This window comes from Etheostoma spectabile, chromosome 7 (assembly GCF_008692095.1).
Source record: "Etheostoma spectabile isolate EspeVRDwgs_2016 chromosome 7, UIUC_Espe_1.0, whole genome shotgun sequence".
Taxonomy (NCBI): domain Eukaryota; kingdom Metazoa; phylum Chordata; class Actinopteri; order Perciformes; family Percidae; genus Etheostoma; species Etheostoma spectabile.
This window is the reverse complement of record NC_045739.1, coordinates 23,051,846-23,196,024: the sequence shown is the minus strand read 5'-3', so window position 1 is coordinate 23,196,024 and position 144,179 is coordinate 23,051,846. Positions and strand designations below refer to the sequence as shown.

Sequence of the window (144,179 nt, the reverse complement as noted above, 5' to 3'; positions counted from 1 at the left end):
GAGAACACTTCTCAAAGCGCCTCGGCTGGACTCAAATGTGCTGACAAAGGGGAGCTCTGTTGCCATAAGTTAAGCAATATTCCTCAGCTCCTGCCCAGCATTTGTCCCCTCATCACAGTTTTCTTGAAACAAGGTTATTGCGGGGGTGGGGGCCCCGATTTCTCTTTCTTTGGCGGATCCCTCTGAAAGAAGCCTCAGCGGAGAACTAGATAGAAGCTTCAAGTAAAGACTTTCGCTTTTGGGGCCTCGTCAACAAGTGTGCTGCCTGGAAGTTCACTCTGGTTTCAATCAGATTGGAGTAAAAAGTAAGCAAGAGAGGGGGAGGATGAGTATGTGTGTGTGTGGGTGGGTGCATGTATGCCAGAGGTGGGTGGCTGGCCTGGGGTAGGTGGATGTTAGGGGGGGGGGTCCAATGTTTGCTGAATGCTCTCCTTTGTTGGGATCATATTATGTTTCCACCACAATACTTCTAAACCCTGCTCCATCAACTCCATTCATGTGTAACAGCTCATGCAAATGGCTGCAGTAGCCTCTTTTTTTCTAGGGGTGGGGGTGGGATTTCTTTTATCAGTCTACCACACAGCTACTCTCTCTGCAAACTCCTGCCTGCAGACATTATAATCCCGTCATAGAGTTTTACAGTCAGCCAGCCCAAAGAGCAGAGCATGGAGGAAGCATGGAAAACCAGATTCAGATGTCTGAACTACTTCATGTGGTCTCAAGTCTCGTATCTGCCCACAAGAACCACAGGAAACCGGCAGAGCCAATACCTGCATGGATGCTCGATAATTCTGGTTATTCAAACATTTTAGAGCTATCTCACGCGGAAAGAGAATCAGAGGATGTGGACAAAACCAGAAAAAAAGAAAGAAAAGCCTTTAAACACTGATAGTAGCGCTGATTAAACCCACAGGAAGCCAAGCACATGACAGCCACACAACCATTGCATTACAGTGTGACACATAAAGCTACACAGACACACACAAAATTGGCATATTTTGTAGTAATAGAATAGTGTATCCTCTACAATAAGAGCACATGCAATAAAAAACAACCAGAAAAGTAGACTGTGTAAGTGTGTGTGTGTGTGTGTGAAAAATCTGGGGAAAGGAGGAACTAATTATTTCCTCACTTACATCCGAATTCATGTTTATGTTATACACACTCCCCCTAACTGTTGTTTACTACGTCCCATTGAGCCATTTGTTGGTAAATTATATTGTATTTACAGTGCAGGCCAATAAAAGTGAGCCTGAGAGGTGTTTCACGGGCAAATAATGGCTTTATTGCCACCAGAGGCGTTTTGTTGTCACTGCTGGATGAGGCCCAATTAGTAACAACATGTCAAAGATGACCAAATAGTGCGTTGCTCCTCTACAGGAGGTTGACACATATTACACAACAGACATCCATATGATAGAGGCTTAACCACGGATTAATTATGGAAATGTGCAAGTGGTGGGAATTAACCTCTTCTTTATGCATTATTTTACTGGGGAAAAGTTTAAATTTTGCGTGGGCCCCAGGGAGACCTCTCAAAGACAACTGGGACTCCCAGGACCACAAGTTGATAATCTATGAAAGCCAATATCTACAGCTGGGGACATTTTGATGGGACCCCTTCCAAAACCTCCAAAAATTGTTGAGAGCCATTTAAGTTTCCTTCTAAGGAGGGTACACGACCTGCTGGATATGAAAGCCTTTGAAGGTGTGGGTAACACTGGATTTGAAAAGCAACTTCAAAACAAGCTCTGTGCAGTTAGAGGGAGGTTTGCCACACTGCATTATATATAATAAATAAATAAAAAAAATCACAGCAGGAAAATAAAAGAAGAAACTAGGCGGCAACGCGTAAACAGGATCTTGAGGATTGAGGATAATGTGGAAAATATAAACAACAACAAAAACTACACGAGCTGCAAACCACACAGAAAATAAAGTAATGTGAGCTCCATGGGGAGGTACAGTATGCAACATGACGTCCAACTCACCCTGGACGAAGCTTTCCTCTTGTACTTGTTTGCGAAGTCAAATTTCTCCTTGATCTCGTCCAGGAGCTGCTCCAAACGGGCCTTCTCCTCTTTCCCAGAGTAATCCTGGCCCAAGAGGATGTACGCCCTCCAGTTGGCCGAGTCGAAGCCCCAGTGGCAAGTCCTGTTCTCCTGTGCCTTGTGGCTGTGCACCACGAACTTGTGCGTCGGGTACATGAGTCTGCAGTCCATGCACTGGATGCACGCTGCGTTCGGGCTGCTGTACAGCTCCGGCACCAACAAGCCCTTGCACTTGCCGAAACACTCGTGGTATACTTTGAAGCTCCTCTCGGTGAGCTCCAGCTCCAGAGAGCCTCCACCCAGCTCCTTCTTGCAGCGCGGCGGGTAGGCGCCTCCGTAGATCAGGGCGTTGCAGAGCCGCTCGGCGTCCGTCTTGGTGATGAGGCCGCAGGACGGGGCCGAGAAGGGCAGGATCCCCATGACTTTGAGGATCTCCAGCTGGTCCGCCGTGCACCGGGAGCAGTAGATGTGCAGGTCGTCGCACACGGAGTTGATCTGCTGCAAGGTGAAGTCCCTCAGCACCGTGTTGAGGATCTGCGGCAGGCACAGTCGCTTCTCCCCGCCGACCACGAAGCACGAGATGGTCTCGCCCTCCAGAACCGTCTCGCACCGCTCCGTGGAGCGGTCCGACGGGATGAACAGCGGGCCCGGCATCACCGGCGGCGGCAGATGCTGCAGAACCGGTTCGGGCTCCTTGCCGTCCTTCTTGAAGAGAAGCTCATGTTGCCACCGGGCAGAGAAAGCCGCCGGTCCGCCAAGAGAGCTCATAGAGCTGAGGTGAAACTGCTTGAGAGTTTGTTGCAGTCCCGGATGAGGCTGGAAGCTCTGCCGACTTACAGTCTCCATGTTTTTCCTGCAACTTTAGAAGCGTAAATCCTTCTTGTCGTCGACAGGAAAACACCAGTATCTTTCCCTTTCTGAACCTGGTCAATCCACGGTGTCCCAGAACTGACCAAAATTGCGAAGCGCTTCATGAAACATCCAGTAAAAGTCCCAAACGGCGAATTTACAGTTTTATTCCAGCGACCACTGAGTGCAGGCTACACCGGCCGGTCGCTCCCTGCAGCGGGTCGCCGACTGTCCATATCTAGGGTGGGAGCAGGGGGGGTGGGTGGTGGTGGGGGGCTCTCCAAACTCCAGAGTAAGCGCAAAGTTCCGTTAGCCGAATCCAAAATAGAAGTAGGCAAAAATGTAACGTGAGTCGATTCAGCTCGATATAAAACCTTAGTTGAGGCTCTTTCCGCTGTCGAGGACTGGCGCAATCCACTCCGTCTGCCCCCGCAGTTCACTCTGACTGTATGGAGAAGACAAGTCTGAGACCAGCTCTCTCTCTCTCTCTCCTCTCCCTCTCTCTTTCTCGCTCTCTCCACAGTCTATGGCTCTCTCTCTCTCCCTCGCGCTCCGTCTACGTCTCTCTCTCTCTCTCTCTCTCTCTCGCGCCCCCTCCCCCTCCCTCCCTCCCTCTGTGTTTGTGTGTCTGGCTCAGTCATTGAATCCCAGCCAGGAATGTGAGTGACTCTGCAGGCAGGCTGGGCTCTTCCAGGAACTAGCCGTCACCCCCTACTGTCCTGCAGAGAGTAGAGAAGAAGAGAAGCGAGTGACGGGAGAGAGGCGAAGACGAATGCTGCGTTCAGGTCATATGGGAAAAAAATACCAAGCGTCCACTTTAACTTTCTTTCAGTAAATTCTGCAGTGGTGGAAAGTAAGCTAACTTAGCATGTGTAAGCTACTTGTTCTTTACTTAAGTATTTCCATTTAATGCTATTTTATTCTTGATTGTTGGTCTTTTTTTTTTTAAAACTATTCAGGCCTATCATGTTTTTTTCTGTGTGCAATTGTGTTAAAAAAATCTCAGATGCAATAATTAGATCTGAAAGTAGCCTTTTTTGATACAGTGCACTTTTACAATTATACTATATCTTTATTTATCCTACAGCTGTTTTGTCTTTTAAATTGTTAAACTTTTTTTATTTTATTTCTGGCAATGCAAGGCTGTCTTTAAACTAAACTGGTTCATGGCAACACTCGCTCTGGGTTAGTTAGGAACAAGAGTCGGGGTTGGAAAAGGAAACTAAATTTGGGTTGTATTTCAATTCAAATTTATTTATAGTATCAATTCATAACAAGAGTTATCTCGAGACACTTTACACGTATGTAGGTCTAGACCCCACTCTATAATTTCCAAGGACCCAACAGTTCTAGTAGTTTGTAGTAGTTCATTGCATGGCAGAGCACTGTGCGGCATCACAGGGCAAGGCAATGTAGTAACAGGCCTTTCTGGGACATGGATGCACACAAATGGAAAGATAAAGGAGAGAGGAGCTCGGTGGGTCAAAGGAAGGAGGACCCCCCCCCCCCCCCCGCCGTCTAAAACTATTACAGCATAACTAAGAGAGACAGGGTGAAGAGAGGAGCCTGGTCGGGCTGTACTGCCCTGCCTCTCTCTAGTTTTATTATATTATTGATTATAATGCTTATATTCATGTTCTTTCTCAAAAAAAAGACAGACCAAGGGGTGCCTCTGAACACAACACATACACAAATAGTGTGTTAAAAAGTAATTTGGAATAAAAGATTCAATATCAAGTTTATGTCATAATCCTCATTTCATGATATCACATTTAACCCCATGTGTATATCATGATATCACATTTAACCCCATGTGTATAACATAATATTACATTTAACCCCATGTGTATATCATGATATCACATTTAACCCCATGTGTATATCATGATATCACATTTAACCCCATGTGTATATCATGATATCACATTTAACCCCATGTGTATAACATAATATTACATTTAACCCCATGTGTATATCATGATATCACATTTAACCCCATGTGTATAACATAATATTACATTTAACCCCATGTGTATAACATAATGTTACATTTAACCCCATGTGTATATCATGATATCACATTTAACCCCATGTGTATAACATAATATTACATTTAACCCCATGTGTATAACATAATATTACATTTAACCCCATGTGTATAACATAATGTTACATTTAATCCCATGTGTATATCATAATGTTACATTAAACCACATGTGTATATCATAATATTACATTTAACCCCATGTGTATATCATAATATTACATTTAACCCCATGTGTATAACATAATATTACATTTAACCCCATGTGTAAATCGTAATATTACATTTAACCACATGTGTATATCGTAATATTACATTTAACCACATGTGTATATCGTAATGTTACATTTAACCACATGTGTATATCATAATGTTATATTTAACCACATGTGTGTATCATAATGTTACATTTAACCACATGTGTATATCATAATGTTACATTTAAACACATGTGTATATCATAATGTTGCATTGAACCCCATATGTATATCATAATGTTACATTTAACCCCATGTGTATATCATAATGTTGCATTTAACCCCATGTGTATATCATAATGTTGCATTTAACCCCGAGGCATGGTACATAGTATTAATAACCTGGACTATGGGGTAAAAACTGTAACATTTTACTCCTTGTGTTTGAGTGTAAACTCTGCATTTTCGGTTTGGGTTACGTAGATTAAAGCTACACGCTTTAATAGCAGATACGTGCAGTGGTGTACTCTACGTGATACACAGGTATACGCAGAACACCTAAGGAAAGCTCCAGGATTTCCAAATACCCACTTTAAAAACGTCCAGTGACACGCAACAACATACTTTCCATTATATTCTTAATATCTTTTGAATTGTCCTCTGTGTTTTTCTTCCTCACATAGGCTTCATAAAGATATTTCTTCTGTAAATTGGTGCATAAAGGTGTATGTGAATACAGGAAATGAAGTCAATGATGCTCAAAACTTCCCTGGGGAGGACACCCAGTACCCCCCCATGACATGTCCCCCCCCCCCCCCCCCCACACCTGTGCATAATGACATCACATGGGTAAGGTTTTATGGCGGGCTGCAACCATAAAATGACCTAAAACATAATCGTAATTCATTATTTATTAAAAAAAAAGTTTCACATCAGCGTTTATTGTTCATCCGATGAGACTTGTGTGTCGATATTCATGAAGTTCAGTTTAATTTTACTGTTACCATAACAACGTGTGTGTGCAAACATGGCTTACGATAGTAACAATTACAACATAATTGTCTAATTGTCAATTTATTTTTGCATATTCGCGGTTTTATTTGTTTAACTGCAAATAATTGCTAACATTAGCCAAGGTGCTAAGGCGTGTGACTGGTAATTGTTGATTTTGTTTACATATATGCCAAATTGTAATTATGTAAGTGCTTATTGGTCAGACAATACATTTTTATTGTTATTTCACACGTTCATATGAACAAAAATGACGAGGGGGGGTTCAGTTAGAAATCTCTTTTATGAAAAATAAAGAGGCGTTGTTTACGTCAAAGGCTGTGTATTTGTGTTATTGCATTATCTGGGCCACATTACTGTGATATATATATATATATATATATATATATATATATATATATATATATATATATATATAATATAACCAAAGATTCATCCTGGGATTCATTCAAAACAATCATTTGTTAATTTGACTGAAAGAGACAATTATATTGTTAATCGCAATTACTTCTGAGGAAATTACTAGTACAGTCAAATTAAAAAAATAGTTCCAGCTCTTACTGTTATTGACTGTGTTGGAAATCAACACGCAGTATGTGACAGCAGCTATGTGGATCTCGACGGGTGGATTCTCATTTTCACGCAAGAAGCTCACATGTACTATCTTTTCCGTGGGCCCTGACCGCAGCAGAGGAATAGAGAGCGGTTAATGCGAATCATTTGGTTCACGGCTGTAGGCTAAGAGAGAGAGAGAGAGGGGGGGGGGAGAGAGGAGAGAGAGAGAGAGGAGAGAGCAGGATACAGAGAGAGACACAGAGATACAGAGAGAGACAGACAGAGATACAGAGAGAGACATAGAGAAAGAGAGAGACAGAGGAGAGAGGAGAGGAGAGAGACAGAGATAGAGGAGAGGGGGACGACAGAGGAAAGGAAAAGAAGAGAGAGAGAGACAGAGGAGGACAGAGAGAGAGAGAGAGAGAGAGACAGAGAGAGGGGCAGAGAGAGAGAAGATACGAGAGACAGAGAGACGAGAGAGAGAGAGAGGAGAGGGAGAGAGAGAGAGAGAAGAGAGACAGAAGAGAGGAAGACAGAGAGTTAAGGAGAGGAGCAGAGAGACAGAGGAAAAGAGAGAGAGAGAGAACACCCAAGAGAACAGAGAGGAGACAGAAACAGAGAAAGAGAAGAGAGAGACAGACAGAGACAGAGAGGGAAGGAGAAGACAGAAGAGAAGCAGAGAAACAGAAAGAGACACAGAGAGTACAGAAAGGAGGAGAGCAGAGAAGAGAGAGAGAGACAGGAGTGCGAGAGAGAGGACCAGAGAGAAGAGAGAGAGACACAGAGAAGAGGACAGAGAGAGAGGACAAGACAGAGAGAGAGAGACAGAGAGAGAGAGAGAGAGGAGGAAGAAGAGAGAGCGACAGAGAGAGACACAGAGATCAGAGAGAGACAGACAAGAGAGACAGAGAGAGAGACACAGAGAGACAGAGAAAGAGAGAGAGAGAGACACAGAGAGACAGAGAAGAGACGACGAGAGAGAGAAGGAGAGAGAGAGAGAAGAGAGAGAGAGACAGAGAGGAGAGAGAGACAGAGAGAGCCAGACAGAAGAGAAAAGAGAGAGAGGAGGACACAAGAGACAGAGAGAGAGACAGACAGGAGAGAGAGAGAGAGAGGACAGACAGAGAAGAAAGAGAGAGAGAAACAGGGAGAAGAGAGACAGAGAGAGAGACAGAGAGAGAAGAGAGAACAGGAGAGACAGAGGAGGAGAGACCAGACAGAAGAGAGAGAAGAGAGACAGAGAGAGACGAGAGGAGAGAGGGAGAGAGATATAGGTGGTGGTGGTGGTGTTTTGGTTGTGCGAGACAAGACAAATTTAGCCTTAGAGGGGGGGGAATGAACATTTCACGACTTCTGCTTAAATGTGTAAACCTATTTTGCAAGTACCGAAAAAAAAAATAGGAATGAGCAAGACAGAGGTGTTATTACAACCCCCCCCCCCCCCCCCCCATAATCAAAACTGGCCAGTGCAATCTCCCCACCTCCCCCACCTGCAAATATTATTTTCTTACATCAATGAAAAACATTGAACTATGAATTGATGCAGAAAAATTCAGCAGAAAGCAGAAAATTAAGTGTTTCATGTTCAAAATTTCAATTTTGCTTTAAATGTTGAACCCAAAGTTACGCCCTTGACTGTACTAAAGTACAAATGTTGAGGTACTTGTACTTTACTTTAGTTTTTTTTTTCCCATGCCACTTTCTACTTCTACTCCGCTACATTTCAGAGAGAAATACTGTACTTTTTACTCCATTAACATTCATCTGACAGCTTGAGTTACTTTACAAATTAAGATTTTTGCACACAGAGTACACGTAGTTTCTAAAGTACTATCTACAGGCCTACAGGTCCGGCTGAGATGATGAGCCACTATAACAATTAGAACAGTTGGTTTCTAAGTTTTTTCTGCATTAAGTACTTTTACTTTTAATACATTAAGTACATTTTCCTTATGATACTTTCACACGTACTTTCACAAGACTTTTACTAGTAGTGTTAGTACTTTTACTTGTGTAAAGGACCTGAATACTTCTTCCAACCCTGCTACCATGAATGCATTTACCTTTTACATTTTTTTTGCCATTACCATTGAATGTTGTTTTAATAAAATTATGTATGTATTTGTTCCTATTTTAAGGATAAGTAGCCTAAGTGATTTGGGTGGGGGGGGGCACATTATGTATTTTACAGTAAAAGTACCGTTGTGAAATATCCAGCCTTGTATACTTGAAAGCAATACTTGATTAAAAGTAAAGTAGCGTATCTTACAAAAAATATGAAGTTAAAGTCGCCTTTTAGAATATTACTTGAGTAAAAAGTCTTAAATCTGATGTTTACTGTACTGAAGTATCAAAAGTAATTTTCTGATAATAAGTGTACTTATTAGAACTAAAAGTTAAAAAAATACTCTAGTTCATTATGAACTTTATTGTGGTAGTATAATACATATATATGTATATATATACATAATATATATATATAGATATAGTCCTAACATTGTACAGTAACATCATAACACACTGGGAATGTCTAGAGGATTGTAGAGTTCTCCCTAAGATTAAATTATGTGCAGAAAAACCTTGACAAACTTTGACACAATATCTGTCTAAATCTTATTATAGGGAGTAAATAGGTTAGAGTAAAGGACCAGTAATACTAGTACTACTAGTAATACTGGTAGTACTAGTAATACTAGTAATAGAATCAGACCTGGTGACTCAGGGGGGTCATGAGTCAGCTCCAGCTGCAGATCTGCAGCGGGGGTTCGGCAGTTTGCTGTTCCTGTGGCATCCTCTAGCCAAACACTGCTGAACTGCAACGGGATCTCACTGGGAGGATCCTCCAAGGCAGGCCGGGCCAGGCGGCCAGGCCAGGCCAGGCCAGGCCAGGCCAGGCCAGGCCAGGCCAGGCCAGGCCTGTGAATCTTATCTGTGAATGTGCATATTCTATTTCAAAGGAATCCATGACAACATGATGATGAAAAAGGCTTCTCAAGTGAGTCAGTGATGATATCAACAGAAAGGGGAAGACTGCAAAGAAAGTAGGATCTATGGTGGGTATCCATAGGCGTGATTTATACGGTGCATGGGGGGGGGGGGGGGGGGGGTGGGTGGTTACAACCCCCCCCCCCCATAATCAAAACTAGCCAGTGCAACCCAACACAAAAACCTACTGTAGTTTAATTTACAAAATAAAAACATTTGGAACATGACTTGAGGCAGAAAAGGCACAAATTGTTGCAGAAGAAATCCAGAAATGAAGGGTTTTATGACCACAATTTAAATTTTGGAAAAAAAGAAGGAAAAATAAACTCATTTCCACTTTCTCATCACTCCCCACCCCCCCCCCCACACCACACACACACACACACACACAGTTTATTACTTTACCCCTATGGTGTACGGATCTTCAACAGGGGGTCCGAGACCAAAAATTAAAAAAAAAAGGTCTTAACATGAATCCAACATATCAGCAAATATAAATCCCCTCTGCTTACTGGCCTATAGGTAAGGGTAGTCTTGTTTAGCCAGACCCTCCTCCAAAGCACGCTGAAGGAGGGTCTGGATGCTCCGCATGGCATTTTGGAATGGGAGGAAAACGGGCTCAGGTTAAATAGCATTTCTTTAAACCAATCAGAAAAACTACACACGGAGCCGCTGTGAAATAGTCATGTGAGGGAAAATTCAGATTGGACAGATAGTCTAGCTAGCGGTCTGGATTTACCCTGCAGAGACCTGAGGACCAGGTAACCATAGTCCTCAGATTGGACAGATAGTCTAGCTAGCGGTCTGGATTTACCCTGCAGAGATCTGAGGACCAGGTCACCATAGTCCTCAGATTGGACAGATAGTCTAGCTAGCTGTCTGGATTTACCCTGCAGAGATCTGAGGACCAGGTAACCATAGTTAAGGATTTGGACTAAGGTAAGACTGATTAATCCCAAGGATTTACTGTCCCACATGTATGTTTAACATTAAAACATCGTAAAACCATGCCAACAGTTATTAGGCTATTTTAATAGCTTGGGATTCTATGCAATAAAGGTATAGACGAAGACAATAGGCCGCCCACACTTTATTGTAGGCCCAGTTTATCATGTAATTTAATTTTATACATGAAATGTAGTAGGGGGATTCTGCTCCATCTCTCTTTCAGTTAACCCTCACGTTGTCCTCGGGTCAAATTAACCCATTTTCCTATTTTTAACTACCCAAAATAACATGATTGATTCCACACAACGCTCTTTGGCAAGTACAAATCTCTACTTTAATCAATTTTATAGCATTTGGGGAGACAATTGAATTGTTTTTCTAATAGTATTGAGTAAAAGTTGACATGTTCTAGTCTGAGATTATCCATCAACATCCATTCCTTTAATTTTAGTCTAAATAATTCCTAATTTCTGCTCAAACATTTGGTATAATTTCCTATAAATGAGGTTTATTGACCATAAAATCCAAAAATAACTGTAAAACTGAACTTAAAAAGTTAGTGTTACGTAGTGTTGAAAAGTGACAAACGTTGAAAAAAGTGTCAAAAGTGTTGAAAAAAGGGACAAAAACAAAAGAAAAAGTTAAAAACATCGATAAAAAACGTCAACACAAGTGTTAATTTTCAATTTTGACGGGAAGACAACACAAGGATCAGGGGTCTTTGGCTTAAAAACCCCGCTAAAGACAGTATTTTGCAGTGATGGCTGCAGTGCTGGAGCACCAGGACTGGATTATCTCTTGTAAATGGTCTTAGGGGGAACCAGAGCCTCTGCTTGGCTTATCAGTGCCTGGCATGAAGGCCTTCTTCCAGGCCAGCACGGAGGTCTGGCAGCTCCAGGCTGGATGAGGGCCTACAGTCCACTGGCACAATGCATCCCTGCCTGTGTGTGTTTACATTAAGCGGTAATAGATCCAGAGCCTGTGGATCCATCAGGCTCCTCATCCTATCAAGGCCGAGGCCACTAGACAGTACGCAGTGTGTGCCAAGTCTCGTCTGCAATGATTCATAATGCTGCCTGCATGCAGTGCTTGTCCTCTAGCTCTCCTTTTCCCCCTATGAGTTGGTCTCCATCCATCCATCCATCTTCATCCGCTTATCCGGTATCGGGTCGCGGTGGGAGCAGCTCCAACAGGGGACCCCAAACTTCCCTTTCCCGAGCCACATAAACCAACTCCAACTGGGGGATCCTGAGGCGTTCCCAGGCCAGGTTGGAGATATAATCCCTCCACCTAGTTCTGGGTCTTCCCCGAGGCCTCCTCCCAGCTGGTAGTCCCTCCACCTAGTTCCTGGGTCTTCCCTCGAGGCCTCCTCCCAGCTGACGTCCCTCCACCTAGTCCTGGGTCTTCCCCGAGGCCTCCTCCCAGCTGACGTCCCTCCACCTAGTCCTGTGTCTTCCCCGAGGTCTCCTCCCAGCTGGACGTGCCTGGACCACCTCTCTAGGGACCCCCCCAGGAGGAATCCTTACCAGATGCCCGAACCACCTCAACTGGCTCCTTTTGACGTGAAGGAGCAGCGGCTCTACTCCGAGCTCCTCTCGATGAGTTTGTCTGGTTTTTTTTTATTTACTCACATACTCTTTTCATTTTATTTTATATGCGTTGCCCTTCCCTCTCCTTTCACGTTGTCTGCTGTGCATGCTGCTTACAATCAAAATTTGGGACAAACAGAAACTGATACAGGTGAACAGATATGGAGAAATATGCTTCATAATTTAAAATAAATAACTAATGTGAGCAGCAAGTCTAAAAAAGGCCTGCAGTCTAAACGTACACTGTAACAAATTTGACCTTTTTAAATTTACAGTAACTTACTGTAACAGTTGTCCAGCTATTTACTGTGATTTTTTTTTACAGTAAAAGGTACCGTACTTCCGTTTAGAGTATTTTATGTATTCATTGTAAAATACAAAACAATTAAACACAACATAAGTAAAAAAAAAAAAAAGTAAAAACACAGTAGTTTACAGTATTATCGTGGCTATATTGTGATTTGTTTTTACAGTAATGCTTTGACTACTGTAATACTTACACTACTGTGATGTTGCCATGTCGACAAGGTTGTCATGATTTTTACAGTAGAAAATGCTGTAAAGTTTTACAGCATTTTCTACTGTAAAAATCATACACAGTAGTGCTTACTGTGAAACCTAAAGTAAATAACTGGAGGTTTCACCGCCATCATTTACAGTGTAGAGTGCAGAGTCCAGGTGGGAAAACACCGAAATGACCCTTTAATGCTGCTGCCGCTGCCTCACTGTTATTGTCCTCATCATCATCTTCGCCGTCACCACGGCAGCAGAGCACAACACAGCGTCACGTGAGACGGATGACGTAACCTCTTCTTTCCAGGCGCCGGACTGCTTTTTCCCAGAGTAGCACTATGTACCGCAGGCCTGGCCCGCGCCTCTGCTTTTGTGTCCCCCCCCTCCCTTCTGTGGTTGAGGTAGAAAAAAAAGTCATCGGCCAATGTCAGCAATTCGGCAGCGGGTCCTTCTGTACCCCCCCCCCAAAAAAATGCTCTCACCTTATTTCAAAGTGGCAGCTTTTCCCATAGTGCTGTTTTCCATTCTGTTGAATAATGCTCTCCCTTGCTCTCTTTCCTTTCTTTCCCTTTCCTTCCGTTCAGTCCAGCTTTCCCTTGTCTTTTTTCCATTGCATAACCGCAGCCTGCTCTCCGTTGGTCCCTCTCTCTTCTGGCCAAAAAGCTTAAAAGGCTCAGAAAATCCCACCGTCATTATGACTTTAACTTTCCACTTCATGTGCGTCCTTGCAGAGGGAACAAAGTCTCATCGTTGCAGTCCGCATTCTTGCGTGACGTCACCCTTCTTCAGTGTTCACTGAGTAGAAATCCTTGTGCGCGAGTGACATCGTTTATTATTATGTATTAACAGTGAGAGTTGATGATTAAAGATAATGAAACATCAAAAGCTCTTCCTCATGTTGTTTCATCCTTAACGTCTTGACCAAATCCTGTTTTGACAAAGTCACGCACTTTAAAGAACTCCACACGTCCGTCCATCCATTTTTTGACGCCCTCTCGTTTGGAGCCGTGCTGCACATCAGGCCGAGCGATCAAGCGGCCCAGATGTCCGTCTCCCTAGCAACGTCTGTGACGAAACAACAACAATTTGGAAGAACTTCCTGTTGATATTACTCCCAGAGCCGACTGTGCAGACATTGCACAGCTCATTTCTATTCTTTTCTTTCTTTTCAGGGATTTCCGTTGATGACTTGACTTGTTGTGCACATGGTGTGTTGTTACATGATAACTGATCGTTTTCTTCCCTAAACACTGCATCCTGGTTTGTTTACCACATTCATCACATTATTTATACTTGGATAAATAGACAATTCTTGGACCTTGGATACTTATACTACACTATACTATACTTATTCAGTATCATTTTTAACCAATCTGCACATCTGTAATTAAAGCCTGACCGATAAAGGATTTTTGAGGACGATACAGATATATGCCAATATTTTGGCCGATATATTGTATCGCCTTGATCTACAGTTAAAAAATAAATAATCCAGAAACGCATACAAAACATAAAAAGATTTCCCTAACATTAGTTATTTGAAGTTATTTATGAGTTTCATATTCTAATAATTTGTTTAAACAAAACAGTGCAGACTATGCAACGCCATCACTAACAGGGACGTTGTAGAGCGTCCCCTGGTGGACAGACTATGCAACGCCATCACTAACAGGGACGTTGTAGGGTCCTCTGGTGGACAGGGCTATGCAACGCCATCACTAACAGGGACGTTGTAGAGCGGCTCTGGTGGACAGACTATGCAAAAGCCATCACTAACAGGGACGTTGTAGAGGTCCTCTGGTGGACAGACTATTGCAACGCCTCACTAACAGGGACGTTGTAGAGGTCTCTGGTGGACAGACTATGCAACGCCCTCATAACAGGGACGTTTGTTAAAGCGTCCCCTGGTGGACAGACTAGCAACGCATCACAAACAGGGACGTTGTAGAGGTCCCCTGGTGGACAGGACTATGCAACGCCATCAACTAACAGGGACGTTGTAGAGCGTCCTGGTGGACAGGGCTATGCAACGCCATCATAAACCCGGGACGTTGTAGAGCGTCCTTGGTGGACAGACTATACAACGCCATCACTAACAGGGACGTTTTAGAGCGTCCTTGGTGGACAGATAACAAACGCATCACTAACAGGGACGTTGTAAAGCGTCCTTGGTGGACAGGGTATGCAAAAGCCATCACTACAGGACGTTGTAGAGCGTTTGGTGGACAGGGCTAGGGAACGCCCCTCATAACAGGGACGTTGTAGAGCGTCCTCTGGTGGACAGACTATGCAACGCCATCAATAACAGGGAGTTTTAGGGGGTCCTCTGGTGGACAGACTATACAAAGCCATCACTAACAGGGACGTTGTAGAGCGTCCTCTGGTGGACAGACTATGCAACGCATCACTAACAGGGACGTTGGGAGAGGTCCTCTGGTGGACAGATAGCAACGCCAACACTCAAAACATGGTTGACCGTCCGTTTTAGTTTTTTTAAAATATGAATTTAATATTTTTTTAAATAAGCCTTATAAATGCCCAAACCAATGACGGGAAATGCCTCCGCTACGGCAGGTGAAGACAAACAAACAGACAGGAGAAAAGGAAAGAGAAAACAACACAGGACGGGGACAAAACAGCCGACCATGACCCAATTTCACATGGTGTGTTCTCCAACTGTTTGTCACCTAAAAAGAGGCAAAAATCTTTAATAAGTCCAGTTTGTCAGGGCAGGAATTTAGCACAAAACAGACATTACTGATCTGAAAACTAATCTAGAGTAGCGTTCACAGCATTTGGGGATTTAGACCCTCTTTAGGGGGGCTCAAGCCCCTGGTGCCAGGCAGGACTGGCAAAAACCCGTCCATACCGTTCTTTGGTCCCCCGGTTTCCCCAAACCCCAACTCCTCAGGGACCGACACTGCCAGCTCCCAAATGAAGGCTGGATGAAGGATGAAGGCTACTTTGGGGACAGTGATCAGCCGTTGTCAGTACTGGTGTAAGACTTTGGGGAAAACTACACGGAGTACGTGTAGTTCTGTCCAGCCATAGCCCGGGTTTTAAACAAGGTACCAGGCGGGAGGCCCGCACACGAGGGTGTGAGAGGGAATGAGGGCCCGATCAGCTCGCAAAAAAAAAAGAGCCTTTCAAAATAAAATGAGCAGACCACTGGAGGGAAGAATGGGGATGTGGCAAAAAAAAGTGTGATGAAGACAGAAACCAGGTATCACAAAATAGAAAAAGGCATTGAAGTCATTAAAGTGCTACAAGGAGAGGAGAGGAGCAGGAGGGAGAAAATCCAGACCAGGTAACACTAATCTGGATCAGCAGCAGTTTGTTTCCACGACGATTCCGTGTATTGCCGTTTGCAAACTCAAACTGTACGCTTCTGGAAACAACAATACCTTCGAGCTAGCACGCTACATGCTACGTGCTAAAAATGGTGAGTTTTGAAGAAAATGTGGATGGTGCAACAGGGCAGGCCTGCTTGGTTTTTTCGGGGGATGATTGTAAAGATCTACAAAGGATCCGATGTGCATAGGATTGGTGGGAGGGGTTAAAGGGTTACAGCCCCCTCAATAATCAAATGGCTAGTACACCCCCCCCCCTCTCCAAAACAAATTAATAATAACAACCTTTACATAAATAAAGACATTTGCACCATAACTTGATGCAAAAAAGGCAGAAATTGTTGCAGGAAATGCTTTGACATGCTCAGAATTTGAGTTTTGCTCGAGTGGAGATCTCAACCCCCCCCCCACTCCCCCAAAAGAAATGTTGAACCTAAAGTTACTTATTTTTACGGCATTTCCTCTCTAACTAGGATGTTTTGGCAAAGATGGAGAGGACTGTTGTGGATGAAATGCTAACGGCGAGAGCCAATGAGGTTTAAGGATGTATCCATCCAATCACATTACTGCATGGTGTCAACAGTTAACTTCCTTTAATATTGGATGTGGTGTTTCTTTTGCGGGGTGCGAATGTTCCAGCAACACAAGTTCCTTCCCGAGATTATTTAGCAGAGCCACCGTCGCTGCGTTTGGAGCTCAACGCCGCCCAAGACGACTGTGATTGGTTTAGAGAAACACAAACAACCCGGAGCGTTTTTCTCTCTCTTATCCTGGAAGGGAAAAATTACAATTTACACTCTGTTGTTATTACACACAGGCCTGAATACACACACACATGCTCAGTGCCTATTAATGCACTAATGGAGAGAGTCAGAGTGTGGGGGGGGGGGGGCTGCCCATGGAAACACAACCCCGAGCAGTTACGGGGGTTTGGTGCCTTGCTCAAGAGCACCTTGGCAGAACCAGGAGGTGAACTGGCACCTGTCCAGCTACCAGTCCACCCACCACACCTTTGGTCCGTATGGGGACTTGAACCAGCGACCCTCCCTCCCAACCCAACTCCCTACTGACTGAGCTACTGCCCCCCCCCAAATAGACCTGACTATAGGGCCACAGTATTAATGGCCCCATGTCTTTGCAGGGGAAACAGAAAAGGTTCTGAAACACATTTTATTGCACTAACATAGGCTATATGAAGAAGAAGAAGCTGTGTTACTGTTTTCTTATTATTAAAAGTGCTCTGATCAGGATTTTTGGGGCCGATCACCGGTCACCGGGTCTATTTGAAGCCTTCTATTTATCGTGTCACATATTTATCATATATTCATTTTAATAGTCTTAACAAAAATGGATATGTATTAAAATTAACAGAAGATAATGTATTGTGAATTGTCAATTGAATTCGTCAGTTAAGAGCTTAACAAATAAGCCTTATTTTGAAATAAATTACAAAAAAAGACCTATCATTGTTAATTTACACAAACTTAAACTGCACTTAAATGTAAAGTGCAGAGCAAAGAAAACAAAATCACATATCTTATTCCTTATTAATGTTGAATATGTCTGTTTGTGTATGTATGCACCAACCACCAATGCAAATTCCTTGTAAGTATTTAACCCTTGTGCTGCCCTTGGGTCAAATTTGATTAATTTTTATATCAGAAGTACGGGTTTCTTTGAACCAAATTGCCCCAAAATAACATGAATGTGTGGATGTACGTTGTATGGAAACCTCGTAAAATGAATGATTACTTTCATTGAACTGTGGGTTGTTTCCCCCCCCCCCTTAATTTTATAGCATTTGAAACAAACTGTAATCCCCTCAACAGCCTCTGATCTTAACTATGAGTTCAAATAATCCATAATTTCCCCAAAAAATTGGTGTTATTAAAAAGTGACAAAAAAACGTTTAAAAAAGCGTAAAAAAAACGTTGGGGAAAAAAAGAGGTAATTTGCAGTTTTTACCCGGAAGGACTACAAGTTCAGTCTTCGGGAAGCAACACAAGGTTTTTTTTTTGTTTTTGTTTTTTAATTTATATTCAGAATACAAATTTATAAACAACAAACAAGGCATCAAATACAACAAAACCAATTTCAAAAATAAACTTTTGCCTCGGTCGAGCAAATAAACAGAACATAGGAGCAAAGACATAGCAAGTCTACATTCAGAAGAAAAAGAAATAAGACAAAAGAAACAACTAAATGAATGGGGCTATGTCAAATTAAATTAAAAGTTCAAGTAAATAAACCAAATCAGGGGCTTTCCCAACCTTTAACCGTTTCACTGACTTGTACTAAGTTTTAGCTCGTTCTTCCAGTGGATCAGGGAGGGTTTGGTCTTAAAATATCTGCATTTATGTATAAAATGTTTTCCTAAAAGCATCAAAATGTTGATAACAAAGTCTACAAAAACAACAAACTTTATATTCATCGCTGTCAGAGGTGGCGTCAACACAAGGGTTAATTGGCAGTCCTCCCTCTTGTGATTCTGCTGTACCCCTCCAGGACGGCAGGGGGCGGTGTGCAGCTCCCCGCTGTCAGCGACGCGCCGCTCCAACCAGAGAAGAAGAAGCAAGTTCCCGTTCGTCACACTGGCGCCAAACGTCGAAGATGTTGAAACCATGGCGGAAACATCTTCCAAGTCTAAACTTAAACGAAACAAGCTGTCTGTCAAGGGGGTCCAGTCGGGAACGGGTCCGCGGGGGACACCGCAGAGGAGTCCCGCAGCACGGCTCGCCAGCGAGAGCACAGCAGACCCCGGGAGGTGGGTGTTAACACGGGTAACTTTACCGCGGCTACCGGTAGCCTCAGCCTAAATACCTTAAATACCATAGAGACAGGGCGCGTTCACGTCCCGCCCCCACCGTAGGAAAAACAACTCTCCGCTCGCCATTGGTTTGTGTTGCGTGAAGGTTTTCCTGTCTATCAACAAAATATTCTGTGTATATACTGTGTGTATATATATCTATACATATACCCATACTATATACATACATATATATACATATACATACATGTACATACATATATACATACATAGTATATATACATACAGGTAAAAACTGTAGATATACCCTGTAGGCTACTGTATATTATATATATCTATACATTACATACATATAGGTATATACTGTATATATACCCTGTACTGTATATATATCTACACTAATACTATTTGGGGTATACTGTATATATACCCTGTACTGTATATATATCTACACATATACATACTATAGTATATACTGTATATATACCCTGTACTGTATATATATCTACACATTACATACATATAGGGATATACTGTATATATACCCTGTACTGTATAATATCTATAACATACATATACATATAGGTATATACTGTAATATACACTGTACTGTATAAAATCTATACATACATACATACATTAGGGATATACTGTATATATACCTTGTACTGTATACTATATCTATACATATAGATATATACTGTATATATACCCTGTACTGTATATTATCTATACATATACATAAGATAATACTGTATTATAACACTGTACTGTATATATCTATACATAACATACATACATATAGGTATATCTGTATAGATACACTGTACTGTATATATATCTATACATATACATACATACATATAGGTATATACTGTATATAACACTGTACTGTATATATATCTATACATATACAACATACATATAGGGATATACTGTTTTATATACCTGTACTGTATAATATCTATACATATAGATATATACTGTATATATACCCTGTACTGTATATTATCTATACACACACATACAATAGGATATACTGTATATATACACTGTACTGTATAATATCTATACATATAATACATACATATAGGTATATACTGTAGATATACACTGTACACACAGGTTTGTATTTTATACATTTTATTCATCAGAAACTTTAATATATTTGTATGTTCTTCTGTTCTGTTGTGACAATACAAAAATTAGCATATATTTTAATGAGAACTCATAACTCAAAAACTAATGTTGGGAAATCCGTTTATGTTTTGTAACGCGTTTCTGCATTTTGAAAAAATATGTATCGGCATATCAGATTTTAAATAACCAAAATTCTTATCTGTATCGTCCTTAATAATCCTTTATTGGTCGGGCTTTAATTACAGATGTGCAGATTTATTTAAAAATTATCCTGAATATGTATAGTATAGTATAAGTATCCAAGGTCCAAGAATCGTCTAATCATCCAAGTATAAGTAATGTGATTTTGTGAATATATATATATATATATATATATATATATTGGCCGATATATCGGCATATCGGATTTTTAAATAACCAAATATTGTATCGGTCTTAAAATCCTCTATAAGTCGGGCTCTAGTAAGACCCCCCCCCCCGTCCCCGGCTGAGTGGTATCTGGTGTACAGGTCTGCGTGGTGACCAGCGAGCAGCTGCCGGCTGTGGGAGGGTCTGTGGGCGTTGTGTGCTCTGCCGTGTCTGGAGAACCAGCACCGGGACCTGGTTCTGATCTTCCACAAACATCTACAGCGGTATGGACTACTGAGTGAACCTCAGTATACACCCTTCCGGTAGTGAATATGATATGGGTCAATTTACCCTTTTTCCTATATCAGGGTTCTTTTAATTCCCCAAAATAACATGATTGAGTCCACACAACGCTCTTTACCAGTACACATCTCTACTTTCATTTAATTTTTGGGGCTTATTCAATTTTATAGCATTTGGGAAAACAAATGGAGTGTTGTTGAAATAGTATTGAGTAAAGTTGACATATTCCAGTCTGTGATTATCCATCAACATCCATTCCTTTAATTTTAGTCTCATAATTCCTAATTTCTGCTTTTCTAACTCAAACATTAGGTATAATTTCCTATAAATCAGGTTTGTTGACCATAAATTCCAAAAATAACTGTAAAACTAAAGTTAATAAGTTAGTTACGTAGTGTTAAACGTCAAAAAAAGTGACAAAAATTGAAAAAAGTGTTGAAAAAAGGGACAAAAACATAAGAAAAAGTTAAAAACATTGATATAAAGCATCAACTAAAGTGTTGATTTTCATTTTGACAGGAAGACGACACGAGGGTTAATCTGTGGAGATAATCTCTTGATACTCTTTTTTTTTTTTTAAGATGTACCGGATATATTTGACATTATTCACAAATTCTTTCATACATTTTACAAAATTGCTTCAATGTTTTTTTTAATACCCAATGTCAGTATTTAGGTTAGTTTGGTCAAGGTTACATTTGTTAGACATTTAGCTATTCAACTATAAAGCCATTACTTTTAGCTATTAGCTGACTTTTAAGTATTTCCATTCCTGTTCCATATTCATAAGCATTTCAGCATTTCCACATTAGTTTAACCCTCGTGTTGTCCTCGGGTCAAACTGACCCGTTTCAAAGTGTTTTACATCAGAAATATGGATTTCTTTCAACCAAATTGCCCAAAAATAACGTGGATGATTCCATGCAACATTCTTTGGGTAACATTAATGATTACTTTCATTGAATTTTATTTGTACAGTGTTTTATTTAATCTTATAGAATTTAAATTCTTTTTTTAATGGTTTCCTAACTCAACATCCTCTGATCTTAACTATTAGTAAAAATTATTCATAATTTCGGCCTTTTTAAATAAAAACGTATGTATAATTTGACATAAATGAGGTTTGTTGACCATGAATTACAAGAATAAGTGTAAAACCTGTTATTAAACCAGCCCAAGTTTTAAAAGAAAAAAGCACCAAAAGCTGGAAAAAGTGACAAATAAATCAGAAAAAGGACAAAAACATAGAAAAAGTACAAAATCTTTTTAAAATGTTGACCTGGACGGGCAAGTTCCTGGTTAACGGGAAGACAACACAAAGGGTAAAGACCATATTTGTTAATAGATTACGAAGTAAAATCGTATCTCAGAAATGTTTTAAAACCCCAAATAAGACCCAAGGGACACAAGAAGGTCCCGAAAGTGAAGACAACACGAGGGTTGAGCGAGCTGGAAAAAACGTGAATAAATTGCAGAATACTGCAATAACACCCTTCCATCTTTTTGGTGTCTAAAGTGGTCTGAACATGATCAGAAAATTACTTTCTTTTTGGTCAAAGTTACATTTTTGCTGTGTGATACCGACGATGAACTTGTCAAAGAACAAACGAGACATTAAGAAACTGGCATCATCGTTCCCATAACATCAACGTCTGGTTTTGGTTTGTCTTGTGGATTTGACTGGGACTGCAGAGTTCATGAATGAACTGCTGACAACCAGCCCACCCTCGACCCTACGTTGCCCCTCTAACCATCGGCCAAAGATGTAAAACCTTTTCCGGTTTAGTTGTCATAATCAACAATTTGTTGATTATGTCAATTTTGGCGAGTGACATGACCCGTTGACATCGTTTGGGTTGCCTTGGTCATGACAACTTGTCGTGTCACTCGCCAAAATTGAATGACATTTGCGTCATACACATTTCTGACGTGTTTATAAGGTTTAGGACAGACAGAGAAAGACAGACTCGAAGGGTAGCACTTTAAAGAAAAAGTGTGAATGTGTAGTGTCGTAAATAGACACGAAAGGCAGCGCTAGATCGGCTTAATCAGTGTGAAGAAGAGTCCAAGGAGACAGAGGTAACGTCTCTAAAAATAGAGTCGTGAAGGGTAGAGACACTGAGGGTGATCATGAAAGGCAGCACTAACGTGGACTAAGTAGTGGGAAGGTAGTCTCAAGTTTACACTTGTGTTTTATCTATTTTATGAAATTTCTTTTTTTAGTTTTTTGAGGATACTTGTGTTTTATCTGTTTAACTGATTTTGTGTAAAGCACTTTGAATTGCCCTCTTGCTGAAATGTGCTCTACAGATAAAACTGCCTTGCCTATGACACGTTCATGACACTGTTATAGTTATGACAGCGTCATATCACTGTTATGCCGATACTGTCACTAAAGGTTACCCCTTTTCCTTTAATTCGGATGCTTCTGCCGTTGAGTCTTGCATGTGTCCCCCCCCCCCCCCCCCCCCGTTGCTGCAGAGACCGACAGCTCTGAAGTCCGGTGAACAGCGGTGCTGTGACCTCAGCAAAGATGTCGCTCCCTTCCCCAGACCCTCTCCCCCCTCTCCGAGGACTTGGTCCAGTCCCAGCCCCTCCCCCGGGAAGCTCTCGTACAGACGGAACCCGTCCCGGACCCGGGGGACAGACAGCTGTCCTCTCGCAGCGGCCAAGGACCGCGGCCGTCCCCCCACGGCTGGGAGGGGCCGGCATCGTCAGCCCGACCCTCAAGGGCGGGTGGGACGGGGGTAGGGAGGACGAGAGACCGACCCGGTCGCCACAGACCAGACAGAAGTGTCTGACGGCCAGGGGGAGGGTGGAGAGGAAGAGGAGGGGCCGAGGAAGGGGGAGGGTGGAGAGGAAGAGGAGGGCTGAGGAAGGGGAGGGTGGAGAGGAAGAGGAGGGGCTGAGGAGGGGGAGGGTGGAGAGGAAAGGAGGGGCTGAGGGAGAGGGAGGGTGGAGAGGAAGAGGAGGGGCGGAGGGAGAGGGAGGTTAGAGGGAAGAGGAGGGGCGGAGGGAGAGGAGGGTGGAGAGGAAGAGGAGGGGGCGAGTAGTGTCGGAGGAGACGGAGACAGCAGGGGGGGCGGGTCTTCAAAGCTGCCCCATGTGCCTGCTGGACTTCCCTGTTGGGTAAGACTGTTTTTTTCTATCAAGAATGATATTATATATTATTATATTATTGCAAATTATATATCATTTGAAATAGGGCAGCACCATACGAGGAAAATAACATTATTTTATTAAACAAATTGAACATTAAATTGCCACTGAACAAAAATTGATTGTTACATTTTAGTGCAGTTTTCTACTGATATTTAAATAATATAATGTATGCTTTCTTAATCCCGCAAGGGGAAATTACAATTTACACTCTGTTATTACACACACACACACACACACACACACACACACTAAAGGGAAAGTAAGAATGAGGACCAGTGGAAACTGGAGAAGCCCCCGGCTGATGTTAGCATTTAGAAGTAAAGCTATCCAATATTTCACAAAAAGTAGAGAAAACACTTCAGCTTTAATTTGACAGCTGGTTTTTATTTGTTTCCTATGTAAAGCGTCATGGAGGACTTTTCTGAGTGCTCTACAAATTAAAATAAAATTTCCATCGGGATAATAAAGTATCTAGCTATCTATCTAAAATGTATAAAAATACAAACTTTGAAAAAAAAAAAAAAAACGGGGTTGCAAACAGGGACGTTGTAGAGCGTCCTCTGGTGGACAGACTATGCAACGCCATCACTAACAGGGACGTTGTAGAGCGTCCTCTGGTGGACAGACTATGCAACGCCATCACTAACAGGGACGTTGTAGAGCGTCCTCTGGTGGACAGACTATGCAACGCCATCACTAACAGGGACGTTGTAGAGCGTCCTCTGGTGGACAGACTATGCAACGCCATCACTAACAGGGACGTTGTAGAGCGTCCTCTGGTGGACAGACTATGTAACGCCATCACTAACAGGGACGTTGTAGAGCGTCCTCTGGTGGACAGACTATGCAACGCCATCACTAACAGGGACGTTGTAGAGCGTCCTCTGGTGGACAGACTATGTAACGCCATCACTAACAGGGACGTTGTAGAGCGTCCTCTGGTGGACAGACTATGTAACGCCATCACTAACAGGGACGTTGTAGAGCGTCCTCTGGTGGACAGACTATGTAACGCCATCACTAATCAGAATCAGAATCAGAAATACTTTATTGATCCCCGAAGGGAAACTCTGTGTTGTAGTTGCACAAATATTATAAATAGAGTAGAAATAAAGAAATATAAGGAATTGGTACGGTATTTACATAAAGGAATGTTATTATACATTATTTACATAATTAACATAATTAAGGATTTGGAATGGTGAAAAGTTAAATAATAATAATAATAATTGTAGTATTTGAAATTGCACACATGTCAGGCCAGTGTTATTGCACAAAACAAATAATACAGATAACCTGTAACAGGTTTTTAACAGGGACGCTGTAGAGCGTCCTCTGGTGGACAGACTATGCAACACCATCACTAACAGGGACGTTGTAGAGTGTCCTCTGGTGGACAGACTATGCAACACCATCACTAACAGGGACGTTGTAGAGTGTCCTCTGGTGGACAGACTATGCAACGCCATCACTAACAGGGACGTTGTAGAGTGTCCTCTGGTGGACAGACTATGCAACGCCATCACTAACAGGGACGTTGTAGAGCGTCCTCTGGTGGACAGACTATGCAACACCATGACTAACAGGGACGTTGTAGAGTGTCCTCTGGTGGACAGACTATGCAACGCCATCACTAACAGGGACGTTGTAGAGTGTCCTCTGGTGGACAGACTATGCAACGCCATCACTAACAGGGACGTTGTAGAGCGTCCTCTGGTGGACAGACTATGCAACACCATCACTAACAGGGACGTTGTAGAGCGTCCTCTGGTGGACAGACTATTTTTTTTAATCGGCCATTATAAATGCCAAAACTGATAAATCGGGAAATGCCTAATATCGGCCCGCTGATATATCGGTCGGGCTCTAGTTGCTACGGAGCGGGAGCTACAGGACGTTTTTTTCAATAAGTGTGTACACTGTGTGCTACACTAAGCTGAACTCACATGCTGGATGTGATCAGTTTGATATTGAGTTTGTTTTTATCCTGTGTGAAAATGTGTGTTGGACACACACACACACACACACACACCACACACACCACACACACACACACACACACACACACACACACCACACACACACACACACACACACACACACACAAACACAGAGTTATGTTCTCGTCCCTACTGACAGTATGTCTCCGTCTCTCCAGGTTCACCCAGAGGACTGTGACGGCCACCTGGCCCAGTGTCTGTCCGAGGTGAACGTGGACATGACTGGTGAGGCCGACGGGACGCTGGCTGGCTGCTGTCCAGATGAACCACACACACACACACACCACACACACACACACACACACACACACACACACACACACACACACACACACACCCACACACAAAATCAAGGATCGTACACCCAGAGAGACGCTCGCACACAGTCCACTCACCATTCACCGACTGCTTACCCCACTGACGGAGGCTCCTGGACACACTGGACGTAGTCCTGCATCGCCAGACCTTCTCCACAGGGCTGCGTAGTAAGGTCCATCCACACAACTTCCTGGATGGAAAAAAACGTGCGCTGGTTTACCTTTTAAACCAATCCCAATTGCATGGGCACTGAACGCACTGGATGCGGGTACGGTGCTCTGAAAAATTACCTGGGGGGGGGGGGGGGGGGGGGGGGGGGGGGGGGGGGGGGGACTTGTTTGGAGAAGCGTGTTCATGATCAAGGTTGTCGTGGGCTACATTTACATTTTGGTTTAAAACCAATATCTTTATTCTAATTGACCCTTTGGTCTGGAATCTGCAGGGTTGTGTTGGAGTCTCAACAGGCGCAAACGGAGACCTTTGGAGACACCGAGACTGACGCCAACATTTCACCACCAGTCTCATATGTCATGTCGTCTCGTTCTCAGAGACTAAGCTGCTAACGTTTCCTTGGCAACCACCAGCAACGGGCTGAGTTTACACGCTGCCTCCTGTTAGCTCCCGGCACCGACACGCCCAGTATACGAGAATGTTGATGAGACATGCGGTTTGGGCGAGATCAGCTCTTCTACTGGAGCTAAAAAACGTACTCACTTACACGCTTTTGGCTCAAAAGTCAAAAACCAAAACATAACAATGGAAATGTAGCCTCAGTGGTGCAACGGAAAACTCTGGATCTGGTCTGGATTGGTCCCAGATCTACTACTCTGGGTCACCCCTCAAGGGGAGAGAACCAGGATGAAACCTTTGGAGAAAAAAACCTGTAAGCTTGGAAGCACTTTTCTACAATAGGAAAGAGTTTATTTATTTTTTTTTTTTTACTTACTTATATAATATTTGCCAGCAGGTGCACTTTGGAGGCTCTGGTCACAATGACTCTGATGACTCCCTGCTGTCATATGTCAGGTTATCTTCTTTAGACACTCGATCCATAATTTGGCTCCACTTGAGCGTGTGCACTTTGCCTCCGATGCCTTTGTCTCCAGCTGGTCAAGACGACCCGCAAATGAGAGAGAGACCCAAATGGAACCAGGCCTCATCAGAGAGAGAGAGAGACTGAATGGAACCAGGCCTCATCAGAGAGAGAGAGAGACCTGAATGGAACCAGGCCTCATCAGAGAGAGAGAGAGACCTGAATGGAACCAGGCCTCATCAGAGAAAGAGAGAGACCCAAATGGAACCGAGACCACATCCTCCTTTTCACGGAAATATATCAAACCGCTGTGTAATCATTAAATTTCTGTAGAGCTGGGCGATAAAGAAAAATGTCACAATATCACAATATTTGTTACCAAATACATCGATGTCGATAATGTCGGGTTGAATAAATATTGACAAAATGAGAGTTTTGACAAATAAAAACCAATAATGTGGATACAGTGACTAAGTGGGTAAAGGCAAAATAATAAAAACGGCTAGAACACTCTGGTAACTTTAGTAAATCACGCTGCTTTACTGTGATGCAGCCTTTAAAACACTTTATATTTATATTTAGATATCCAAAAATCAAGATGATATCTAGCCTTGTGTATCAATGTCGATATAATATCCATATATTGCCCAGCCCTACGTTTCTCTTGAAAGGAATGGCTGATTCAAAGCTAAAATGGTGTCATGATGATCACGTTGTATTTTGAGTGTGATCTGTGGATTGGGGGGGGGGCTTCCTGAAGTGTTGTCACATTTGATAGTATCTGTACAGACACCAAAAGCAACAGCTGTTCTCACAGACCACATCTGGCTGCACTATAGCCCGAGACACAGCACAGCTGCAGTAGTGGGTGGATGGATTACTGTTGTTCTTAGTAATAATTAATAAGCAATAATTCCAGACGGTAACTCCCCCTAAAACCACAATTTGTTTTTATTATTTTTACATTTGTGTTAAGATGATTTAATAAATGGAGATACATCACATCTGGTTAAATTTAGTTTTCTGAGTCATTGCAACCTCCGGAAAAAAATCCTTAAACATTGATACAGATTGTGAACAAATTCTCTTTAAAAATTGTATTTAAAATGATACATTTTCTGTCTAATTGACTTCCTCCAAGCGATGCTCGGTGAGATCCGTACAGCTGAGTTCTCTTCCACAAGGGACCGCTAATGCATCTGCACTCTCCTCATACGTGCACCGAGTAGAGACTCCGCTGCACGCGGTTTTAATATTCATTTCTAATAAACAGTTCAAGTTGATTCTCTTGGAGTCCGTTTCAAATAAACAGGAAATAGTGTTAGAACATGAATGTGAATGTTGGTTAATGCACTTACTAGTCTCCCAGTATGAACGGAGTACGAGGTGATCAAGGGATGTGAGGATGTGTGAGGCTAACTCCCAGGCGACACACACACACACACACACACACACCACACACACACACGCTAGCTAAAACTGTAGCATCTGCAAAGATTTTTCTGCCGTCATCTGCACAAAAAAGGAAGCACACAGTTCACGGAAAACCAGTATCATTTTTAATAATTACACATATTTACAAAGATGTGGTGAAGCAAAATTAAGCATATCCAACCAGCTGTATTCAAGAACCAAAATCATGGGCAGAGTTCATTTTACGTTCAGATAAAGATTCTCTTTCTTTTTGTTTGCTGTCCTGTAAAGTGATTTCACAGACTCTCCGGTTCATCCGTTGGTCCCTCGAGAAAAACAACAACGCCCCTCGTGTGTCACCTGGTGGGCAAACAGATCAACGAAACATGGCGTTAATAAAAACTCAGCTAATGACATGGAGCTCGGGGGGTTGGAAGAAGAAGAGGAAGCTTCCTCCAATGTTGAAGTGTGTGTGCGTGTGTGTGTGTAGTGGCGGACTTATCAGTGACTGGAGCGGTTTCACTATCTCTCCTCTCTATCCCTGCAGCTCATTGAGCCCATTTGACTTAGGATCAGCTAATCAATCCTATTATGTTCTTATCAAATTAGCACGGGTCAGATTTCATCAGCTCCACCTCAGCCAATGGAGAGGTTTCTTCTTTCTCCGACGTCGAGATGAACACCGAGCTCACTTTAGTCCATAGAGATACAACTTCAATTGTTTTATATCTAATGGTTCTTTCGGTCTGTGACTTTAATCTAGGGCTGGGCAATATATCAATATTATATTGATATCAAATAAGGCTGCATTATAATTAGTCATTATATCTAAGTTATTGATGATTAGTCATCCAAAACCCATTGTGTGAATGTTTTGTGAAAGCACCAATAGTCAACCCGACAATATCACCGCGATATCGCTGTATTTGGTCGAAGAAATTGCAAAATTCGACTCTCTATATCGCCCAGCCATACTTTAATCTGTGCTTTGTAGTTGCTATTCAGATGTGTAGCGCATGTGATTAGATCCCAGGCTTTTAACAGAAAACGCCTCGTGAATTTGGTTACAAATATGTGTGCCTGCTGTGTAGGGTTGGGCGGTATACCGCAGGGTCGGTATCAGTTTCAGTACCGTCATAAAAATAAAAAATGCAATGCACTTAAAGTACATAGGAGCCAAGGATTAAATCTAATTTATTTAATGCCTAAAAATGCTCATGTGTGGTTGTCATCACGTGACAGTGTGGAAGAGGGGGGGGTAAAGATGGCAAGCCGCGCACCGGGGGACCTGGTCTGCAGTTTGGCAGCATGTTGGGTTCCACCCTAATGAGAAGGGAGTCTGAGCCTTACATCCCAATTTTTAATGGGTAATACGGTATACCGCGGTAAAATCAGGAGGAGGTTTGACGGTATTGAAATTTGGATACCGCCCAACTCTACTGCTGTGTATAAATGTAAAAATCTATTTGACTGAACTTAAAACGGCCCAAAACCTCAGTGTATACAGAAAAACTAAAACTCCAGGCTTGTGCAAACTCTGCACCGGCAGCTTGGTGGGGGGGGGGGTGAGAATCAGGATTTGACGGGTGACCTGATGTTCGAGAGCTGACCGACATTTGTCGGCTTGGCTTTACACCGGGCAACTGTCGGCTGCAGGTTCCAAACGCATCCATGGCAACCTCTTCCATGGCAACCTCTGGATCGGGACGAGCATTAACCTACGTAGTCATGAATTAATGCAAATACGATACTCAAGATTCGGTACAAATGCCAGTACTTATACTTAATACTTTAACTCTTCTTTTCAGTTTGAAAAAAGTGCTCAATGCATCAGTGTTAAATAATAAACAAAGTCTGTAGAGAAAAAAAAAAAGACGGAATAAAATACAGTCTGAATTTGAATGATTTAGATCTGATGTTTTGATATTTGAGCTTTGATAACCAGCCAAGTAGCTGACACTAACAGCTGGAACACACCCAACGTTTAAGCGCTGCGTAGCACAGCTATTTGTGTTGTGGTGCATGTGTTATGCTGCATTTTGTAATTTGCATAAAGACGGGCATCGGCCATCTTTTTGAACAGAAATGTCCCACGGCCAGGTGGATCTGCACCGTTATCCGCTCTGTCCGGCTACAGAAAAAATTCTGGTATCTCCTCTAATTACTGCGCGATACACAAGCAATGTGTCAAGCAGTCTCACACCGTCACACACACACTACAATTACCACAGTTATCATCTCATCCTGTCTCTTTCTATCGGAGATATAGAGATCAGGCACGTGTCTGCTATGCGACGCTGTGTGTGTGAGGTGTGTTCCAGCTGTAAGGGGGCAGACCGGTCCAGAGACGCTCAGTAGATCTACGTACTTACTGTGTGCACCCTACTTGTACCCTTTATGTACACGTTTTGTTTTGTGTCAGCACTAGGAAAGTGTTTCTTTAAATGTGTCTTAATAATCCTATTAAAAGGATGGGCCAGTCAGCCGCCAGACACAAAAATAAACCATTCATTCACCAGTTAAACACAAGATTAAAACTAAAAAATAAACAGGTTAGCCTATTTAAAACATGTTTTTTTTTTTGCATTGTAAAAGAAAATAGGCGATACAATCTTCTTCACATAACTTGTGTTAAAGGTTTGTTTTTTTCTGAGTTCGTGGCTGTCTGCTGGACGGCGCTCACAGCGGACAGCTACGTGACACGCGGCACTACATCGACGAGGACAGGCGGGTGGAATTTGTTTACAACAAAGACGGCCGCCGCTGGAGAACTGAGATGTGCAGATCCACCATCGCGTCTGTTAGAGAAGATATCGACAGCGCATTTAATTGAAGAGGAACAGAGACCCGCGATCGGCCCGGAGCCTTTCTGATGGAGCTCTGAACACCTGCTTCTATTTCTTTTAGAAATAACAATATTATATCCAGTTTTATATTGGGCTGTCAATCGATTGCATTTTAAATCAGGATTAATCGCATGATTGTCCATTGTGAACACTAACCCAGGTTTTTAATGCTTAAGAAATATTTGAGACGGGCTGTACTCCGGTGGTAACTCTTCAAATCAACAGTACATCCAAATAACTCCAGAACCATCTGGAAGGGTTTTAAAACTCAATTTGCCATTTGACACTCATGTTATTCATCCATTTCCGCTCAAGCCATCCAGTCCCGTTTATGCATCTCGTCTCTGATGGGGATGAATTACAACATACATATATTTATAAGTCGCTAAGAGGGTCCGAAAAGTTGCTATAAATAGCGGGAAAGTTGCCAAGAAGGCACATTGTCCACAACATTACTGCTGCAGCTTCCTGGTTGAGCGAAATCACAGAACGTACTGTACGTGTGTTAATTGGAAGAAAAACAAATTAGTGGCGTTAAAAGGAATCTGCGTTAATTCTTAATCAATGTGTTTACCAATACATTTGAATATCACTCTTTTGATTTCTGACTGCAGAGAGAGTTTAGTCATGTCCTTGGACGTACACAAGCAAAGAAACAATGGAGGGATGTAAGTTGCACTGAGCTGTAGTTGCACGGTGTAAAGCCAGCCGTAGTGCGGAGATGGAAACACACGATGGGCCCAGAAATGGAAATGGAGACTCATTTCCACAAGAAAGTACAAGCAACCGGTCACATGACACTCGGGCCCGGCTGCAGATGGTCATGCAGCGGTAGCTGGTAGCTCGGCCAGCAAGCCTGAACACACGGCGGAGGCTGAAGCCAATGCACAGCGTTGTGGTTCAGCTGAAGACCTGATATCATGTTTCTCTACAGCTGCCAGACTGGAATTGGCAGCGAGTATACCGTGGCCTGTGTATATCGTTTATACACATATACAGGACTAGGATTGGGTTTCAAATCCGACCATCGATTCCAAATTTTACACGCGCGAGTTTTGGTTTCCTTGGCGGCCACACTTACTGACACCGTAAAGTGTGGTTTTAGTTTACGTTGAAAAAGTTGAGTAAAACTGTAAACCACCATGGAATCAAAATAAAAAATGTTCCTCTCATCTGTGGAATAAGCATGTGACCCGTTTCAACTCCACCCCTCAAAGAATCGAAATTGATAAGAAGCGGAATCGAAAGGAAGAAGAATTGTTCAAATCTAACCCATGCCCAACCCTACTCAGACCTGTATGGGTGCTGCCTGCTGCACGACACCCATAGGTGACATTTCTAAATGATCATTGGGGTCATTTAGTCTCTACTTGCCCCCAGTTGTCGTTGTATCGGATGTTAGCCTGAAAGCTTCTCCTGTGACTCACAGACCAGTCACACATGATCACTTGTACACTGATAATTTGAATTGACTCATTAAAAAATAACAAGATTCAGTCGAGTGTCGGGACTGAGGCAGGCTACCGTGCTCCAAAAATAGTGGTTCCACAAAAACTTGTTGGTCTGGACCAACGCTGTGAAGAGTCTAGCCGTGGATTCGGTCGGTCTTCATGAATGAAGCCAGGGATGGGTGAAGAAATGTTTCAATGAAAGATAAGTGCAATCAGAGACATGGTAATTAAAACGATCTTTGAGGCACTTCTTAAATAAAAAGTTGTCTCCCAGTAAGCGTCCGTTTCCCCCCTCCCCTCCCCCCCCCACCCCTGTTGTTTGTGACAATCCTAAAGATAATAAAAAGAACCGTTTGTGGTTACGATGAAAATGTGCCACTTGCATCAATAAAAAGGCATCCTCAATTCTGGATTCACTACCTACACTATAATACACAATAATAACTTATGTTTTCTTTCTCATTGTACATTCTTGTTTTGTGTGAGGCTCCCCCCCCCCCCCCTACAATATAGGAAAAAAAAAACAAAATTTACAAAAACAAAGTGCATCTAAAATTTCAAGTTCTTCAGCAGAACTGTCATATTTATCCAGGGATGTGAGACGGGTTGAAATGCGTTTGTGACGGCAGGCACAGAATGAAAACCGCTCTCTCCGTTCAAATCGCAAAGACGGCCGTGCTTTGACACGAGGATGGACATTCAGAGAGGAGAAACAGGAATGAAGCCGAAGGAGGGGGGGGGGGAAGAAAAAAGGGGAAGGCAACATAACGTCAGGGAATGTTGGTGAAGTCCAGTGTCTTTTGCTTTCCTTGTAGAAGCCAAGAAAAGAAGAGTTTGGTATTCCAACAAAACTGTCTGAATGGCCCAGGCAGGGAAACGTCCCCGTTCTCCAGTTTGCTTTGCCGTGTTGAAAAAGGTCCAGAGGGTGAGTTGGTCCTCCCCCTTTTACTCTCCCCCCTCCTCGCCTTTCAGAGTTGGCCTGCGAGTGTTTTTTTGGCTGAGACGGCAGCTTGGACAGACAGTAGGTGGGCGAAAGGAGGAAGCTGGTCTCCCCCTCATACAGACTCCTCAGTGGTTAGCAGCAGGGGGTTGATGTATTCAAATCCCTCGAACTCTGACTGGTCTATTCTCTTGATGACGTCCCTAAGGAGAGGGGGACAGAAATTAGGATGAGAGGATTTGTTTCATCACCAAATTGGAGCACAACAGCATCCACAGCGAACCTAGATCAGCTTCTGAACAAACGGCTTTTAACACTGACAGAAGAGTCTCCGTACTCCTGGTGACCATGGAGTAGCCACGAATGGATCGATATATCAATTCAATCCTCAACGATCCAATATTATCAATATAAAGTGAAAATATCAATACACATCGTCATCTTTAAGATGCACCTTTATTTGGAAATTTCCATTTTATATTTTTTATTTATTAAAAAGAGCAGTTTTTCATATAAACATCTGAAAGAGCTTAGTAATGAAATTGCCAAATCATATTTTAATTGCCTTTTTATATATATATATACTGTATGTATATAAATGTAACTGATTGTGTTAAAGGGATGGTTTGGAGTAATTTTACCCAGTATCCTTTGCACCATGGCCTCGAGCCAAACACTCCCCCCAGAAACAGTTTTTCCCTTGGTTGAACGTTGGGTAAATTAGCGTTAGAAGCTGAATGGTTTAGTTCAGGCGCTACTGGAACCAAATGTGTATCTTGTGAATTACCCCATCTAATAATACCCGGAATGGTACTAAACTTCTACAGTAGTACAAATAGGTAATGCACTCATAAAACGAGGCATTGGAAAGTTTGTAAGCACACAAGCAGTTTATTTAAATAGCACTTGCCTGATGGCATGTACTCTCTGCTGCTAGCGCTGCTAGCGCTTAGATTCTCCTCCATTAGTTGTAGCACATCGTCCGTGAATTCAGGCTCGAGTAGGTACGGGCACCCTTCAAAATTGAGCCAATCGTATGTGTATTCATGTATTGCTCCAAATGATTTGTATATCCGGAAGACGTTTGTTAAGTAATCCCATGTGGGATGGGCCAAATGTTTGGAATGGCACAGAAATACAATTAAACTAAATAAAAAAAATTAGTAGAGAACCTACGTATGCCTTTATTTAGAAATGTGACCAATAATGGGATGTTCAGATTGGCTCCCACATTTTTAAAGCCTCGAGTTTGGCAAAACGGGCGACGCCATCAACCCGAATTGACAAGTTGGGGAGGATGACGCGGATGAACAAGATATTTTTAGGCAACCAGAATGTTCCAATTAACTTTGATTTAGTGAAAACAAACAGAGAGAAGGTCAAAGTTTAAGATTAAAACACGCCCAACATCCAAAAACTAGTTCAGGTCTACTTTAATGTCCACATTGTTAGCATGGTTAGCATCGCTAAGCCTCTGTCCTGACAGGTTCTAAAGCATCCTATGCTTTAATGACTATTGTATAATAAATGGGACCATCAGTTACAAATTTAACATCATGCTGTATTGAAGAGGACTTGAAACTAGCAATTGAGACCATGGTGAAAATGTTTACTGAGATAAGACGTAGGGTCATTTTCTCATTGACTTCTATAGAAAGACTTCTTTTGCAACCAGTGGAGTCGCCCCCTGCTGGAAATTAGATAGACTGCAGGTTCAAGGCACTTCAGAGCTGGCTTCACTTTTTAGGGCTGGAAGTGTGTGTAAGAAATTAGTAAATTACATGATTTTACACAGGAAGTGTTCAGATTACATAGGCCAAGACTATCAATTCACTCAACTAACCATCATCAAATCTTTTCAAAGAGTAGGTCCAAGTGACTGGGACACATTGCTTTTGAAACATACATTTAATAAGAAAAACTTGCTGTTTTCTTTGGACTCCACTGTTCTGCAAAATGTCTACAACCTGGATGGGTAATGCTTCTTTGTTAGTTCTTCAGGACAAATCCTTAAAACACTGTAAAATGGCATCCCCCACGTACATGATGTCAAGTGGGACAGAAAGAACATGGTGTGGACTAATCGGTGGAGGAACTCAAACTGCTTCTCTGTTTCCCGTGTATGCTGCTTCCATTAGCAAAGGCATAATCACAGGTAAATGGAGCGGAACCCCATAACTAACTCAAATGGCTGCGTAAAAAATACATGTACTCCCTTAGCAACACTGCTGGCTGCTTCTCCTGCTGGCTGTTTACTCATCTGTGTGTGTATGTGTGTGTGTGTGTGTGATTGCGAGGAACTGAAGCCCAAAAGAGGGGCCTCTAGCTGGGAAAGGCTGAGAGACTTTCTCCCTATAGACACTGGGCAGGAGGCTTTGAAGTTTAAACAAAAGGTGTGTTTACTGGCCTTCCCCCTGGTGTACCAGGTGGGTGGGGGTCTCACTTTAGGGGCCACTTGCCTGTGTCGAACAGGTTGCGGATCCCACCCACATAGAGCGCAAGGACAAGTGAATGAAATGCTACGGTGTCTCTCTTCCAGTTTGCAGACCAGAATACTGATGAAGCCAATAGTTTTTCCACCATCTGATCTCATGTGAAGTACTCTCGCTGTAGGAGTAGGTCAACCACCAATACAAAAATTAGATTCAGAAATGGTGTTTTTTTCTGCTTTGGAGTTTCTCTGAGAGAACAGCGAGGCAGAAAGGGAAAAAAAACACACAAAGACGGACACACAAAAGAGAGAGGAGAGGGTTTGGGAGTTGACCAAAACAAACAGTGTGTTCAACCGACGTAAATGTTGCCTTTTTTTTTCTCTCCAGGCTTGAATGACTTGAAAGCATTACCAGATGCAGGATGAAGAGGAGGGAACGAGGAAGGGACAGAGGAGAAGAGGGAGTGAAGTGGGAGAGACAGAACAAGAGTGAGGCAAAGAAAGCAGCACGATATCTAGACAGCATTTGAACTGCTTTTTAGAAACAATACCAATTTTACCAACATTAAACTAAGAAATTAACTCTACGAGACTTGCTATTAGCAATCTAAGAAATAATTGTAACCATCTAAAACATTAGTGGTACAGGGTACCTGTCAATACAGTTCTTCTAATGACTACTGTGTGATGCTGAAAGCTCTTCCAGTGGAAAATCACTCTCACTACATTGGTCATACAGCGGCTGAGGGAGAGTTGTAATTAGTTCTCATGTTGTATTCATATTGAATGTGATGCGAATTCTAAGTTAATGTAAAGACGCGAATGTTAACAAAAAGGTGCAAATTTCTGTGGGAGGTGTGAAGTGAAAATGATTACACCAATTATTTAATGTACACAGGCAAGATCAAATACTACAGGGGCGTCAATGAAAGTAACATAAATAACTACTTTCAGGTAAGTAGCTACGGCTAACATTTGTACAAATGATGCATTTTTTTTATGGCGAATAAAAAGGGACTGCACAAATACTTGGGAGATGGACAGTCTGGTTAGCCATCTCCCGGTGTTTGCTGTCGTCCCGGGGGCGAGTGTAGCAGAGGGACTGCAGGCCCTGTGCTGCCGCTGCTGATTTAAGCAAACGCTGTTTTGGTGTGGGTGTCATAGCAACTGTTTGCATATCCGGTTTCCGTTTGAATGACAAATTACAAATTACCGCCACCGCCCAAAACACAAGTGCTAGTTGGCCGTAGTCTGAAGTTTTTGTCGTGTGTTCAAGTGCAACTTTTTGGCCAAGACACGGATAACGTGAGCAGACGCCGAAGTTGACCTCTGTTGAACTCTGTTGAACTCTGTTGACCTCTGTTGACCTCTGTTGACCTCTGTTGCCACTAGTTTTCTGCTGTCTGCCTAGTGTGTCGGCATCTTAAGGGCAGTGCATATTACGCATCACGATCCAACCAGAGTGCATCAACAACAAGGGTCAACAGAGAAACCTCTGCTAAATATGCTTGCTGTAACCATTGGAAATTAAAGAAAGAATAAAAAAATAATGAATGAATGACTTAGTTTTCCAAAATACAGCACCTTCAGTGCTACAGTAGGATAAGCAACAGGTTCATTAGACAGGCTACAGCAGTATTGTGGTCGTAGCCACCACATTCAAGTCCCTAAAAGCAACAACCAATGCACAGAAAAAGAAAGTATGCGGCACTGGCTAAGGCTGCCATTTTCTAAGACAGGGAGCTGGCATAGAAAAAAATACTAAAGCCTCTCTCCCCCCTCCCATTACAATGCTGGCAAGGCCCCCCAGAAAATCTGGCTTTTAATGTCGCAATGTAAATCTCTAACATGGAGGGTTTACCCTTCTCTCTCCCTACACAGCTTTCGCTTCTTTCTTCTTGTGCCAAGCCAATCACAAGTGGGAGAGAGGAGAGACTGGAGAGCTTTTTGCACCCCCAAGAGCAAGAGTGGGCGACATCAGCCCCTCTCCTTGGTAACAGAGGGAAGAGAAAGGGGTGGGGAGATAAAGTGCGAGACGCAGGGAGGGAGGCATGCGTCTCCGTTTGATGTGCCATGGTGTTTGATGCCAGGTTGATATCCACTACTGAACTGGCAGTGTGCTCTCCCCCCCGTTCTTATTATGGGTTATGGAGCGTAGTGGTAGACTAAGGCCTCCTGTGACACAAACTAACAGGTATGTTAGTTTTATGTTCTCTTTTATACTTCAGACTATCTGACAGCACAACAAGCACTTGAAACGTACATTTTTACACGTTTTTACTTTACTGTATTTATGTATAGCATTGTACTGTATAGTGTATTTATTGCATTGTGTGTATGCTCTAGTTTTTATGTGTATTAAGGCGGATATGAGCACTGTAATTTCCATTTTTTATGGATGAAATAAACTCGACTTGACATGCTCAAAAGTCCCAAGTTGTGCAAGCCACAATGGTGTTGGTGTCAGTGCCCCCCCACCCTGTCAGACACACGCTAATCATAGTGGACGAGACACTTGAATCGGGCTTGACGCTGTGCTGCCCCTTAAGCGGAAGCTACTTTCTCCCCCTTACGTGCAACCTATGTGTAGTGATACAGTCTCTGTCTCTCTCTCTCTCTCTCTCCTCTCTCTTTCCCTGTCAGTATAGTAGCTCGCTCTACCTGGCCCAGTAATATATCAGCATGCAGTAAGGTCCTGCTCTGTGCCTCGGCTAGGACACAGCGGTCTCGAGCGAGAGAGAAAAGGAGTTAACGTGGAGCGCTATCACAGTTTTCTTTATCCCCTCATTGGACTAACCTTGTGGGTACTAGCCACTGTTGCATGGGCATCAATAAGTACGTTTGATGACGATATTACGTAGGATTTATGAATATACGTAAACAGTAGGCTAATTTACGAAGGTGTGAGCTAATATTGCGCATCTGTTCATGTGTGCTGCAAGAGTTATGTTTCGGTTTCTTGAATGCGTTACTCAGTGCAAAAATAACCGAAAATGTATTTTATTATCAGGAATGATGATGTTATTAGGTTATTACTGTGGCTGTGTCAACGGCAAACGTTGTTACACAGATCACGGAGATGTGGTTGAGTCCAGACTTTACAGCACCGTAGTTTTCCTGCCCCTACCAGCAGCAGTGTGTAACACTGTCTATTTACAGAGGGCATTTAAATGTATGTCTGATCAACTGCCAATTTAGGGGACATCGCCCAACCCTAGTAAGCTAAACGTTCCCTTGTTTTCTCTTTGCCACAATATGGCAATCGTTCGAAAAAGTGCCTTCTCTTTTTCTTTACTTCGTCCTCAACAGTTAACACCGGGGATATGTTGCCATATTTTTTAAAACGATGTCACAGACTAGCACTAAAAACCACTCCACACGCCTTTGCGGCTGGTATCCGAGGCAAAGTCATCAGCCCCTTGATGATGACTTAAATGAAGAATTGTTGCGCACCAGCGTGATCTACTGTTCTCGTATGGAAAGAGCAAAGATGTTGAACCTTGCAGCAGCACTGCCTCGTGTCCTGTGTGCTGCCTGGAGCTTCATTATACTTTTAAGTGCCTAACAGCATCTGAACCCCCCCCCCCCCCTTTGATGTCATAAAATGTTGGCGTCCAACATTTCTTGTACCTTTACAAAACACTTAATCCGACATTCACACCCGATGTATGCAGTATCACGACCAGGTGTGCTAAGCTGTGAAAGTAAGACAAAGTATGGACTTTTAAAAAAAAAATGGTCTCTGTTTTAACTCTTGAAATTTACTCAGACAATCAAGAGCAAGACGTTTCTGCCTTAACTCTAGCTCAATAATTCATTGTCTCAAGACTACAAAGAGTCAAAAGACACACAGCTGTTCATGGAAAGAGATCATGGAAGTAGTGTTTTTGAAGCCCAAGATTACATCCTGAAATGTCTTGTATTGTTCATAATTCAAAGATATTCAGTTTACTGTCACAGAGGAGTGAAGAAACTAGAACATATTCACATTTAAGAAGCTGGAATCAGAGAATTTAGACTTTTCGTCATTGATGAAAATGATAAGGATCACATTTTGGGCGAAGTGCATGGTGCATTTAACTTTTTAGTCAGCTTCTGCTTTTGATTAGTGCGTTTATTGAGAAATGGTTTGCTAAAATCAGTCCAATAAAAGCTTTGCAGGAAAAATATACATTTTTGTAGCCTGAAAAATCATGTTTTTACCATGATTTCAAATGAAAATGTCTCACATAAGCCTGGTAATATCTATGGGCAGGACCTGCAAAAGCCTTATGGAATCCATTTTGTGATGGCACAGAGGAAAACTGGTCGTTTTTTGTCTGCAGCAGCGAAGCCCGCACCGTGTGTGTTGTTTTGCCAGATCTCTTTAGCCTTTTCTCTCTAAAGTTAAATCTTAATCCAGCGCTCCTGTCGGATCCTGGAGGCTACATGATGGCATTAATCAAAACAATGTCCCTGATGGATAAAGACGTCAATGTTGGGAAGTCAGAGGGGGGGGGGGGATGTTTTTCTTTATTGGATGCAGAAGTCTTCTGGAAAGATGGCACAACACGCACCCACTTGAAAAAATACACGTTTTGCAAACCTCTCTTTGACCATGATAGGTTCTACTAATCCCTTTTATCTGCACATCTGTACAGGTGGACATAGTCACACCTCATCGGCCACTGACCGACAAATAGGCTGCAATATGATGCTCTATTTAAGTCATTCATTGTGACACAATTGAAAAGCAAAAGACACAATTTAATTTGCAAGGTAGAATATAGAAGCAATATAGAACACAAGCAAGCAAAGATATATTACAAACACAAGTCCAACTGAAATTCAAATGCAATTTTTTGCTAAGAAATCAATATATGCTTGTTATTATGTCCCTGCAGTGGTAGCACCTTTTATATAGTTTTTCTTTGGTCGATATTGTAATATGACAGGCACCGTAGCCATGGCACAAGACCACTTTGATGTCAACAGCCCAGGCAGTTTTAATCCCGCTACTATTGTTTTGATTCAGCTGGGGGCCGACTTTGCTGCCAAGGGCTTTGCCTTGTTTATGACCTCAGTACTTTACTTCGTGACTCACTGAATCACAGGGCAACGTGTTGAGGTTACCATGTTAGGACTACCCCCTGCTGTGAGTTTTGACTGTCTGTCACCACATCTGGCCGGACCCATGACTCAGAGACAGCTAGCCCCCTTCCTTCTATACACCGGGACTAACACAGCACTAATTGTTGAATTGTCGAATGTGCAAAAGGAACAGACATCAGCCCAACATAGAAGTGAACAGTATCCTAGCAACGCCGGTTTTCAATTCACATTCAATCAATGTCATGGGAAACGCTCAGTCAGAGGCTCAGAGCTTAGACACAGTTTGCACACACACAAAAAAAAAAGATAATACGAAAAAATATTCCCAAAAAAGCCAAAAAAACCTGAATTATGCACATTAACTGTAGTCTGTTTATGGCTTCACTCTCTTACACAAAAAGCGAGCCTAATTCAAACTTGTTTTTAAAGGGCTGTAAAGGTGTATGTGGGATGTTTTTCATATTTTCCAGGTGGTTAGTTTTTTGCATTTCACTACTCTATCAACATTGCAGACTTAAAACCCGCTCGGTTAGGTAATCATTCATTGCTGTCAAAGTTATATAGTGAATTGGAAAAACTGACATGATGGCAGTCATGACCTGAGGCCAATTTCAAGTCCCTGCGAACAGATCTTTCTACAGAAGTGCAGTTTCACTACACATGTGAAAGAGTGCTCACAATGAGTCACATGAGGTTGACTTTAATGGAGTAACTTAAGTTGCCTTGAACTTTAACAGTTTCTGTGAGTTGAAGAGGCACTACTTACTCATCGTCTGGTGTTAGCTGCACTGGTTCATTAGTAAACTGCGTGTCAAAGTTTTCGAGGCCGTAGTCATCGGTGATTTGAGGTTTGAAGGGCGGCGTCATCTCTTTCTTGTCCAGCTGAGGAAAAACAAAACATTCCCAATTATTTATACCAGTTATTTCCTTTGAGGAGACCTCATTTGAAAGGTCATTGAAAATGACAGAATTTCAAACTACAGTCGACTTACTTAACCCTTGTGTTGTCTTCCCGGCGAAATTGAAAATCAACACTTTTGTTGATGCTTTTTATCAATGTTTTTAATGATGTTTGATTTTGATGTTTTTGTCTCTTTTTAAACACTTTTGTGACTTTTTCACCACTACATAACACTGACTTATTAACTTTAGTTTTACAGTTATTTTTAGAATCTTTGGTCAACAAACCTAATCTTTGAGTTATAAAAGCAGAAATTAGGAATTATTTAGACTAAAATGGATGTTGATGGATAATCACAGACTGGAAAATGTCAACTTTTACTCAATACTATTTCAAAAACACTTCAGTTTGTTTTCAAATGCTATAAAATTGAATAAGACGACCCAAAATTAATGAAAGTAGAGATTTGTACTTGTCAAAGAGCGTTGTGTGGAATCAATCATGTTATTTTGGGTGATTACAATTGGGTAGTTAAAAAAGAACATTGATATAGAAAAGGAAACAGTATTATATGATTGTATGCATAATTGCACATTTTTAACTCAAATTCTGCTGCTCTTATTTTCCTCATTGTATATGTTTTCTTATTTTTACTTTTTATATTGTTTACTTGAATGTTATGTTTGTCTGTGGACCTAATTGGTTAAAAATGTCTTGTCTCCACCGTGGGATAGAGGGAAACGTAATTTCGATCTCTTTGTATGTTTTGACATGTGAAGAAATTGACAATAAAGCAGACTTTGACTTTGACTTTGAAAATGGGTCAATCTGACCCGAGGACAAGATGAGGGTTAATGTAGTGGCCTGTGCTACAAAACTTCCCACCTCTGTAGCACCAGTGCTGTGTGCAAAAAAAAAAGTCTTTATTTGAACATAATGCTAGTCGTTCTGTTATCTTTAAGAAAAAAAGCTAGAAGACTACTTGGCCGGGAGGAGACAAACCTTCAGTTAGAGACAAAATTTAGCCAGTGCAAACACCAAGGCTTTTGTCCAATACCAGTACTGGGTCAGGACGTTTGCTGATCCGGAGCAGAGCCACGGCGGTCTGAGAGCAGAGCCACGGCGCTTGGTCTGGTGGAGTACGAGTTACTATGGTCGCTAACTGAAGCTCCGTCTACAGGCTGTCGCTGCAAAATCTATATAAAAGCAACAAAACCGCCTGGTGCTGAAAAACATCCTAGAGGAAACACTGATGTGTACAATATATTGTGATAATGTTGTTTTAGCAGGCTACTGTCAGCTAAAGTTAGCTTGCTTGCTCACATGACGAATAGCTAGCTAACGTAGCGGTATACTGTGTTGAGTTTGTAACGCCAAAATCACCCAGACTCCCAGGGCTGATCTGGCGAATTACTTTACCAGCTAACGTTACAAAGCAACCAACGCCAGATCCATAGCTGGCTAGCTGGCTCCCTAGCTTGATTGCTCGCCAACATTTTCAATAGCAAAATCCAATCTGAGTAAATATCTTAGTTGGCTAGTTTACCAAATAACTTGACCAGATAATGTGCTCCATGATACTCACTTAGGTATTATAAAGGGGTTGATTTTAGGCAACAATAAAGGGTGTAACTGTAAAAGTAAAAAAAGTATAACTTAAGATCACTTTCTACTAGACAAGAGCGATGCGAGGCAGGGCGGCCAACTGTGACCTAAGCTTATGTTAAACAGCTAGCTGTAACTTAGCTATCTGGAGCTGCTACTGGCTGCTTTGCAACATTTGCTGATGAAGCAATTTGCAAACGGCGAGCTAGTTAGTATTAGTTATCTATCTATCTATCTATCTATCTATCTATCTATCTATCTATCTATCTATCAATAGTCCAATTAAAATATAGGAACATTACAGATGGTAGCTTTATTCTAAACATAATTGTAATTTTCCAGGATTCTATTAACCAGTCAATCACGTTCAGTCTTATGTCCGTCCTATCACTGTTAAGGCTGAGCCCAACACTGTTAAAGCCCCCCCCCCCCCCCCCCCCCCACCAATGGAGTGTGATCATGCGCTCAAGCAACAGGATGCTGACAGTTGTTCACTTTATGGCCACCGGTTTCATTAATAACAAGGAGTTTGTGAAAAGTTTGATGTAAAATCGGCTAGGCTTTAGGATCTGTATTAATTGATGTTTGACTAATTTTGGAACTGACTTGTCATTGCCTTCGTTTTCCACGTGTCTCTCAAAAAACATAAGGAAAGGAAAGAAACCTGCATTTATGAGATGAATGAACAGCTACTGAGCTCATAACAAAAATAGTGTGATTTACTGTACATCAAGCATTTAAAAAAATATGGTTTTCCATATGGTCAGATCTGCAACAGTAAAAGATGGGCGTCTTGTTGCTACATTTCTCAGTGGAAACGAAGACGAAAAACAACAGAAAAGAAACAACAGAATGCAGGAGGTTGAAGCAGCAGGGTAATTGTGCCTGAGTGATTCAGCCAGTAGAGTTTTTGTCTGGTTTGTTTCCATGGTTTCACGTTGGTTCCTCATCCTGTTGAAATGTGCACTGAGCACATTTTCTGAGAACACAATAAAGTCGGTTTGGATGTTTACTCAATCTAAGAATATACACATATAAAAAAAAAAAATGGCTACAAGTAGGCTTATAGAAGCTTAAAATAGAGATGTTTTTGAAGGTGGATCCAGGTGATGTCCTACAGCTGATATTCAGCTTTCAGTTACATGATTTTAATGTCAAAAAGTAAATTCAATTATGTATATTGTCTTTGAGTGTTTCCTTCCAAATTTGGAAAAAAGACAATTTGAATCAATTTGTAATTATAATAATACAATAAAAGTACCAAAATGAAGATCAGTGCATTCTGAAATTCCATCGAAATTATCCATTAAAGTGAAATCCTATAAAGGTTGCCACTCGTAGTGTGTGTGTGTGTGTGTGTGTGTGTGTGTGTGTGTTTGTGTGTGTGTGTGTGACATGACAGAGCAGAGAGTAAAACAGGAATTTCTCTTAAATACGTTTACCTCATTATTTAAAATTTTGGCCATGTTTAACATAAAAATCCGACATAACATTGAAGATTTGACAGAAAACAAGTAAAAGCATAATAGGTCGCCTTTAAAAGAGTACTAAACTGATTTATCATTTCACTCCTTTATAATTAATATAATTAACATTTTGGATTTACATTGGACAGTTTAGTTTGTTTTGTAAAATCAATGCAGCAGAAGTTGTTGTATTTTGGGAAACAAAACCAGTCCCAGGTACAAGATGCTATCCACAACTTTTGCTAATGGAGTAAACTCAACAAAGAAGAGTGAGTCTTTGTTGAGTCATGCAGTGGAAATGCAGCATTAGTCTTATTGGACTTGTTGTATAATGTGTTTTCACCAGTGACAAGGTAAAGGAAAAATGCTGCTGCTGTAATAACAAAATGTACCCGTTGTGGGATGAATAAAGTATAATCTAATCTAATCTAATCTAATATACACTGCAGAGGTTGTACTTTTTATTTAAATGTGACTATGTCTACATGTATTGTCCCTGTCATATAAATTTATTAAGATAAAAAAAGTTGTGTTAACTTGAACTTGAACCTTAACCGCGGAGATGGCAGATCAGAAAATCCTTTTGGAAGGCACTGACAAATAACCTGTTTTGTTGTTTGGGTATGAATACGGTCGAGGAATTTATCAAACACTCACAACTCGCTCTCCAGTTCCACTTCTTTTTTTGTCAGATGTTTCCTGAGTGTGTGTGTGTTTAGTTCCTTTAACACTCCGGGTTCTCCTGCTGTTTTGTTGCAGCGGTTTCTCAGCTTCATTAGTGCTACTGCTTCAAAGTGTGGGAACAGCTTCAAATGCACAAACAACTCCCTTTCTCTCTTTACACCTCTTTCTACTGCTCCTTCTCCACGAAATTGGCCCACCTTCCCCCAATCTCTCACTCTCTTTGCTAATTTTTAATTTTTTGTGTTTTTTTTTTTCTTGCAGCGCCTACCTACACTTCTTTGTCAATTTCACCCCCTCACATCCTGTCTCCATCTTTCTCCTCTCCGTTTGTCTGTGTCTTACTCATTGTCAATTCTTTCATCTTCTTTCACATTCCTCTCCTCCTACTTTCCCTAGTCTCTCTGATGTGTTGTTGGGCAGGCTGAAGCTCTGTGTGGTGGTAATGAACCACACTGAAGGCCAGGAACGAGCCCGCCACCTTCACACACACACACACACACGCACGCGCACACACACGCACGCGCACACACGCACACGCACGCACACGCCACACACACACACACACACACACGCACACACACGCGCACACACACACACACACACACACACACACAGACAGGTGCTGTGATCTGAGAACCAATGGATTGCCTGTATGCATGTGTGTGTGTGTGTGTGTGTGTGTGTGGTGTACATACCCGCTGGCATCGATGCTTTCAGATCAGGATTGGACGATGTGACAATCCTCCTGATCTGAGGCAACCGTTAATGTGACTGCAGACTTACCACAGTCAACAGATGCCATGCATCACACACTTACACACACACTTACTCACACTGTTTTACTTAATCACACACTCTGAGTGGAGCTCTAGCTCTCTTCGACCCCCGCCACAGCGATGTAGAAACACATCTCCATAAGAACAAGGAGATTACCATCGGAGAGTGCCTTCACTTCACTGTTGGTTTGAGTTGGGGAAATTAAATATTTTTCAGAATATCTTCTTCTTGAACAAATCGGATGTCAGACAGTGAACACCCCACAAGTAAACGGTCTATTTACGCAGCTCGCTTCAATAGAGAAAAGGACTTTTCTGAAAGAAAACACGGTGCTGTGTTTTTCTTATGTTTAGATAGTGTTACCTCGAGTGCTGAACATGGCCATACTATGAAGAAACACGAGCATTCAGACAGGTTGTAAACACGCCAACAGATCAGCCAGGTTACCAGAGCTCAACCAAAGATCAACCTGGACTATTTTCCTATAAGTTTTGTGTGTAAGTGACCGATGTGAACAATCTTTTGAAATTGTTCTAGTATCTGCGAGAACGCAGTGATCAGCTGCCGCAAACTGCGCTGCAGTGTACTATAATCTTACAGGGCAAATGTGCATAAGCAATTTTGTCCAATAAAAGTGCTGTTTCTGCCAGCGACAGGGTCAGATTAATATTCTAAGTGTCTGACAACATTTTAAAAAGGATTTCTAAAGAGTCCAACCTTTCTGTTTAAGAGTAAGATCCTTTTTTATAAGAGAAAAATTTGCGGAATTGCGATCGACAAACCCACTAGACTCCATTTAAAAAACCTTTAGAGTGAATAGAGCCAACATATTTTCACATGTGAATTGGTAAACCATGTGTTTTTTTCAACCAAACCAGAATGGTGATGGTTGGAAAAGTGGAAAGAACCACAACGGCTTTTCATAGTTTTACTTTGTCTGTCGACTTTGAACAAAGTGTATTTTACGATGATAAAATTACTGTTACTGTACTATTTACATGGCGTCTGGTGGGTTGAGTGATCGCAATTTTGCAATTTTTTATGTTTAAAAAAAGAACCTTACTCTTTAATAGAAAGGTCAACCGCCTTAGAAATCCTTTCCATAATGTTGTCAGACACTTATAATAATAAATTACATTAATTAATATTAATCTGAGCATTTCATCGGCAAAATGAGCACTTTTGTGGATATAAATTGAAGCTCCATAACTGGCGACTGCAGCGATCTTGCTTAATACTGGACCAATGTCAAAGATCCTTGTTCCCATTGGTCACTTTGACACAAAAACATCTGAAAACCGGATCCAGGTTGAAAAACGTTACCCTTTCAGAACAAAACACTGAAAATGAACCTACATATGTAGGACGAAGATAACTTGCTTGATTAGGATAACTCAGCTGCTGCCTCAGAAAAGCTTCGGCTGCACGGAAAAAGGTCTGTAAATTATGAATTATCCTCCATCTCTTAACCTTGGTATAATTGTGTTAATATGGAACAAAACAGCAAGTTAAAGTCCATTTTTTATGGGTTCAAAAGTAAGACAAAAACATATCCACAGCATGCGGTGCAGGGGCCTAAATGTGATCTCCGTGTCAATAAAAAAGAACTCGCAACAGCTTCCAAATTATACATTTCTTCACAACGCTCATCAGCTTTGAGAGTGCTCTGGCAGTAGAGATGTGGGGATTTGGCGAGGGCATAAAAGAGGACGGCAGGTAAATGATATTCAAATGTGTCATCTCTTCAGAGACAGAGAGAACTCCGCGCTCCCTCAGGAACCGTCTGATGAATATTAATATGTGTAACAACGGTAGCGGCGTGCCAGGCCTGTCAGGTCTGGAGACAGGTTTCTAGTTTGAGGGCAGAGAGCGTCGCTTCTCCTCCTCTCACAGCTTTGTCAACTTGTTTTCCCTCTGTGCTACACGGGAGCGTTGTCGCTGGGCTCAGGGTTCCTCGCCTCTTTGAAATCTTTCCCCAGTTTGCCTTTGGTGTGTACATCACAGGCACCGCGGCGGCACTCATTAACTCACTCTTGACAATTGTTTTCGTCCTCTTTTCATGCCCCTCTACTACCTGCCACCCCACCTAATTGTCCCATGAGGGACACAGCAACAATCGAGAAATGGCCTTAATTCATTTTTAATTAGCATTTGCTCTAATGTCTAATAGAGTAGCATATTAACGATGCTTTTGTAGTCGCTGTAAACTGGAAACCAGTGCTCTTGCAACGTATAGAATTCAGAACATAGGGGCTCAAAATATACCTAGCATCCCAGCTCTAAATTATATTTTTAATATTGATATTTGTCCATACAATGATAATGACTAATGAGCTACATGAAGTCAACATAATCGGTGTTTTTATATATTTTATATTGATTCATGCAAATAATATATTATTATTATTATTTATTTTTATTTTATTTTATTTTTTTAAATTGGATTAAAAAAATTGGCCTTCTGATAAAACTCCCACAGAAATACAGTAACTATGTCACATTTAACGTTACAATTGCCTATTTCATCTATGTATACTGCTATATTACAAAAAAAAAAATTTACTTTACCGGACACAAGCTAGCATTAGCTTAATTCAGTACCAGGACAGTCACTTCACTTTATGTTAGCTTAAAAGAAAGATTAACATGACCTCTTCCAATTTTAAATTAAACACGTATGTGACATAAAAATACAGTAAAACACCCTTTTCATCTGTAAAATGTTATTCCCTGTTGCTTAGTTTTGGCATTTCTTTCGCATGAACATCCAAGAGCAGCACAAAAGTTGGACACAAGTACTGTATGTCTCTTTCTCTGAGTCTTTTTGGTGAAACGGGTCAGAAGTCCACCCCCAAAATGATGGAAGTACAGATGCATCTCACAAACCGAAGGCAGTACCTACATTATGAGTGAAGTTCCCATTGACACAATCCAGTTGCACACAATGTTACTTTGCTCAGCCCTGCTGGTGAAAACGGACTTTATGCAGACGTAAAGACCCTGACTATTGTATGGCTTCTATCTTTCTTTCATGTCCGTTTTAAATAGTTGTGGCGTCAGAGCTACCCAAAATCGTGCAACCTGCACACCACATCCTAAGGGTTTTAGTTGGTGCAAATAAGTTGTGTGTGTGCATATGCGTGTGATTAAGAAAATTTACTTTTTTTTTGCCCTGTTACTCCACAGAAGGGAAGGCAGAGCAGCAGTCTAACCCCAGCAACACACACCCCACACCACACACACACACCCACACACACCACACACACACAAAACACACACCACACACACACCAAAACACACACACACACACACACACACCACCACACTTCCACCTCACGTTCTGTTTTCTGTTATTTAGGCCCTAGATATATACATAGACATACCTTTTGGCTAATTCTGTTGCATTTAAAAGCAATGTTAATTAAATTACAGTGGGCCCGTCTAATAAATTAATAAAATAACATAAATAAATAAAGACCAATATTATCAAGTTTAAAACAAAAAGGCAAAAGAGAATGTGAAGTGCCAGTGGTGCTCTGTTCCCGGAGCTGATTGGCATTAAATGTGGGCGTGCAGTGTTTGTTCTCTGTTTGTTGTCGCATTAGTTGTGACACACATCAAATCAGCTGTCAGCAGCTGTCTGTCAGGAAGAAACACGCACCCTGATCCCACCTACCGAATTATATTCCAAGTAGAGTATGTATCACACATGCACGTCATAGTATATCTGGTTGAAATGAGGGATCCTACTCTGGAAGTTGGAACCCCAATCTTTTCCTCTTTTTCTTTTAGGGCATTTTCAAGCATATACTGTGTTTGGTCTGATCCAAATCAGTACAGGAGTTGGTACACTTAATGCGTTTTAAACTTGGTTCGGTGTCTTTTCACACGCGTTTGAAAAAAAAAGGTGAATGAAAATGCGTCACTAAAATCCGCATAGGAACATTCACTGCTCTCACTGAATAAGATTTTGTATTTGAACAATTATTGGTAGCGCTGTCAGTTAAGCACGTTATTAACGGCGTTAATGCAAACCCAAAACAAAACACCAGATCTAGCTAGACCGGAATCAAAACACGCCGCACACACTTGTTTGGGCTTGCGAGCCGGCCAAAGAGTAGTAAGGTAACGTTTTGAGATGCTGAAATGGACGCCAAAAAGAGTCTGAATGGAAAGTTTACTTTTTAAAATGTTTTGCCAAATGTTCCATTGACAAGACCAAAGTGATCTGTGTGTTTTGTTGTGAATTGAGCTATCATTGCAGCACGTCCAGTCTGGAATACCACTTGATGGCCAAGCACACAGCTGATGCCAATTCCCCCCCCATCCATCAAAGTATTTTTTTCACTCTGTTATAGATGGACAGTGTTACATTGTGTGAGAGACTGTTTTCTCCAAGTGAGAATGTTAGTGTGAAATTGAACACTACAGTAGGCTAAATGCCAATGTTGTTTTCAATAAAAAAAACATCCACTTTTCCATGTTAAGAGCATTAAAATGAGAAAAAATAATGAGACAAAGAGAAATCAAGGGACATTTAGAATAGATAAAAAATGTGCGATTAATTGTGACTTAACTATGTGATGTGATATGTGATTAATCGAGATTCAATATTTTAATCGTTTGACAGCACTAATTATTAGTTAATTTGTCCCAGTATTGTTAGTTTTTCTTTGTTGACTAGAATTGGATAACATTTGGTCATGTTTTTGTTTTAAGAAGGTTACTTTTGATTTAGTTTTCATCTTGTTTTTGTTGTGGAATACAAGTTTTCTTTGCTGTTCAGGCTCTTATTTTGTAGCAAAAGGTTGTTATCCTAGCAGACCATGTACTACGACCGTGTCATCTATATGTTTTGATGCATGGGCAATATAAAAATACATTTTTTCCACCCTGCTCCTTTTTTCGGGGCATGGAATGTGTCAATATTTTGAAGGATTACACAGTATAGTTTGTTGGAAGATTTGTGTTGAAAGTGTACACTGAAATAAACTAAAATTAACAAGGTTTTAACTTTAAATAATGGCAGGGTTTCCTCTCTCTTCACTCACTCTGCACTTACCTGTTCCCAGTCTATACTGCGGAAAAATGTGTGTGCCTTGAGATCTGTGAAGCCTGTCTGGACCTGGCAACCCAGCCGCTCCTTGGGATCCTGTCGGGACCAAGACAGCTGGTCAGGAACGTAAACAGGAACAACTGTATTTCATGCAATGTGAGATTATTCTTCATAATTCAGCATTCACCGACAATGCAGGCGTGCAGTCAGGCTCACTCTACTGAATGTGGACACAAATAAGGTCCAGGGGGACTGTATATAGGATAGCATTTCACTTTTTTTTTTTTTTTTTGATGTATTACAGTCTTGAGAGAATGGAGCAATGTGGACAGTTAGTAATAATGCTGACCACACATGTTTTTGTCATGCCCTGAATGGGTATGTCTACATATCCCCCTCTAACTACTAAATCATTCATTAATAATATAACTTGGTGGTGATTTTAAAGGTAAAGTTGAACAGTTTTCAGCCGATTCCTGCAGCCTTCAGGCTGAATAAGAAGTGACAGGAACACTGTGGTCCGATTCCGATGTAATAAAATATAATCAGACCCACATATCAGCTTGTACACAGTCTCCAGTTGTTTTAATATACAGAGTAGCTCTCAAAATGCTCTATATGCAATCTGCTGCTGATTATACCTAACAAAAGACTGTATATGATCCGTGATCTGAACGGATTTAGTCTCTCTGATTTCTAAACATCACAATCAGCCACACGTGTTCTGTACAGAATAAGCCAAAGTTAGCAGTTAAAATCACTCCAATTGAAAAACATTAAAATGTTTATATAAAACGTAATCATGTTGAGTCGATTGTGAACCAATCAGCTGTTAAATCAGCTGAGAGGCCGGCGTTTCCCAGCATGCCCTGGGTCCGCCTGGGTCTTGCAGTCGGCGAAAAGCAACTGCGCCGCCTTGATCTCGTGACGTTATCGTTGCCCACATGTGCATGACGTCGGAGCGAGTCGGGATCAAGTTGGACACAAATCTAACCGGCATGCAACGGGCGCAGATCGCCGGTGATTGATTCTGCGCAGACCTGGCTCATCTCGAACAAGCCTGTTTTGACTGGTCATTGCAGGAAAAGCACAGCGGGAATTGATCACCTTAACGCTGGCTTAATTCCATCAAGTGTCCCAGTGAGCTGTTTCAGTGAGTCAGCATGCACAATACCAGGGCCTGTCCTAAGTGGAATGCAGCCATCATTAATGGTTTTGAATACACCTGTGCTGTTCTTATAATGAAATGTCAACATGTCAGCCGTGAAAAAGTTCTATTGTTCTGTGTATTTAGTCTGTGTGTTCACTTTGTCTGGTTTCTGTACTGATTTATTGCCTGCTTGACTTGGACTTTAGTAGATTTTTGTCATTAAAACTTTGAAATTCTCCGTGCTACCTCTTCGTCTCTTCTGCTCTGTTTAGGCCCAAACCCGCAGCTCCTGCACACCGTGACATATACCAAACAAATAGCAATTTAACTTCTTGTTCCTTCACCTAATCTGCATATCATATGACCACAGTAGGTGAGAAGAAGGCACTCATAGACCGTGTGGCTGAAACATGCAATCATTCAATATTTTGCTCGCACCCTAACAGAAATAAAATGTATCATTAAAGTTTCACCTTATTGTGACGCAGAAAAAAATGATACTTCCCGGGCGGTCTGAGCCAAACGAAGAGGCTGTACCTGGCTGTGCAAAACACAGCCCAAGTTCATGGCCATGATTTTACACATTTGACTGAGCAGCAGCGTTGTACAGAGGCACACACAGAGACGGAGAGGGCTGATTGGGGAGTGGACTGCTCTCACCTTGTTTAGAAAGCCCTTGAGCACGCTGGCAGCTTTCACTGACAGAGACCTTGGGATGCGAATGGGCTTCTCAAGAATAACTGTTGGCCAAAAGAGAATGACAGCAAAGAGAGCGAGAGAGAGAGAGAGAGAGAGAAGAGAGAGAGAGAGAGAGAGAGAGAAAGAGCGAGAGAGAGAGAGACAATCGTGAGTAGGGAGGAGGATGATTCACAGTCCAACCTGCCTGTGGGTGAACATGTCTGCTGAGTAGGAGTCAAAAGAAGGGAGGAGATGCAGAGGACACGGTTCTGTTCTTTCTCTCACTTTTGATGGTCTGCACACAGCCTTGAGACTCCCACAGCTCAACAATGTCAAACTAACGAGAACAAAAAAACCTTCTGAAAAATAGTTTATTCCCTCAAAATCTAACTAGACCGATGCAGCACTGCCTCACACACAGTGCTCCAGTGTGTGTTTCTTGCTGGGATTCAAGAACCGTTTTTTAAAATTACGATTTCAATGGAATCGTTCAAAAGGGTTTGAAAAAATTTGGTTTTGAATCCGATCATCGGTTCCAAATTTAACATGCGCACGATTTTTGTTTCCGTAGCGACCCCCGTACTTCCAGGCATTGCCAACAATGCAAACAATTGCAAACAATGCCCAACCCTCGTTCTCATCCAGATATGATTACTCCCCATCCAAATCTAATGTTTCAGTATACGATAAGTGGATGAAACATATCGGAATAGACATGCAGTTGTAAAAATGTAGATGATGTATGCCATCCCTAAACATAATTTGTGATTCACTTCTGAATTGACTCTAAAAATATAGGATTTGCCAGTTCAGCTGGTAAAGAACTGACTCATATGACTCATATTTTTCAGTTTGTTCTTTCCACTGTTTTTTTCTTTTTTTTAGGTTCACTAAATGCAACATCTTTCCAAAAGTCAATGAGCAATCGTGTTGAACAATCGTGATTTCAATATTGACCAAAATAAGTAAGATTCAGTTTCCATAATCAAGCAGCCCTAGTTTGAAAGCTTTGGAGAAAGCTAGTACAGGTAAGTGGACTTACGTTATCCTAGTTATACCATTAGAACCATTTTTTTTCCTTCTAAAATTACCTTTCATTTTTAATATATTTCAGTGATTAAAATTGTATGTTTTTTCGTGAATACCACCTTGCGGCTGGTTGCCCCACTAAATCAAACGTTGGCCAGCTGTCCGTCTGTCTAAAGCTCTGGGGTTGGCATGTGGAGCACCGATACCCAGAGCAGGGCCTGGCACAGGGTCTAGCTAGGTGGCATATGGCCGGGTGGCTCCTATAGTGAAAGGGTTGGTTTCCGTTGGCAGGAATTTATCTAGGAACCTGCTGCTCTACCAGTCAGACCGCCAGGAGGATCGTACTGGTGGCAGATGCTAGCCGCGGTGCCACGCCATGCTCCTGACGGTCACAGCAGAGACGTAACGCGTCACACGAGGCGCATGTAGTATGGAGGAATTTCTGTTATAGAGGACTATGTGGGAGGCTGTGTGAGAGAGGGAGGGAGGTGGAGGTAAAGGGATGGGCTATGTAAGGGTACCATATGGCTTGGAGAACACAAAAGCAAATAGGACAGATATTATAGAGGCTCCTCGGCTCTACCCTGAGGGTGTGATCACACCCACAGTTTGTTTTCCTTTTGGTCCAAACCATAAAGTTGACTTTATTGCAATTTTGTATTCATGTTTTGTACCTAGGCGCTGAAACTTTACTTACTTATAAGTAAGTTTAAGATTTTAAATTGGTGACTGTACTTAGCTAATTACCATAATGGTGGAGCCATTGCATGAAAGCCTTGAAGTAATAACTCAAGTAATAAGTGACAGTCCATTGCAAAGCCATCTGCATGTGAGGTTGAAATTATGGTTTTCCAAAGTTACGCATAAATGTCTTTGAAACACACACACAAAAGGAAAAAAAGGTTATACTCAAAATCTGTACAAGTAGAGAAGAAACATCCCTCTAATACCAAGAAATGACCCTTGTCCATGTTTGCTTGCATCCAGCCTGGAGAAGTACAGGATGTTCCAACAGCCATGTGTGCTTGCACTAATTTGATTGGCCGGCCCAGTGCATTGCTGGATGATGACACAGTCCGGTTTCATCAACTAGAGCCTTTTGCTTTTTTTCACACACAGTTTTCATGTCTGGACATGACCTGCTTAGGAAATCACTTCAAAGTTCATTTCCAGAAATTTGAAGTCAGTATTTAATTTCACCTATTATGTGTGTGTTGGGTTTAAAGTTAAATCCTTTTTACACTAATCCACTCCAACACAATCCACTTTCTATTTATATAGCACGATTTTAACAAGCACCAGATTTACAAAGTGCTGCACAAAAAGATAATACAGAATAAGTAGATAACACAACAAAAGCACAATAAAAAGATGAGGTACCAAAAATAAAATAAATAGAAAACTATAAAATAACTAAAATGCACTGCCAGCATAAGGCAAAAATATGCAAGTATCTACAAAAGATCAACACTCTACCTGGTGTACATTTAGAAGTTATTAAAGCATAGATATTAAAGCATTCACTGAGATTTGCTTTTTCTGGCTCTAGTAAGTTACAGTGATAGACACTCCTCTTTAGTAACATATAGCTGATGTCAGGCATGCTACATCACTCTATATAACAGTCTATGCTTCACAAAAATGGAAGCAACACATTACTGAAACCCAAATGTCAGCATTAGTCTGGACTGTCCTTTTCCCCCCCGACTTATTTTGCCATGTGAGGCTTTCCAAATACTGTTCATGTACAAGTAAAAGCTGACCAGATTTCCACATCTGTCTCCTTAAAATCCTAATTATCAAACAATGTTCCAATCAGGGGTTAAAGTGGGCCGGAACTGTCTGAGCTACAGAGAATATTCGGTTAAAACAGACTAATGATGCATTTTGGCCTCATTGTTTTCCGTGATGTTAAGCCTGGTGTGTTTTATATGGAGTGACTGCATCCAACGAAGTAAAAAAAAAATAGCCTTTTAAATGCTACATTTGTTAGCATCCGGTGAAATGGTAACTTGAGAGGAAATTAGGCCTTGTGTGCTCTGAGTAATTTTCACGTGCACTTAACACACCGGTCAAAACGTGCTTATATACCTGTATGTGCTCTAACTTCCTGCTTAACTAAGGCTACATTTACATTGCTACGTTTTGGTTTTTAAGTGAAGTTTTGAGCCAAAATCGCTTTCCGGCATCGCTGTTGGTGTTGCCAAAGGTCTCCGTTTGCAGGCGTTGAATCTGCAACCAGAACCCGGGGGATTCCAAGTCAAAACGAGGGCTGTTTTCACATTTCTCAGGTTTAGGGGCTTTGAAGTGCCTGAGCAGTGTGCATGCGAGGTGTAAATGTAGCAAAAGACTTTTGTTTTTAACCCAAAACGTAGCAATGTAAATGTAGCCTGATGTACGCTGAACAGTTCCACACATGCACCCTAAATCTCATCTGTAATAGAGGCCAGGATGTACTGCCAGATTCTCCACAGTACATGAGGGGTGGGGGAGCATGCATTACTGCATGTGCATGCAGCAGTACATCGTTACATAAATTCTCAAATAGTAACCCATTTCTTACTCACACACACATACTGTAACAGCATTTTTTGGTTGTAAGAGCCACGTACAGTAGATAAAAAGTGAATTGTTAGTCTTGTTATCCTTTAAGACATAACTAAAACCAGCTTGCTTTTCAGCCCAATGCATTTCTGAGCTCATCCAGTGGGGTTTAATGAGTTGAGTCAGCCTGAGGGTGGATTTTACTCAACATATAAAGGACAATGTAACCTGTCAACTGACTTTGAAACACACAAATCACCATAATAATTTGATTACTAAGGTGGAAATAAACACAGAGGAAGGACAAAACAACAGTATGAATGTATGTTCTGGCCTTTCCCTTGGCTATGTAACTATAAGTTTACTCAAATGCACAAATTAACATTTGAGAGAAATGAAGTTAGCTCTGTTTCTGAGATCCCTCCATTTTAATGAAGCAAACCAGAACCATCTAAGCCTGGATTTACACAGACATGAATCATTTTCAGCCAGAGCTGATTATTTCATTACATGGAATCTGTTTTTCCTCTCACAATATCATCTATGCGTCACAAAGGGTTAAATAAACATGTCTTTGTTTAAATGGCATCAAACAGCCTGCCGTGTGCTCTTAATGTTTGTATTTGATTTCCCATAGTTCCTCTATCATAATCCCTTCTACTATAGAGGATGTAGTTAGACGCTGGGACAAATATAGTTTATTATGTATGGAGGATACAAAGCAACAACAACAACAAAAAAATCCTACCTAACCTGTTATGATCCCTGATTTACTCAGGCCTCCTATCTGTCCAACATCTCAATTTCAAATTTGGTTTAAAGGGGCGCTATGCAGTTTGGGTCATTTCTGGTATGGAGGACTATGTGGGAGGCTGTGTGAGAGAGGGAGGGAGGTGGAGGTAAAGGGACGAGCTCTGTAAGGGTACCATATGGCTTAAAGGAACACAAAAGCAAAGAGCACAGATATTATTAACCAAGAAAAAGAAACTAAATAAAATCCTGAGACCTGCAGTAAAACATTTACAATTCAGATTCTACAATGATTCTCAACCTTTTCTCGCAGTTGGTCGGCCCAGAGCGAAATATCTCGACAAATATTGGATGAATACATTTTGTACAGACATTTATGTTTGTACAAACACCAGCAGCAGGTTTACGTGTTTTGAGTTAAATGTCTCCACAACTTTTGTTCCACATGTCTCCTTTGGATGAATTAAACTGAAATGACCAAATACCTGCAAAACTAATGGCTTTCCCATCAGCCTCGGTTGTACTCGTAATTGCTAATTAGGAAATGTTAGCATGCTAACACAAACTAAGATGGTGAACACATGGTAAACATTGTACTTGCTAAACATCACCATGTTAACATTACCATGGTTGGCTTGTGAGTTTTATGTTTTTAATGTGAGCATTTAACCCAGTGCGCAGCCTCACAGAGCAACTAGCATGGCTGGCGAGTGTAGAAAAGTCATTTTTTTCAAAAACAAAAACACACCTTTCCTGCGGCGTCGCTATGACGACCAGCCACGCTCGCCTCATGCATGAGGCGGTCCTAAACTAACTTTCTAATGGAAAAAGGAGGCCGGGTCAAGGCGAGTCCAGCAGGTACCATGTAATGGAAACACGCCATAATATCCCCTCCAGCAGCAGAACACCTTCAGGCCAACATTTTCTTTGACTGACACTTTTGTATTTTTTTAAACGGCCACCTTTCCATGCACTCTCGGTTAATTAAAACTTTTCATTTCCACTGAGCAGATGCCGACAAAATGTTGAACGCACATTTATGCTACCCCACAGATGAACCCTTTCAATAGGAGCACTTGTTTTCAGACCCAGCCATTATTTGAGAATGTACTGTATAATAACTTTAAGAAAAGATTATTTGTTGGTATTGTTGCTTTTACAAGGCAGAATAAAGCTTCATTACGTAAAAAACAAAAAAAAACTAGTAGTGGAAACTCTTGTTAGTAAACCACATCTGCAAACTACTAAGTGGTCTAGGCTAGCAAAGGGTTAACTGCTCTATCCCAGTTCAAAGCCCTTCTCCCTGTACAGTGGGGCCATAAAAACTCCTCTTGCAGAGGGAGATCTTACGTGTATAAACCCTATTTGATGTTAAATTCCTCTGCCTCACCTTGAAAAAGGTACTCCTCTGTGTTCATGTCTGGATTGTCGGTGATAATGTCAAACGGTGACCGCCCAGCCATCATCTCAAACATCAGCACGCCCAGAGCCCACCAGTCCACACTGAAGCCTGCGGGGGCACAAAACAAGAAGACATATGATAAAGACAGATGTATGTGTGGCACGAAAAGACTCAAAGACTCAAATACCTCCCATTGCATCAGTGCATCAGTATGAATCCCAAACTAAGGCCGGTCACTAGTGGAAAACCTTCTCTGTGCATATAATCTGCCATTGAGCCCAGTTTAGACCAACGATTTACGACGAGTTAAAACTTGCAGCTACTTTAAAACTACTTTCAAAGCCTGTCAGTTTACACCAATGCAACTTGACGATACACTGTGTATCATCTCCACAGCAACGACGCTCTGTACCTTCGTTCTGGCTTAAAAGTATGAACGAGGGATAAAGCATTGACTTAAAAATGTATTTTTATTTCCATTTTTCTTGGCTACCATCACCTTTTCCCACAGGAGTTTTCCCGTCCTCCCCCTTTTTGTTTTTGTTTTTGTTCATATGTTACTTACAAATTGAGGTGCCTGATCAGTTGTAACAATGTACTGAATATTCAATAAGAATGAAAGTTTAAAAAAAAAAAAAAAAAAAAAAAAAAAAGTATGAACAAGGACAGTGATAGTGACATACATGCTACAGTCGGATTTGGAGTAGTGATGAAACGGCGAAAAAGGATTGATTTCTTTGTCACTGCTTTGTTCTAATGCCACTCTCTCACTTCAGTCACTCTCTAGCTCGCTCGACCACATTTCGTGCTCGCGGGCGCTCTTTGAGCCTCCGTCCAAAACTCGGCCATAACGGCCAGTTGACGGTTTGCAACTCATAGATATAAAACAGTTAGCTGTACCTCACTACAAGCTGGCTTGTCTATTGGCTGTTAACCCTCGTGTTGTCCTCGGGTCAAACTGACCCGTTTCAAAGGGTTTTACATCAGAAATATGGATTTCTTTCAACCAAATTGCCCAAAAATAACATGGATGATTCCATGCAACATTCTTCAGATAAAATTAATTACTTACTTTGATTACTTAATTAATTGATTACTGTCATTGAATTTTTTTGGGGTGTTTAATTTAATCTTATAGCATTTTAATTATTTTTTTTAAAGGTTTCCTAACAGTATCCGGACTAAACTTTGACATCTACCCATCTGAGATCCACTCAACATCTTCTGATCTTAACTATTAGTCAAAATAATTCATAATTTCTGCCTTTTTTAACTAAAAACGTATGTCTAAATTGATATAAATGAGGTTTGTTGACCATGAATTCCAAGAATAAGTGTAAAGTCTGTTATTAAACCAGCTCAGGTTTTAAAAATAGCATCAAAAGCTGGAAAGAGTGACAAATAAATCAGAAAAAGGAACGGAAAAGGAAAGGAAGGATAAAAACATTGAAAAAACCAAAATAATTCAATTTTGACCTGGAAGGACAAGTTCATGGTTAATGGGAAGACAACACAAAGGGTTAAAACAGGTAGCGTTGGAGCTGAGACTCATCCAAGGTTTTTCCTACCATTATGAGGCTTGGTTGTCAAATTTAATGTCAAATCAAAGCATCAAAACTAACTTGATGACTTTTCTCAGATCTTATAATTGTAGTGGGCCCCAAAGTTTTAATACTTATTTATGTATTATCTGCTCTAGCTTTTCCATTGTTTTAAACACAGATGTGGTAATAATACCAGTCTAAATTATGTGAAATTGCTTCTTTTATACATTGAAAAACATAACATTTTGTTGACGGAGGACTCCTAACCCCCCCACTAAATAACTGCACCGAAGTCTTTGGTCTGAACTGGGCTTTAGGCTACACATGTTGCCTGATGCAGATTTGGTTGTATGGGGGGTGATTTTAATCCATCCTTCATGGCTTTTCTATTCAAATGTAAAGATTCACCATCAGCAGCTTGGAAACAAGAATGTTATTTGTCGGGACGAGTGTTTGGACATGAACTGACAGCCCAGTGGGACTCCGGTACTCACCGTAGTCCTCTCCTCGGAGGATCTCAGGTGCAATGTAGTTGGGCGTTCCACAGAAGGTACTCGTGGTGTCACCTGGTCTGATCCCCTCCTGTGGGAGGTGGAGGAAGAGCAAGTGGTTGCAGTGATAAAAGATAATAATTAACAAGAGTTATCTTGAGAGACTTTACAGATAGAGTAGGTCTAGACCACACTCTATAATTTAAAAAGCCCCAACAGTTCTAGTAATTCCCCCAAGAGCGAGCAAGTAGTGTGACAGTGGCGAGGAAAAACTTCCATTTTAAGAGGAAACCTGGGACAGACCCAGGCTCTTGTTGGGCGGTGTCTGACGGTGCCGGTTGGGGGTGTGATGCATAGTGGCAATACACAACAAAGAGAATGGAACAGTAGCTATGTTTCCATCCACTTGTCAATCGAATTATCTGAAGTTTGGTAAAAAACAAACTCATGCAAATAAAGCTGGTGAAAGTGTGTTTCCATCCAACGGCTTTAAAGCGAATAAAAACCTGTTGCGTAATGACGTCACGCTGTTTTGCGATCAAACTGACATATCAAATTGATTCGTTTTCGCACTGAATTGCGAAACATTCAAGCAAACGCCTAAACCGTTTATCAATCAACAGAAAATCCGGTGAGACAGAACGTATCTCTTTTGAGTCAATATTCATGAAATTCAATCAAATGTTACTGTTTCCATTAGGTATTTTTTATCCTATATCACTTAATTTGGATGAAAACGTGTGGATGGAAACATAACTACTGACTACAAATGGTAGTGGTAGTAGTTCATGTTGTAGCATGGTGTTACAGGGTATAGTGCGGCATAGCAGAGCATAGGTGGACGTAGCAGGAAGCAGCAGGACGCTGCAGGACGCAGCAGGGCATCGCAGAGTGTAGCAGGGTGTAGCCGGAGGGTGTAACAGGGAGGGCAACAGGACCCCGGGCGATATGATACGCAAGAACATGTATGATGGACGAATAACGCAAGACAGGGGCCCTGTTAGTCCTTCCAGTCAATACAGATCTGCTGCATAATTGATAACCCTACGCCAGCCACATACACGTTCGACTGGAATAAATCAATGTGTGTCTTGCCTTGCACATGCCGTAGTCTGTGAGCTTGATGTGTCCCTCGTGATCCAGGAGAACGTTGTCCAGCTTCAGATCTCGGTAGATGATGCCCTTTTCATGCAGGAAGTTCAGAGCGATACAGATTTCAGCAGCATAAAATCTGTGGAGGAGAAGAGAGAAATGCAGAGAATGGTGTGTCTGACCTGTCCTCTAGTGCCACCGTCAGGACAAAAATGTCCCTCTTGTACACACGAAAACACCCACATCTATAGACCTTTGTAGTTGCACATGTTGTGGTGATCTCATATGACCATCACATTTTTAATTAAGCCACAGAGATAAACAGATTGAACTGCAAAATCGGTTTTAAGAGGTACTTTTTTTAAAGAGAAGAGAGGCTTTGCACTCTCTTGCAGCGTCCATGTTTGAACAAAAGCCAATGCACAGCATTTATTTAATGAAGACCTATCTGAATGCCAAAAAAAACAGTACTTTAACAGATGAAAAGGCCAAAAATTTTACAGATTCCATGTCTGAAAAGGGCTGAAGAAGATTTCATGCCCCTAGAGGATGACCCCTTTCCATTCTGAACCCTAGAGCTTTCCTCTACTGCCACCCTCAAGACAAAATTAGATATCGCATGATCAGACAGACGGATCACCAAGTAATCTGCTGAGTACATACAGTACACGCTACTAAAGTAATGAAACCACTTGACTTTATTAACTCAATGGCCCTTATGCTACCACGCTCACGACAACCCTGCCAGCCCCACTTCTGGCTACAGCTTCTAGGGCACTTATGTCGCTTAAGGCTTCTTTAGATGATGGGAAATCTTTAATACACTGTCTTCATAAAAATCTATATATATAATACACGGTGCAGCACATTTGGTTATTTGAGTTTTAAGGTATAAAGGGCTTACATAAGCAGATTTATGTTGCTAAAAGTATTCACCTAAACAGACATATTTATAGCAAACACAACCTTTAAAACCTTTTAGTTTTGACCATGATTGGATGTACTTGGTGTGTGTCTTTGGTGAGTCAGTAGCGTTTCCTGTCCATGTGTAGGTAGTGTGTATTCTGTCTCTAGGAGATAAGCCTTCATTAACAGCGACGCGCCTCTCTCTGTCTGCCTGCTGTAAATCCGTGATTGTCAAACACTGAGGGAATGACTGGAGTGGAGAGATGTTTGACAGAGAAATCACAAATCCCACATTGCTCCCCCACAATTTTTTCTTTTTCTTTTTTCTGTGACAGCTTTCATTGTACACTGTTGTTTCATTGCTGGCATCCGACTGATAGAAGCTGCGTCCTATCAGCAGCATCATCCACCGCCCACCGGCCCGCCTCCCCCACGGCGCGGGGGAATGCGGCAGGGCTCTCTCTTAGAGCACCGCTCATGAATATGTACAATCATTATGAGTGATTAACATGCTGCTTTGCATATGTACAGCCACTGTCTCCAGAATACAGATTGCAGGGGCCGATAGGGGCCCAACAGTGCCTCTCTAAATTACCCAGCCTTTGATCCAGCATTTATCAGAGCCGCAGTTGGAATGCCCCGCAAGTCGACAGGCACAATGAATTATGGGTGCTCATTATATTTCTCAGAGGTGGAAAAGTTATCTTTTGGTAGCGTTGCTACATCCGTGAAGAGCTTCAAAAGCATCCCATTAAGCATACGTTTGTAAGGAGTTTTTAGAAGAAGAATGCCGTTGAGGAACGTTTGAGACATGCGTATGAAAGCATCTCCAAACAAACAGACTCTCAAACAGATGCTACATGAAATTATGTGAAATACAAAGGAGGTTCAGTTAGTCCAACACAAAATAGTTGCCAATTACATAAATGTATTTTCTGTGTGGCTAACGCAACATAACCAAAATCCAATTATAAATCCACCCACTTCTATATTAGCCTATGGTTCCTGGTAGACTTACTGCAGTAACTCCACTTGGTCCTGACAATTTATACCGTACATTACAGCATTTGAGAAAAGGCTAAAAGATAAAGCCACTTCACATCATATGTGTTTAAAAAATGCATCCTGGACTTAGTAACATCTCTGATAAAGGTTTTGATCGGGGCCACACGGATTCTGCGGCTGCAAAAATCCGCAGAATGTTTTGCAGATTTTAAACAAATGAAAAAACAAAAATCTGAATCAAAACACATTTCCACCCAGGTGAAAAAAACCTGTCTGCTAAATCCTGCAGATTTTCATTCAGGATCAAAGCTGAAAACTGAAAATAAAAATAAAAATGTGGGTCTGGTCATGATCCTAACAAACGTATCCTTTCCCTGTAAAAGTAACACACTAAAGTAGACAAACTAGCAGTATATATAAACAGGATTGAACTCTACCTTGCATGTTCTTCAGGGAGCTTCCTTTGTCGTTGCATATGAAACATCAAGTCCCCGCCGTTAACATATTCAATCACCAGAAATAACCTGGAAACCAGAACAACATGGGAGAATCCATCAGTACACCACTGATGTTGTTTAACAGAGGCTCTTTGAGAAATGTTAAGACTGGATAACAAACCAATCAAGTGGCAGTGTCTTTGTGGCCTGAACACTTTGTTCCTCTCCCCGCTCCAATGACACGGAGAAAGTTATTTAAAACACATTCAAATGCATCCTGTGCATTTAGGTGGTAACTACCTCTTGTTTAGATGAAGAAATTGCATCACTGAGCATGGTCAGGTTAAGTGTTTATATTGTTCTGCTAGTTTGACAAGCAGAGGGGAATAACCTACAATTACTATGTCCACTGTATGCCTATTGGTCATTGTATGGTATGGCTTGTTTATACATTTGAATACTTTTTAGAAATACTTTTGAGAAGATCACCATATTCATCCATTATATGTGTTTGGAGAGGGTATATCCACCAATGGCTTGTGTCTGTGGAGCTTTCCAAGTATTTGGACAGAGGGAACCACAATTGTGAACTTGCATGAAATGATTAATGAAGAACAGACCCATCATCAGAAAGTAATAATTAATTATTGAAAGGTACTGTGAGGTACTATGAGCTGCCTGCAACTGAAATGTATTGGCTTTGAATATGGTGTAAGTGTCAGCCTTATTTATTTCATGCTTCTTACCGACTTTCTGTCTGGAAACAGGAGTGGAGGCCTACTAAGAATGGATTGGTGGACGCCTGCTCAAACACATGCTTCTCTGTCTGCACCCAGTCGATATCCTGGAGAGAGGGGGGGAGACGGACGGAGACAGAGATGCCAAGAAGGATAGAGACTGTATTAACAAGGAATTTGTCTGATCAATAGACTTTCTCTGTGGTTAAACAGACCCGAGGGAGATACACCATGCCATAGATAAAAAATGTAGTCAGTCTTGAGAACAATCCTCACACTGCTGTTAAAAGGATGGGCCCAAATGATAACCAGTTAGTCATTAACACGAATGAAGGCTCAACATGACCTTTTAAAAATGAAACCCAGACAGAACTATACATACTCTGTGTGTGTGTGTGTGTGTGTGTGTGTGTGTGTGTGTGTGTGTGTGTGTGTTATATATATATATATATATAGTACTATGCAAAAGTCTTGAGTCTCTATAAACTAATAATGCTTTTAAAAACAAAAATAACGATTGTATATTTTTATCAAAGTACAAAATGCAAAGAGAGGGAACAAAAGAAAATCACATCAATATTTGGTGTTACTACTATTTGCCTTCAAACCAGCATCAGTTCTTATAGGTACACTAGCAAAAAGTCAGGTGATGTTGAAGATCGTAGACCGAGGTCGGCCGAGGAAACTTCGTACTGAGAAATACAGAGAGAGAGAGTAGGTTTGTGGAAACTCATTTGGCATTCCACTCATTTTGACGTTTGCTTATATCAAAAAGTTACGCACTAAATCTTTAAAGCAGCTTTTATTCATTTAACAAAACAGTGATTACATCTATTTTCCATCCATTAACTTTTAACCGGTCCAAAATTTATGTTTTTTTTTGGATCATGTCAATCATGATGTCAACAACCCTACGCAGCCACGACTGGAATCTAATTCCAGTCGAAATTCGTTAAAATGGTGGAATGATAAAGAGTTACCATACACTTCATATTATGGTCCCTGGAATAAGTGTTAGTTAATGGGTAATAAGGTCCTATTAAGTTCTTAAAGCTGCCTATTACAATAATTATGTGTAAAAAATACTATGCATGTTTTACAAATAGCATCATAGACCCATTTTGTTAGATTAGAAAACATTTATGAGCACTTATAAGAAACACACTAAATTAACACCAGTTACTGTACTTCTTGTGGCGGCCGGATCTAAAGCGAGAACTCATCATTACTTGATGAATTTAAGTGTTGTTATGACAACACATCTCATGTTGGTCATTTCAGCTCCTTTAGTTGTCTGTAGGAGCTCTCACAAGCTTCCTTTGATGTCAAGCAATTAGAGTACCAAGAGATGAATTATTAAACTAATGTGCATTATTAGAGTCATGAATAAATTCATGTCCAATCACAACATAAACAGTCCCATGACATGGTGCTCTTTGGATGCTTTTCTCATATTTTATTTTAATTTAATTAATTTATTTAATTGTTTGTAATTGTTTTTTTTAGCTATCAGGCTCCTCTCCTGTGGAACCAGCTCCAACCGACACCGCCAGACTCCGCCTACCAAGAGCCTGGGTCTGACCGGGGTTTCTTCATAAAGGGGAGTTTTTTGCACCATGCCTGCTCTTGGGCTAATTGTTGGGACTTTATAAGTTATAGAGTGTGGTCTAGATCTACGTAGGCAACCTTGGCCCCTTATGACCTCATAAGGAGCAAGATCCCAAATTGGCCGATCTGAGCTTTCGTTTTCTCAAAGGCAGAGCAGGATACCCAGGGCTCGGTTTACACACATCAACCATTTCTAGCCACTGGGGGACCATAGGCAGGCTGGGGGGGGGGGGGGGGGGGGAACTCATATTAATGTTAAAAAAACTCATAAAGTGACATTTTCATGCCATGGGACCTTTAAGAAGTCTCAGTACTTTCCTTAAATCTTTCTTACTACGGCAAAATTGTATCCGTCTTACAGTCAAATTTGTTTTGTTTTTCAGCTGACAAAAAATGGATTTGAACATTGGATTTTAGTTTAGTGTTATACAGTTTAATGTGTGGAAAAGAAAATCATATTATGAGTTGATGAAGGAAGTGGAGTCATAAAGCCTCTGTGACGAGAGTTTTGTTGTTCTGGATTAGTTGTGCAGATGTTGGATGACGCAGTCGCTCTGGACAGTGATCCACGGGTTTGGGTTTTATAAGGAGTTTAAATGTTGACCAATACCGCCATCTAGTGAGTTTAAACAACACAAACGCTGCAAAGTCAAGAGCACCCAGCACTTATCTCTCTCTCAGAGTTGTCTTTGATTCTTTTATTTTTAAATCCTTTTTTAAGATTATTTTTTGGGCATTTTTAGGCCTCTTTTTAAATGCTTTTAACCCCTGTGTTGTCCTAGGGTTATCCTCAAATTCAAATCAGAAATGAGGGTTTCTTTCAACCGAGTTGCCCAAAAATAACTTGGATGCATGGATGAACATCGTATGGAAACCATACAACCTTCTGAGCAGGTAAAATTAATGACTGGATTTGGGGTGTTTCATTCAATTTCATAGCATTTGAAAAAACTAATGTTAAGTGGTTTTAAAACAGTCTCCTTGACATAAACTGTGAATCACTCAACACTCTCTGATCTTACCTATTAGTCAAAATACTTCATAATGTCTGATATTTTTTAACTCAAAAATTTGGGAAAATGTCATTTGAATTTAACTGCCTATGAGTCAAAATATAGCGACCCAAAGTGTCAAAAACTTTTAAAAAAAGCATCAAAAGCATAGAAAGAAAGCGACAAAAACTTCAGAAAAAGCTCCAAAAAATGTCACTTGATGGATGGGAAGACAACATTAGGGTTAAAGATCCAGTGTGTGCAAAACACATAGGAACTGAACTTGCTTAGTCTTTATATTCCAATAGTAAACTCGGCAGAAGTGCAGCGGCCTGCAAGATCATTTTAAAGCGACACCAGCGATGTCAAAGATCACACTACGCTATTTTATTTAACTCACTAACTAACTCTTTTGTTGTTGCTCTTCTTCAGCTACGCTCACCATCAACTGAGTCCTGCTCTGTACTTCACACACAGACATGAGACCATCAGGACACCATCACATCCGTTTCCAGCAAAACAGACCCAAAGCAGAAAGTACGTGTTATGTTCTTCTTAACAGATTAAATAAACATCAGACTGACTGACTGACTGACTGACATGTCATGTGAATTCTTCTTGCTTTTAGAAATGTGTCGTGATATATTGTCTCTAAAAGGGTATTATTCAACTTTAGTTTTGGTTAAAGAAAGAAAAGAAAAAAATCGCAATGGACCTTTTTCACAGCAGACATTATAACTTGTCACAGCTGAAATTGATCACCTTAACAATGGCTCAATTCCATCAAGTATCCCAGTGAGTCAGCATGCACAATACCAAGGCCTCTCCTAAGTGGAATGCAGCCATCATTAATGGTTTTGAATACCCGGTGCTGGTCCTACTGTGACATGTCAACATGTCTGCCGTGATTAACCACATTGCTCCTAGAATCCCAACAAATGTAACTTGGAATACAAATCAAATTGGCACCCGTGCATTGTGAAAGAATCAAAATCGGGACAAAAATTCACATTGTCCCAGCCCGTCTCACCTCATCATCGTGGACCAGCTCCTTCTTCACCACCTTCATGGCGTACACCTGCTTGTTCTTCTTTAGCCGAACCAGCAGCACCTTGGCGTAGCTGCCACGCCCGATCACTCGGATCAGGTCGAAGTCCCCCAGGCCCAGAGCCAGGTCCTGGGACAGCTTGATGCCGTCGATGCCATCCACTACTGCTTTAATGTCCTGGAGGGGACAGAGGACAGAGGGCTGTCAGAGGCTCGATACATTCACAAGACAAATGTGGGCTAGTTTACAGGTTTTTATGTTCAGGTTTTCAACAAAAAAAGATCAAGTAGCAACGCTTACCCAATTATTATTTACTATAATACAAAAAAAAGTTTTCCTTTCCCCAAATATGTAATATGTGTATTGTATTAAAAGAATACATTATTACAGCTTGTGACTGCATTCAAAAGAAAGGAACTTATTTGACTCACTATAAGAGCAATAAATATGAAACTCTGAATCTCTTTTACATGAATGACAAAGTAGAAATATGTAGGTTAGTGTTTTTGTATGAATGTCTTTATGTACAGTATATGTTTAAGGTAGACAAATTATCCAATAGCAATGCTTTCCAAATTATTTATTATTAATTAATAAATATATAATATTGTATTTTATTAAATAAAAACATTATTACGGCTTTGACTTCAGTCGAGCAAGTACTATTAAACTGCTAATCTTTTTTTAAATGAAAGCCAAATTGAATTCTGCAACAATTCAGAGCCCTTCTCACCTCTGTTTCTGCATCTTCTGTTTTATCCAAGGAACAGTTGTGTGGTAAAAAAGATACTGCAAAGGACAGACAGAGAGACAGCCACTGAATTAGGACTAGCATAATGTGACAGAATCGAATCCGCCCTGACAGGTTTCTTTGGCCAGTAGAGGGAGGCAGAGGACACAGAATCGAGTCCGGCTATCAACGGGGAACAGCAAACTAGGTCAACCCACAGAGCATGTCATATCAGGGATCCCCACACAGACCGCCACATCAGCCCGGGCCCCTTTTAATAGGATTTAGGACTGTTGTTTACTGTGATTCCATCAGAGAGCCGGAAGGTGCTCAGATAACAGTCGAGAGTCACGAAAGTGAAGCTGGTGAATGTGAGGTGAAGCTACCAAGGTCTAAATTATCCATTCATTACATCATGTGTATCAGTTTTACTTTACATGTAATATACAGTACAAATAGTCTCCATTGGAAACACTGAGGACACATTTTACTGTCATACCCCTTTGTAGATAAATTTACAGCTCTTTGTTGTTGCTAATTTAAACTAACGGGAGTTGTGTTTTATTACATTACATTACATTACATTACATTACATGTCATATAGCTGACGCTTTTATCCAAAGCGACTTCCAGTTAAGTGCTTTCAACCTTGAAGTTACAAACTCCAGACAAGTAGTAAGTGAAAGTACCTTAGCTTCAAATAAGTCAAAGAGCAATATGAAATTCTATCTGTAAAAAACACACTGCTTAAAATGTGAGGAGCAGATTCTGGATTTTGACAAAGTTCACATGAAAGAAGGCTCATAAAAAAAAAAAAATGCCTGCCAAGTCAGGGCTCAGTTCCACAAAGAGATCTTAGAGTGGTCTGTGTGTTATGACGCTCTAGTTTTTTTCAATAGAGACCTACCTGACTGACCTAATCATTTAGCCACCCCACCCATGGTAACAATCAGTGAGACAAAAAACAACAACACATGACTCATAATTTGTGCTGGTTAACAATGTCATAGAGCGAGTAATGAGAAGGGAAAGAGTCTTTAGAGAGTGCAGTAACAGACTGAGTTAGCAGAAGTACTAAGTGCTCCTGATAGCTGAGAGACGACTAATCGATTGGTCAATTATGTTTTCGAGCTCTATTCTGAAGATGTAAGGCCAATATTGAGCGTGTATAGTATGTACCTTCAACATTAATAAAAAACACAGGAGCCAATAACACGGCAGCATTTATCTTGTTTAAAAAAAAAAAAGAAGAAGAAGAAGAAGGTCTTACTTCCGTCTGTGTCCTCTGTGTCATCTGGTGGAAGGTCCACTTCCTCACTCTTGGCATCTGAAGGGGGCTCCTGTGATGGCATGACTGGATCCTGGACAAAGAGATTAAAAACTCCAACTAAATCTCTCGTGGCACATCCCCCCAAAAACCCACTCAAATATCCACTCATGGTTTTACACTCCTGGTCGAGTGTATGATGAATCATGTTTGCAAAGAAAAGTCTGTGTTTGCTAATGTCCAGACACGCTGTTGCTCCCAGACTCTACTGACAATGTGGAGGTTTCACGGGGGATGGGGGGGCTTATCTGATACTGAAGATCTGGTGTTGACGCTGTGATCAGTGGTGGAATGCAACCAAGTACATTTACTTGTACTGTACTTAAGTACAAACTTGAGGTACTTCACTTGAGTCTTTTCTTTTCATGCCACTTTCTACTTCTACTCCGCTACATTCATCTGACAGCTTTAGCTACTAGTTAATTCACAAATTAAGATTTTTGCATATGATGTTTTATTATAAATCAAACTACCCAGCAATATACAGGCCTACAAGTCCAGCTGAAATGATTAGCAAATGTATCCCTTAGTTGATTGACAGAACAGTTTCCAGTTTCTAAAATGTAAGGAGTTTTCTACATTGAGTACTTTTCCTTTAAGACTTCAAGTACATTTTCCTGATGACACCTAAATACTTTAACTTAAGTCCCATTTTCAATACAGGACCTTTACTTGTAACAGAGTATTGTTTACAATGTGGTATTAGTACTTTACTTAAGTAAAGGCTCTGAATACTTCTTCCACCGCTGGCTGTGATCAAAGTGAGTTAAATACCAGAGCTATTTGAGTTTGCATTTGGGACCTTTGGTCAGATGCTTGCTTTGTGATCGAATGGATTGATTACATGGAGCATACCGGTTTGCTGTCACTAAACTTGGGGCATCATTTCCAAAGAATGTGAGGAGGATGTGCAGAAAGACAAACAGGCAGTGGACCAGTAGCTTTATCTGGGTTGTGCTTGAATGCATTAATCTCTCGTCAATATGTCTGTGCTACTATGGCGGCACCACTCACTCTAACAAAGTGAATGCTGACATTGACTGTGAGATTGGATCACAGGGCTACTGAGGGAAAGTATTTAAGTGCTAACTACGTTTTCTGTCCAAAATAAAACAGAAAAAACACTTCCACCCAAAAGTACAGAGGGCAACCCGCAGCACAGCGTATGAACGTAATTAATGTTCCTTGCACCAAAGACGATTAGAGTAAAAGAGTAAGATCAGAGCTGTGAAAAGAAGCTTTCCAATGTGAGTCACGTTTCACCTTCAGTTAACTCTTTCCGTTATTTAAACATGACAAAAAAACGCAACAACCCTAGACTCGATGTTAAATAATTAAATATACATCAATCCACTGTATTATCTGTAACCACATTCCCTATTCAGGGGGAGCTGACATTGCGGGATGGCGGGGTGCACCCTGGACAGATCACCAGACTATCACAGGGCCGGCACACATAGAGCCAGACACCCAGTCACACTGCGGGGCAATTCAGAGTCAACAGATAACCTAACAACACCTGCATGTCTTTGGAACTGTGGGAGGAAGGGGGAGAACACAGAAAAAAACAACAACACACTGACTAACATGCAAAATCCACACAGAGACTGTGTTACTGTCGGATATGACAGGCTGGTAGGTAGAAGGAAACTTTATTGTCCGTCACAAAGTAACAAAGAAATTCTACTTTTCACAAAGCTCAACAACGAACACATTCTGTAAAAAAAAAAAAAAACGGTACAGTTTGCTGACCGGGCGGGACATGATGAAATACTCACCATAAGCCTTTGGCAGGTCTGAGGGATGAGTCTGTGACAGCGCTTATGGACCAGCAGTTTGCAGTTGATACACTTGTAGCCCTGCCTGCCCAGCCCCCATATCCTTTCACTACAGTGGCCACAGTAGGCTTTCTGTAAGACACACACAGGGCAGGACACACTCAGAGGTTAGTCTTTAACTCACACACTTACTGATACAATCACAGGCTCAATGCAATAATGGACTCTGTGCAATAACTTTGTGTGTGTGTGTGTGTGTGTATATAATAATAATAATAAATTTTATTTAAAGCGCCTTTCATGACACCCAAGGTCCCTTTCACTAACAAAAAAAGGACATTAAAGTTAGTCATCTCATACAGGTGCTGAGGTTCACACTATGACATGCAGTAGGCTGCAGAGAGGATCTCAGTGAGCGGGCCGGGGTGTAAAGCCTCCAGTTCTCATGATAGAGCAGTGCGAGACCCCCTCTCCTCCTGGGTGAGTGGGGTTCACAGATGTAAACAAACCCATACATGCGGGACTGCTTGGTTCAGGTGGAAAAAAATCATCGCTCCGCTGTCACACCTCCGCAAGACACAGAAAGCCCGGTCCATGGTCCATGGTCCATGGTCCATGGTCCATGGTCCATAGTCCATAGTCCATGGTCCATGGTCCATGGTCCATGGTCCATGGTCCATAGTCCATGGTCCATGGTCCATGGTCCATGGTCCACAGCGAAGTCGCTGACGAGAGAAGATCTAATGTTGAAAAATCCAGCTTTCAGTCGGTTTGACTGACTGTGCATATCCGGTCTGGGCAGACAGGCAGGCACGGTATTGTCAGTCCAGAGATGGGGGAATATTTTGCCATCCTTGTGAGCCATGTAACATTTTTTGGGAATACTATGGCCGTCGGAGAATGTTGCGTTGACACAGAAACTCCGCAGAAGGGGCACAGCTCCCCCATAGCCGGTAAAGTTAACTTATTAAGTATTTCCTCATCCTCCAGCAGATGTAGCCTGTGCATGAAGTTGTTGTGGGTAAGTAGTCCTACAGGCATGGGCTGTGGGCTTAGGCTACTGCGGTAAACTTAACAGGCATCTTCCGGTAACCATGGCATCCTCCGGTCATCGGGCATCATGTCAGACTCCAACCCCGTAAAAAAACAAAATACGGTGGAGAGATGATAAAATGCGTCGCTATATATAACTATAACTATTGAACTTGAACTAAGTATGAACATCAACTAAAGTTATTGACGTTTTCGGGATAAAAAGTAAAATTACTGAAAATAAACAAGCCAGACGGAGCGGCGTCAATCTCGCCAGCATTCCTGTTATAGGCAACCTCGATGTGTGTGTGGTGTGTGGTGTGTGTGTGTGTGTGTGTGTGTGTATATATATATATATATATATATATATATATATATATATATATGTGTGTGTGTGTGTGTGTGTGTGTGTGTGTGTGTGTATATATATATAAAGTTTCATATTTCATATATATATACACACACACACACACACACACACACACACACACAACACACCACACACACACACACAACACACACACACACACTGGGCAATATATCAATATCAATATTTTGATTTCCTGATATGAGACATGATATGGTCTTAGATTTTGGATATTGTAATATCGTAATATGGCACAACAACAAGTGTTGTCTTTCCTGGTTTTAAAGGCAGCATTACAGTAAAGTGATGTCATTTTCTGAACTCACCGGACTGTTGTTTTATTTGCCTTTACCCACTTAGTCATTATTATATCCACATTACTGATGATTATTTATCAAATAACATATCAAAAAACCCTGCTATGCTCTATAAACTATTATTCTGTATACAGTATATTATTTTGGGCTGGTCACATATGTCTACTGGGAAGCTGTAAAGAGACTAGAGCGTTTGTTCTTTTGTTGTGGTTGATTTTAGCTCGTCTCATTACGTTGCTATATTAGGACCAAAGGATGGACAGAGTCCCTTGGACATCAATACATCTGTCAGCCACGTCTCACTGGAGACTAAACGCATGAAGTGTGTGTGCTTTGTTGTATCGACAACATTCATTCACAGGTTGTGTGTGTGTGTGAGAGTGTGTGTGTGTGTGTGTGTGTGTGTGTGTGTGTGTGTGTGTGTGTGTGTGTGTGTGTGTGTGTGTGTGTGTGCTGACAGTGTAAAGAACAAAGAGTCCCAGTCAGTGCTCTGTTGCCATGGAAATGCTTCAGCATGACTTCAAAGGCTTCCTTCAGTCTCTCTAATCTAACTTCACATAGACGTTAAGGCGTGCATTTATAAATTAATCACTACAACTAGACAGCAACAGACAACCGACTAGTTTGAGGGTTGCACCAGCTAAAATAGTTTTAACATAGACAAAAGTTACATCTTAAATTGTACACCTTGTCATTAGTAAGTGCAAAGTCCTCCCTAAAATCAGGTTGACATGGCGCACCTCTTTGAAAGGTGGGAAAAGCTGGAGGATGAGGAGGAGCGACTGGGCGTTTTGCATCGGCACCGCGTTCGCCGGGATCTATTACACCCCATGTGTGATGAAGTTGATTTGTATTCAGGGTTACGTCTTCCAAGAGAGGAGATAAAGAGGACAACTGACGTCCATGAGTCCTCCTCTCTGGACCTTTAATATCTGAACAATATTTCATACTAGAGTTCAACTGACGGGATTTTCTCTGGCCGGTGCTGATGCCGATCACCCGACTCAAACTAGCACAGATAAGGAGTGCGTCCTGCCTCTACACGTGTTTGTCATTGGAGAGCGCCGATTGTGGAAGTCCAGAGTCCTGCAGCTGCCTGCAGCTTGGAAATAAAGGTGATGAGTAGATGAGAAAAGCTTTTATCGATTGACAGTCCTCCCTTCAGCCCAGCAGACAGCGTTGCACATCATATGGGTGCCTGGAAACTGAGTGGCCTAATATGCTGGAAATGATTTGCTGTCTGATTTACCTCTGACAAGGAAAACTCATCAGAACAAACTGACCAACTGCAATCAATGTGTGCAGTGAAATCAGGCCATGACAGCAGCAGAGGAGAACTGGATGACAGAACAGAAATATCAACCATTTTTATCTCCATCCAAACCCAACGCAGCTTCCATACAATCAGAGACCAGACAGCGGGTGTAAAGGTTAGAGGGCTCCACCACTAATCATAAAAGTAGTATCATAATGTAATGTATAATCTCGAAATCACACAGACTTCACACTCATCATCCAATGCTCAAAGTCAGCAAATAGCGGCCCCAGGGCCAAATCTGGCCCTCCACCAAAATTACTAAAAAGGTAAAAAGACACCATTCAAATGTTGTGGTTAGCACTAAATACAAAGCACAGCTGAGGCTAATGGGAATGGTGATGATGTTTTGTGCTGAGTTTTGTTTTGCTTGTGTTGCCTTCCTTGTGTTTCTTTGTATTTTAAAAAGCCTTTTTAACATCGCGGACAGGGGACTACATATGAAAAATAGACTTTTGGCTAATTCCGGCTTTTTACACCCATGGGAAATCATGTGTCTCCTTTTATAAATAAACTGAATTGAATGGGAAAGTGTTGGACAATCTGGAGGTGCGAAATGAAAAGTCAGGGCATCACTAAAGGCGTTAGGATTTATCAGCCGGTAACAGTGACTATAACACATGTTGTGCCAATTGACTCAAGGATTTCCAAACAGTAGAGTTAATTCACAACATACAGACCCTACAGTATGTCTCCATTCGCCTGTGAACCTGCGATAGCCTCCCAGTGAACAGCGATGAAAAAACTAACCCTGCTGGCTGATCCAGCAGTAGTTTATTGTGGTTAAAACCCGGAGATTAAACCCCACGCTGTGACCCCCTGCTGGGGGTGGAAAGGTGAAAGCTGCTGTCCAACCCTGACAGAGATGGGGAACAACTCTCTGCCCCACTCTCCAGCATCATTACAGCGAGGCAAAGGGAAGGCAGAGGGGGTCAACAAAAGGCTAGATTAGACAGCACCAAGACAACATAAGGGTGCACAATGCTCCCAATTTGTTATTTTAATGGTTCTTAAATTTTTTTAAACCTTGTTTGGATTTAGATTAGCAATTTCTGTGATATTATGCTGTCTAACAAACAGAAAAAAGACCAATGGGAGTGAAAATATATCATATATGGGTAAATATGTGGCCTCAACTAGGGATAGACCGATTATTGATCCTGGCCGATTATTTTGCAGATTATCTGCATCAGCGTTTTATTTGCCTGATAACCAATAAAGTTAATGAATTAAAAATTGTGCTACTTTGGCCCGGCTACAGCTCTGTGTCTGTCCCTCTGCTTCGGTTTCCCTCACCACTGAGTCTGACTTAATGTCCCCCCCCACAACACTATGTGACTCTCTGTTACTGGCTACAACGTTATATGTATGTTAAGTTTTGTTAACTTAATGTATGTAAAGTTTTGTGTTGGAATCTTACTTTTGACTTAAAGATTTTCATTTTCACTTGAAATGCATATCGGTCCTAAATATAAGTTATCGGTTTTATTAACTGCTAGTAATTGGTATCGGTACCAACCTCGAAAAAAACAGCATCGGTCAACCTTTGGCCTGAGCATAACTGAATATTGTTTTTTGTGCGTCAGCTCACTTCAGCTATCATTCTGATAATCTCTTGTCAGTTGTATTATTTTAACCCATTTCCCCTCAGCGGCCTGCTTGGCCCAGCATGACATTTTGTTTGGCTTTTCTATCGTGAAGCATGCGAGTGCAGTGGAGGCAAACGGCCAGCATTGATGACTGAATTCTGTTTCATCCTGTGGGAAACAGGAGCTAAAGAGACCCCATTACGTCTAATGAGAGAGATCCGTGAATCCGCTTTCTCCACTGCAACATCAGGGAGAGATGGAGAGAGGGAGGAAAGAGATGGAGAGTAGTAGAGACGTAGCACGGAGAGGAAGGACAGGGATGGAGTGAGAGAAGGGAGGAGAAACCTGACCTACTTCTCTTTGGCTTATTTATATGCTGAGAACAACATTGTGAACCAACCAGAAGCCTGGAAGCTGCCATAGCAACAACAGTCAGAGAAATCCCAGTCTGAGAACCCAACTGGTTACACTTACTGTTTAGTCATAAAACAATATCCATAGAAATCTGCAAAATTACCACTCAGTCTTCTTAAATGTACATCCACATGCATTAGCAAATCTGTTTTGTAATTTTGGCGCATTCATATGGAACAAATCTGCAAAATGTTCACTTTAAACCCATTTCTTTTTATTTCCTATCATCTCTGAGAGCTGCTAAGGCATGATTCATTTTTTTGTGGTTCTGTTTCAGGAACTTAAGCCCTCAGGTAAAGCTAAAGTTTGTAGTTTCTGTCTTCCCCCCATGACATATTCTAAGTTATGACAACAACACTGTTGTTGATCCACCTCCCCCTCCCCCAAGCAGTTGCTAGTAGCCAAGGAGGACATGGAGGATTAAAAAAACATGTTGGACTCTTTAGAAGAGTTATCTTCACTCGAGCTACTGCGCAGAAAAGGTCACTGGACGACACAATCTTGTGAACATAGTCATACAAAGAAATCCAGGGAGATTTGTGTGGCGCTGATAGTCTTAATTAGCGTTGTAGCAACTCATTTGGCGATGGGTTGAACGTAACAGACGTTCATTGATATCAAAAAGTTACGCACTAAAGCTTTAAAGTTAGAGGAAAACAGTCGTCTTAATTTAACAATGTAAAAGTCAATGCTGACTTCAAGCAGGAGACAGGAAGCACTGACTATCAATATTTAACCAAACCACTGTATTTCCTTTGAATTAACACACGTTCATCATTTGGGTGAGATGAGAAGATAGATGTTAGTCTCACGTCATGTCTCAAACGTCCTGAATTGGAAGAAGAAAATAAAATACATTGCCAGAGAACGTCATCAAGGCCGGAATTAAGTTTCTTTTGATAAACAACATAAAGTAAGAGAGCAGCAGTCCACTCGTTATAACTGCTGGTTTAGCTTTAGTACTAATGTACAATGTGCCTACGGTGTATGTCTTCTACTGAGTAAGCCATGCTCCACAGGGCATCAGCAGTTAATGGCCACATGAAGGTGGAGATGTTGGCTGTGTGTGTGTGTGTGTGTGTGTGTGTGTGTGTGTGTGTGTGTGTGTGCGCGTGCGCTGAGTCAGCGAGATTCCGAGCACTGAGCTTATCCACTTTCTGGTCTAGACATTAAGACTATTGCAGCCAGGGCCGATGTTTCATCCTAAGAGCTGCTTCACTAACCAGGGAAATGGTAACAGCGAAGATGAAAGCCATTACATTTATCTTTGAAATGTCTTTAAACCTTGTATCTTACATCTGTGCTGTCTTTAAGAAGTATTGTGGCACTAACTGACAGGACTTATTAGAGTTATTATTGAGCTAGAGTGAACCTAATGCCGAGCTAAACACCTTATAGAAGACAAACAACAAAAAACATATCCTTTTCACGATATGATATGGTCTGGCTAAAGATAATATGCTTTACGAAACTCAAAGGTAGAGCAGTAGAGACAGTCCTCCCCTTGACAGAAAACACATCTGCATGTGTTTTAGTGTGTGTGGGTGTGTGCATGTGCAGCATGACACCTGCTAAACAAGGCAGAACTAGGACACCATGAATTATGCACCAATACATTATGCACCTATCAAAGGCAGCGTGTTTATGACATACTGTACTTCATAATCCACAGATTCACACACACTCATAATTAGTAAGGGACAAATTATGATTATGAGTAGTATATCAAATCAAAGTAACTGACTGGTTTCCTGAACTGGAAATAATCACCATGAGCCAGTTAACTGCACCAGATGCTACTCAAACACAGTGCCGAAGGACGTGGGGAACCACAGGATGTCTACAATAGAAGTGTTATTTTCTTTTCTTAAATTACATATCACATGTCCGACCCATCAACAGAAAAGAACAATGGTATTGGACTATTCTGCAAAACCTGGGGTTTTAACATTAATTTTCATACCGTTACATCCCTAGTTGATGTTAAGGAAAAGATCCTGGTTTTGGCAAATAAGTTATGGTTTAGGTGTCTTCAGGGTAGGCCAACTTAAACACTTAGTTAAGGTTATGGTTAATAAAAAGGGGGCACATTAAGTGTATGGGTGTTTTATGGGTTCTGCATTGGCACTGAAGGTTGACATTGGACACTATACTGTGAGGTGCAGAAAAGTCCAATATGGATGTAATTCCTAGGACAGGGATGCTTATCAACTACAATGGCTTATCAAAACCATTTTAAATACAAAAGATAAAAATCTTTTTACATCCGCATCTCAAGACCTTAATCAGTGGTAGACGTTTATGATGAAGACCATAAGATAAAAAAAAGTGGATCCACAGTTAAGTTAAAAAAAAATAAAAAATCTTTTCCAAAGTCACAAAAGTAATGACCCTATTTTCTTTCAGATAACGAACACACAGAAGCCTGGTTTCAGATTATGAATAGTTGCCAAATGAATTCAAATGACTCGGTCTGGTGTTATTGATGGTTTATAAGCCCACCAGAGCTTGGTAGACTGGATTTAGAATGGGGATTAGGCCTGCACGATTCGGGGAAAATATGAATCATGATTTTTTTTTAGTTTAGAATTGATATCACAATTCTCTGCCCTGATTTTTTTCTCACTAAGTGTAATGTTTATTGCACACGTGAACCATGACAAAACAAAACAAATTTGGCAGTACCAAACATAGATTTTCTTTTGGCACCTAGAGCACATTGGGCACCATCACAAGCCTGTAAACATAGAGGCTTCAATGAAGAGAAGGGGGAGCATTCCAGCGCTTAAGAGCCCTTTAAAACCTATTTTATGCAGTCTATGTTTCAAACTCACAGAAGAAAGTAGTAGCGTGTGTGATGCAGTGTACTCGGAAAATTAAATGAGAATCAAAGACATTTAAAAAAAAGTTATTTAAAAATTAAATCGTGAACAGGGTGAATTGTGCAGGCCTAACGGGGATGGTATCTTCTTTATGTCAAAGCTAGAATCAATTCCAAACCCAAATGAGTATGCATGAGATCAATGCAGGTTGATTTACTTCTTACAGACATACTAACAACCTTTAAATCAACTGCTCCCAGAAAACGCTAACTTATTCCGTGCCGACAGCAAAAGACGCCGACGGCACCCATGCGTCACTGGAAACACAAGACCAACTTTCTATTGTTTAGCAATTTTGTTGGGAGAAAGTCAAATTGTTCAATTAATTCTAAAACACATTGAGTTCCATCTCGAAACAAGCCTTCAGAATTGTGAACATACAGCAAACCTTATGCATGAGCATGCTTTTAAAACTTCCTGTGTCTTCCAGTGACACAGAGTTAGTCATAATCCTTGTATTTTCCCAGCGAAGACCGGCTCAATTAACCAAACTGACGGAGGCGTTGTCCAGGCATTACTCCACCTACTCCCCCGTTTGGAGTTTGCATGAGCGAGAGTTAAAGACACTCACCCTGTTAAAGCGCTTGGCCTGGAAGAGGTGTCCGTTGACTCGGTAGAGTTTCCTCCATCTTCTGGCCCCGCGGCGATAGATCGATTCTAGGAGAGAGAGGAAACGGTTATAGAGTAACAGCATAATGGGGATGGATGTGTGCTAAACTAGAGGGGGAAAGGATGGAGAGGAGGGGAAGAGATGGAGTGGTAGCTGAGGGAAAGGTCCCGCAGCCACTTCCTTCATCGGAAGTCTGAGTTCAAGTGAGGGGAAGACACACGTCAGGTTTCTACAATGTATGCGCATGCTCACACACAACACACACACAAACACACACACACACACACACACACACACACACACACACACACACACACACACACACACACACACACACACACACACACCACACACACACACACACACCACCCACCCTCTCTCACCAGTCTACTCTCTTCTCACCCTCTCCCTTTGTCTTTCTCCTTCTTTCCCTGCTTCTTCCTTTCCTCAAATCCTTCATCCCTCCTTTTCTTTTACTCCTGCCAATGAATGGACTTATTAGTGCTCCATAATGCCTTTTATTCAGATGAGACCATGAAGGTGTTGCTATTTATAATAGCAGCTATTAATAACCTGCAGGGCATAAACATTTGCCAAGCAGTGAGCTGAAACTTGTCTCGTCATATCAAACAATGATTTAAAAATGATTCATCAACATTACGACCTGCTGAAACAAACCAAATCAGACACATTATTATTTTATATCAGGGATGGGATTGTACTCATTTGTTAAGGTATTAGTTTTATTTGATCATTCTTCTAATCTAAAATATTGATTAAGAAAAACAGGAGGAATTATCACTTGCCTTTTTATAATTTAAACCTAATTATTATCAGTTATAAGAAAAATAGCTGTGTTCTGTATGTTCAGTATTAGGGCTGACATAACATCATTAGTGGTTGGGGGAGTGGGGGAGTTTTTGACCCTCTGCCCATGGGATGGGACCAGGACTCAGCTGAGCCCACGTGGAACTCCGCTGAATCCCAGAGCCGCGCCAAACGTGCTGCAGGCCGGCATCCAGGCATCCAGCAAACTCTGACAAAAAGAACTCGGAACTCAACCAACCTGTCCTAACCTTTCCATTTCCCCAGTCTAGTGGGGATGAACAGACACGTTATCTCAGTGGTTAGCAAGAAGGTTCTGTGCTGGGTTTGAATCCAGGTCGTTCCGGGCCTTTCTGTGTGGAGTTTGTATGTTCTCCCCCGTGTTTGCGTGGGTTTCCTCGGGGTGGTCAGGTTTCTTTTCAACAAAAAGACATGCATGCTAGGTAACTAGGACCACAGTTGAAAACCAGCTGACTGGCTAACACTGGCACATTTACAGAAATGTTGATTAATCGGATAAGTAAAATTTTCCCCCTGGCCTTCTATATTATTATTATTATTTCATGTATACTGTATGTATGTATATATTTTTCCTAGTATCTCATTTATATTTATATTCTTTATTGTGTGACTGATGTACGTGTGCTGCTGTAACACCGTAATTTTCCATTTTTTGGGGGGATTAATATCTATCTATCTATCTATCTATCTATCTATCTATCTATCTATCTATCTATCTATCCATCCATCCATCATCCATCCATCCATCCATCCATCCATCAGGTGAAACCTGACTCCTTCCTGTGATAGGGGGGTTAATGCTACAGATTATTGCTGCCAAAATTGGCCACAGACACCAAATAAAAAATTATATTTTATGTAATTTCTAAGATAATTTTAATGCGTTATTTAGCAATATTACTGTCCACATAGTTCACTTTAGTGATTTCGCCTCTTTTAGCTTCTGTCTCATGTTCAAAAACATAGTACTACTAACCAAGTTCTGATGTATTAACAGATAACAGTAGTTTTGGCTATTATCAAAAGTAGGGTTGGACAAAATTACCATGACACAACAGTATGAATGACTTACGGTCCCAAAATGTACTCTTAACACAATTCCAATATGTAGTGTCTGAATCCCATCTATTAAAATGACAACCAAACCAAAAAAGGTTCAGTCAAACATGGCAGCCCATGGTGCACTTCACCCATGTCAAAGGGCATGATTGCAAATTGTATAACCATCATGCATCGTGTCTGTTAGGTTGTTCACATTACTTAGTCATCATGGTCCATTCCTCCTACAGTGTGCAGATGATCACTCAACAAGGAAATTATTATAGGCATCTATTATATTTCTATTAGCAGCAGGACATTAAAATTTCAGGGTGTTAAATTAGATGCCACTTAAAAAAAGAAAATAATTTAATTTGATGCACTGTCACACAGCAACCAGTAGTGGACATCAAGAGGAGCTGAGTAACTCGCTGTGACTAACGAGGCTACACACATAAAGGATGTGTCGATGTGTGACCAATTTGTTATCATGTGATAATTGTCCACTGAAAAGACGCATGCAAGAAATTCACTACAGAACTGCTGATCACTACTAAGTTTTTATAGGAAGATCTTAAACTAAACTGACTCACATGAGACATTTGTCCACAGACAGTAGCTTTATTTTAATTGATTGTTATTATAGTGTGTCGCAAAGAAAAGTTAGCTGTCAGTTTCAGGTTAATATGGGAAACATTCATCCCTACAAATCCAAAAAGATCAACATCTGCCGCGAAAACTAGCATAAGTTTTAGCTACACCATGTTTGTTATTACTGGATGTCAATCCCTACTGATGAAATAAGCCACCATAAAGAACACATCCGGTGATTTTCGTGCAGTGTTTGCCACAGGTATTCGACAAAGAAGGACCTGCTCGTTGTTTTTAATGACATCGTATTTTTTTTTCAGTTTACCAGCCATTGGCAGATAGACCAACAAGTTAATTTTGCACCCTGTACACCATGAAACTCGATTGCATCTTTCATTAAAACCTTCCCTGTCTGCTAAACGCCCACTTGTTTAAAACTTCACGCCTCCAGTTTGTACCACAGACTTTCTAAGTGTAAACTCGAGGGCATAGAGAAGTGTAGATCATGTGCATAGGCAGCAAACCATGATGCAGCTCCCAGGGCTGACTGATAAAACGGCTGCCATACAAATCAATAAATAATCAGTTTTCATGTGTTGCCTTTTGCTGCTGGCCACAAAAACCCACCACAGCATGAAGTGAACTGGTTGGCTGAACCACCCGAACCAGGCGTGGCACCCCTGACTCCCACTAGCTATTCTCTAGCAGCTCGCCCAGTGTCTCCCCCTGTACTCTCTGTACTGGTTTTCCAGTCTAGTTGGTTGCTGCAGAGATGGTGCCGTTAATCACCCCCCCCACTCATTTTTTTTGCCTCATTGGGGCATGGGTTGCCATAGCCCACCTCACAAGCTATGTTAGTTGTCAGAGGTGTCGGGTGCATGTCTGCAGTAAAGGCATCTAACATCTTTAACCTAATATCTGTTCTTCTTTCTCCATCACCAACCACCCTTGGCTATTATCTACAATGTACTACACACTGCAGACAGACTCCAGACAAAAAATGTACAAGTCGCCTTATTTTGGCAAGCAATATTGGCAAGCCATGTCGCCAGGTCTTGTCAAAGCCAAAATGTAAGTTGTGCTCATCTCTGTATGCAAATAGGCCGTCACTGAGAGGGATTTGAACACAGTATCAGACACTTGGTACATGAGGTACTGACTGAGGATTACTGGGAAAAACTGTGGCAAAACCGCTGTTAGAAATATAGCATATGGTCTCAAAGGGTCTACAAGCAGAAGTGGCATTGCTATAGAGGCCTCTGTTGTCTTGAATGTACACTTCACAGCTACATTCTGACTTTTTTTTGCATCATGAGGAATGTTTCTGTGATCCTGGTATCTTTCCATACGTCTCTGAGTCAGGGCAGTGGGGTTCAGAGTGAAAGCGAGCAGAGGAGAGACACAAAGGGGCTGTGCTCTTTGGGTTCTCCACTGTGAATTCCCTCTAATCCCGTTAACTCAAGGCCTCTAAAGGAAAGTGGCGCCTGCCTTAGAGACTCACTGTGGCGTGTTTCCATAGTTACCCAGCATTTCTTCCCCCGTGCCCTTATTTGTGGGTGACTAATAGAGGGGGGGGGGGGAGAACACACACAATATGCCACTGAGGCATTGTGTGCGAGGAAGGTAAGCCTACACTTCACACTTCCTCAATGCCCACATCAGAAGCTAAATACAGTTTATGTGATTAAATAATGAATTGAAACAGATGTTGTGACTACATAAGTGGTAACTTGCAGCACGTAGCTTTGTGTCTTTAATCAGAGTGTTGATGAATACATTAGTGGTTATACAGAAAACATTTAAATACACAAGTGAATGTTTCCATCCTAAATGCGTATTTGGCTGCCATACAGACCGCATTCATCAATCTCTGGGTTTAAATGGTGAATTTTGCATGGATTATCTTGGCTATGGGTGGGAATCACAGGGTACCTCACGATACTATACACGATACATGGCTCACGAAACCATCTGCGTGATACCATTGCAATATGTATGTACATCATAGACAATCCTATGATGATACATCACGTTATCGGTCAAACTATGAATGCAAAATGTCCGTGAAAAGTTTAAGTAGAGTTTTTCTTGCGTTATTCTCTCAAAGTCCAAACAGTTAGAAACGTTTTTTTCAGTCTGTAAATTAAAATGACACAACTATAGAGCACTATGACAACTATGGGTCTAGACTTTGGACTAAAACGTGGATGGGGCATCCCGTTAAAAACCTCATCCTCTTTGGCTCGTTACCTTATGTTCAAGTTTCCCTCATTCATGTGTTAAGCGTAGGGTGAATGGGTAAAATTCTGGACAGGAGTACGAACTGTGTGTCATGTAAACCCGAAAATACAAATAAAAAAATCATTATAATCATGAACTCAAGTGTAATTATGAAACAAGTAAAACAAACACAAAGTGTTGGACTGTACAGTTGTGCTGTTAGTTATGTGTAGCTCGCTGCTAGCACACAACCTGACGTCTGAATACCCCCCCCCCCCCCCCCCCCCATGTGAAATACCAAACTCCTTCCTACATACATTGCAAAATGCTTTGTTTGCATCACGTCAAACTGCAGTAATCCAGGGGTATTTCCCTACCCAGTCCTCCCAGTACCCGCAGAGATGTTTTTGCTGTTTAGCTACGTGTTCATCAGGTCCCGGGACACCAGCCTGAGCCTCCATTTCAACAATGACTGAACGAAAAATAGCAATGTGCGTTATTAAAATTTGCGCCTCACCACCTACATGTGGCCTACGTCAGTCAACCTTGATCAGTTTTTCATGTTCTATCAGACTATAAATACTCAAGAGTCTTGTCTTGAAACTTTGCTCGAATTTTCAGGATATTTAGGGCAGGATTGGGATTCGGGACAAGTGCTTGGATTACAGGACTGTCCTGAATTTTTCAGGACGTCTGGTCACCCTAGTTGAGCGCCACCTCGAGGAGCCATGATGTAGCAATGGGGGTTTTCAAACACAAAGAGTGACTAAACACTACGTCCACTTTTTTAAATTTTAAAATTACACCTATAGTCACTTTACTACACATTTTCTCCTGGTCCCTGTCTTTAGTTTTCATTCCAATAGAAAGTATTTTTCCACAGAAAATCCAGTGTTCTCTCAACGTAGACGCCTCAGATATCTGTGTAAAAAAAACAAAAAAAACATAAAAGGTACGCCTGTTCCTAGGAAAAGCGTGTTTTTAAATTTGTGAAGGGGGGCATGTTTAAGCTAAGTTAAGCTTTATTTCAAAACTAGATAGCAAAGGCTTTAAGAATTGATTAAAGTCTCATTGTTTCAAATGCTTTAACCAAAAGGTTGAGTGTTCGCTTGTCGATTCTGTAACTAATTACTGAGACCTGACCTGGGATCGGAGTCTGGCCGGGTCCAAGTTATATTGAGTCTAATCGGGCTTTGTGTGGTCCTGCTTTACTGCCACAGGCCTTGTGTCCTGCGTGTGAATGCTGGATGTAAAACACCCATGTGAAGGGCGGGAAACATGACATGTATTGCTACTCTTTATTAATTGTTGGATCATCGTGCTGCTAATCGTGCGCTGCTGTGTAAAGTAGAGCGGATTAATCCCATTTGGATCGAGTCTCTATGGAGAAAAGAAAATCTTAAACAGGTTCAAAACTTTGGATCTCTATTAGTAATGGTAGTGAAATATCAGGATACATTTGGAGGATTATTAAAAATCATGTTTTACTTGTCACATGCTATGAAAGTCAGCGTTTTGATTTTGAATAAAAATGCTAATGCAGCAGTTGTGGTCTTCCATTGAAAGTAAAGTATACTGAATAATTCAATATTCAGATTTAGAGTGATGTCAGTTGCTTTCTGCAGGCCAATGTGCATTCTTTGAAGCTTGAGCTAAAGAAGGCTTCACATTTACAGCAAACGTTTGAAAATACAAAAACAGCCCGACTTTCCTCATGGCCTCGGGTGCACCGGGAGCACATCTTTAGATGAGTTTGGTGAATTCACACACAAGTGAGGAAGAGTGTTGCTGTAGGGAAGTCATGCAGGAGAGTGCCGTGGTGTTAAATCAGAGGTGAACAGTTAGCGATATAAGCACCAATGAACCAAGAAAACGTAAGAATTGAGCATAGATTTCAGTCTAAACAGGCAAGTTCACTCCCCTCTGATCAGTGATGACCAGGTAGTGGAGAGAGTGTCCAGTTTTAAATTTTTTGGCACCACCATATGTCAGTCCCTGAAGTGGGAGGTCATCACCAGCCTCGTTATAGGCAAAGCCCACCAGAGGCTTCACTTTCTGCACCAGCTCAGGAAGTTTGGTGTAGCTAGGGATGCAATTATCCAACTTTATAGAGCCACAGTGGAAAGTGTGATAGTCTTCTCCATCGCTGTTTGGCATGGTAACTCCACCTCGTCAGAGAGGAAGCAGTTGGAGAAGGTGGTGCACACCCGATCCAAAATTACAGGCCATGGTATCCCATCTGTAGCCTCTATCTACGCCACGCGGACCAGCCACAAAGCGCAGAAAGTGCTCAACGACCCCTCCCACCCTGCTAGGTCCCTCTTCCAAATTCTGCCCTCTGGAAAGAGAGTTCAAAGTCTCAGAGTCAAAACATCCCAGTACCTACCCTGCCACTATTAGGCACCTTAATGCTCAGGCACCTTGCAGAGTAAACCTGTACTAAAGGCACCTTATTCAATTGCCCTTTATAAACTGCACAATACACTTCATGGGAAGCTGCAACAGTTCAATGTATTTACGTCCTTTTACTGATCTGAATGATTGTCTATGTGATTGTTTTCTGTTTATGTTCCTGTGTATGTACTGTCTTTTTTAACCTGATTAGCACTAAGACAAATTCCAATCAACAATGTTGACATGGCAATAAAGAATTGAACTGATTGGAGTGATTTTATGATTACCAGTATTTTCCCTTTAAAGTCACTTCCTGCTTTACCGCTATGACTTATCATCAGGTCGTTCCCTGCCACAATAAGCTTTAGGTGCAGCACCTGAGCCGTTTTGTGCACCAACTACTGTAAGCCAAGTAAAGGTGACTAAAACACTTTTCCTCAGATCTAATGATTGTAGTTGGACTTCTTTAGCAAGTTTTGCCTTTTAGTTTTTTGAGTGTAATTCATTTATTGTCTGCTTCATATTTTCCAACGTTTTAGACACAGGTATGGTAACAATAACTGTCCAAAATGAAGTGAAAAAGAGACACAAAACTGCCACAAAAGGAACAAACCGACAACAAAGAGACGCCAAACGACTCCAGAGACAAAACAACCCCAAAAGACAACAAAAACGACCAAAAAGAGACACAACACAACTACAAAGAGACAAAAAAAACCCACAAAGAGAGACACAAGTTACGAGGAAATAGCAACGTAACATTTTCTTGAGGATGTATGCCTATATATAGAATAAGTAACAGTGTAACTGTTAGTTATACAGGAGAAAAGCCAGTTTGAATTTCGTCTCGTTTTTGTGAGCCCAATTTTGTGTCCCGTCTTTGTCTCGTGGGCTGCATGTCTCGTCTCACCCTTACTACTGACCCAATCCCAATGTTTGTTCCAATAACTTCCGGGTAGGAAACTTCTTCTGCGTCCCGTACATACAAGTTAGCAGCGCTGAGCAAATGGAGAAGAGAAACAGCTGGAGAAACTCTCACCTTGTCTAAAATCTCATCTAAAATGCACGTTTGGTGCTTTCATGCGTCAACACTTTCACTAACGTTAGGTTGGAGAGCTACTGTACCTGGGCAACAGACTAAAGAAGGTGACGCCACCCAAACTAGCAGTCAGTCCAACCGGCCGTGACGCTAGATAAGCAACACAGGAGATGAAATAAGCAAAGCAGAAACGTCAGATGGGTCGAACCCTTGTGTTTAACCTTTATGTCTTTTAACAGAAAAGGACAACAGAAATAAACAAGTTTGACAATTTCACATGCCTCCGCAATTCAAAAATACATGACAAAAATACACAAATTTGTCATTTGTCTACCCCAAAGTGTCTGTTGTTGTTGTTTAAATATCGTCACAATACTGACCCGAAAATCAGTCAATGTCAAGCAGGGCTAGTATACCAGTGGGATTTTCCATCCTCATCTATATTTTCATTTTTTGCCCGGAACAATGAGATTAGCCATCCCAATACAGATAAGGACACCCCTGTTGGATCCCCCTCTGATTATAGCAGATGTTGTTGCTTACTGCATAGATCAAGTCACGTTTACAACTTGCTATGATCGTCCTCCCGGCCTGAAAGCGATGCAAACCAGAAACATTGCTGCCTCAGACAAGTGCCCTTGACTAGCAGGCCTTCAAAGACCTGTCCTGTTACAACATCTCCCTCTGGAGAATGACGAGTGTTGCAATGCCCCAATTTTCTGCCGAGGTACCATAATGAGAGTAAGAGAGAGACGCAGAGTGAAGGAGCCACGGCGGACATGTCATACGGTTTCAAAGCTGATGAATCAAAACACAATACTGTACCTCCGGATGCAAAGGCCAACGCACACAGTCCTGCCATATTGTCCGTGGAAGGCATAAAGAGGAGTAGACGGCGTGCTGGTGTTGTACTGTAGCTTATGTGGGCAGTCGTATCGCAGCAGAACAGGGTGTTACTACCAAATCTTTCTAGGACAGGACATTTACGAGGGCATGGCTCATTTCCAGACATTGTTCCTCTCACTCGCAGGAAAGTAGCAGCATACAAGTTGCTACCAACAACACCGCCCCCTCCTTGAAATACCCTTAAAAAAAAAAAAAAAAAAGCACAGGGCCTCGAGGCTGGGAATAAAATGGTTTTGTTTCAATGAGTCCCTTAGGAATCAATGCAAATCACCAGTGTGTGACTGAAATTATTGGTCAAAAGTGGGTCTACCCATGTTCCTATCAAAAGTTTATGGAAGTTGTCGACTTTTGCAAAGTTATTTTCTCGACACTTTTAAAGAAGCTGAGAGAGATCAATTTAACAGCCCTGAGGCATTTTAAGCCACAATAAGACCTATGTGATAGGGGATGCTCAATAATGGCATGACTAACTTTCATAATTTGACTTTTAATTAAAGCACTTATTCAATTGTCCTTTTAATCAGTGTGTTCCAGATAAAGAGGGAGAGAAGGGACATTGTGAAGTGCAAGAAATTACAAAAGACATCCAATTTCAAAGTTGGGATAACTGTAATTTGATCTGGATTCGGGAGTTATGTGACGCCTTAAAAGCGCCGTAGGGGTTCATACAATGAGAGTGTGTGGGATCCCTGGGACTGTACACAAGTCAGTGCCACATGATGAGTCAGCCGCTCTCGGTGACACCATGGCAACAGATATATCAACCTGTTACCCCCGCATCCATGTCAGACCACTGAAAGCTGAGGTGTTGATGAGAAGATAAACGGTACAGTAACAAGCATGGCCACATCATTTCTTTCTCTAAATCGAGCATTGAGGCCAATTTCCACTGATACAGACGGATAAAATGCTAACTTGTTTACATTAAAGTGTTTGTATACTGGTCCCCGTCACATTCCCTCTGACCAGCAAAGGACATGTCTCTACTATGATGTAATTTATGTTTCTGTTTACCGATGAAAGTGGATACTGAACCCTTTTATCTGTGAACTAACAAAGAGTAGAGGATAACATTTGAAGTTAAAATCCCAATAGTAAATCCAGACAGCTAGCTAGACTTTCTGTCCAATCTAAGACTAACAACTCTTGAACGTACACATGTTCCACCAAAACGAGCTCCTTCCCGACGCTATTTTGCAGCGGCACCAGTGCTCCGTCCGACGCTTAGCGTTGCCCAAGACGATTGTGATTGGTTTGAAGAAATGCCAATAAACCAGAGCATGTTTTTCTCCCATCCCAGGATGCTGTGTGGACTAGCCAGACCTTGCTCCGCAGCGCTGTGGAGGAAGGTCTGGCAATGCAAGGCAACATGGACTCAGATCAGCAGCTCCTGTGGTTCTGAGAAGAACAGAGAGGCACACGTTGCCAGGGCTGACAGTATGCAGCTGACAGAGGAGAGCCTCACATGGCCCCAGCGAGGAAAAACAGGATATATTCAATTTGGATGCAGTTGCTGCTGTGAGGATGAAAAACACTCTGTTTATATCTAACTGACCTCTTTAAAAAATGGAACTAGTTCACACTCTGATGTCATATTATCCACTAGGATGCCCGCATCAAGACAGTCCAGCGATTTCTGTGTGTTTTGCATGATTAGTATTAAAAAGAGGAAACATGTCAAAGTAGGTTTTTCCATCACTGGGTGAATACGAATGATTTCATCGCTGGCAAAAGTGCAATTCACTAAGGGCTGCACAATATATTGTTTTTGTTTTTCATATCAACTGGTGCAATAAACACATTGTTAATGGCTTTGACACATAGCGAAAGACACTCATTACATTTTTTGTCTTAGTTGAAAAAAAAATATCAGTAGAAAACTGCACTTTAAAATGCAACTCGTTCTATTTTAATGGTGCCTTTTACATGCAATTCAATGTTCAGATTGTTTAATAAAAGAATGTTGCAAATGAAATTCAACAAGCTATTTGTTGTATTTTAGCAGAACACTGAAATCAGCAGAAATGCGGAACTGGGTACACTCTAACATCAGGCTATTTATCGCAAGTAATATCGTTATCGCGATATTCAGCAACGTTATCGCATATCGTTATCGTGCAGCAGCCCTTGGCTTTAACCAGTTCACTTCAACTCAACTCCGTTCCCGGGTAACTGTTCTAGTGAGCCTGCCGTGCTCTCTGGCTGTCTGGCAGACCTCAGGTGACCTAACGCTGATCGTATCCCAGAGACAGACCCTGACCCCAGATCAGATTCCCTACCTTTGACGCGAAGGCAGAAAAGCAGCGTGAGCAGCATCCCTCCTGCTGAGTGTTACCGCTGGCTCGCCTTCACACCCTGGATCTCATGGTGGACTCCTGCACCTCCTCCGCTACTCCTCTCCTCATCCTGCCTTCCTCCTTCTCCTCCTGCTCTCACCGAACAGCTTAGCTCGCGTCTCTGTCGCTCTCTCTCCCCCTCCCCTCCCTCCTTATTCGCTTTCATCCCTCTTCAGGCTGCCGCTTCTCATCTTCTTGTCACACTACACACACACTTTAAGTAGTACACTTTAGAGGAGGTAAATATGCAAACATGCACACATTCGTTGCACGGTTGTGCATCAAATGTCTTTCACTTCCTCAACAGGAATCGTACCGCATGATACGAACCTGCTGTCCACTCTACATTGCAATTGCAGTGTTTCACCCACAAGATGGCAGACGTAGGTCTGTATCCAACAGCAGCATCCTCTGCACACAGCACATTTTAACCTACATTTAGACCTTGTGGACTATTTTTAGTGGCTGTGCTGTGCCTATTGGAGCCCATCCTGGATGACAGCAACACTTTCCCAGAGACCTGTCTCTGGGTGCATTTATAGCACTTTTTTTTCATGGGAATACTGAGAGCTCTGTGTGCTACTGTACATCACCTACACACAGTCTGTATGTATAATGTTATGGTGGCCTGTATATAAGCCAGAGGGATTGTATTGAACATGTTGAATTTATTTGTGTACCAATTCATAGTGTAGGAGCACGAGCAGGGTGTCTACAGTACTACAGGTCTACAGTAAACCTTCACCTTAACAAAGTCATCATGTCCCATTTGAATTCCAAAACCTTCTGAAAAAGTAGTGTGTCACACACACTACTTCCACAGTTCCACAGTAGTTTCGTCTCTTTCCGATACTGTGGATCTGAATCTTTATGCAAGACATATTTTTGCAAATTACTGGATTAGAAACAGGGTTTTTTTTCTGTTTCTGACCCATTTTTCTTGCCATCCACCCATCCCTCTCTGCCATCTGTGCTGTCTGACCGACTGTTATTGGATTTTTTTTTTTCCTAACAAACTCTCACATACCCATATCACTTCAATTTAATTTTGTCAAATTATGACAGAAGTTATAAGTATTGTCCTAAAAGATCCAGTGTCGGTCGGGCTCCATTTACACAAAAAAAGCACATAACTGAAACCAGAGGACGGTCCAAAATATATTTACGTGTCTTCGATGACGGGATAATTAATCCCCATAAATTCACCATAAAAACTTTGATTATTTTAGGACAGGCACACCCAGAGCTCGCCTCTCTCAGCCAAACAACAAATGTTAAAACTTGAATGTCTATCCTTGCCTGCCAACGTTGCAACATGGAGGAGGTTGTGCAAACATTTTCTGCATTCCTTCACAGTAAGGGTGGAAGGCTATTCTCTAGGCTGGCCCTTTAGCTTTATCAAAGCAACCTTCAAGACATTCTTACTTAATCAGCAGTGCCAGGAGCAGGCTGAGTAGCATAATCACTCATTGACTCTGAACCAACACTGTGTAGTGCATTAGAAAACATCAGTATACTGATTATAAAGAGGTTATCCACTGGGAGGAACTGAAGTAATTATATAAACTTTATGTCAGACCCAAGGGCATCCATTTAAAAAATAACCCAAAACTCAGAGTAAAATATAAAAATACAAAAATACAGAGCCTTCCACAATGTTCAGTGTCTATCATACAGACATGTTCGCCTGGTTCCACTGTCTGGAAGAAAATCTGACAGAATTGCATACAGGGTTAGCCAAAACAGTGATTAAGTTATTTTCCCACTCAGATACCCTACACATAAATCTATACATCAGGTTACGTAAAACACCGACACTGACAAACATATGGCTTGCACTGGAGCCTTCAGCTGCAGCCTCATGCTGTCATTAGCAGAGTTTTCTAATGCTGCCTTGCTTTAACGACACCACAGGTAGGCCGTATACAAAGGTGTACAATGCACTCTCAAAAGTGAGATCTTCACAGTTACAGAGCACATGTTACACTTACAACGCAGCCTGTTTGCATAGACGCTGCCTAGAGATGTCCTTCTCATCGGACAGGTAATTCGCAATAATATGGCCCAAATATCAGTGCAATGCCAGACAGATGGAAGTCCGGGAAGGTTGACTGTCTCTTTTCTCTTCTCTACTTCTAATAATCATGATCTTACTCTTTTTAGCATTCTACTTTATATCAAAATCAGCACCACACTGTGTGCACATTCTCAAAAACTGTTGGAGACCTATATGGGCTAAAGATGACCAAACCATCTGCGTACAAAGGTGATTAATTAGTGAGTCACCAAGCCTGCAACCTGTACATGCATTCAAAATCAAAGACAAATCATTATTGTGTGATTGGAAACAGAAAGAGACTGCAGCATGTATTTAAATGTGTGATACTATTTACATGTTTTGTTAAATAATAGGCTTTTCATATTTTTCATTTTGATCATTTGTCGGTTTATACTACGTAAAACCCTCATATCTGTAGTAGCACTACTCTTAGTCGATTAGTCAACTAATCACACTGGTCTTTGTCGACTAAGGTTTCTTTAGTTTATTAGTCATTTTTGAATCTTATTAAACTAGCACATCTGTAGTAAAAAACATATTTTAAGTTTCTTTTGCATGACAACATTTTTTTTTACAGATCTGTCGATTAAATCAACTTGATTAGTCAACAAAATCTTACGAGTGTTAGTTGAAGAATTTCTTTAGTCGAGTACAGCCCTAATCCCTACCCCCATGAAGTATTTTTAAATCTTTAAGAGATGTGCTTCAGAGCATTTATAGACAACCAATAATGTTTTGTTTTTTTCCCGCAGAATTCCATGTCATTTTGTTGGTGAACTATTGTAGTTGGTGAGCTAAATGCTACCAACTAGCCAGTGGTGATCATACCAGCACTAGTCAGTCACAATAGCTCTTCGACTTAGAGGGCCGCTAGCTCTGTCACTAACCCCATATTCTCGCTTTGCAAAACCTTCCTCCACAGCGCTGTGAAGGAAGGTCCAGCTAGTCCACCCAGCATCCCGGGATTCAGAAAAACACGCTCTGGTTTATTGGCATTTCTTTAATCCAATTACAACGGTCACGGGCGGCGCTAAGCCCCGGACAGGAGCCACGGTGCCGCTGCAAAACAGCCTCGGGAAGGAACTCGTTTTGGTGGAACATGTGCACGTTCAAAAGTTGTTTAGTCATGCAACAGAAAACTCAGATTAACCGGAGTTTAAAATTAAGAAAGTAGAAAGTAATGGCCAAAAAGAAGGACATCTGGCAGAATTTCCGGCGGCACCGTAGCAATCCCGGAAGTGGAACGTCGTGGATAGCCTACTAACCCCATAATAAGTTAACACAGTTTAACTAAAAGACATTTGTACCATGCACTCCTGGCTCAGACTGTCTGCAGACCACGCCTCTTTTTGTGCAGTTTATACTCCAGTACAGCAGGGTCATTCATCACACAGCTTCTTCCATTTTTGATTTTCTAGGACTGTCTTGAATGATACAATTGATATTGATCAACTGCACAGATTTGAAATTCCAAGTTCATTCAAGTTCCATGTCTTGCCATTTTTCTCACTTGTCCACAAATTATGAAGCCCATCAATCAAGCAGCTCTCAACATCCCTTTGACAGGAATGACCTCTCAACACAACCTTTTATGCATACAAGCAACAACTAATCTTGAAGTGCTGTGTGAAATCTATGAGGAATCGCCATAAGAAGAGGCTGTTCTTTAAATATCAAACTTTTCAAACTGATGTCAAAACATGGGTGTCAACACAGGTCTCGTTATGATCATCCTAGGGCTGGACAATATCTTGATGTTATACTGACATTGTGAAAAGACTAGATATCCTCTTAGATTTGGGATATCATAGTATTGTAATATGACATAAGTGTTGTCTTTTCCTGGTTTTAAAGGCTGCATAACAGCGACGGGATTTTCTGAATTTACCAGACTGTTCTAGCTGATCTATTATTTATCTTTACACACTAAATCATTATATTCAAATTACTGTATTTGGTCAAAAATATCAATAATAATATTGATTTTCTCAAACTGCCAGCCTTATATCACCCACAACTTGAACATTAGCTGCATGCAATGCACGTTTTCCCCAAAATATGCACTTTTGAATGGGAGTTATGATTGCTTATGTGGGAAGCAAGCCAACCGTACATGTACCCAATCAAATACAAGGCCACACACACACAACTCACTGTACTGCACAGAATATTAATGTTTGATTAATGTTAAATCCTAATGACCTGACTAAATCTCAGCTTTCCTGCTTATGATAAATAGTGTTTCAGCCCCTTTTTGTTTACGACGGTCTCAAAACTGCCAGATTCTGCTCATTATCAGGTTCCTAATTGTATTTTGAGGTTGTACCAGAATAGGTTTACACAGTTTCATTTTCAAAAAACATTGTTCTTTTATTGTACTGCATATTGCTGCAGATCCCCCAAAACACAGACCCTGTGTGTTTAGGTCTGTTTTAGCTACAGAGTGAGACATCTCACTTCTATACTTTCTTTGTTAGGAGTCGCACATGCTCAGTAGCTCGGTAAGACCCCATCAGCTAGATAACTCTTTCTCCAACTTTGTTCAGTCCAAGGCAGGATTAGCTGGGAGACTTCTTCTAAACAAAGGCGCACTTGTGGAATACCTGCAGAACAGGGACAGGAATAGTAGTGAACTAGTGTGTGTTGTAGCAGTATTTTGCCATTGAGAACGAGCTAGCATGCTAACACTAGCAAGACACATTCAGAAACTCGTATCTCACTCAAAACAGCATGGATAGTTTTTTTTCCAAGTTTGTATGCGTGTGGAAGCACCAGAGACACAAAATAACCCCAAAAAGGGATTTTTTATCATAATATGTGCACTTTAACCTTCAACACGACATCATGACTTTGCGTAAACATACATGCCGACTTCTTAAGCCAAGTGGCGTGTTATCTGTACGCATTTTGAGCTATCCGTGTGTATCCGTGTTTTTCTCATTCATTATTGCAATTTTTGTTAGTGGTGTATTGTTGTTTTAAATCTGTGGTTTTATTTGTTGTGAAGCACTTTGGTTCACTTATTGGTTGTTGTAAAGTGCTATATAAATAAAATACTTACATTTACATTTACATTTATGTCTACGCTGTATGCAGTGGGTGTAAACATACACACCACTTGCCGTGTTATTGCCACTTGCAGTCTCACTTATGATTTTAGGAAACGTGCCATGCGGGTTGGGTTTAGGAAAAGAAGAACCGGTTGGGTTTAGGAAATAAAGAACGGGGTTGTCTTTAGTAAATTAAGAAAGCAACAGTTAAGTTTAGGAAACGTGTCACACGGTTGGGTTTAGGAAAAGAAGAACGGGGTTGGCTTTATAGGAAACGTGACACGCGGGACACAAAGGAAACGTGACACAGTCCCTGGTCTCCTGGGTGAATGTCCTGTTTTACCCATCCACCCAACCTCCCTACGTGGATTTCTGCCCTTTTAAACTACTCGTTACGGCATAAATTCACACGCTATAGCAAGGTAATGTAAGTCAATGGAGGCCAAACGGCGTGATAAACACGCTAAAAAGCCTTTCATGAGCTCAGTCTGTAACCTTGACAGGCCATTGTACTGCCAGTCTATCTGGCGCTGTGTTATGTAAGATAGCAGGGCTTTGTGCAACATGCTTTTGCTTCAGAATATCAAAAAACAAAAACAAAGAAGAACAAGGTGACCTGTCAGAGACTTAAAGACAAATGTGACAATATGGGTAAGAAGAAAACAGTGATGAGAGGGAGAAAGGAAAGGGTGATTGAAAAGAAAGAAGGAGACTGACAGATGTGTGTGTGTGTGGTGGTGGGTGGGGGGGGTGTTAAAATAAAAAAGAGAGAATTAGATAAAAGGGGAAAAAGCCATCGGGAAGCTTCTGAAATCAGGCCAACAGCTCTGCAACAGACCGTAAGAAGCCCTCCAACACAAGTAGTCGGCTCGATTTGAGCAACTTAGCAGAGCTCTCTTCCTGCTCTGCACATAGCCTCACTGAGGCTAGCTTCAGCCACACCATTGTTGCGGGGCTTGTTTGTGCCAGCTGAAGTGGTTGCCCAGTGGGAGCATTATGCGAGGGACGAGCCTTTTGTGGATTAGCCTTCTGAACAGATGTGCTCCAGGCTAACGCTATTCATTGCAGAGGTTCAATAGGACATGACAACAACTCCAAATCCAGCCACACAGCAGAATAAGATCAGCAGAAGAGCTAAAAAAAAAAGTGGCTTTCAGGTTGTGCTGAACACTTTAAGCTGTTTTATGGAAATAATAAACACTAAATTATTTTCTTCATACAATCATGTAGTGAGGATGTGCAGGATTTCTTTCAGGTCAAGCAACAACTAATGCTGAATATCAAACACATATGTTGCTTTTTCTTTGTGCATTTATAAACCCCTAAGGTACAACGATTTACCAACAATTTTATTACAGAATTTTTAAAGTTTAACTTTACAAAATATGGCAAAGGAAAATGACATCGCTGCCTACAAAGCTCAGATTAGTTCATTGTTGCTGGGGAGATGAGCCCAACACCAGACCTATTTACTTTTGCTTCATTTATCTTGCCTTGCTCAAGAGCACCTGGCAGTGCTCAGGAGGTGAAGTGGCATCTCTCCAGCTACCAATCCACACTCTGTACTTTGGTCTGTTCGGGGACTTGAACCGGCAACCCTCCGGTTCCCAACCCAACTCCCTACGGACTGAGCTACTGCCACCCCAATAAATAAAAATATATATATAATAAATATAATAAAATGTGTTATTATTATTATTTCAATTGCTGAAAAACAATCGGAGATGGTGATTTGCTAGCAAGTTAACCAGAGAATAATAATTTATTTGCTAATGCCAATATTAACCAACCATTTCAAAGGTAGTGTTACAGCGAGTGGAAATTGGCTTGTGATTAGGGCAGATTATTAGGAAAATATCTAATTGTGATGATTTTGATTATGAATATTGCGATTGTGATATGAGTTACGATATTGGAGGGAATGGTCTTTTTTTTTTAATCATTATCATTTTCATTGAAAAATATATTTAAAAAAGATTGAAGTGTGATTTTTCTTTTTATTTACGAGGATCTGTACCAAACAAATATTTTTTTCTTTAGTCTGTAGAATTTCTCTGCACACCAAAATAATTTGACACATTTTGCCTTTAACAAATATTGCCCCCCGCAATTTGGATATTGCACTAGTTCATATTGCGATTTCGATGAGATCCCGATTTATTTTGCAGCCCTAAATTGAATTATCCAATTCTCAATTCCTTAGAGATTAGCACTTTGCCCCGATCACGTCCCACTCTGTTTGTTGACAAGGAGAAAAACATCGCTTTTTTTTTTACATTTTGCATGAAACATTCAACACACTAATCTCATAAACTCTTCCCTGAGAGACTGTCACTGCACAGGCAACCCCATCTGATGTGTCAGAGAAAAAAAGAGGCTCTATAAATATAAATATAGCTATAAATGAACTGTAATCCATAAAGCTGACCACAACTCAGGGTTGCAGCAGAGGGGATTTCCTATATATAAAATGTCACAGTCCTTAAAGATCTAATCATTTCATTCCTGCTGATTTGGGAGAAAGGGATTGGTCAAAGAGGCACAGGTTAAAGAGCGTTTCAATCATCCGTTCTTTAGTAAAACATTTCTTCATCTGAAGGGCGATATGACCCAAATTCAAGCCGGATGAGACAACTGCCATGGTACTTAAAGGTTTAGTTCCAACCCAGTTAGTAAAAATAGGCAGAGAGGAAAAAGCATTGCTCCCAAAAGACTGTTGACTTTGTTGAGACTGGGCTCGCCAGAAAAACTAAGCCACGCTCACAAAAGAAGAAAAGAAACAGTTCAGGTCAGATTCTAATGTGATGGAAAGTCAAATCAAATGTGGAGGAATTAAAAAAACAAAACAAGCACCTTGTCATCACCTTGCGTTCCAGTGGAGGTTGTGGAGGCAACTGTTCTCCGCTGCACGGTGGACGGTTCACGCCTCGCTGTCGTCCATTAACACCTGACAACGGACAGCTCGTTGGCCATTAAGCCTTTCTTCTACTATTAAGCCACAGAAGGAATAGAAAGGCCCAGGAGTGTTATTTGTGCAGGAACCTGCCAGAACACAGTCTGGCATCTCTTGGTTTAGTGTTGAACACGTCCTGTTTTCACTGGCCACAACACAAAACTGCTACAGCACTTAGTTGTTAAGCTGACATGGTTTCAGATGATAATGAATATCCATTACCCGGCAATTATTTATCTAGGTGCTGACAATATCAACTTTGTGGCCTCTACTTTTGTTTGGAGCAAACACTCTCCAGCCACTAGAATCAATACAATTTTCCCGACATATTTGTTGAATCCCCGCTCCAAACGGGCCGTTTTTTTTCTATTTTAAAATGATGGCCGAGCTGTAGAGCCACTTTTAGCTCATTTTATCGGTTTGACAGCCGTCACATTTACTGTATGTTTGAGTCTAATCCCCTCTCATCACCCCACAGACAAAAAATAAGGCCCTGATAAGCCCGCTGTACGCTACCTGGCCAGCACCAAATAACTACATACCTATTGGCTGACAGACACAATTGAGCATCTGGGGTGCCTGGATAGCTCACCTAGTTGAGCGTGCACCCCATGTACAAGGGCTCAGTCCTTACCACAGCGGCTGCGGGTTCGGTTCCCCCCCCCCCCCTGCCATGTCATTCCCCCCTATCTCGTTTCAGGCTGTCTCAAGCTGTCCTGTCTAATAAAGGCCTAAAATGCTTAAAAAATAATCTTATAAAAAGACTTAGTGAGCATCTGTCAGTCAAAGACCAAGTGATATTTCTCAGGAGTCGTTAGGATACAGAGCTAAAATGAGAGTGAATATTAGCCATAGATTTGTCAGGTTGACACAAAAACTACTTTAAAAGAATGCTAACACTGCTTTGTGTCTGCTGGATGTTTAGTAGTAGCTGTTTGCAAACATGACAGGAATAACAAAATTTATAAGTAAGGGATTATCATGATGATTATGGATCTGTCAGCTTGTTTTAATTGTTTTGTCCCCTGGTGGCCAGAATCTGTCTTTGCACACAGTGTAGTCATACACTAACTTTTGTAGAAACTTTCATTGGATGGAGTTTTAGATATGAGTCTTATTATTGTTGTATTGTTTTTGATTGCTTAAATGTAACTACTTATGGCCGTTATACTGTATATAGCTCACAAAAGCCTCAATGACACTGCAATAAATGCCTCAGTGAATTCAAAATCAGAGCTGCTTGGGGAAGCAGCATCACAGCGTTCCTTCCCTGTTAGGTGTTTACTGTGACTCAGTTCTGTTCTGTGCTTACTGCACTTTGACGGGGCAACACTCACTGATGATATGAGTTGGCGGACACTAAAGCCCCTTTCACACATGCACTGCAAACCTGAAATTCTCTAGACATTTCCCGGAGGTGCTGTATGTGAGAATGCAAATGTCAGAATCAGTTGGAGCGGACGTCCCACAGCCCCCAAGTTGGGAAATTTTATACTGAACGTGTGTGTATAGACCTGCTCATTGTGCGGAGAATTTATAGCAAGCGTGGGCGTGTTGATGACGTTTCTGAGATGCTGCCCAACGAAACCGGAAGAAAACAGACCGAGGGTGAGGAGAAATGTCTAAATGGAGAGGCCAAAATATTGGGGAACTTCTGTTGGTAAGGGCTGGCGCTGAAATCATCACAAAATTACAAGGAACAGCTGTTTATGACCAGATTATGAACCGGCTACATGACTGTGGTGTAATCCACGCCATGTCCATCCGGTTGCACGCTCTACCCAAGGCGCCACCCCTCGTGTAAACCCGACGGAGTATTTCAAGTAAGTGAGAAACTGTCTGACACTGACAATCTCTTGATGTGTGCTACTTATGTGAAAGGGAAACTCTGGATAATGTCCAGATCTGATTCTACTGGCATTGTCCACATGCGAAAACGACTTAAAGGTCCCATGGCCTGAAGATTTCCTTTTATGATTTTTTTTTAAACATTAATATGAGTTCCCCCAGCCTGCCTATGGTCCCCCAGTGGCTAGAAATGGCGATAGGTGTAAACCGAGCCCTGGGTATCCTGCTCTGTCTCTGAGAAAATTAAAGCTCAGATGGGCCGATCTGGAATCTTGCCCGTTATGAGGTCATAAGGGGTAAGGTTACCTCCCATTTCTCTTCTTTGCCTGTCCAGGAAATTTGTCCCGTCCATGAGAGAATCATGGCTTTTAAACAAGCAAAGTGGCAGTTGGTCAAGCCACCGAAAAGAAATAAGCGAAGAAATCAGGCCAATCAGAAAATCTGGTCAGTCTGACGTCATGTTGCCTGAGCTCATTACTATTCATGAGCTCTACCGGTTGCGCTGGGTAAAGATTACTGATAGCCAATCAGAGTCAAGCAGCTTAGCTTGTTGAATATTAACGAGAACTGGCCCAAATCAAGCTGAGTCTTCCTGCTGGCTTTCTATACCACGCGAGAATGGCTTGAAACAAGGGAACAAAGGCCTTTTTTTTTTCAACAAAGACTGTTACAGAGCCCAAGGTAGAACTTCGGACATTACCACCAAGTCATGAAATATGTGTGGCAGGGCACCTTTAAACTTGGCTTTCAGGGACATTCTCTAAGTAAGAGCACAGTGGTGGACATGAGGATTTACTGACCCTTTTTTCCGCTTGTCAGACTTTATGTCAGAGGAGGAAGCTCACAGGGAGAGACGGAGAGAACTAGAATGAGACTTGATGAAGTAGACTCCGAGTAATAGGCCTGTCAGCGGAGGGAAACCCAGCAGATGAAAAGTTGGAGAGCTCAGAGGATGAGGTGGCACTGCAAGCTGTCCCTGTTCCACATTCATTATGGGCAATGAGGGGCATGTTTTCTTTTAATTTGGCAGGCAGCCATTTGTGCTGATGATGTGATTGGAGAGGCACAGGGAATTTGTATCCTTTCCTCCCACTCTAAATGTCCATAAAAGTATCATTTTATGTTGACTAATCCTTTACTAAAAATCCTGATAAAAGCTGCAATAACCATAACAATGCACAATATGAATATGTGGAATATATATAGGACATAAACAATGTTCACATTGTTTTAGTAACTAATAGGCTTGGATGAGTTTTTTCAACAGGGTAGCACTAGAGGAAAGGTCATGGTAATTACCAATTAAAGGTTTATCCCCCTGGGAGCCTGAATGTGCAAAGCATAATTCAGGTGGTATGGCTTTCAAATAATAACTGGATTTTTGCAAGGTATTTCTGTGATAACAATATTTTTTAACAATGTTAATATATTAATGAAAACACAGAAACCAACCTGCTGTACTGACTTTAGTCAGATTCCAACTGATTAATATTCAAATTTAAGGTAACTTTAACTCAATGAAACCCATCAAGTGGGTACACTGTGTCCTACCAATGATTATCAAACTTATTTCAGTCGCCTGGGCGTAGGAAGCAGTGAAGACGTGGGTGGGACAAACCTTTAAACAGATCATGCCACCGCCTTTTGGTGATAACTCATCTGAGATATGGGTCAACTTCCAGCCATTCCATGTGGAGAGGACTGTATGAGTCAAAGTAACAATGAGTCAGAATAACTAGAATATGAGGCCTATGTCTAGAAGGTAGATTATGGTATTGCAGCACCGTGGCCAGGGTCGGCCCTGTACATCTGGGGGCCCTAAGCAGGATAATTTTGGGGCCCTAGTGGCAGCGGGGCCCTGAGCAGCCGCTTAGCTCGCTTATAGGGAGGGCCGGCTCTGACCGTGGCTCAGTGATTAGCACTGGTGCCTCACAGCATGTAGGCAATGCAGAGTACCCGGGTGCAAGGTAGCAGTGAGAACGTGGTATGGACTTTCATTGATTTGGGCATTCTTTCTGTAAGCGAGCCCAATGGATTATGATGGGTCACGGACAGCTCTTTGATAGGAGCGGCGAGTGGGTGGCCAAAGCACTGATTTTCAACATGTTACAAACATGGTACAAATGTAAATGGACAGTTCTTTTATAGTGCTTTTCTAGTCTCAACTACAACTCAAAGCGCTTTTACATCATACAGGAACCATTCACCATTCACACACAGTCATACACTGTGGCCGAGGCGGCCGTACAAGGTGCCACCTGCTCATCAGATACACACTCACACACATTGACCCACAGCCGCCCATCACAAGTGGAGGAGTCTAAACTAATCATTTTAAAAAGTAAAAATAAAAGCATAATATAGATAGATAGATAGATAGATAGATAGATAGATAGATAGATATTGATCCCAAGAAAATAAATTTAATATATGTAGTGCAGTAGTGTGGTGTCCACAAGTCTTATCTTATAATATATATATATATGCATATGTATATATATATATATATATATATATATATATATATATATATATATTATAAGTATATTAGCTGTTGCGCCCAGGCCTTTTGACTGCTTTGGTTTCTCTGCTTGTGCAGCGAGTTTTCACACGCCCCCTCCTAAATGTGGCTGATGGAGCCATTTGACTCTACTTTTCTGAACTTGTTAAAACTCAAATGTGTTTCTTTTCATAACAACATGCTTCTCTGAAAAATAATTAAAAGAAGATGAAGCCAATACATGATGTGATAGATTACCTATTGTCACAACTAGATGGCCTTTGCTGTGTAGCACTTCTGCTCCTTTTCTCTTCATTTCAATGGCATCAAACCACCTCCACACCACCAAAGGCATTTTTACTTTTACATTCTACTTTCCCTTTAAGCAACTGCATGTGTGTTCATGGCAAGTACATCAACACACCTCAGCATAATATGATACGACGTGGAACACCCATAGAACAATATATTGGTAAGGGAAAATATTGGTCTGATGCCATTAAGCCAATATTTCCCTTTACTGGAGGAAAGGTAACAGAGAGTAATCCTTTGTGGGAGATTATATGCAGAGAAAATCCCAAAATAAATCTTGCTATGAACCAGAGTGTTGGATGGACTTAATTTCACCGTGGTATGTACTGTCTATGCTCTGATAAGCACCATATTCTCCTCACCAGACAACCTTTTAACTGTAGCCATGACAAGGCAATGAAAACAAGTTACATGATGGTCTGATGCTCGTACACAGCGTCAAACATTCACACTGTGATCCTGTTTATATGTCAGGATGCTAACATTCTTTCCTGAGCCTACTCAACAACAGCACCCTGTTCTGTTTACCATAATCCAGATAAAGAAAGCTCTCACTCTGGCTTTGAGAAACCCAGATCATCTCCGGTATGGGAATATTAGCTGGGATCCAGAGGAATGCAGTGTTTGCCCAAGGTTGCTAAAAAGTACAGTATGTCAAATTATTTAAAGCTATAGTGCGTAGTTTCTGCCGCCCCGATGAGGAATTCTAAGTAATGACAACAACACTGTTGGCGTGTCCACATGATATATAGGCCTTTCGTGATCACGCACGTGCCCCCACCCCTCCTCCACAGTAGCCAAAGACGACACAGGGGAACAAGAAAAACATGGACTCTTCAGAAGATGTAATTACCTTCTCCCAAACTTATGCGCGGTAAAGTCGCTAGACAACACAATCTTCTGAACATTGCCATATCCGAAATACAGAGAGAGTTGTGTGGAGCTGATAGTCTTAATTAGCTTTGTAGCAACTCAAGACTTGAATGTAACAGATGTTCAATAATGTTAAAAAGGTACGCACTAAAGCTATAGTATTCTTGTATCAAAAATGGATCAAATGCCTATGTCTGATGTGTAATGTCAAAGCTATAACTCTTAATAACGAACCTATAGATAGGCCTAATTATCACCAATCTCTGCAGTTCCCCTCATCAAGTTTTTTAGCCTCTTTGAGCTCATGTTTAGCTCTCAACGGCTTTTTCTCCAGCAGCAGGCAGCTGTTTTCAGTGAAAATGCTCTAAAAAAGCCACTCTTCCCTACCTGCTCAGCACCAAACAGATAGACCCGGTTAGAGACTAGCTTGTGAACACATTAACAGCTAACGAGACAAATGTTTCTCTCAGGAGTTGGTGTAGACCAAACCAGAGCTTAAAAAGAGAGTGAGTATTTGACTTACATTTATCACCTTACCAAAACAATGTCAAGGTCAGTGTTTATATAAAGATACTCAGAGTTAAATGTAGGTTTTAAAAGCAAGTGCACTGATCCTTGAATTTCTCTTCTGATACTGCCTGAAGGCCCTTTGCCACATGTACTGCAAACCTTAAATTATCTAGCCATTACCTAGAAGAGCTCTATGTGAGAACGCGTCATGTGCCTGCCTCCCGCACGCTCTGCAGGCACTTACCCTCATCTAAATCCAACGGTGTATTCCAGTAGGTGAGAACCAGTCCGACTCAGGCAATCTCCTGTCGTGTGCTATGTGTGGGGAAGATCAACTTCGAACAATATCTGTACTTGATTCGTCAGACATTGTCTGGAGATCATATGAGAAACTGGCTTGATACTCGTATAAAGAAAACAAGTGTTTTCAGTGTTGAACTATTCCTTTGCACTGCCCATGCTTGTACAAGCCGTGTTATTAAGCTGTCCACTCGAGTAAAATAATCATTACCATCTAATCACTAAGCACTACTAGTAAGAGAAGATAGCCAGAGAAATTATGAATGGGGGAATAGGCAGGATTGGATTTCTAGAGACTGAAAGCTCAAGGTAGTATTTCAGCCCAGAGAGCAGGTGTCGGGGTGGATTGTGATCACAGTGAGATTAGCACACTGTGAATACACGCCGCATCTGCCATCAGCCATCATGCTCTGCTGTGGCTTCATCTGATTTATAACTGAGGCACGTCAGCACTTTGAACATCAGACACAGCTGTTTTATACAGTACTCTCTCTCTCACACTCTCTCTCTCAACACACATGAACACACTGCAGTCACCCAAGACTCCTACTCATCTACATTGACATTGGATAATCCAAGCCATTACAGTCTAAGAGGAAAGTCAATTACGTGGCATGGCATCAGAGAGGTGATAAACAGTGTGTAAGAGACTGAGAGTCTGTGTTGGGCTGGGCTGATGGGGTGGCAGGAAAAAGCTCCGTGTGTGACAATAGCTAAAACTGTGACAACTGACAAGAAATGGGTTGTATTTCAACGCCAGCGACTGCAATGCCGGATGTACAAAATGTAAACAATGTGTGTTTTTTATGGCATGCAGTAATAGACACTGGCTATTGGAATCTAATTGTAATTAAATGGCCAATCTTTATAAGCATTCTACAACAGTAAGCAGCAGATTTTGTTAATAAAAATAATAATTAATAATAAATAAATAATTTAAACGTCAAATTCACATTTTCCCTTTTTACAAAGTTGATGTTAGCTTCATGTTTTTCGATGACTATTTAACAAGAGTTTGAAGTAAGGAATGCAAAATTCTGGCATACAACGCAGCCAATGTGCATTTGGGGGTGGCGGTGGCTCAGTCAGTAGAGGTGCCAGTTCACCTTCTGGGCACTGCCAAGGTGCTCTTGAGCAAGGCACTTGGAGCGCCTTTTCATGGGCAGCCCCCCCACTCTGACATCTCTCCATTAGTGCACGTACAGGTACTGAGCATGTGTGTGTAATTCAGGCCTGTGTGTAATGTGTATAATGATCACAACAGAGTGGAAACATTGCAACTCCCCTAGCAGGATTATTAATGTACAAATTATTATTATTATTTACAAAGATTGAAAACAAATCTTGTCAGTTGTTTTGCAGTGGATGCCCAATGGCATATGTGCCCCCCCCCCATATAACAATATATACTGTGGATCTTATATTCGTCTATAATGCATATATGTACTTTGTGATACTTTATAGCGATGCTTTACAATACTATAGCCATGCCAGCCACTTAGCTCCAAAACCCTTCATACTTTGACAAAAAAAAAAGCGTAAATCTTTACTCAAGATTTACTTACTAGCTTTTTACGGAAAATCTTGGCGTGAATATTTTGGTTGTTGTGCGTTTCAGTGAAATGGCCCATTAAAAGACAGCTTTTAGTGAGACTTATAGTCTTCACACAAACCTAGTGCTGTCTCAGGAGAGTGGTTCTGTCATCCACAATGCATCATTCTGCTCAGTATAGAAACCACAGTGTGTTAAGGCTCGAACAATGGCGCTCTGTTGTGCCACAGTCAACAATCCACCGACAAGGGTACCATTTAGAGCTTCAGAGCTACGAGAGCTCTGTGCTGGAAGCCATGCTGCTGCAGAAATGGACCTTCCCAAGTCCAGATGATTTCACAAGAAAGAACCATAGGAGGAAAGGAAAGGGTGTGACCAGCTTTTTTTAAGGCTGCTACTGATATGCTTTCAGATACTAAACCTGTAATGCCCAGGTTTCCATTTCTTCTTAACGTGCTATTATGCGAGCAACAAATTAATTGATGCTAATTCGAATATTTTTTAGATTGTAGCCCATTTTTCTTTTACCATGCATCAAACCTTTATTACCGTTTTTAACGTACTTATATTGTTTAAACTGTTTAACTGAGTATTAATCAGTCAAAATTCTTATTGTCGGGGTAAACGGTAGATTGTTAACATCCCTAGATTAGTCCTATTCAAGATTTGTACATGTTTCATGCCCTAAACAGTCCAAACATGAGTTCCAGATGGCTAAAGCAGCTAACAATTGATAGCAGATTGCATCAATTGTCAGCAAATCAAATACATCCCGGCAGAGCCCGCTAATTTCCGTATTCAGATCAATGCTAGAAAGCTTCCCAGCTGCTGGGTTAACAGCAGCAGTGAGAGCATGTGGGTGTGCTGCAGTGCAGCAGGGAGGCCTGACACATTACAAAACCACTGTTGCTATTTCTGATGCTAGAGATGCTCATAAGTCAAGAGCTGTGTTGAGTATTACGGCCGCGAAGCCTGGATGCATGTCCGGCTGGTCTCATTAGTGGTAAGCAAAAGTGACACATGACATTCTCATTCCCATCCAAATGAGCAGCCGACTTGCTGGAGGCAATTAGGCAAGGTTAGGGAAATAACGTGTGACATATGTGCTAAGCTCTGAAAGGTATCTGCTGCTGCTGACACAGTATGCCGCCGTGAGCGGACCATGGAAGATAGATTACAGTTGGCCAGAACCTTTTTTCTAATAGCCCCTGAGGGCTAGTTATGTCAATATAATTATTGAATCGTTAAATTATCTGGAAAAAACAGAGGTAGAACAAGGTCATTTTTATACATATAATATAAAAGCCGCAAGTCTTGGCTATAGGGCTACGTTTCATTTAAAAAATCATGGTAGGAGTGCCAATATCAGTACGCTTAAAATTAAACCAAATAGAATACTTTGTGTGTTACCTTTTATTCTACTTCCTTCGATATCCATCATGTAATCGGAAGCTTTCAGTTGAGTAAAATGCCACCACCACTTTTTGTTCAAAGGACTTTTAAGTTTTATCTTATTATATTATTAAGTTTGTATTGTATTTTAATTATCAGAATTTTAATATATTTTGATGTTCCTCTGGTCTGTCAGCATATTGGATTTTTATATAACCAAATATTCTTATCGGTATTGGCCTTAAAAGTCCTTTATTGGTTGGGCTCTACTTAAAAGGTGTATACCCCAGCCCTTGTGATTTCTGGGTTTAATGTTTTGCATGACATTGTTTTTGTTTTTGTTGAACGTGTGAATATATAGAACATGTGACTGTGATCAGCTGTTACATGTCTGCTGGTCTGTACCGACAAACGCAGTTCTATCCCCTGCTTGCACACTGTGGTCAGGGTCTGTCGAACTGATTCTGAAGAATCAGCTGTCAAAAAAGGAAAAGTTGACTGATTTATTCACTGATTTTGATATTTGGTCTTGTAGAAAATATTAAGTTGTTCCTTCAAGAATTTTTAGATTTTGTCCAGTCTAAAGTTACCAGTCGAGGTCACTTGTCCCAGAGATGCAGTATTTTTTGGTATAAATGAATAATATATGTCTTTATTTTGGGATAATGAGCTTCCAAACCTCATGGTCCCTCCAAGTCAGTGTCATCATGGACTCTATTAGCTTCTGAGTTACTGCTCATATTGCAGATCTTTTGGCACAAAAACTACGTGGTGGCGTGAAAACAACATGGCAATTCAGTGTGACGAGCAGTCTATCTCCGCCTTGAGTAAGGAAGTGGATAAAGCTAGTAAGCCCACACATAATCACATGATAATGATGTAATACCTTGTGAGGAAAATTATTAGATAATTATATCATCATTGCAACATAAGAAATAAAGCATACATTGTTATATAACAAAAATGACATAATATAGTCATTAACTCAGGATAAAGGGCTGAGGAAATTAGCAGCCACTGGACGGCCGCTCTCTACTCCTGCAGGTAAGCCCCTACAGTATTAACAAAGTGTGCACTGTGTACTATGCAAATGTTCCAAAAGATCACATTTTGTTTTTAAACTCCCAATGTAGTTTATTCTGACTGATTCATCTCGAATACTTAACACTGTGCTGAGTGCTGAGGACAGTTTAAACAATGTTATTTGTGTCAGGCATTTAGTCCAACTTTCCCAGACGCCTCGGTCTTTGTCAAAAGAAAAGTTGTGTTTTAATGAAGCTGATCTGACATGAACCACCGCCGGAGCATGAGTTTCACACACTGTGTTGGCACGACACACAGATGACACAAACGTAATTTCATCAGGAGTAACTTATTCTATTCCAGTTGTTTGAGGCTATTATATAACGCCAGATCTTAACGACTGTACTGTTTAAACTAGTGCTGTCAGTTCAACGTGTTATTAACAGCGTTATTAACAGCGTTGACGCAAACCCGTTTTAACGGCGTCCATTTTTTAAATTGCGAGATGAACGTTCTTTTGGTACAACTGGTAACATTAGAAAAACTACAACACCCCACCAAATCTAACTAGACCGGAAACAAAACAACAGGCACGCCGCACACACTTGTTCGGGCTTGCGATCTAACCAGAGAGTAGTAATGTCACGTTTTGAGATGCCAAAATGGACGCCAATAAGAGTCTGAATGGAAAGTTTACTTTAAAAAAAATGTATTTAACAAAGTATTTTTTTTACCCTTTTATTGATGGACAGTGTTACATTGTGTGAGAGACTATTTGCTCCAAGTGAGAATGTTAGTGTGAAATTGAACACTACAGTAGGCTAAATGCCAATGTTGTTTTCAATAAAAAAACAAAAACATTTGCACAAAGCGAGCTGATCCACTTTTAAATGTTGAGTATTAAAATGAGAAAAAATAATGGGACAAAAAGAAATCAAGGGACATTTAGAATAGATAAAAATGTGCGATTAATTGTGATTAATTACGAATGAACTATGACATTAATGCGATTAATCGCAATTAAATATGTTATGCATATAAACTAATGCAGTAACATGTACTACATGGGCTGGGCAATATATCGATATTATATCACCATTGATAATTAAGGCTAGATGTCATCCTAAATTTTGGATATTGTAATATCGTGATATGACACAAGTGTCGTCTTTTCATGGTTTTCAAAGGCTGCATCACACTAAAGTGATGTATTCTATTAGACTTACTAGACGTTTAATTACTTACCTTTACCCACTTGGTCAATGTTTCCACATTATTGGTGATTATTTATCAAAACATTGTGTTAATATTTTGTGAATTTTGTATAGTCAACCGTACAATATCGCTGCAACATCCATGTATTTGGTTACAAATATCGTAATGTTTGATTTTCTCCATATCGACCAGCTCTACGTGGGTCAAACTGATTCCAACCAACATACAAGCCTAAATAAAGTTATATTCTGCAAGCTAAAAAATACATCTGGTCCTTTTCAATTATTTTTTTTGAAACTACATTCCCATCTTTGCGCTGGACCTGCCCCTATGACTTGACATACCACATCTTAAGACCATCTATAAGTATATGAAAAACCTGAATTAGACACTTAATATCAGCATCACTGAGGGTCAATTCAGAATAGCTTGTTCAAATAGTGGTATTTCATCACATCAAGTTGAGGAAACATTTATCTCGCATTGCCAGACCTATCTCAACGGAGCTGCGTCAGTGCTGGGGTATGGTGTGGCTACACCGCCTAATTATTCTGGGACAGGGGTGGTGATGGTGCTGTGGATAGGACACCAGCCTTTGGTGCGGTTCGAGTCCCACTGCGATACATCAACCACAATCCCACCAGAGGTGTGCGACCTCTGGAGTAAAAAATGTAATCTAATGGATAGAGAAAAAAGTCCTGGCTTTATTGTATTTCTTTCAACCAATCACACCTGTCCTGGGCAATGCTAAGTCCTGACATCTGGGAGAGGGGAGGGACAAGTAATGCACATCCGCTGAGTCAGACTAATGAAATATAGACAAGAACCAGCTTCATCCTTAGAGAAATCTCATTGGACAAAGGATAAATAGCTAACTGGTTTGATCCAGTCTATTTAAATTCTCCTTCTTTGTCCCTTCAGTCGTACCCAGCGTGCCCCAGACTACAGTAACTCATCATTGGCTTCCACTCTTTGACAGAGTCTTGTGATGCATGAAGGACCTGCATGCTGAATCTTTCTCTCTCTCTCTCTCTCTCTCTCACACACACATACGCACACACACGTTTCTTCCGTTCTCCCTAAAGGGCTTAACAGTGCACCATGCCATCATCAACACTAATCTACTTACCTAGCTATGCAAAATACACACACTGCACACTGCATACAACTACTAGGAATATTTTATAAACACCTCAAGATGCAGTCTGTCACATACATTCTCTTTGTGAAAATTAGACACCTCCTCATGTGTCTACAGTTAAAGCATCCAATTTGCATATCATATCAAGTACATGACAACTGTTGCCAGGTAAAGACTGTGAGCATTTAAAGGTGGGATCATGAGCGAGGAGAAGTAGAGATAGTAGGAGAGAGAAACAGCACCCCAGAAGCGGGGGACCAGGTGTTCTGTAGCCAATGTTCTCACCTTGTTAACAAGCATGCACCTGTTTATCACAAAGAATGAATTAAGTACTATATATAAGCTCCAATGTTACCAATTTCTCATCAATTTCTCATGTGTGTCTTCCCTGCGCGTAATGTGTATGGCGGTTAAATTGTAGACCATGTTGCTATGGGATCGCACCAACAGCGGTATGTGTGTTATACTGGATGTTCTGATATTTGGGTACATTTAACGACTTCAGAGAGCTGAGGATAAGAGCAGGTGGGCGGGTGTCAGATCTGTGCAGAGCACCGGAACAAAAACACAGACACATCACCGACAGTATGATAATACTAGCCAAAACACACCATTCTTTCTCAGTAGTTTCTGTGACATGAGAAAAACTTTTAAAATAAAAATGTTTTAAAACACAAAGATGGCCAAAACCATCAGCTACCTATATCTCAGTCGTGGACAAAGCCAGTGAACATGGTTCCGCTTACAGTTGAGTCCTTAATGTGGCCTAGGACACACTCCCGTACTCACTGCTATAAGAATGTGACCACGTGGCCCAGACCACCTCTGAACGTGGTCTGAGTGATCAGATCTCGACGTGTCTTGGTGCATTCACACCTGTATTAAGAGCTGTCCACTTGTGATTGGATCACCCAGAACGCATGGCAATGCCAGGCTTGAACAGGGCTACTGTCTCCACTACGTCTGTCTGTCCAATACTGTAGAGGGTAACTAGTGTTGGACAGACAGACAGACAGACAGACAGCTAGCTCCATCTCAAATTAAATGGGCCCAAAGGTGCAAAGTACACAGGCAACAGCTCTTAAGTGTTTTAGGATAAATTTCTTTCAGTTGTCACACTTGTTGCTTGTGTGTTTTAATGTTGACAGCTGTGATCAATTTCCCACCATACACAACAAATAACAGACTTTAACATCACAGAGATAAGGATTGGTCTCTGGCTCAGCTCTGCCTGTGGCACGTCATATCATACTAGAGCTGTAGCTGTAGAATAGAGACCATTAACCATTAAAAAGACCAGCTAAGACCAGTTAAGCTAGGAATGTGTGTAACATGCTTCCCCTAAACAAGGCAGCTGTTCTTGCCTGGAAGCTGCTATACTTTGCACTGTGTTGTCGTTTGGAAGCCTGTTGTGTTTTCATCCTCGGGCACTTGGCCACAGCTTCAGTGCAGTGATTAATTCCTGATGCATGAGTGCATTACACAACACTATTGTTACAGTTGCAGCGATGTACCGGTCCCACGTTATGTGCTGCATGCAACAGTAAATTATGCTGCACTGCTGCTCTGATGTGATGCAGCGAGTTAGATATTTTCTGTAAGACACCGTTAACCTCAGTCGATTTTGTTCCGTTTAGTATCCCATTGTTTAAAGATGGTTTCAGCGCCTGCAGCGAGACTGTAATAGAAAATTATGAAAACTTTAATTAAATATCAGGAAAAAAACAGCAATTGAAATCCAAAAATAAACATCTTTAGTGTGGGTAGAAAAAAAGATTTAAATGTGGACTAATTGCTATGGCTGTGTTGCCACAAAGATGGAAAGGAGAACGGTTTGTTTGATTAGTTTTATTATTGATTTTAAAAGAACTGATTGAAATATTCATTATAAAAGGTCCAGTGTTGGTTTTTGTAACGTTTGTAGTTGTTCATTGTCAAAATCGGTGTTGCCCGTTCGCAAACTTGTCCTTTTTTATGAATATTTACCACCACCACCAATTTCATGTATTCCTATTGGCTCGACATTTTACATTTGCGCTTGCATGAATTGGAATAGACTCTCCATAGTCATGCGGCATCTTGAAATGCGTAATCCGTATATCCGTTATTAGTATACACCCCCCTATGTTAAATTCCCATAGAAGCAGGCAGATTTTTATTTTTAAAGGCCAGTTATTTTATGGATCCAGATACTATGCATCCTGATAAACTTCCCTTGGCCTTTGGAATTGAAATAGCCCCCCCCACCCCAACATCATCACATACCTTCACCATACATAGAGATCTGCATGGGGAGCTTTCCATAAGATCATCTCTCAATGGAAATCAAACCAGATCTATTGAGCTAACTGAAATAACACCACGCCATCTCTAGGTATGGTGAAGGGTATGTGATGATGGGGGGGGTTAGCTTTAATACCAAAGGCCAAGGGAACTTTGTCAGGGTGCATATTATGCTGATCCATGAAATAACTGGCCTTTAATAATAAAAATCTGCCTGCCTCTATGGGAATTTAACATAGGGGGGTGTATACTTATGCCCCCTGTATTTTAAGAAAGAACGTTTATTTATTTACAATACATTATTCATTCCAAAGAAAATTGGTGAATTTTTTGAATTAAGGCATTAAGATCAATTTCCAAAAGATGTTTTTTTACTCCTCTTTTTAATCAACTTTAGCCTGGGTGTGTAACCTTATGCAAGCTACTGTACATTACCAACCAAAGAACAAATGTGCGTCAACATATCCTGTATATATTTATTTATATATATCCCTGTTTGCAGGTTCCCCAACATGCAGTGAATTTGTTTAACTTGGTTACAAACTGTGGAAAAAGACACATACAGTATATTGACGTTTCAAAACCTGGAGCTTGGGTTACAGCTTGACCCAAGGTTGTGAAATGTCGTGAAGCTTTAGATATGTTAAGGTGGGACGAGCATGCAGCAAGTGGAGTGTCTTGTTGTGTTGGACTACGAAACAATTTACTGGCTAGTTCAATTGTTTAGATTACAAAGAGATTACAAGGAGAATGTGACATTTTTGGTAATTGTCTAGCACCGGTATACACCCGTAATTTAGAAGAGGCAACTTGCCCCCAGCTAGTGGTCACCAGTTGCAGGTGGGAGCTAAATAAGCACAGCTACTTGTTGGCCGTCTCTCTTAATTTCTAAGAAACTAGTGTACGCTGTTGGCTCTCGCACCATAGATCCCATACTGGATGTGTGTGGGTGTCAGACAACCAAGACAAGAAAAGGCAAAGTCAAACTGAACCACACGAGTGTGTAACTGCCAACTGAGACTGCATCAAAAAGCCACCTGTCGCTTGAACAGAGAGAGAGTAGATAAGTGCCGGGACTTTGAAAGGAGGAAGATTATTCATTATCACAGGGGTCAGGGGTGTTTTTATGTTACTCCTTTGAGCCTCATCTGAATCCTTGGGTTTACTGCTTTTATTATACAATTTAAAAAGGGAGCTTGTCTGACTTTTCACTGACAGAATTATTTGATTATCTTTCTCTGAACCGTGCACTCACCCGAAGGCTATTTCAATATGGTCATTTGCTTTACCAAAATAAATCATCATTTCTATAGGTTATGATAACACTGAACTTAGCAAAGTCTTTGCTGAGATCTGGGAACAGGAGGACATCTCTACAACAAAGTCTAATGGGGCAATTAGAAAATCAGACAGGTTGTAAACAAACAGTTTATCCTAATTATCTAGACCACTTTCTTAGAAGTCAAACTGAAAGTGAGTGCACCTGAAATGTTGCTTAAATTCAACAACAACTACAGTTCATCAAAGTTGAAGCAGGAAATGCATCTGTCATGACGGTTTGGGCAGTTATTCTACTCTTAGTCTTGGTTCTCATCCACGTTTAGTTTATTTTTAAAACTGCATGATCATCCGACTGCTCGGATGGTAATGTGTAAATATACCAATTAAAAGATGGCTAAAACTACAAGAATAAGACCCGAGTTGTATAACACTGTAATTTCCTTTTAACAGGGTACTCATTAAAAAAAGAACGTTCAAAATTGATGCAGCAGAGGCTTAGGCATCCTGACTTTTACTTCCTAGAATGGGTCCAAAAAAAAATAATATTTCAAACTCCACAGCCCCAGTTTGTAACACAGGCTTTTCTTTAAAATGTTTAATTCCCAAGCTGAGATAACCAGATGACATCATCAGGGTTTGTTTTCATCCCGACATGAAAAAGCTCCTCAAACAGAAGTCAGTTTAACGTCTACAGGTAAAAGTGGTCTTATAAATGAGTGAGGTGCCACTCAACATTGCAGTGATGTGTGTGTTGAAATACCGCTACAGAAAAGTGAATCCAATTTCAGTTTATTAAGAGCTCATATTATGTTCATTTTCAGGTTCACAATTGTATTTAGAGGTTACAGCAGAATAGGTGTATATGGTTTAACACCATTGTTTGTTGTACTGAAAATTGCTGCAGCTCCTCTTTTCACCCTGTGTGTTGAGCTCTCCATTTTCCTACCAAGTGAGGCCTCTCACTTCTATAAAGTGATGCATGTTTGTCATGGAAGTAAAGGCTGGACTATAATAGAGCTGTTTGGAGCAGTTTGTGAACAGTGTTTTCTCTGGAAGATGTTAAGTCCCTTTGGGTGGACTTTGGACTTGTACACCTATAACATGCACAAAAAAGATATATAACAAAGTGGGAAGGGAAAAAGCCAAAAGCATAATATGAGCACTTTAATTTTTTTTAATTAAACAAAGGAGATGTGATTAGGGCACTTATTTTTTTATATTTAATGACCCTGTGGACATGTGGAGAAACCTGCCATTGCACAAACATACCTTAATAATAATGTTATTAACTGTCAGACTTCTTAATTCTGTTCAGTGACTGACTACAGGCACACAGAATTAAAAAAATCTTTGATAAAAAAACTTTGATGTCAGATATCTGGCAAGACAAATTCAAATGACAATGGTAAAGAAACATTTTGAACATATCAATGTCTGTCAAGCTTAAATGAGTCAACATTTCAAATTTGTGACTACACACTTATAGTACTGATCACATGTCATATTACATGAAAATTAGGACTGATGGTTTTAAATAAGAACATTGGGACATTAATACAGACTAGAGAGTGAAAACAAGTCATTTCAGTACACATCTATGCTGTGGCATCGTGGAGGTAAATGAATCCACAACTGACAGAAGTTATCAGATTATATCTCTGAGTGGAGGCGTACCAGAGGATCACATCAGCAGCTACAATGCAAAGGAAGTAATGAGTACGCTGACATTAGATTTTGAATGTAGCTTCCTTATCTCTGGTTTCAAGCCAATCATTGCATACTTGGGCCTTGGTTTCTTAAACTAACAGCACAGAAGCAGTAAAACAAGCAACCACCCTCATCACTAATTGCAAATGTAAAGTGTTTCAGCTTTAAGAGGAATCCCCTGAGCCTGGCACTGTTGTCTGATGTGATCAGTGGTTCTAGGGTGGAAAACCTCTCTCTTGCTTTTCTCTCTAGCTAATTTGGTCAGAATCACCTGTATTCTGTTAACAATGTTGAAATAAACACAGATTGTTACGATAGTCAGTCCAGGGTGCTGTTTGTGTTATTCCTGGGAAAGGGTCACGTGACCCATCAGGAAGCGAAAGCTGGCGTCTGCGTCGTCGTTTCCAAAGGTCTCCGTTTGTGCCTGTCCAGACAAAGCAACCTCTGAGATTTTTTTAAAACCAAAACATGGCTGGTCAATCCCAGAGCAGCAAAAAATATTACTTTTTAAACCAAAACATAGTGCAGTCACACCTTGCAGGCAGCAGACCAATGAGTCTGGTGGTCTCCAACTAACCAGTTCAACAAAACACAGACTGACTGAGCATAATGTCTCGATAGGCCCTCTAACCCCTACAATAGAGAACCTAGAAGAGCGCTTCCGCTGCTGATATGCAGTGATACACATCTACTAAGAGGAAATGGGGGCAGCTATACCATTTTGTAGCACTACATATCAAGGTCTGCATTGCAGACTGAGATGTTCAACCGAGCGTTATCCATAAAAAGGCTATTAATAGGTCATTGTCTAGTCAGCAAAACGGACACACAGGAAAGTATCTTCAAACCAGTCACATACACAACCACAGTCCCACACAGGCTCATAAATAGTTGGAAACATCGTAGGGATCAATACACAGGATGTCTCAGATTGCACCGAGCGAGGCCACTACAGCTCAAAACAGCCCCCAAACCACACGTAGACTCGGAGATGTAATCCTCCAGCTCTGTATTCACCTACCAGCGCTGCAAAGAGCAAGCCAAGGACAGAGAGGCTGAATGTTAAAATGCCTAGTCACTTTAGCAAAAAAAAACGAAAAAACATTCAAGCAAAAGTGGCTGAGCCATTACCACCAGCCCAGAATCTGAGGCGTGCACTGTAGCAATTAGGGGTGTCGATTCACTTTGACTTTCGATTTTAAGTTACTGATTTAATTAAAAAACAATAAATAAAAAAATAGGGATGGCAATGACACAATAAGAGACGCTAGATGGCGGAAACCCCAAAAATAAGTTTGAGTTTCTCAGAGTTCTTTTTTAGTGGCACAACTGAATGCACCATTAGTTTAATGATGTGTACCTGAAGGCACCATGGAGTCTCGTTGGAGCCCACACACTTCACATTCGTTGTTTGTTTACATAACTCACGGGGGAAGGCAAAATGTTGCCACTCCGGTGACTTCAGGAAAGCAACTCCAACTCCGGCAGTGGCCATTTTGTCTGAAATAGTCAAGCTGCATGCTACTGGTTAACTAACATTACCCTGTGTCTTTAGCTGCATGCTACTGGTAAGCTAACATTACCTTGTGTCTTTAGCTGCATGCTACTGGTAAGCTAACATTACCCTGTGTCTTTAGCTGCATGCTACTGGTAAGCTAACATTACCCTGTGTCTTTAGCTGCATGCTACTGGTAAGCTAACATTACCCTGTGTCTTTAGCTGCATGCTACTAGCCTGTGAGCTACGCTGTGTTTGTTGTGGGCTCTTTATTTCTTCGGACGTGTGCAACTAGGCGGGTATGAAGAAAGAAAAAAAAAATCCTGGGGGAAATCACCAATCCTGCTCCTCATTTCAAAAGTTGAAAATCCACAACGCACACAATAATGTAAAAATCTGAGAATGAAGAAAGAAAGTTGGAACATTCCGTCCCTTCATTTGAATGCAGAACATTTCCTGGAAAACACTGAATATTTCAGAAAATATGAAAAGGTACAGCACGAAATTGAGCAGAATGTTTTGATGTTTGAATGAAGTTTCTATTTGGAACTAGTAAAGTGCTTCAAGCCTTCACACGCAATAACCCCCCTCCAAAAGAAATCAGCTAACATATAACACAAGCTCGCTGTTAAAAATGTGTTGTTCCCTAGTTTAAGATGAAATAATCCTGACAAAGCTCCTCCAGAACAACAGGAGAGACAGGAGTTTGTTAACACTAAGTGGTACTAACCATGAAAGGTAAATACATTTTGGTGTATAAAATTGAAATGGAAACACGTAGACAACTGTGCTGGAGTTCCTTTTCTCTCTCATAGATAGGGAGGGAAGAAAATATAAAAGGAAACAACACTTTTGTTTCTTTTTGGTACTCTGGGTAAGTAATCCTCTGGAGAACACACACACACACACACACACACACACACACACACTAACACTAACACTAACACTAACACTTTGGTTTGTTTGTCGTGTGTGCAATTTAGGGTTCATCCAGAGGTTTTTGAAGGTCAATATTTACATTTTTGGATTAAAACTGCCATCACCAATTTTGAACCTTTAATCCATTCTCATAGTGCAAACAAGTTATTTGACAGAATGCATTCTTGTCATGATGGATACGCTTCTGAAACAGCAACAGACCATTAGAGTCAATCCAGGTTAAAGGATTCCAATACAACCAGTGTACAGCGTTCCAATGTGCAATCAACCTGCATCATAGCCGTTAGATCAGAGGATGCCACTCAATGCAACACGTCTGAATTTACGACCAGTGCTGGCTTGACATAATGGTTAAATCATACACTGCCATAACAATGCAACCCTTACACGCTGATATGCACACAAACACCATGTCTCACTTGTTAGCAGGTGCAGCCCGAGTGGATTGCCAAACAGACAGCCTTCCAGGGCTACATACGGTACAGTGGAGGAAGCCAGCCAACAGGCACCAGCCAGGCTAACACAGCTAGCAGGTTGCATGCACACAATACCTGCCTGCAATGCGTGACACGACAAGAATCAATCACACATTCTAATCATGAAAGCAGACAGATCTCCCACACACACACACACACAAATACATTTTCAGGCAAGGACACACTCGTCCAAATCCATTGTCTAGGAGTTTGGCGTGGAAACAGAGATTGATGAAAGGATGGGTGGATGTATAGATGGATGGATGGATAGATAGATGGATGGATGGATGAATGGACGGATAGATGGATGGATGCAGAGGTAGATAGCTCACCGGTTTGCTTTCTTCCTTTCTCTCCACCTCTTTCAGCACATTATCCAGGCTAAGTGTGAGTGTCTATGTGTGTGTACATGTCTGTGTGTGTATGTGTGTGTATGTGTGATGAGCCGGCAAGGATACACACTGCTACATCCCCTCCTCTTCCTCTCTCTGACGATCCCTCCCTCTTTCTCTGTCCTCCCTGGGATTTATTTGATTATTTCCACTCTACCTCTCTCCCCCTTTCTTGCTCTCTCTCTCTCTCTCTCTCTCTCTCTCTCTCTCTCTCTCTTTCTCACACTTCACAGCTGATAGAGACGCCTTGCTTTTGTCGAGGCTGTTTAATTCTCTGTGTGTTTCTCCCTTCTCCCAGGACGTGTTATCCTCGCTGAATCGTATCAGAGATTGTTTGTGGTGGTGCAGGCAGAGCCAAAAAAAGCAGAGTAAAGGAAAAATGGAGTGCCTGCCTTGTGTGTTAAGAGCTGATATCTGGACCGTATAATGCTCCCCCCCCCCTCTCTCTCTCTCCTCCCCTCTCCCTGTCTTTCACTACCACAGTGTCCCTCATCCGCCTCTGTGTCTCGTGTGAGCCAGCACACTGTAGGCTCCTCCCTGGAGAGACAGCGTGCCACACAGCTGAGAGAAAGAGAGGGGATGCTGGGAAAAGGCGGTGGCAGGGGAGGGGGAAGAGAGGGTGGGGCTGTGGGTGTGATGGGCGGTGCTTGGCGGTGGTGGGGGCTGGGTGTTCAGCCGGAGAATCCGGTGCAAGGCAGGGCAGCCAGCACTGAGCATCATCCCAGGGTTTTAAAAACCCCCCTCCCACCCTCCATCGTTCACCCTCCACATAGACGGGGGTCTGTTCACTCCTTACTACACACACAAGCTTTGGCCAGAGGTAGCCTTGTCTATTGGCACACCACACCACCAACACACACCACACACAACACACACACACACACACACCCCCACACACACACACACCACACACACACACACACACAGTCTGCCAGAGGTAGCCTTGTCTATTGTTGACAGCTCTACCTTATGATCAGGCCTTTACAGACCACTGTCTCAGATTAAAGCGTACATTTTACATTGATTAAAATGTTCTCTGTTTAATTTTGGTAACATAAATTCACCATAAACATGTGGAACAATGCCAGAGGTTTAAAGAACCAGTTGTATTTGTTAGGAGTGTTCTCAACTAAAAATTGATTCACATCTACGTCAGGTCAAATCATTTTTTCATGTGAGGACAACATGTGGGAGACATGCTCCGCAAACATGCGCAAAAGCTGCAAGCATGCGTGAATATGTCATACTCAGCGAGCGCTTGTATGGATACATATGCATTCGTAAAAGATGTTACATGCAGCACACTGTTGTAAGGACATAAACAGTCTTAAAGAAAGGAATTTAATAAAATAAACAAGCCAAGTTAGCCCTCTGAGCTAATGCGTGCAAACTACTGTAGTAAAACAAAAACACGGAGGCTCTGTAATCTCAGCCTGAACCAACGGCCCACACACTTATATAACTCCTATAGTAAAGACCTCTTAAGATACATCTATGGGGACAACAGTGCATAACGCTAGCTTCACTTACCTCTACCCTTCACAATAAAAGCCCAAGTATAAGAACCACCACTGAAAGTCAGTGGCAAGCTGTTGCAACTCATAGAGTAATAACTAACATTACCTCCGCTAATTAAATCCATGCCTTTAAGCAATGTGTAATGTTACAAATAACTTTAACCAGCGGTGGTCAAAGCAATCGACTAATGCAACTGTTTGGTAGTTACTGCTGCAGCAAGACTCGCTGCCACCGTGAGTTCTCTCTGCACAAACACAGACAGGACAGTGTGCTCACACACACACACACACACACACACACACACACACACACACACACACACACACTTTCAACATAAACACGCAGCTTCACCGTGCACATCTGGTTGGCCTGCTTTTCTGGTACGTCATGCTGCTCCAAAACTCCCAGCACACTTCTGCCAAACCTTTCAATAGTGAAGAGAATCCAACAGCCAGCGTGGCTGTCTGTCTCTGGTGGGTGCCAGACATCGAGGTCCCAGCGCACTACTGCTTTCGATGGGAGAGTAGAACTGTCGATGAGCACCAGCTGTGTGAATCAACTCACCTGGCACTGCTCGTGAGACATCCCCTCCCCTCTCTCCTCTGCTACTGAATGCAAACTATGAACATCCAACAATAAGTAAATAAATCTAATCATACATCAGAGCTTCATTCGTGCACCGCCGTTGGTCCATGATCAAGGCAAATGTCTGTGCTTAGTTAACATGTCTGTAATAACAGCAGGACAGTCAAGTGTCTGTTATCCAAACTGCTAAAGTCAGTCAGACTACGTTTACATGTGGCCGGCTGTTTTCATATACGGACATTTTAACCTCTCTGTTTTCAAAAAATAACATTGTGACAGCTGTCAGTTTTTCAGAAAAGCGTTCATTTACACGTACCCGTGTTATATCCCTCAGAGCATGCCGCCCTTAGGTGGCAGAAACAGAACCAAGCCCACGTACCGATCAATCCTGAAGTAGCAACAGCAGCACGGTCTCCCGATGTAAGTTAGTGCAGATCTAGCATGCTCACTTGCGACAATACGCAGTGCTACGAGAGATTCTGTAATGTCAGTACAGTAAAATGGACCTACTTAACCAAGTTCCTTCACTGCTGGCTACAAGTTAGCATCAAACACAACAAAGGCGTCAGTTGAATGGCGTTTTGAGCTAACGTTAGCAATCAAACAATCTTAGATAGCTACACAACTTTTTGAATGATTCCCCTCTCTGTTATTGTTTGTATGGGAAATGTTATTATTTCATGGATTTCACAAATTTTCAGTTACACGTTATGCCGTAAACCGTTTAATTAGCATGCGCGACTCAAATCTGACCTTGACTATCGAAGTGACAACAACAAATACTCTTCTCTCTCTCGCTTCCATCACTCATCTGCCTAACCTCCGTTGACTTGTTACAGCAAACGTTGCAAACAAGACTTCAAAAATCCACTCTGGCGAGTTTTTAGAAAGACTCGTTTCAGAGGCAAATTCTCCGTTTGCATGTAAACAAGGGCACAAGCGGTTTTCAAAATTAACACGTACGGTTTTTGTAAACGCCCCCAATGAAATATCAGATAGAATTTTATGTAAATCAGTTTGACTAAATGAAAAAAGTATTGGTTTTGGACTAAATTACCTGAAATGTTAAATAAAATTGGATAGAATATTTGAACAGACAACTAATTAAATTCAGGGAGAAAACTAAACTTTTAATAGCAAAACTATTGAGAAGGCCAGTACAAGTCCTGCATTCAAAGTCTCAATGGAGGACAATATAAGACCACACCAACCAAAGGCAAAATATCTGCACAGCAAGATCCCACAAATAGAAATCAGAAATTATGTTATTATGTTTGGTTTTTTTGGTCATTTGGGGGAAGTGGCCGTTTAATGTTTCAACAGCTTCACAAAGCATTACACTGCATGTTTACATCAGGAGATAGCAGTACTGAGTTAGCCTTGAAAAAAATGGACACACAATGTGTCCCTTGCTCTCTCCACTCAGTCTAATTCTTTTTCTCTCTTTCTCCTCCTCCCTAAAACGCTCTATCTTCCCTCCAAAAAAGGATTCAAACGGAGAAAAGCCACAGCAGGAAGCCACAGTTGTTAGTGTTACATATATATATTGTACAGTCCATCACCCACAGAGCAACAGGAAAAGCTTTACACAACACATAGATACTAACTTGTGTGTGTGTTGTGTGTGTGTGTGTGTGTGTGGTGTATGTGAAATACTGTATATGTGTGTATCCTTCATTACCTACCTACAGAATGACACGCTGCACTTCACACAGTAAACCAGTAGTCTCAGCCAAAGAGCAGTGGCTCCATCCCACCAAACACAGCACACACACACACACTGACACACACTACACACACGACACACACTGACACACACGACACACACACACACACACACACACACACACACACACACACAGTGCACGTCCCAAGCTGCTGAAACATGCTGTCACAGCAAATAGATAGCGAGGGAGTGCGGCAAACAACATGGGAGTACATGAGAGACTCAGGGCAGAGCAGCAGTGACTAATCACTTTTACACAACAATAACTGAGGCTGATATCAAAGTTAAAGAACAATCTTCAGGCTGGCTTGCATAGAGCTCGCTATGTATAAATGGCACAAAGAGGAAAAAAAGTTTCTGTGGTAGCGCCGCCCTTATGTGCAATAGCCCGGTGATGGACTGGTGACTCTGTTCAGCATGTGTAACTCTCCTGTCCAGTGTGCTGGGAGGACGGCTGAAGTTTTACTAAGAGCTAAAGGGGGCAAGGCCAAGTTTTCACCAAAACATTTGTCAAATTTAAAACCATTTAATGCTGTACAGCAGGGGATTCCAAAGGGAAAAATTCTGGAGGGGGATGGAAGGGGAAAGGGAAAGGGGATTTTCACTGTCCCTCCCCGGGGAGGGATGCCGGGCCGTGGGATTGGGGAAAAGCAAAAGGGGGCGAAAAAAAAAAAGGAACGACCATTTAAAATTCTTTTTTTTTGAATGGACCGAAATTGAAAACGTAATGGAAAAAAAAAAACACTGCTCCAGGAAAACCACCCTTGTTTTTTGGGAAATTTGAAAGAAAAAAATAAAGGGGCATTAATTTTCTTTTTCATTTTAAATTTTGCAGAAATATGGGGTCCGGGGTTTTCCCCCCAAAGTGCCTTGGGGCAGTTTAAAATTTAAAAAAAAAAAAGGGGAAATTAAATTTTGAGCGTCACCAGCAGCGCATTAACTCGGTTTCGCTGTTTAGCTCCCCATCCTTTGGGAAAAGATTAAAGGGCCCCCTAACAAAAAAAAAAAAAAAAACCCCACCACCAACCAAACCCAAACAAAACAAAACCCCCCACCCACCAACAAAAAACCCCCAACCAAACACAAACCCCCCAAACACCTTAAAACTTTTAATCACCCAGTCGGGAAGCAAGAACCAGTAAAACGTGCTTGACTAATCCTGTGTCAGTTTTTCCCCGGTTTGGGAAACTAGTGGGGGAAATTTGGGCCCGGGTTTAGGAGAAACCCCCGAAGAAAATGCCGTTTTTCAATTAAAAAAAAATAAAACCCCTTATGTTGGTGCTCTGGTGAATAATTGACTTTTAAGGTTCCCGCTGTGCAGGGGGATGTGCAGTGAGTTTTTGGACTTTGTTGCATTTTTAAGCCAGATTTTGGTGACAGAAAGAGCCGCAGATGATGGAGATTGAGGTGGGGCCCACCCCCACCTTCATCATCGATCCATTTGAGGTGAGGGTTGTGTTTGGGCACGCTGCCACGTTCTCACCCCCTCCGAAACTCCACAAATTTTTCCCGTGGCGCCAGTCGCGTTTAACATGTCCTGAACACACACAAAAAAACCACACAAACCCCAAAACCCACACAAACACAACACCACACCACACAAACCCCCCACACAAACCACCACACAAAATAAAATTTGGGGTTACTTTTTGGGGGGGCAGGGGAGTTCAACAGAAAGGGAATTAAAACACATTTTTGCATTAATAAACTCCCTTTTGGGTTTAAGGGTTTAAAAAAAGGGAAACGAGGGATTTGAGGAATCAAACCCCAGGAATTTGACTCGTGGACCCCTTGGCCCCCCTCGTCTCCACAATTCTCTGTTTCCAGGAATCATAATCATAGGCAAACCTGAAACCCCGGGTTCACAAACTCGGGTTGCAGTAAATACACTCTTTCATACGAAGCGTAAACAGACAGTTGGGGCCCCATGGGTTTAAAAATGGGAATAGTGATTTGTTTAAGATTTGAAAGCTGAAAGAACAAAAACAAAAGTATGGGGTTCAAACCTTATCAGGGTTTTAAAAAGGGGGGTTGCGGTTTATTTCAACATTCATGCTCTGCGTGGGAAAAGGATACGGGGTTAAAAAATTTAAGCAACTGCAGTGCTGGAATAGGTTTGAAAGGAATGGGGTTTTCCACATGCGCAGGTGTGGTGTGTTTACAGGGTTTGGTAGATACCCCCTGATACCGCTTCTGGAAGAAAATGCGGAGTAGGACTGGGCCCCTGTGAGGAGGGGTTTTTTGGGGGGTTTGGGACTCTGCAAGGGGACAGAAAAAGCTGCACCCCGCAGGCATTTCTCCCCCCGGCCAACACCCCCACAAGCTGTGGATGATGTCGCCCCCCCCACACACACACACACACACCAATGAAAAGGGGGAGAATGTTCAAGTTTCCATGTATCGAAAAGAAGGGGTTTTGTTTAAGATTTAAAAAATCCAAATGGATTTTTGAGTTTTAAAAAGGGGGCCCCTACCCCCAAGCTGTACACACCCCCCCTCTAAAATACAAAAGAGTTATTTCCAGTAAACAAAATTTTCCCAAACAGGGACGTTCATAAAAACCCCCAAAAATACAACATTTACAAAAAAAAAGGACAGTAAAAAAACAGCCCTTCAAAAAGTAACACAGGTAAAAACAGTTAAAAAACAGTAAAAAAGCTAAAAACAGCTAAAAACAGGCTAAAAAAGTAAAACATAACAAAGGTAAAAACAGCTAAAAACGGTAACAACAGCTACAACAGTAAAAACAGTTTTAAAAACAGTTTCCAAAAAACCAAACCCCAAGGGGCAAAAAAAAACAAATACAACAGGTAAAAAACATAAAAACTTTTCCAACAGCTAACAACCGTAAAAACACTAACAACAGAACAAAAATTTTCAACAGGAACACAGTAAAAAGTTTTCAACAGCCAAAAACTTAACAACAGTAACAACAGGAAAAACGCTAAAAAACTAAAACAGTTTAAAACAGCCAACACTACAACGTTTAAAAAAACAAAGGGTAACAAAAAGTAACAACGCTAAAACAGGTAAAACCAACAGGAAAAACAGGTAAAACAGTAAAACAGGTAACACATAAAACTAACAACACTAACCAAAACAACAGTAAAACGTACAAAAGTAACAAAAGGTAACAACAGGACAACGTAAAAAACAGGTAAAAACATAAAAAATAACCCAAAAAAAACTAACAAAAGTTAAAACAGGTAACAAAAGCTACAAAGGTAACCAGGTAAACAAAACTAAAAAAACATAACAACAGTAACAACGGGAAACAGGGAAAAAAATAACAACACTAAAAACAGCTAACAAAGCTAAAAAACCTAAAAAGTTGTTTTTGTATTCCCGGACCCTTTTTCCCGACCCTTAGCCCTTATAACTGGGGGGGGGAGATACAGATATTACCATATTTTCCAAAACAACTTTTTTTTTATATTTACCATTTTTTTTTTTGAAAGCCCTTTTGCGGCAAAAAAATGAAGTGGATGAACAAACGGAGAAATATATCTTTCAGACAACAACATGTTGACAAAGTTTCCTTTTGAGGACATAATTTGAACCAGCAACAATTGAAGTTGGGAAAAAAGACAATAAATTGCAATATATATATATATAATATATATAAATAGATAGATACATATATTGCATCGTGACATAAGTATCGTGATGATATCGTACCGTGAGGCCTCTGGTGATTCCCACCCCCACTACATACTACTACTACCCCCCCCCCCCAAGTACTGAGCTATGAGTTGCTTTGAGCACGCTAACTGGATTAATAAACAATCAAACAAGGTGGGTTTTCATTCTCAGGCTTCAATATTTCAGTCGGTTTAATCTTTTCTGATCTCTTAACCATTAGATGCCAGACTCAGTGTACTGTGGACTGAAAACTGTTACACAACACCATTCATTCATTCATTCTTTATTCACTTAGTGGCATGGCAGCTATTTTATTCTTTGTAAGACACGTTTACAGACCAGAAGTACAATACTGCAAATTGCAATTAATTATTTTGGTTAGAGAAGAAAATAAAAGGTTTATACTGATAATCGTGAGAGAACCCCAATCTGAATTTTAACAAAGAAAACAACATTGTGATTGTGATATATCAAGAATTGTCCAGCCCTATCATTTTCCACTGCAGTTTTAGTATACTGTATATTTGACTGTATAATAATTGATTATTGACACTTTAGTAGTCTGAAAGGAAACTGGGGCCAATGTGTCAGGATATGATGAACATTTGATAGAAATATCTAAAGTGACAGGTAGATGGGTGACGGCTGTAGAGCCAGTTAACCTTTATGTTCAGGATACACAGTGTGGCCGAGGAAGAAACAATGGAACGAGGCATTCAAAATATAAAATAGTGCCATTCAATAATGTCACGTGACTACTTTTCATAACCTTTTGTGGCATTTTTTGTCAGTTTTCAGAGCAACAGCTTTAGGTAACCTCAATCACAACAAGAAAAAGTTATTTTCATCTATAGAAGTGAACATTTACACAACAAATGTAAAAGATAGTGTATATATAGGGCTTGGCACTCCATGTACTGAATGCTTATTTGAGTATGTATAGGTAATGTATAAGAGCTCTAATATATAAAATACCTGACATAGAATTTAATATTTGACAAAGCAGTGACATGATTGTCATATTTAACACAATTGCCACTAATCCTGCTATAATTCCAGTTAGATCCCTTTATGTAAAATTAAAAAATGAACAGTAGAGTGGCCTGAGATGTGTCTTCTGTGATTCACATACTGAAACTATTGTCCATCATTGCTGGAAATATTCATATAAGTTACCCATAAACTGTGGCAAGATATATAAGCTACAAAAAAAGCCATTACAACTGTAATATTGTGCTCCCTGTTTCATTTTAAATAATTAAATTATTTTGTATTCTTTGCTAACACCTTTGTTATGTGTTTTATGTTTTATGTTCTTTGATGCTTTTTGTTTTTTGTTTTTATCTATTTGAAAATAAGTGCTGCATTACACTTTTTTACACATATTTGTAATGCACACTGAATTTAAATTTTAAAAAATAAATAAAGAAAAATTGACAAAGATAGGCCTAGAATACTATAATCACATTATATAACTAAATAAAAATAAAAAGTATTCACTTTATTTATTAGCGTGGGAAGGTTCTCGAAACATTCAACAGGCAGTATTTTGATTAAGCCCAGGTGTGCAGGGTCACGCTCACTCTTGCTGACCTAGATTAAGCCCAGGTGTGCAGGGTCACGCTCACTCTTACTGACCTAGATTAAGCCCAGGTGTGCAGGGTCACGCTCACTTTCACTCACCTAGCTTGATTTCAGGAGCGACCCTAACGTAACCTCCATAGCACCAGGTATGTGGAAGTCTCCACTCCACAGGTGTCTTCCCTTGTCCTCGTCCCTACTGTCTCCCTGTCCCCTAAAACAAGCTACTTACCCACGGTAGTGTGCTTTTATTTTCACCAACTCCGAGTCGAAGTCCATTATCGATCCGTTTGACGGTAGCACACCGGCGGTATGCATTGTACAGTTTGGTGTCACGTTAACGTTAACGACGAATTATCTCCAACCAGCCCAACGTTAACGGGAAAAGGCCCCGGACTAGCTGTGTCACTCGTTACGTCTTAAAATAAAAAAAATGGACCGTTACATTTACATAAAAAGTACCGTTTTGTCCAATACCCTCGAAAGAAAACTTGTCGAGCTACTATGAAGTTTTCTTTCCTTAAATCAACGGTAGAAGCTCCTCCGGTGGAGGAGTTGTCAAAGTGGACTAGTATAACATGACTATTTCTGGTTTACCGCTTCAAAATAAAACACATGCTAACACAGTTGTGCGTTAGTGCTTTTATTTTGAAAGTAAAACCGTTGTTACGTTTCATCACGTAAGATCAAACTCTGGCTAACTTGACACAGTGGCCTATGGCTCACTATGGTAACCGGAATCCAAATTCACCTGTCCCCTAACGGGGCATGTCAACACAAACGTCCGACGTGATAACATTGATCCAGAGGGAGTTTATAACGATCTTATTGACGTTGAATAATAGTATTTTCCTCTCATCATACAGGTGGTTTGATATAAACATAACGAATAAATATAGGCTACTTCATGAAACCTTTTGCATGTCATAACCTTATCTTGACTATTGTAATGTCATATTCCAGCATAAGAGGGCGTTTCTTTTCACTCCCTGAAATAATTCATTGACAATGTCAATCAGGTTTTGTGAATGTTTTGAACGATGTGGTTTGTTTTTTATTTAAAGGCATAAATGGAGAAAAGGTTTTATGTGTGCTGCAAGAAAATGTCTTACAAGAAGTCCCACAAAGGACAACTCAGGACTACACAATTACCATATTTCATGGATACGGGATGGCTGAGCTGAGGCCCCCACTGTAATAATGAAGTGTCTAGTGCCACCTGCTGGTTGAGTAATGAATTAATTTAGGAATACATTTTAATTTAATTTAATTTCATTTTTAATTTTAATTTAAATTTTTTAATTTTCTAATTTGAATCTGTTTATTGATCCCCAATGGGGAAATTACAATTTACAATCTGTGTCCACACTTTTGTTAGTAATCACCACACAGTCCTGAACTACACACACACACACACATGCTCAGGATCTATACATGCATTAATGGAGAGATGTCAGAGTGAGTGAGAATAATTTACCTTTTTTTTTTAATCCTGCACCAGATACTACATAGATGTGCACTACATCGTCTCTTTGTGAACTGAAGGTAGGAACACTTTCATAAGATGCCACTCCGTCAACCATGACTAAATGCCGTTCTGCTTCAGAAACACAGCAGATTGGGGAAGATATTACTTGTCAATGTGTTAAATGGAGCATGTATTCAGTCAATGACCAAAGCATGTCATGCACAAGCACAAATACTAAGATTACTTAGATTAAGAACAACAACAGTATCCTGACTGGTAACCTGGTAACCAGTCCTATCAATGCTGATCCAATAACTGGGCGCCCGGATACCTCAGCTGGTAGATTGGGTTCTTAAGGAACCTGTGTCTTTTAATGTCAGCAGCAACATATTCCAGATGTTCTCCTGTGCTTTCATTGAAAGTGTTCTCTCCTTGGCATCATCTGTTGGCATGGCAACGCCACTGAAGCCCAAAGAAAAGTTACATTAGAAAATAATAACAACTTCCAGCAAAACTATCGGGTAATCTATTCCAAGTATGGGAAAGTTTATATAAAAACAGAATACTGAGAAAGGCAAATGGCATTGTGGGTAATCAGATAATCAGAACCCCCCCCCCCCCCCCCCCCCCCCGCTACCCTCAGGTCCACGATACTGTCCTTTGTTTAAAAAAAACATATCCAAGCTCTCCTTTGTTCACAGGCCATTAACTCCTTAATAATGAAGGTCTCGTACGATGATGATTATTTTGTGTATTTCTCTTTCTCTCAGTGGTCTGGGACTCTACCCCCCCCCCCCCCCCCCTTCATAGTGCTTTGGTCTGTGGTATGACTGGTAATGTACATAATGTACATATGTGGGTTTTTCTTCTTGCTTTCCTTATCTGTCCTAATGTTTAACACCATGTGATAGGATTTTTTTGCTGCAACATAATTTCCCCGTGAACGAACGAAAGATGGTCAGGGGGGGCCCTCAGATGGTCGGGGGGGGTCCCAAGTCCAAGTCCGAGGAGCGCCCGAAACAGAATCTGCGACCCCCCATGGTGCTGAGCTCAGGTTCTGGGGAGTAGGAGGCGGCTGGAGTTGTTGAGCGGGGGATGTGTAGTAGTGAGAGGGATGAGTAGTTCTTTCAGGTAGGGGGGGGGGGCCATTTCCATATATGCACTGGTGTGTGAGAGTTGAGACCTATACAGTATTCAATCCTAGCAGAGACGGGAGCCAGTGGAGTGAGTGGAGAACGGGTGTGATGTGGTCGCACTTTCGCACCCTCATCAGGGTCCTTGCAGCGCTGTTCTGAACATGTTGCAGGTTTCTGTAGACTCTCGTCAAGGATCCCGATGAGAAGTGAGTCACAGTAGTCCAGTCTGGAGGAGACCAAGGCCTGGACCAGTTTTTCAGCATCAGCTATAAGGTGAGTGTAGAACGGAGTTTTGTAATGTTTCTGAGATGATAGAAGGAGATCTTGCTGAGGTTTTTGATGTGGGCTTCAAAGGTGAGTTGTGGATCAAATCCCACACCAAGATTGGTGCCTGTTGTGGAGAGGGGAAGGTCTCATGTACCCCTGACCAGTGATAGTGATCCCGGTTCTGGAGGATGATTGGACTTGATGTGAGGTGCCAACAAGGATTACCTCGGTTTTGGAGCTGTTTAACTGGAGAAAAAAGTGTTTCATCCACACCTTTATCTCCTCCAGACATATAGCTACTATTATATAGATATAGATATAGATCTATCTATCTATTTATCTATCTATCTATCTATCTATCTATCTATCTATCTATCTATCTATCTATCTATCTATCTATCTATCTATCTGTCTGTCTGTCTGTCTATCTGTCTATCTATCTATCTATCTATCTATCTATCTATCTATCTATCTATCTATTATCTATCTATCTATACACATATATATTGCTCTGATTATTCTTTAATGAACTTTATTTCGATGTTTGATACCGTATTTTTATATGATTATTATTCACTGACGTGTTATTTTCTATAGTGGATATTATGAACCTTTTTAAAATGATAATTTTAAAAATAATAACGTTTAGGAGTTGTAACTGTATATGTGAAATATTTAAATATGAATTGTCCAACAGTGTGTTGCCTAGGTTGTCACTGTAATATTCTTTGACATAAAACAGAAACCAACCGGTCTTCAGACACCGCCTACTAAGAGCCTGGGTCTGGGTCTGGGTCTGGGTCTGTCCCAGGTTTCTTCCTAAAAAGGAGTTTTTCCTCACCACTGTCACTGAATGACACACTGCTTGCTCTGGAGGGAACTACTAGACCTGTTGGGTCCTTGTGAATTATGGAGTGTGGTCTAGACCTGCTCTATCTGTAAAGTCTCTCGAGATAACTCTTGTTATGATTTGATACTATAAATAAAATTGAAATGATAATAAAAGAAACGGCCTATCGCTGATGACTGGTGTCACAGGATTTGGCAGGTTGCCAGACGAGAAACTGGAAAAAGAATTAAAGTCAGACTTTGTTCATTGTTAACAAGACAGGAGGACAAAATTTAAAACAAGGAAACGAGAACATATTGAACCACTAAGAAACACAGGTGAGTCTCGATATTGTCATAAAGACGTTAACTCCATCCCTTGTGATCCAGCTGTTGTTGAACAAGCTGCAGAAATCATGAATTATTAAAGATTACGTCGACATTTAGTCCGTATGGTAGATTACACAAAAAGGGTCACGTCCTCGAGCGGGAGCAAAACTAGTCATGTCTGCTGTAATGAAGAATCTTGTTTAATAACCCTATATGGCTGGGTCCTATAAGTGGGATTAATTTTGGTCAAATGGCACCTCCAGAAGAAATGAGTTATTTTAATACACAAATTAAGCCTTTTGGAGCGTTTTGAGATCAGAATACAACAAGAAAGCATTTTGTATTGATAAGCAGTTTAGCTGTGTTGTACACCACATCTTCTCAAACTGTGGCACAGGTAGATTGATACTGTAGATGGATTTTAATAATCCCAAATTAGGAAATTACTCTGTTAGAAGCAGCAAGGTACAAGGACACACCACACATACAGAAAAAACAAGAACTGTACCAGAAATAATAAATCAGATACAATAAAATGAAATAGCCCCCCATCATCACATACCCTTCCCCATACTTAGAGATAGGCATGGTGTTATTTCAGTTAGACTAACAGCTGGTTTGATTTGCATTGAGAGATGATTTTATGGAAAGTTCCCCATGCAGATCTCTATGTATGGTGAAGGGTATGTGATGATGGCTGGGGGGGTATTTTAATTCCAAGGGCCAAGGGAACTTCATCAGGATGCAAAGTACCCTGATCCATGAAATAACTGGCCTTTAATAATAAAAATCTGCCTGACTCTATGGGAATTTAACATAGGGGGTGTATATTTATGCCCCCTGTATTTTAACATAGGGGGTGTATACTTATGCCCCTGTATTTTAACATAGGGGGTGTATACTTATGCCCCCTGTATTTTAACATAGGGGGGTGTATACTTATGTCCCCTGTATTTTAACATAGGGGGGTTATACTTATGCCCCCTGTATTTTAACATAGGGGGTGTATACTTATGCCCCCTGTATTTAACATAGGGGGTGTATACTTATGCCCCCATTATTTTAACATAGGGGGGTGTATACCTTATGCCCCCTGTATTTTAACATAGGGGGTGTATACTTATGCCCCTGTATTTTAACATAGGGGGGTGTATACTTATGCCCCCTGTATTTTAACATAGGGGGGTGTATACTTTTTCTCCTGTATTTTAACATAGGGGGGTGTATACTTATGCCCCTGTATTTAACATAGGGGGGTGTATACTTATGCCCCTGTATTTTAACATAGGGGGGTGTATACTTATGCCCCCTGTATTTTAACATAGGGGGGTGTATGCTTATGCCCCCTGTATTTTAACATAGGGGGTGTATATTTTTTCCCCTGTATTTTAACATAGGGGGGTGTATACTTATGCCCCTGTATTTAACCATAGGGGGGTGTATATTTATGCCCCTGTATTTTAGCATAGGGGGGTGATACTTATGCCCCTGTTTTTTAACATAGGGGGTGTATACTTATGCCCCCTGTATTTTAACATAGGGGGGTGTATACTTATGCCCTGTATTTTAACATAGGGGGGTATATACTTATGCCCCTGTATTTTAACATAGGGGGGTGTATACTTATGCCCCTGTATTTAACATAGGAGGTGTATACTTATGCCCTGTATTTAACATAGGGGGGTGTATACTTATGCCCCTGTATTTTAACATAGGAGGTGTATACTTATGCCCCTGTATTTTAACCTAGGGGGGTGTATACTTATGCCCCTGTATTTTAACATAGGGGGGTGTATACTTATGCCCCTGTATTTTAACGGGGGGGGGGGGTGTATACTTATGCCCCTGTATTTTAACATAGGGGGGTGTATGCTTATGCCCCCTGTATTTTAACATAGGGGGTGTTATACTTTTTCCCCTGTATTTTACACATAGGGGGGTGCTATACTTATGCCCCTGTATTTTAACATAGGGGGGTGTATACTTATGCCCCTGATTTTAGCATGGGGGGTGTATACTTATGCCCTGTATTTTAACATAGGGGGGTTGTATACTTATGCCCCCTGTATTTTAAAATAGGGGGTGTATACTTATGCCCCTGTATTTAACATAGGGGGGTATATTATGCCCTGTATTTTAACATAGGGGGGTGTATACTTATGCCCCTGTATTTTAACATAGGGAGGTGTATACTTATGCCCCTGTATTTTAACATAGGGGGGTGTATACTTATGCCCCTGTATTTTAACATAGGGGGTATATACTTATGCCCTGTATTTAACATAGGGAGGTGTATACTTATGCCCCTGTATTTTAACATAGGGGGGTGTATACTTATGCCCCTGTATTTTAACATAGGGGGGTGTATACTTATGCCCCTGTTTTTTAACGGGGGGGGGGGGGTGGATACTTATGCCCCTGTATTTTAACATAGGAGGGTATACTTATGCCCCCTGTATTTTAAGGAAGAACATTTATTTATTTACAATACATTATTCATTCACAAAGAAAATTGGTGTCCTTAAAAAGTTGGATTTTACCTCATTTTTTAATTGAGGCATTAAGATAAATTTCCAAAGCATGATTTTTTTGTTAATTTAGCTGGGCATGTAAAATATGAGCACAACTGTAGCTGAGCTGAGGTACAGATGAAAGGAAAAGTATTGGTTAAAAAAATGTGGCAACTTTTGGGTGATGTGACTGTAAGATGATTACAGAAGTGACACTGATCTGTGTTTTTGTTTATTATTTATTAAAGAAATGTCGGAGCAGATGCTGAAAACAAAGCCAGTGTGGCAGGGTTTCCATTTTTATGATGTATTTTAAGGGAGAAAAAGTAGTATTGGCTCCAAATATTGGCTCAAGAAAATCAGGCAGCCTGTATCGGTCATTGGCTAAGAACGATTAAAGAAAATGTCTCTGCTGTGTGTAGTGTAACCTCTGTATGGTTGTCTTCTTTTTGTTTCCAGATGGTGTTCCTGTTTTGGATTTTACGTCTCGCTTCCTCCTAAATCTGAGTGAGACGTCTTCAGCCCAGAAACTGGGATCCTGCCGTATACAATGATGTTAAGAAAACATTTGAGAACTGCACCATTGTTGGTTGGTAAAATGATCTTATTACAGCAAGCTTTTATTATGATTCATACATCATATTGCTCCACTCCAACATTTCTATCTTTCTTTCTTCCTTTGTAACCCCCCAGCTTTAAGCAGTCCAACAAAGTGTTGCCACGAGGGACTAAACACTTAGAGATGCATAAACACAGTGGGACGCAATGTAGGATGAAAATTGGCCAAGAAAATGTGTAAAAATTAGATATGTTGTAATTTTTGAAGGCTCTTGCTAGAGTCCCGCTGAGGGTAAGTAAGCGATGTTGGGTGACGCTTGCTCTACCAAGGCGATGTAGAGGGACCTGCAGATCCACAGGAAACATTACAAATCTTCAGGAAGATCTTCAGTGAGCTAGCGCAAATGGGGCAAAAGGGAAGTGACTTGACTGATAAAGATCGTTGCTCTGCTTGAGTCTCTTACCCACCTACCAGTTCCTATGGCTTCCAGTAGTTAGTAGAACTGTTTAGAAGTGGACTCTTCCTATAACTACGTTCCTGTAACTACTTGGTCAGAAAGCGGCTAATAGGCGACTGTGTCCTGCAACAACAAGCAAAGTCCCTCCAACTCTACTTCATCTCCTTTCTTTTTCTCTTCCGTGCTGCCTTAAGTGCAGTCGGGAATCTAGAAATATTTCAATCAGAGTTTATTTCAACAGTTTTACATGATTTTTGATTTGCGTATGGTTGTTGTTTTAACCCATCTTCTCTCCCCAGGTACTTGGCGGGTTTTTCAAGACTCCCCTCACTGTAGTCTATCGGTATCAATTGGGATAAATGCTGTCCTATAGTTCGTGGGTAAGATCTGTTTAAATGTCCTCAGCCCCTGGAGGGGGGCCCAAAACCCTGCCCCCCACTCCCTGACACGAGCTACTTTTACATGGCAAAGCCCCTTTCTTTAAAAAATTATATTACGAACATGTGGTTTTTTTTTCAACAAAATCGAGTTATTTGCACAGAGTTCAAAATTTAATTCCTGTCAAATTGCGATAAGGGAACTTTCATGAAACGTGCTACACTCCAGAATGTTTTCCCTGTACACGCTGTGACAGGAGATTATCTTATTTCTAATATTAAATAACTTTTTGTTGTTTTTCCGGGGGGGTGGGCCACTGTTAATCTGTGAAAAAAACTGAGAAAAAGCTTGAGATAAGACTGGGTTTGCAGGCATTTGAAAAGCGAGAGCTTTTGAAGAGTTTACTGCCGCAGAAAATTCAACGCTCATAAAACAAAAAACCCATGGTCTCTGGGTACTGTGAACCAGTATCATAAAAAACCTCTTTTTACTAGGGGTGGGGGGAGAAAAACAATATCATATATTTTGACTAAATACCTCAATATCGAAAAGCGCAATATTCTAGGGTTGACAATTTGGTGCTTACAAATATCTTCACACTTGATTTTTGATAAATAAAATCTTATGGGTTTGACTAAATCAAAATGGTAAAGGCAAAAAAGAAGTTTTAAAAATTTTTTAAATTTAGAAAAAGACTCCTTTCTGTAAAACGCCTTTTAAAAAACCGGGGCCCCTTTGCAAACACAATTTTGCATATCCAAAAACAAGACGAATCTATCTCATATCATAAATTGAAAATTGCCCGCTCCTTTTGACGTGAGTAAATGCAGTGAACAGATCAAAAGTCTTTTTCAGTTAAATTTAGATTGGTACAGCTTAGACTTTTGTTCTCTGTTTTTGAAGGGGGCATTTTAGCATTGCCCCATATAGAAGATCAAATCCAAAATGTAAAATTTATGGTTTTTCAGGTTCTGGTTTAAAGATAGAGAGGCATGTACGACTATATTTGATACACTCTGTGAACCACTGGAGGATTCTACTGTACGGACTCTTCAAAAATTGGCTGTTGGCAGCAGAGAAACACAGCAGCTGTCAACCAGGACAATATATCAGGCAAAAAGGTTAGTTTATAGTGTTGACTTTGAGATTATAGTTATAGCTTTCATTTTAAATGAGAACACTAGAGTTCATGGGAAATAACCTTAGTGAACTTGAAAAGAGTGAGAAGAGAAGAGAACTGGAATTAGTCATTTTTCCTGAATATGAAAGCTTGGATATGTTGTATTGTGTATATAAAATAATAATAATAGTAGTGTAATGGGATTTTTACCTGTCTGCTTAAAAATGTCAATCAAATATTGTCTAAATCCACTGAAAGGAAATCAGATAGATCTACTGAAATGTAGAGAATCATATACACCTTTGTTTCTCTCCACATTATGTAACTGAACTGTATCATCTGTAGGATCACTCTCAGGGAAAACTGAGTGGGTCTGACTGCAGCGATGGAACATTTTCTGATGGGACATTATTTTCATCGTGTCAGCCACACACAGTAAGAGAAGCTTCAGATCAGACATGGACACACCCGAACTCTTAGAGCAGCAGCATGGTTCCTACAATGTTCCTGTCTAAATGTCCCTCTATCATTCCAGATGTGAGGCATTGAATCTTCAGCTGATAAAACCAGGAAATGCTTCAACGGATGCTGAATGTGAGAACAAGGTTCATGGTTAAGATCAGGAGCTGTGATTGGCCTCGTTGTGGGGCTTGTGATCTGTTTAGTCATCGGACTCACTTTGTTTTTCCATGCTGTGTCTCAAGAAGAAGAAAGACACAGGTATGATTGGCATTTAGACAATTAAACATTTATGTTTTTGATACGTAATATAATTGGCAGATCATTAAGTTGATGGAGGTGTTTTCCATTGGTAATGTTTTATTACAGGAAGAAGAATTCCAGACAATCCCCAACAGGTATGTTCTTTACTGTTATTACTCAGTCCATGTTACTGTAGTACAGTAGAATATAGAAATGATTTTATACGTTGTAATTAAATGATATCACTCTTTTATCAGTACTTCAGAAAGAATAAACATCCACCTAAACCAGAAGAACAGCTGCAGGTAAGACAGTAGTGGATTCTTCATTTAAATGTTCATGTCTTTACCGATGTATTAAATGTTTCTGTTTAAACTCAATGTATTTCTCTCCTCAGGGTGTGGATGTGGTAAATAAACACAGAGACAGTCAACCTGACACTGCTGAGGAAAGGTCCAGGTTCAATGAAATCCAGTTGGAAGCTAGCACAGTGTAAGTTGAGCACTGTGCTCCAAAGTGACCCCCTGCTGGTCTGCAGCCTGCATCACTATCTTACAGAGATGTTACTGGACAGAGACTAGTCGGTCTGGACTAACAGCTTGGAGCAAGTCACAGACTAAATCCTGGACTAAGTATGTGACGGCTCCAGGCTCTTCACTCATAACATCTGCTCCATCTCTCTCACCTGGACATTCTGCTGCTTGTACAGAGAGCTGCCGTTGTGTGGAACTCCTTAAAAGCCGACATTCTCCCCTCCCTGTCATTACAAGCCCCAGATCACACAGACATCATGTGTCTGAAGGCAGGTATCGTCAGAGAGGAAACACCTGGCCCCTGCAGCCTCTTGTCTCTACTGAAGCCACTCCAGACCAAGCTTCTGTCAGGACGGCTCTGCTCAACGCTCGCTCCATTACCAACAAGACATTTCTTCTCAAAGGTGAATGTTTTAAGGACAATTTGGATTTTTAGATCCTTACTCACACCTGGTAGAGAAATACAGAGTATTCTTCCATCAATGAACTTTGTCCTGCAGACTGTAGCTTCATCAGGACGCCGAGGCTGTCAGGCCGTGATGATGGTCTGGCAGGGATTTTTAGAAATAGCTTTAACTGTCGGTTGGTTAGCACAGAGACTGTTCACTCAGTTGTACTTAATGTGACTGGGAAAAAAGGAAAACTATTTGGATCCTGGCACGTTGTCTGCAGAAATGAATCTTCCAGTGTAGGACATTAGCCTGGACTGTTAACAGGTAAACACCTGCTGGTCTAAGAGACACGATACTGGACAGAGACTAAAGTCCACCTGGAATAACAGCTTTAGTATGTGATGGCTCAAGGCTCTTCATGTGGAACAACAGGGACAGCTGTGTTCTGCAGAAGTTCTCTGACGACTCTGCCATTGTCGGCCTCATCACTGATGACGACCATTCAGAGTACAGAGGACTGACACAGAACTTTGTAGACTGGTGTCAGCAAAATCACTTCCTGATTAATGCGGGGAGACAAAGGAGATGGTGGTTGATTTTCGCAGACGGCGGTCTGCTCTTCCCCTCTGGTGAACATCCAGGGAGTGGACATCGAGAGAGTGGACACTTACAAGTCCCCGGGTGTTCACCTAAACAACAAGCTGGACTGGACTCACAACACACAGATGCTCTGTACAAGAGGGGTCAGAGAACTCTGTAAGTCCTGAGGAGACTGAGGTCCTTTGGAGAGACAGGGCCCCTCCTAAAGACTTTCTATGACTCTGTGGTGGCGTCAGCCATCCTCCACGCTGTGGTCTGCTGGAGCAGCAGCATCACTGAGAGGGACAGAAACAAGTTGGACAAGGTGACCAATAGATCCAGCTCTGTCCTGGGCTGTCCTCTGGACTCAGTGAGGGAGGTGGGAGACAGAAGGGTCCTGGCTAAACTGACCGCTATGCTGGTCCATGAGTCACAACATCTGCACTACACCCTGTCAGAAATTATGTGTCCAGATTAGTGTGAAGGGATGAAATAACCACCATTAAATATATTTACAAGTGACTCCATTATTAAGCAGTTACAGTGGAGTCACACATTCTGACGGCTGCTACTTGTCATATGTGGTGACCTCTGAGGTACTGGCTCTGTGATGACTCAAAATTAAAAAAAAACGTGTCCAGATCATTGTGAAGGGATGGAATAACTCCTTTTGTCACCTTTATTTATCATCCTTTATTTATCATATCAGACATTTGTCAGTGGAGAGTGGCCAGACTCCCTGTACTAATGAACTGTACCAGAGTCAGGTAGGACCAGGCTGTGGTGATAACAGTCTCATAGAATCAGCAACTTGTTGAACACAATGTCAAATGAATGTAGAGTGATTTACATCATAACCTGTGATGGATCTCTGCCTCTAATTAGCAACTTGTCAAACACAATGCTCAACTGACTACAGAGGGATTTGTACCTGTAAATGCATATTGTGCGTCTAGTTTGGAACTCATATCTCATCATTTGTTAATCAACTTAGTATTTTTCAAAGGACATACAGTATATGTGTAAATTTCCTGTTTGTGTGGATATTTTTGAGACTGATGATCCCAATGCTCTCCAGTAGATGGCGGTAATTGTCCTTTTGTTTTCTATTTCTCTTTCTTCTTCCTTCTTTTTCTTCTCATTTTAGTCTTAGTTTTATTTCCCATCTTATTCTTTTATTCTCCATTTAGAGCAAAGAGTATACATATACACACACATATATATGTATATTATATACACAGACACACATATATCTATATATATTTATATCCTGCTAGCGTTAGCACCCAACAGGCTTAAACAGGGGCAAGTTTTAAATGTGGGTTTAGCCTCTTAACATGTTCAAAATGTCATTAAAAGTGCCTCCCCATGTGCAGTGATTCTTTTTGAGTGAACACAGTAAATCTGACTGCTATTGATGTGAAAGAAATGCATGAAAGTTGTGCTGTCATTACAGTAACTGCAGTGTTAATATTATTTTACGTGTGGAAGAAAAGGAATAAATCATTGTACAATCTTGAATGCGTCACAGTGTGTTTATGAATCTCTCAGAGTTTAGTCCCTCAGGACAGCACTTTGTTGGACTGCTTACAGCTGC

At 41.2% G+C, this 144,179-nt stretch overlaps 2 protein-coding genes and 2 long non-coding RNA genes across 6 annotated transcripts in view; 2 read left to right on the top strand and 2 right to left on the bottom strand.

Moving 5' to 3' along the window:
* LOC116692468 (ski oncogene) overlaps window positions 1-3,398 on the bottom strand; it is an 89,383-nt gene extending 85,985 nt beyond the window's left edge. Inside the window, exon 1 of the mRNA XM_032520789.1 lies at window positions 1,992-3,398. Coding sequence (XP_032376680.1) covers window positions 1,992-2,897 — 906 coding nt within the window. The 5' untranslated portion in view covers window positions 2,898-3,398. The remainder of the gene's footprint in view (window positions 1-1,991) is intronic.
* A 15,261-nt stretch (window positions 3,399-18,659) lies between these two features.
* Window positions 18,660-23,510, top strand: LOC116693193 (uncharacterized). Its single transcript, XR_004332865.1, has 3 exons — window positions 18,660-18,856; window positions 20,509-20,631; window positions 23,132-23,510. It is a non-coding gene; the product is annotated as an uncharacterized LOC116693193 (long non-coding RNA).
* A 5,189-nt stretch (window positions 23,511-28,699) lies between these two features.
* Window positions 28,700-122,725, bottom strand: LOC116693186 (protein kinase C zeta type). Of its 3 annotated transcripts, none has more exons than XM_032521980.1 (15): window positions 122,212-122,725; window positions 81,560-81,645; window positions 73,073-73,204; window positions 71,238-71,328; window positions 69,971-70,026; window positions 69,220-69,414; window positions 65,599-65,696; window positions 64,853-64,939; window positions 62,508-62,643; window positions 61,416-61,503; window positions 59,366-59,485; window positions 53,635-53,714; window positions 51,831-51,920; window positions 42,102-42,217; window positions 28,700-34,016 (listed from the first exon to the last, which is right to left on the bottom strand). In XM_032521980.1, exons 3-15 carry the CDS (start codon window positions 73,073-73,075, stop codon window positions 33,929-33,931), a joined length of 1,248 nt encoding a protein of 415 aa, XP_032377871.1. In that variant the 5' UTR covers window positions 73,076-73,204; window positions 81,560-81,645; window positions 122,212-122,725; the 3' UTR covers window positions 28,700-33,928. The 3 variants fall into 3 exon arrangements, with proteins under 3 accessions (XP_032377871.1, XP_032377870.1, XP_032377868.1); XM_032521979.1 differs by lacking the exon at window positions 122,212-122,725 and adding an exon at window positions 92,912-93,173; XM_032521977.1 differs by lacking the exon at window positions 122,212-122,725 and adding an exon at window positions 90,552-90,786.
* An 18,292-nt stretch (window positions 122,726-141,017) lies between these two features.
* Window positions 141,018-141,582, top strand: LOC116693192 (uncharacterized). The gene is made up of 4 exons (XR_004332864.1): window positions 141,018-141,096; window positions 141,205-141,233; window positions 141,336-141,383; window positions 141,476-141,582. It is a non-coding gene; the product is annotated as an uncharacterized LOC116693192 (long non-coding RNA).
* Window positions 141,583-144,179: the final 2,597 nt, after the last annotated feature.

Bases quoted from the DNA above. Each gene is read 5' to 3' on its own strand.
- LOC116693186 (XM_032521977.1), bottom strand. From the start codon at position 90,738: ATGTCTGGAAATGAGCCATGCCCTCGTAAATGTCCTGTCCTAGAAAGA. The intron at 81,646-90,551 runs GTACAGTATTGT...TCTCTCTCCTAG, and splicing joins GTTGGCCTTTGCATCCGGAG to AATCGATCTATCGCCGCGGG. The intron at 64,940-65,598 runs GTAAGAAGCATG...TCTGGTTTCCAG, and splicing joins TGTTTCCAGACAGAAAGTCG to GTTATTTCTGGTGATTGAAT.